The sequence below is a fragment of the Sabethes cyaneus genome, chromosome 2 (genome assembly GCF_943734655.1).
Source record: "Sabethes cyaneus chromosome 2, idSabCyanKW18_F2, whole genome shotgun sequence".
Lineage (NCBI taxonomy): Eukaryota > Metazoa > Arthropoda > Insecta > Diptera > Culicidae > Sabethes > Sabethes cyaneus.
In genome coordinates, this window is record NC_071354.1 from 163,573,658 (window position 1) to 163,694,802 (window position 121,145).

Genomic DNA, 121,145 nt, shown 5'->3' on the forward strand with positions numbered 1-121,145 from the left:
CGTCCATGGACTTATGAACGAAAATAATATTTTAAAAAATTCGAAGTTTGCTATTTTCGCAGCAAATTTTAAGGAAATCGCTCTTTTCAAAAATACATACCTAACTTTTAAACCAAGGACCGTAAAGAAAAATATTTCTTATGAAAATATTACAAATTTTCTTAACAATGAGGGAAAAATGTTATCTGGAAAAAAGATTTTTATAAAATTTTCCATGGTGGCGGAAAACTCTAGAGGAAAATCAAAACAACCAGGTATGTGCTGTCTCACGGAAAAAAATTCAAAATACTTTTTTTTGACAGTTTATAGTCTTTTAGTGATACAAATTTTATTATAGAATTTTTTGTTCTTCGTTACTAGATTTTCCTGAATATTTCCCTACTGTAAAAAAAATCATGTGTATCTCAGGAACCAAGCATCGTAGAAAAAATATGTTTCTTATGAGAAACTTCTTTATAAAATTAAGCGATGTGTGGGAAAATTACAAAATTTTCTTTGGAGTTTTCTGTAAAATGGGACACCTCGAATTGTTCAAATATTGTTTTCATTCATAAGTAGGTTAACCTTCCTTGCATTGGGGTTATTTTTGACCAATCGGTTTGGCATGTAAACAAATCTATCGGTTTTGGAACATCCGGTACCTGGTTTCGGGGCCAGTTTTGGATTGTGGGATAATTCATCATGCGTCACATCAAATCACATTGCTTTGATGAAATGAAATTACCTAACTTGCGTGTTAATTTTTTCTAAATGTATTAGGAAGGTTTTAATGAAGTTAGACATTTGAATATTGTTTTATGAGCAATAGAAGGAAATTGTAGCAGAAAGTAATAATCAAAGCTGTTTTATAGCATCCCCAGATCGGGACAAGATGTGAATGGGAGAGGGCGGAAAGGGAATTAGCGAGAACCCATAGAGGAGTGGTTTAAGGGTTACATAATATTGGCGAATCACGAGGACCTAGGGGAAAAGTTGGGTTCGAATCCGGATTGGTTGCTCTCATTTGGTTGGTTGATTCAACCCACGAATGTCCTAGTTTTGTAAAAAGGAACGAACAAGGGAAACCCCATATAACAAATCTAAGGCCACTTGCTTTTACTTGAATTTTATAAAGGTTTTATTGCGGTATTAATCATTACCTCTGGTTTTATTGTGGTATTGCGAAATATCGAAAGGATACGAATCGAATCACACTTATAGCTAGCTAGAAAACCATAATAAAACCGTTAATAAAGCAAATTTCTTACCACTTTTAAACTTGTTGGCTGCACCACGTCTCTTATAAACTAACCATAAGTGTGGCGTAGCAATACAAAATTGCACACCAATCAAAATGGATCTTATCGCGGTTGCTTGTCAGTTTTATAGATAAATCGTGAATCTCGGATGACCTTTATCACAATCTCGAGTTTTGCAAGTTTCTGAGGAGTTCATGGGTGTTTTAATATACAAATTTTCCTCACATTGCTTAGCCTGATAAAATAAAGCGGATAGCATTTAAACATTCGCCATCATTACAAACCATTTCGCCGAATACCATTTTGCGGAACACCAATACTCGGTTGACCATAACGCGGAATATAGAGTTTCGCAGAATACCATTTCGCGAAAAACCTTACGCGGGATGTACCATTTCACGGAAAATCTTTTCGTAAAAAGTACCATTTCGCAGGGGTGACCCAACTGAAGGAAAGTAATAGAGATCAGTAGATCTAGGAAAATAAATAAACCTAGCTAGAGGTGATCTCTACGGGAAGCTTCGGCGCTTCCGACGGCAGGTCGCCGGCAACACTCGCGGCCTGTGGCGCGGTCTCGCACTGAATTATCTAATGTTACTATTGATAGTTTTTGGTGGTCTTGTTATTGATTAATGTTTTATGAAAGAGCCTAAAATTTCTCGAGTTCGATTAGTGTTTGAGTTACGCAAAAACTTCTGTTTTATTTGTGTGAGAGTCCTTATCCCCCTACCACAGGGATGGGGGGTCTCAAACCATCATGAAAAAATTCCTACCTCCAAAACCCCCCACATGCCAAATTTGGTTCCATTTGCTTGATTAGTTCTCTAGTTATGAAGAAATTTGTATTTCATTTGTATAGGACCCCCCCCACTATTGAAGGGGAGAGGGGTCATAATTCTCCTCCTAAATAGGGGAGGATTCTCAATTCACGACAGAAAAAAATTTGCCTACACAAACACCCACATGCTAAATTTGGTTCCATTTGCTCGATTAGTTCTGGAGTTATGAGGAATTTGGTATTTCGTTTGTATGGGAGCCCCACCTCCTAAAAAGGCAAGGGGTCCTAATACATCATAGAAAAAACTCTTGTCTCCAAAAACACCCACATGCCAAATATGGTTCCAATTGATTGATTATTTCTCGAGTTATGAGGAAATTTGTATTTCATTTGCACAGGATCCCCCCTCCCCTCCTAAAGGGGAGGGGTCCTAATTCACCATAAAAACAATTCTTGCCTCCAAAAACCTTCACATGCCAAATATGGTTCCATTTGATTGATTAGTTCTCGAGCTATGAAGAAATTCGTATTTCATTTCTATGGAAGCCCCCTTCCTCTTAAAGGGGAGAGGAGTCATAATTCCCCTTCTAAAGGGGGGAGGGTCTCAATTTACTATAGAAAAAAATCTTGTCACCAAAAACACCCACATGCCAAATTTTGTTCCATTTGCTTGATTAGTTCTCGAGTTATGCACAAAATTTGTGTACCATTTGTATGAGTACCCCCCCCCCCTCTTAGGGGGAGAAGGGGTCTCTAACCATCATAAGAACCTTCCCTGGCCCCAAAAACCTCTACATGCAAATTTTTACGCCGATTGGTTTAGTAGTTTTCGATTCTATAAGGAACATCCCGACAGAAATCCATATTTATATATAAAACTAGCTGACCCGACAAACTTCGTATTGCTACAAATTAAACTTTCGCGAAAAACCTTATGCGGGATGTACCATTTCACGGAAAATCTTTCCGTAGAAAGTACCATTTCGCAGGGTGACCCAACTGAAGGAAAGTAATAGAGGTCAGTAGATCTAGGAAAATAAATAAACCTAGATAGAGGTGATCTTTACGGGGTGCTGCCCCCGCAGAGGCCGGAGCTTTCGACGGCAGGTCGCCGGCAACACTCACGGCCTGTGGCCGTCTAGCGCTGAATTATCTAATGTTACTATTGATAGTTTTTGGTGGTCTTGTTATTGATTAATGTTTTATGAAAGAGTCTAAAATTTCTCGAGTTCGATTAGTTTTTGAGTTACGCAAAAATTTCTGTTTTACTTGTATGAGAGTCCATATCCCCCTACCACAGGGGTGAGGGGTCTCAAACCATCATTAAAAAAAATCCTGCCTCCAAAACCCCCCACATGTCAAATTCGGTTCCATTTGCTTGATTACTTCTCGAGTTATGAGGAAATTTGTATTTCATTTGTATGAAAGCCTCCTCCTAAAAAGGGACAGGGGTCCTAACTCATCATAGAAAAAATCATGCCTCCTAAAACACCCACATACCAAATATGGTTCCATTTGATTAATTAATTCTCGAGTTATGAGGAAATTTGTATTTCATTTGTATAGGAGGCCCCCCTCTTAGTGGAGGGAGGGGTCTCTAACCATCATAAGAGCCATCCCTGGCCCGAAAAGTCCCTATGTGCAAATTTTCACGCCGATCGGTTCAGTAGTTTTCGATTCTATAAGCAACATAGGGACAGACAGACAGAAGTTTTTTTAAATCGGTTTTCCAGCCACAGGAAGCAACTAAAATGTTTTTGCTAGAAATTGAGATTGACAAGCTGAATATATTTATTTTGTTAAAACAACCAGTTTTCGAAAATTGCAAAATTTTAGTGGCGCGTTGACTTTATCCACCTATCATATCAATATGCACGATAAAATTAAATGCACACATGCTGCAAACCAACGAGATTGCTTAAAATTTATCAAACATTCTATGGGATATTTTATTATGGTCGCTATACCTAAACCAAATCGATAAGAATAATCTGATAGCAAAACTATAACTTTGCTGCTCACGCATGTATTTTCAAGTTGATAATGCTGGCGAACTTATTTAGCTTTCACCAAAGGCGAAAAGCTTTATTAAATTATAGTGATGGCTTAACCGGTTTTATTGCTGCTTTCAGCAGAGCGTGATACGACTACTTGAGTTTATGACCTGATTCTTATAACGGTTATGAAAACCTTCTGAAGAGTGGGCCACTTAGTCAGAAGGCAGTTTTACAGCGGTCATCAGAAAGTTCTGGTGGAGCTAATAGTTTTATTAGCGGTTTTATGAAATTGGTCATGATAATCATTATATGAACGTATAAAACTTGGAATGGTTACTAGGGCGGGTCTTGTACTTTTCACATTTTTGCTTATAACTTTTAAACGGAACGTCAGATCGAAAAACAATTCAATAGTGAAAGGTAGTGACACTTTGCAAACGAGAGTAACAGTGTACACACACACGCACACACACGCACGCACACACACACGCATACACACGCGCACACACACACGCACCCACACACCCACACACATATACACATACACAGCCATTGCTTAGTTCGTTGAACCCTTTCGATTGATATCTGACACACGGGTCTCCGGGCCTTGAATCATTTTCGTATTTTTCGACCAATTTCTAAACCATTCTTATAGGTTTTTTTTCTAATTCCCGTCGTAATAAGTAAAGCCATTCTGATTTTCATCATTTGTTGGATGGATTTAATGAATACTCCAAAAGTTCTTGTGCTGATTTGACTAAAACACACTCACCTTCTAATCCGTGAACTTTGAAATCACTAAAAAGCGACTACTAAAGCATATTATTGAAATTACGCAACTGACTTTATTTCTAAAATTCGTCGTACCGTTTTAAAATCCGTCCATCAAAATTTTTCATCGTCCGAACTAAAAATCACAACAATGTTTACGAAGCTAACACGCATGTATTTGTGTAGGACGGCATGACAAATGTTATTCTACAAAATTTCTGCAGGTCAGGCAAGTTTTCGTGGCTGTAGAATAACGACAATGCCTTGCGTGAGTTTTTATTTATGAATGACGGAAATTAAAACGATTAGTCGACATTTTCTTCTTCGTCGCACGAAAAAACGTAGGCAATTTGACTGGTAGGACTTCTTTAATAATAAAAAGCATTTAAATAGATCTCAGCTCACTTTCATTGATCACATGTGATAGACAACAAACTAAAACATTAGGAATAACTAGTTTTGCGTTGTGTGTCATAAAAATGCTGATATTTTTAATTATTTGAGTTGGATAGGACGGGAATAGGCAATTACGACGATGTAGCAACATACCCTAGTATAACAAAGGCAAAAATGTTTGTTCTACGATGCGTAGTTTAAGAGTTATGAATTTTCTAAATAAGCGATGTCCGACAAAATCGGATTTTTTTTGGAGTTTTCCGGGATCCTTCGGTCAATTTTATACGATTGAATTGAAAAATGTCAATTTTGTTGCATTATACTGTCATATTTTGCATAGCAATGTCCGACAAAATCGGAAAATTTTTCTTGGAGTTTTCCCGGACCCTTCGGTCAATTTTGTACAATTGAATTGAAAAATGTCAATTTTCGTACGTATATCAAAGTGAAAAATGAGAAATATGTATCGATATATATCTTGAAAAATCGCACTAGATGCATGAAACCCGCATATGTGTACTATTTTGGAGGCGATATACGTACTGCAGATTATTCGTAAACAATTCACATTCATAAGTATTTGTATACGATGAGATCCGACTCAACATGAATAGTTCCATAATGCTATACAATTCTGTGATGAAAATCGTACACTCAAAATAATCCACACGTCCTTTCCACGTGAAAAATCACAAATTTCACTACAGGGATTTACGTGACTTTCAGCTGATTGTTATTGGAAAAAATAATAACATCTGTCTGATTTTCACGTTAACGCATTAATATGCGTGCGAACTACCTGAAAATCACGTAAATAATACAGGAAAAGCTGGATGGAAAATATTCACATAACTTTTCCTATGATTTCGACGTGAAATTTATTCATGACGTATAATCATGACTACAGAATGCCTGCTATAACGTCTTCTAGAATCATGCAGTATAAAGCAAGAATTCACGTATGACGAGTCCTTTCTGCAAAAGTGCTATCGGTTTCTGATTCCATAATTCCGTTGGCTACTATAAAATCATCCCTTTTGTGTCTATAAGCGATCTTTGTTTTCTGATTGCTTCTTAATAAAAATATTGCTAATTTCCCACCCTTTCGAACGCGATAACCATTATAACCGTCGCCAGAATCGATCGCGAGGGCCAATATCGTTTATTTTGTCAAGTAAATCAATAGCTTACGTACTAGACAAGCATAATATATACCTATAACTTACATACAGCCAAGCAGATTCTTTTTGCCACGATTTCAAGCTGTCAAAAAGTGAGGAACGCGTTTTGTTACCAAAGAAACGTGCAATAATTATTGTGATTTCTAGCAGGATCTCGTTTACCCCACATTACAAGGCTCCCACCACCAAATCGTTGCCCAGAAAGTTTTAGCACAGAACTAGCAGATTAAAATAAACTTAACTTTTAATCAAACTACAACAATCTTTCCCGGATGTACAGTGATCAGTTGTCTGGAAAATTCGATGCCAATGCCAATATGGTAATCCTTAGATGATGAACTGCACTGGTATGTTGGCAAACAGATTGGTTTTACAGGTGCAAAGAAATGAATTTTGCGGTAGGATAATAATTCTAAACATCATGTTGAAACTTGTAAAACCGCTAATAACCACAATGCATTTTTAATTACATACCTTAAATATGTGAATATAAATTTTTCAACCACAATTCAACTACTTCTTAAAGCCAATTTAAGTATTTAATATGATAAATTTTCTCTTAATGTTAGTAATCGATTAATATATGAGTATTTTTTCAAAAAATGTAACACTATTTTTTAAATTTTTTGAACATGATTTTGAACATACCGTTGGAACTTAATTCATCGTCGAAACCATCTTCGAGTAAGTCCAAGTTTGGCGATTTAGCACGTTTTCGTTTAGGCATTTTACACTATTTCGTCGTTGCACTGTAATACTGCAATATTTTCTTATTGTATTTTTTTTTTTAAATTATTTTCCACTACATCGTTGGACTGCCCCACTATTGAACATTAATATTCAAACTCCTTATGTCACACAGCAGTTCGATTATGAGTTGCTCAAGACGCGGTCGAAATTCTACTACTATTTTCAACATCAATTTCCAATTGTGGCACGTCTTGAGAGTCATTGCTTCTGAAAATTCTCATCTCTATACGGTTTGTTTATTTTACATTTTCTCATATTCTGTTTATGCACAGGAGAAAATTCGAGCTGCAGGCGCACACTTAGGCGTATGCGGCTTACGTACTGGTTCATTTACGCGTTCGTTTTTCCTGTTTGAGTCTGGTGGGTGGAGCTAACTTGATGCTCTGCTGGCTTTACAGTTGTTTTATTGGAACAGACGGTCGACCAATCAATGTGAATCAAGATGACTTAGAGTTTTCCTGTTTCTGGGTTTCTGGTGAGAATAAATAGTGAAATTTTGGTTACAGTCACCGGGTTGGATTAAATCATGTATTGGGTTGGCCAAGGTCGAATTTTTTCTTTTTGAATTATGCTTTATTTTTAATGCTTCTGTATAATAACATTGTTGATTGAATTATATTTGAAGTTAGTACGACTAAGCCCTGAAAACGATTGAAAAGCAATAAGGAGTTGGTTTTAAAGGATCATCTTTCTTTGACGGTAAATTTGATTTTTATTTTCTCAGGCTTATAATAAAATTAAGTGCTATGTTCAGTTGTTTGTAACATCTTGTTTTCTCACCTTAGTAAATTTATTGTTTATGCATAGACATACATACAATTTGGGCGTTTCTGTAAACAGAAATTGTTATCAGGTAACAGGCAAACGCCTCTAGATTTCAAATAGTTCTTATTCCGTTTTGATCGTACGTTCCAAAATATTTATTGGGTTTCACTACATAAATATCGTTGATCCATTCGTGACGAGAGGCTTTAGGAGTCGCGTGTCGCTGCCGCGAAACGGGCTCTGAACATACTTTGACAAATTAAGCATAATTTATTATGCTGTTTTTTTTTTCAACGTAAAACTTACGTACTACAAAAAGGGTCTAGACCATTTGAATGTTTTCCACTCGTGGTTGGAAAAATCTACTATGGGAAATGGAGTGAGACAACCGCGCGTTGAAGGGATCGTATTACGCCTATGTTTGGTTGCATTTTGAAGTGCCATCACAGTCCCTTTTCCGAGCATTTAGCGTTTTGTTTTGTTTTCCTGCACCGTCCTTGCCTAATACTATTGCAAGCGCACGACCTCTCGAAAGGTTTTGTCCTTTCACCCGTGCGGAATCGAGTTTCAACAAATTTGTGGTTAATCTGTTCGCACTTTCAAGAGCAAAGAAAGTAGTGGTGTGGTCATAAATTTTCCTTCCATAAATCTTGAACCTAGGTATTAGGTGTCATTTACAAGAATACATGCTATAAATTTCTACACTTACGACCTCGCAATGTCCGATGGACTTTTACTGGGAACTAATCGGGATTAAAATGAAATCGTAAAAAATGTAGTACTGTAATAAAATTTATTTATAAATGCCTAGTATCCGTTCGCCCTTCGGGTCAAATGGACTTCTGAGGTGGCACTCCGCGTTGTACAGTTTGCCCATAACCTCGATCTGGTATCGGCCGCTTTTGATGTACTCATTTGTTACAAAATCTCCATCCTTTCTTGTTATATATGCTTGGCCGATCGGTTTATGTAATGTATAGGCGTACTCACCTCTTCGCAGATGGCTTATCACTTCACCGTTCCGGTAAACAGCTTCTAATCCCCAAATCGGAACCTACAAATTCATTAAAAGTCTAGTCAACAGTTATTTTTATACAATTAAAAGTTTTTACCTGTTCGTTGAGGGTGAAAAATGCCAGCTTTCTGTTGACACCATTCTGCAACTGCCTATCGACGACCACCCGACCTTGGTAATCACCACGTTTCCGGCATGTGAATTCAAGATTTGCCTCGACTGGTGTATCGTCCGAGCGTAGATCATTTCCCCACAGGTGGTAACCTTTTTCGCTGCTAAGGGAATATAGTGCACGAAAACCCGCATTTCGCAATCCATCTTTATAGCCGGCCTTCATCAACGCGTTATACACGTCATTGCAGTTTTCTGCGGGAATATGGAGCTCATAGCCGAGTTCTCCAACGAAACTAACCCGCAAAACTCTAACACTGCATGAGTAGAACGGATTGATTTTTATGCTTAACACTGCGTTGGAGTTCGGTGGCAATCGCTCATTGTCACTTAGATCAAAGTCTGTAATTTTCTGTAAAATTTCACGACTTTTTGGTCCTTGTATAGAAAGAACTCCAAGCTCATCGGTGTGATCGGAAACAACTGCTCTCAGCGCTTTATCCTGGATAGCTGCCCAAATGTGTGACTTGGTGTGGTACGCAGAAGCTCCCCCGGCCACGATGTAATATCCACGACCCTGTAATTTTTTTTGCAATATTGTTAATCGATATTCAAATACTAGAGATTTGCACATACTTTGAAAATAGGATCGTGAAGTTCTCCTTGTCCTGACTCGACAATGCTGACCGTAACATCTGACTCAACACCCCCGCGTTTATTTAAAGCGCAAGTGTATATAGTCCTGGAAAAAGAAGCACCAATTGAAAGTGTTTTAATATCAGGTTTATCTTGCAGCATGGTCAACATTTTCGAAGGAAAATGGAAAATATAGGCATTCGTGCTTTTACTCATGGATAAAAGATTTATGTGTATTCTAAATTATATTGCGTGTTGAGACCTTGTGTTTTCAACCTGAATTTCGATTCCACATTCCTTCGTCATATGGGTCATTCTACACGATTTGTCGGAACCTTGTGCAGTCTAGAACTACAAAGTTGGCCAACTAGAAAGTTGGCAACACTGTAAGAAAAAACTTTGTATGCGGTATATGCTTTTACGATAGCAAAAAGTATTTTTACATTGCATAGAGACTCACTGCTTCAAGAAAATATAATTTTGATTTTGATATAAAATTGTACTCATTAAGAGAAAAATACAAGTTTAGTTTTCTAACCGAATTTAGAAGCTAAAGAGAATAAGTTAATTTAACAAAAACGAATCTTTTCTTTTTAAAAATGGAGGTACTCCCATTGATCGAGGAAGTTCCAATCGGCACCAAACTTAGGATTTTTTCTTATTGACCTGAAACGAGCAATATAGCAAAATTTGGTTTAAGCACTGACGAACTGACACGACACTTAGAAGAAAATCCTTTAAAAACCATCGTCCTACACATTTCGCTTGCACATTAGCACCGTCTGTTATGCATGTCGCGGAGTAGCTTTCATTTGCAGGGTTTCATGCTGTAGGGTTTTTACATTTGTATGGTTTTATACTGAAAACTCGAAGCAACACTCGCGCGCCGCGGTGTGGCCATGTTGCGAAACATGCTTTTTTGAAAAATGACTAGTTTTTGATTGGACGATGGAATTAACGCGAGTGTCCCGTCTGTTTGTCTGTGGTTTAAGTTTGACAACGTCGATTACACGTTTGAACATTTTCTCGGTTCATTCGACTTCACCTGGAATGACCCCTATGCGACAGGCAAACATTTTCAGAAAATCCGTTTTTTACCGTGAACAGTATTGACATACTCACTGGTGCTACCTTTATAGGGTACGGGAGGGTATTTTCAGCATGTTTCTAAATTCAGCCTATTTGCCTGTTCTTTCGCCAAAAAAAATATTCTGCCGACATATAATTTTAATATGTTTGTTTCCTTTGAGCCTCTTTCTTTCATGGATTTGGTCTTCGCCGTATTTATTTTTAGCCCTATATCCTTCTAGACTCCGCTTTTTGTCTGGCGTAGATTGTTTCCGCCGTCACAAAGTTCCTGGCTATGATATCAAAGTCATCTGCAAAGCCTAGGAGTTGGCTACCCTTCGTGAAAATCGTGCCTCTCGTTTCGATACTCGCTCGTCAGATCACCCCCTAAGAGCGCCGTTGAACAACACACAGGATAATTCGTCACCTTGTCTCAACCCTCGTCGCGTCTCGAAGCGAGTCGAGAGTGTCCACGAGTTACGCACGAAATACATCCCTCCGTCCAATGTAGCTCTGAGCAGTCGCGTCTGTTTATCCGCAAAACCGTGTTCGTGCATTATCTACCATAGCTGGTTTTGATCGACTGTATCTTATGCTGCTTTGAAATCAATAAATATGTGATGTGTGGGCACGTTGTACTCCTGGCATTTCTGTAAGATCGGATGGTAAAAATTTGGCCGTAGTTGTGCGAGCCCTCATGAAGCCCGCCGTCCGTTTTTCGGCCACGTTTATAAAGCTCTGCCGACAGGGGGTCCTTACCACCGGCTTTGTTGGTCTTTCTCTTTAGTAACTTGATTTCTCGTTTGACTTCTTGGAGATCAGGTGCTGGAATATTACTATCTTCCTATCTATTTTTCCGCCTCCTTCTGCAATTTCACCAAATTCCACCTGTCGATCACTTCGGGCTCGTTTGTAAGTAGATTATAAAACAGTGCAAAAAGAGACTTAAGTGTATTTGTTTTTAATAGAACACTGAGTAATTTCGCACCAGGTTCTTACACTACAGGGCAATTACGGGGCTAGTGCAACGATCCTACTAACTCTATAGCAGCACCGCCCAGCCAAGATTTGAACATACGACGACTGGCTTGTCTGGCCAAGCATCGTACCCGAAGCTAACTGGAGGTACAACGGTATCACTACTGCTACGGAATTAACGTGGTTCAAAAATTGAGAAAAGCATTTTTTATAGGAATGCAATACACCCGTCCGCCAAGGGGCCAGATAGTTTTCAGAAAAGTTAATTTATTAGTAAACCTTTGCATTTTTATCATGTATTATTTCCTAAATTTGCTGTGAAATAAATAACAAACGACACGGGTCTGTAAAGAGGAAGAATAGAACATTCAAATGAGGTGAAAAATTTTAGTGGCCTTAGATATGGATCTTCTCTGGAGTTTTTCAGACAATCAGTATATTTTTCAGTCGAGTTTAATCGATATTCATGTAATCAATTTATAATATTTTCGAGTTGAATCTGAAGCAAGATAAATTTGCATAGCAATTTAAATATATATTTGTTAACAATTTTATCTAAGGTAAACAGTTAAAATGTAGGATGTTGGTGCAAAAATAATAAATTTCTTTTAAGCAGACCAATAAGGTGCAATTGCTTAAGAAATTCATTCTTCGCCGTATGAAGACCATTGCACAGTGGTCCAAACAGCGAAATACGTAATCGTGTGATATTGCGCCGAAACGTGAAGTTTTTTGCATGTAGTGTCTTTAGGAACATTTCTTGGTACAACAAGCCCCTTCTTGTGAGAGAAATCTTTGGGTGATTAATTCCCTTTAAAGTGAGATACGAAATTTATTTTCTCGTATATTCGAGATACAGGTGTGGTACTTTCGGCAAAGTTGTATTAAATATCAATACAAACATCTTTGCCAAAGACACCATACTTACATCTCGGCATGGAAATTATCTATGAAGCTTTATTCGTGGACAAACCCTTTAAAACAGTATAATTTTGTTTACGTTGACAATCTCTTTCTAACAAGTTAAGTTACCAGCAATTTTTTCGCCTATTTTCGAGTGGAAAATGAATGTAGACTTAAAAATATTTGACGCAATTAATAAGGGAAAAGCTTCCAAATAACTAACTTAAGTTTATTTGTTCAAGCGAAAAACTTCACGTTTCGGCGCAATATCACACGATCACGTATTTTGCTGTTTAGACCACTGTGCATTGTAATGAATACGGTTATGTACGTATTTTCTCCTTGCAGCAGTATTCATTTACGAACATTCTGAAGTATTCGAAATTTGTGACTGTTTGAAGTATTTGAAATTGTCTAACCCTGAAAATAATTTATAAATTTGCACCTAAACTACTTTTAGTAATTGCTGCTGTTGGGGTCAGTCCCGGCGTAGTGGTCAGCATTCACGCCTCTCACGCCGAGGACCCGGGTTCAAATTCCAACCCTGTGACTTCTGTGACGAATGACATAAGCTGTTAAAGTGACTATAATCTAACAAAAAAAAATTGCTGCTAATTGCTAAGTCAATAACTAAATCAAACTAAATGTTATAAAATGACATATCCGGCCATATCGAATGGAAATGTTAATTGTAAATATGTCACTTTTGGTCCAAGTTTAGAGCAGCCAATTGTTATTAGGGTAAATTATATTTCGCCCCCTAGAACCAAATTTCCAAAGAATTGTGAGAGTTTAGGTAGCTTAGTTTGGATTTTTCCAAATTTATGGTTGGTGGTTGGTGAGGGGGCGAAGGCTAATGCATCTCTCCTAATTGTTATTTTTCGCTATTAGTTGGCCAACGTAATTAATTTTATTTTACGCTTGAAAAATTGAATCGAAATTGAAAACTGATGCATTAAACATGAAAAGACTAACATTTCATATGTCAGATAAATAAAATGGACGACTAAATGATATAACGAAACATGGGAAATTATACTTACTTATTGACAGGTTTGTTCAAATCTGCTGTAAAGATCCACTCAGCAGCTTCTTTTGCTTGGCTACCGGTAAGGAAAAGTTTGCAGAAGTAGCTCAGGTTGAAGAGGGTCGCATCATTGCGACAGGTGAGAGCTTCCTCACCAATCTACAAAAAAATCCAATTTTAGCTTTAGATTTTGCAGACGTTATTTACCATTTCAGATTTACCAAATCGTGATGCTGGGGAAAACCAAATGTGTAATCTTTTTTCAATGTCTCCTCGTAGTTCGTGTTGGTATTCTTCGGGTAATCATAATATCCGTACCAATCGTACGGTTGTACAACTACTGTATCTTCGGAAAGGAAGTAACCAGGTCTCTCCCAACCGTGCTTTTCTTCCATCACAGCACCATACTGAATCATTTGCTAAAATATGTTTTTCTCAGTTAGCGAATCAATTGGTTTATTAGTTTAGAAACACATACCTTATGGAACGGATCAACTGTGAAATTTCTACCGGCAAGTGGTTGATCATAAGGAAAGACAATGCTGTAATTCTTTGCGTAAGCTTCATGGCTCCTTTCCGTCGCCCAATTAAGCGCTTTCCTCTGCTTGGGACTGAAACGTCGAACATCGTAGGCGAACATGTGCAAATCGGGCCTATCATTTATAATCCACTGCGCTAGCTGTTCAGCACATCCAGCTCCTAACATCATACCGGCCGAGTTATATCCACAATTATGGAACAACCCGTTAACGATCGGGTCTGGTCCCATCAGCGGTTTGTGATCAGGAGTAAACGATTCAGGCCCACAAACGGTACTCTTAATTCCTGCTTTACCGAAATCCGGGCAAAGCTTGACCGCTCCTTGTATATGGGTATCAAAAATGGTAAAATCTAGATCGTACAGGCCGAAGTGGAAATCAGTTGGGACCTTATCCAGTAAGACCGGATTGTTTTCGTAACCACCCATAGAAATTGATTTTCCCTGAATGCGGAAATATATGGAATAGTCGTGATCACGAATATTAGGTATTTGTTGATGGATGTTGTCCATTGTCTCAGAAATGACGTAGGCATGTTTCATAGGAATCAAAGGCAAATAAACCCCGAGAGGTTCAATTAAATCCTTGCCCCAAACGCCGGTGGCGTTAACAATTGTATTAGTACGTATTATGCCTTTGTTGGTTTCAACGCCCCTGACATCTTTTATACCGAAAAGATTTTCCCCTGTCACAATCTTGCTGGCTAGGCAATCTTCTACTATTACTCCACCGTTTGCGGTTGCTGCCCTTGTCAGGGCGGTGCACATCATGGCAGGATCTACTACCCCATCGGCAGGCGAATACAATGCACCGGTAAATGCTGCTGTGTCTAAAGCTGGAAATAGTTTCTGCGCTTCATCGGGGGTCAATATTTGACTTTCAACTCCGAAACATTTTCCAAGCGTTGATAAACGCTTATACTCTTGAAGTCTTTCTTCGGAGTGTGAAATAAACAATCCTCCATTGTTAATCCATCCAGAATTATGTCCAGATATTTCTTCTAAGGTCATCAGGAGATTTCGTGTAGATGCCAATAAATTGATTTCTACATCATTGGGACGCAAACTCCACACTAATCCTGAGGTATGCCAGGTTGTACCAGCAGTTAGCTTGGCTTTCTCCAGCAAAACCGCTCGTATACCTCGTTGCGTCAACTGGTACAATGTATTGCACCCGGCAGAACCTCCACCTGTTGAAAATAAACATGAGGCATCGTTGACTATCACCTACGAAATTGTTTGCAAGCGGAAGCTCCAATGGCTGCTGAAATAAATAATAACAAAATTCGTGCTGTCCCCAACGGTCCACTTAACGGGGGATTTGACCTTTGCAGATAATAGTGTCGATTCAGCGATTTTTATGCCGCAACCAGCGTCATCTAGAAAAGCTAAGAAACTCACGAAGCAAAGCGCAAGTTTGAAAAGGTTATCGGAACTCCGTGTTGATAGCCGACGGTTTGTGTTTTCATTAGTCGGCAGCGAAGATTAGTACTTTCAGTTTCATTTGAAATGCGATCCAAATAAATTTTCTTTAAGCTGGTATCCTGTCATACAGTTTGATGAGTGAGGAAAAAAAGAACCAAGGCATGGCACGCGGCCAATACTCTAGAAACCAAGTCGAAGTTTGTCGCAGCTTTTATGAGCTGCATTCGACTTAAAAAGATCACTTACAATGCAAATATGTTTACTGTTTACCACAAGGTGTTTAGGTGTATTAAAAAAAAGAAGTAAAATATTTGCAAAAATCAGTAGCTTTGGTCAAAATGCGATTCAAAAAGCGATTCAAAAAAAGAAACTCAACTCAACTTTTCAGTTTGCAATTTTTTTGTTGCACTGGTCAATCTATTTTTATTTTCTCATGGAAGGAGTAAATGTATTTTTGTGCAAAACTAATATTGAACGAACTGGGACAAATCAGTTCAGTTTTGAATTTTATTTCGCTATAGCTGGCTTCTCATCGTTGACTCTATATTATCAAAAAGAGCACATGCAAATAATCAGTGTGAAGTAGAGAATGTCCTTATTAGATTACCTAGGTACTTATATATTCTCTATACAAAATCAACATGTGGTTTTTATGTGAAAAATCACGCTATCAAATGAAATGATGCAAAAAATGATAAACACCGAAATATTACGATTAATTTTAAAATTAATGTTTACTAGATTTGCGCGTCAATCGATTCAAACTTGCGTAAACATTGCATGGATAACGCAGCAGACGGCATGTTTCCATGTAGATTTGGATCAAAATAATATACTATTTGTTTTATTTAACTGCTTTATGTTTTCCGTCGCTATTTACATATAATGTCTTACCACAGAATTAATTTTTAGTACTTCATATTATACTAACCAATTATTACGACATCAGCACTCTCCGGTAGTTTCGTTCCAGAAGACAAATTCCGCTGCGATAAACTAGAACCAAGGCTGCTCAGAATTCCTTTCGATTTTGATAATTGCACTTTCAGATTTTCTAACGATCGTTTATGTAGTCGAAACATTGTAACCAAACTATAACCAACTTGTCAGCTGCCCTTTTAATTAAATTTTCTGCACCTTATGCTAAGTCACTAAGAAGAGCGTTAAACGTGACCAATTCAGAGGAGGCTCAGCTGTAAACTGAACAAGCTGAAATGATGCACAATCGTGCAAATACTTCAAATCAAAATCTCAGGCGTTCAGCATCCTGCCGATAGATGGCAGCCTTCGAGTAAGTTCCTGATAAGCACGCAGGTTTAACTGTTCTTAGCGAACGCTTGGTAATCGCGACTACTAAAAGCAGAGACTTTTTTTAACCGTTATGTGTTCGACAGGGTACCCGGGTACCTTTTCAGCTTTCAAAGTACGAAATTCTAAAGTTTTCTTTGATCAAGGATACTGAAACTCTGTGACATCTAAGAACTAGTTAAATTGCAACTTTTCATAAAATAAGTTTTCATGTAGCACTTAAGGAGGTGGAATGGGGGGGCTTCGAATTTTTTTACCCCTTAAGTGCTCGACAAGGGTACCCGGGTACCCACAAATTGAAACACTTGTAACTTTGGCAATTTTTGACCGATTCGCACACTTTTACCACCAAAAGATTCAGGAACTTATCGACTTCCAGTGTGGTTATAACAGAGCCGGAAGTGGTTCATCTGGTTCCCGGAAATCCGGCAGTCCGAGGATGTGTTCCGGAATTAAAGCACTTTTTATATTTTTGGATGTAATTATAGTAATATGGGTGTTCAAAGTTCTTCCTATTACCCTGAAAGGTCATTCTTCATTGTTTTAAAACAATACAATGATATATCCTCGGAATGGCCATTCTGCGACAAGTTCCCGTGGGACCTCCTGTGGCCATAAAACTGTTTGGTTTGCAACACTGGCAATATGGGTGTCTAAATTCATGAAATTACTTCAGAAGGTCATTTTTCATTATTTTGATTCTATCTGATGATTTTGCCACGGCATGGCCATTCCGGAACATATTCCCGTGGGGCTTCACAGTTGTCCAAAACCAAAAATATGTGCGCATTAGAGTTTTGAGTGGGAAAACTTGATTTTAGGTTTATGGAACCTTTGGGAGAGTTTCTTGAAATTAAAAGTTCTATCGTATGGTGAAATTCAAATTTTGAATAATCCCCCTAAAAGTGAAATAAAAAATTTATTTTTCTGCAGCTTCAATATAACACATTGATGAGTTCTGCAAAGTTTTAGAGCATATTATTACAAGAAATTTTGCTGACGACCGTAACCTTCTGTCTCTTCAGCGAAGATAGAAAAATCCTATTTCTTAGATGTGAATCGTCAAAATCAGTTTTTCTATTTTAGCTTTTTTTGTAGTAGTTGTATGACTTTTTCAGGTTTTATAAAGTTGCACAAATAGCAAAGATACACAGCTTTGCCAAATGTAGTATACCTCTATCTTTGCTTGTTTAGGAGCTGTAAAACTTTTGTTATAATAAATACCCTAATTCTGACCCCGAATTACTCAACTATGCGCAAACAGATACAAATTACATTACATAAATCTGAAACTAAATAAAAAACTACAAAAAGTCAGGAAGTTTCATGTGTATCCGTCTGCGCATAGTCGCGTAATTGGGGATCAAAATTAGGGTATTTTTTTATATCAAAAGTTTTACAGTTCCTAAACAAGCAAAGATAGAGGTATACTACATTTGGCAAAGCTGTGTATCTTTGCTATTTGTGCAACTTTATAAAACCTGAAAAAGTCATACAACTACTACAAAAAAAGCTAAAATAGAAAAACTGATTTTGACGATTCACATCTAAGAAATAGGATTTTTCTATCTTCGCTGAAGAGATAGAAGGTTACGGTCGTCAGCAAAATTTCTTGTAATAATATGCTCTAAAACTTTGCAGAACTCATCAATGTGTTATATTGAAGCTGCAGAAAAATAAATTTTTTATTTCACTTTTAGGGGGATTATTCAAAATTTGAATTTCACCATACGATAGAACTTTTAATTTCAAGAAACTCTCCCAAAGGTTCCATAAACCTAAAATCAAGTTTTCCCACTCAAAACTCTAATGCGCACATATTTTTGGTTTTGGACAACTGTGAAGCCCCACGGGAATATGTTCCGGAATGGCCATGCCGTGGCAAAATCATCAGAGAGAATCAAAATAATGAAAAATGACCTTCTGGAGTAATTTCATGAATTTAGACACCCATATTGCCAGTGTTGCAAACCAAACAGTTTTATGGCCACAGGAGGTCCCACGGGAACTTGTCGCAGAATGGCCATTCCGAGGATATATCATTGTATTGTTTTAAAACAATGAAGAATGACCTTTCGGAGTAATTGGAAGAACTTTGGACACCCATATTACTATAATTACATCCAAAAATATAAAAAGTGCTTTAATTCCGGAACACATCCTCGGACTGCCGGATTTCCGGGAGCCAGATGAACCACTTCCGGCTCTGTTATAACCACACTGGAAGTCGATAAGTTCCTGAATCTTTTGGTGGTAAAAGTGTCCGAATCGGTCAAAAATCGCCAAAGTTACAAGCGTTTCAATTTGTGGGTACCCGGGTACCCTTGTCGAGCACTTAAAGGTGTTTTTTTTGTCGAACACATAACGGTTAAACGCATTTTTGTCAATCGAGATAAATGTATTTTGGTTTTTCGTAAAATTATTCTTAGATTTTTTATCTTATGAACGTATACTTTTAAAAGAAAGAAAATTTTCACCTACCGAAACTGAAGGAAAATATGCAAAGTAATACCATATATGCAACATATTTAGCAACAGTAAACTGCTCTTAAAATATTATTCCTTGGCTAATAATCCTACCTTCTTAAGTGACAAAATTGTCACTCAAAGGGGTTGTTGTGTGTTTGTGTGTTGTTACTGTTAAGGTATAATGGTCAAAATTTTAGATATAGAATTATACAACCAGAGTACGGTAGATGCTCCAGTAATAGTGGGATTATGCCGGGGGATAGTATTAGAGACAATTTGTTTGCTAAATTTATCAGCTTCCAATTGAACTATATGACAATATGGGGCGTCATAATGTTGCCTTTAAACATATACCAAAATTATACTATTCTGTTGGTTAATATATCCAAAAAATTGCTTTTCTTGACGTTAGTCTGTGCTCCTACAGTAGTACAGTCCTCTAATAGTGGAAAATATTCCTATAATAGTGGAATTTTGTTTTCCGCCTTTAGTAACGTAGACATGGCAGCCGGTGGATAAAAGCCTAAACAGAATGCTGCGTCAACGCATCCGTCAGCGTCAATTTGACAGTAAACCCATTAAAAATCTGTTAGAATAACGCAGACGGACGCGTTGACGCAGCATTCTGTTTGCTGCCCATAAATGAAAAATTGGCTAATATGCTATTTTTTCCAAAATTGAGATCATAATATCACATGATAGCATACACTCCAACCCAAGGTTAGTCAAGAGAGGTTTTCTGATGTTCAAATTTGTTTTTCACCCCCGCTGGGTAACCCTTGACGATCACCGAAATTTTCAAAGCGGAAACTGTTGAATGTATAAACAACGTCGTTGGTTGCTAACCAATCGTTCCGCGCACTTCTGTTCTACAAACTATGAAAACTAGATCACCTATTTTAACTCACCTTGCTCCAACCAATGTTCCCACGGAAGCCGATTGTAAAAAAATGTATTTTTGGAGGCACAGGACGTGAAACAATTTTGGCTAATATCCAAAATAAATGAGAAGTTGGCTAATATCCATCATGATTTCAAACCGCATACGCAGCAACCGATGTATTCTTATTTCGCATTTTTCCATCACACATTAAAACTGATCATGTGGTGCGGTGGTTTCAGACGTAAGGTTAGCAATCGCATGGTTTTTGGATCGAATCTGGTTATTTTTTCACATTGTATCTTTTTTTTACAATCAAGACGGCAGGATTCGCAGCATCCATTAATGACGGCATGGAGCAACTGCTTCTTCGTTCTGGCTTCAAGCGCTTGAAGCACACGCTTCGTTGGCAACTTGTCCGGGGTGCACGGATTACTTGTTTCGTCTTCACTTGTGCTTCCGTATTGTTTTAGGTAGTTCAAAGCCATTTTGTAGACTCACTAACACGAAATAATTCACAACGTATGGACGTTAGCCAAATTTGCTCCCGAATTGTAAACTCTACTTGTGTTTATAAATGAAAAATTGGCTACTGCGTTAAAAACGTCCGGCGGAGGGAATTTGGCCACATCTATCGCTGTTTGACTCAACGGTGTGGCTTCGGCGTGCACGAGGGGTAATATGCACATTAAACAGGTTGCCATTACCGCGTAAAACAATTTTTACAGACAAAAGTAATAAAATTTCATTTTTCTCAAGTTCATGTCGGTGGCATATTAGCCAATTTGTCATTTATGGGCAGTTTGGCCCTTAACAACGTAAGCTTGTAAAAATGCTTTGGTTTCCAGAGTTTTCATTTCTCCATTTCCAAATTTTGTATGCTTCTTCGAGAAAGATCAGCAAATATTTTAAAATAAAAAAAATTGAGAAAAAAAAGTTCCAACTTTGAAAAAAAATGCAATTATTTATAAAAATGCACTATTGAAAAACAATCGAGAGGAGATATGGTATACCAATTTTGAAAGCTAGTGGAATAGTCAACACATCTGGTAGAAAGTCATTTTTTGATATTACAGACTATGTTTACAATCAGCATTTAAAAAATAGTGATTTTTTCGGATTACAATACTTTAAAAAAATCATATTTTGCGAATTCCAACAGTAAAATCGAAATAAAAAAACACGTGTCGATTTTTTTTAACAAAGAACATAAAAAAAATTCCAAAGAGAAAAAAAAATTGACTGAAAATTTCCCATGTAATGACCCATATATTATTCGTAGTGTCAAAACTTCTCGTTTGATATTACAATAATTGAAATTTGATAAATTATCTTGATCAAAATCATTATAAATTATTGTTAATTTTGGTGTGGTGTATTCGATTGCTCATAACTTTCAAATTAAACGTCCAATCAAAAAATCATTCAATAGTGATCTATCCGGCTATGTTTACCTGCCAAATGAAACCAATAGAGCTGAAATCGGTTGTGTGGTTCCGGAGAAAATCGTGTCACGTAATTTTCACATTTTTGCTTATTTTTGGCGATAGAAAATTGAAGCACACACACACACACACACACACACACACACACACACACACACACACACACACACACACACACACACACACACACACACACACACACACAGAGAGAGAGAAAGAGAGAGAGAGAGACATTGCTCATTCGTCGAACCTGATCGATTGGTATATGTGACACGGTCCTCCGGGCCTCGGATCAACTTCGTGTTTTTCAACCAATTCCCAAACCTTTGTTATATAGTATAACAAAGGTAAAACATTGACTTTTGCCAAATAATACCAAATTCTTGACGATTTTTATGATTTCTAATTAGTTCACAGCCAGGCAGAGAAAAACCAATAAAATATTTCTTGGAGCTTATAGTCCCTAGGTTGATAAACAGATACGAACGCAAATATGTATATAGAGATATAGCGCCCTAATCGCTCAGTAAATAATAAAGGGTTAGATATGATAAACTATTATCCTTGCAACAATCATCATATCCTTCAATGAATACTTTACTAGTGGGAAATTACAAGATAGGAGCAAATTATGCACGTGATATTATAATGGAACTAAAGAATGGTAACGACTTCAAATTCAATTATTTACTTCGAGTATTACTTGTAATCTTCTCCAGTGATAGACAGTTAATGTGTATGTGGGTTACCGATTACGAAGAATTCTGAATTCCGACATTCGCGTAAAAAACAAGCTGCGCAAAAAGCGACTTTAGTGTAGGGGAATGTGGTCGTGGTTGGGCCACGTTTTGGAATTCGCCCATAACTTTCGTTTCAAAAGGATTTTTGGAAACCTAAATACATCGTTGCAAAGGTCTAGGAATAAGGTATATTTCCGGAAAGTTTTGAAGTGATTGCTTGAAAAATAAAAAAGTTATAGGTTTTAGGTGAAGACAAAAAATGTTGTCATAGTCGGGCCATGTTATACAGGTTGGGCCACCGCAGAAAATCTAAGACATACGTATTGAAATTCTATATAGAGACATGAAAAGAATGAATTCCGTGAATAACAAATACATTATTTTAACTTGCATTTTTGCGAAATTTTGGCGATCTTGTAAAATCAATATTGCTACAAGCGCCTTTTCCGAAGTGTACAACTACAATGAAAAAAAAAACAACAAAAATCTAGGTTTTTATCGTATTAATTTTGCTTTATTTCATCACATTTTACGTGACCGACATTCTCTAGCGATTATTGCACTTCTGCGCTTAAAATTATGGTGACCCAACCAGAACTAATCAAGTGGCCCGACCTTTACAAATAGCGCTTTTCTAGTATTTCACCTTAGCCTTCCCAAACACCTTACTGGAGGGGATTTTTCTATAGTCTTCGTGTGCAGCACAACACACTTCATACATTTTCAAAATTTATCTCGATAATTGCATTTCATGAATTACTTCTTAAAGAAAAGTTCATTGCGCCTGGAAAACTTTTCTTGTAAGATTTAGTAACTGAATTCAGTACGGGTGTATTGAATACACGATTGAAACTTACAATATTGTGAAAAGAAAGCTATCACAGTAAGAAGTTTTACAATGAGTTACTAAAACTGTAAAATCGTGATAGCCCGACCATAACAGTGGTCCGACGATAACGACAGTACCCTACATAACATTTTAATTTGAATATTTTTGCTGAAGACAGTGATTGCCTATTTTTCATACCTTTTATTGCAGTTCCAAAGTCTAGTTTAGTTTAGAATGTGTCTGACAAAACTGTTTTTTCGATATAATAGTACTTCTGCTTGTGGGTGCACATACCCCATTTTGGCTGGTCTGCAACAGCATTACCTAGTGTAAAATCTATTTAAAAAATTAGTTCCTGATAGATTGGCAGGACCTTGAACTGGTGCTGCTTTCCCCACATACACACACACATACATACATAAATGCGTACATACACAAATGGTAGTCTTAATCATTTATTACTGCTGACCGAATTGACGTGTTTCTTGGTATTTGGTAAGATTATTACCGGTCTATTGTCTTCTGCCAGCAATATCCTCTATCCACGGCAAATACTTATCCAGATTAATTCCTTTGGCTGTTTTTTGTCTTTCGTAAAAATAGTCCCAGGATTCGCATTGCAAATTTTCGTCCAAAAGGCCGACGACTCGAACGTCAATCCCATTTTCTTTAATGATTATTGCATCGCCAGCCATTGCAAACTGGCCCAGATGCAGATAGCGGGAACAATAAAACTTTACTTGCAGTGGAGTGCTTAAACGATACTGGACCCGAATGCCTTCGAGATGGATAAAAGATCCAGGATGATCGATGTGTGTTGTAAATTCATATAATTTTTCTCGTTTTTCATGCCACAGACAGCTCATCACTTGGCTAGGATTACTAGGTAAATATTGACAAAAAGATATGGTTTGAATGTTAATTCAAATTAATTTAATTCGAAAGTTATCTTATTTTGTTACCTCACACCCCTGTCTAGCTCTATGAGCGCTATCTTATTGTCCCATTTTTCGTAATGAAATGTCAAGTTATTGAACCATTCAGAACTGTTAGTACTATATGGAATGAAAACTCGACCTAAAATAGAAAAAAAGCATATACACACTTGACAATTGAACCCTGCTTCCTCACTGCTCGTCCATTACAATATGATAATAATAATTACTGACATTATTAACACGTGTTGGTTTTTTTTGATATGTGGAAGAAGGGTAAAACCAATTAGGAGAAAAAAGATGAATGAAGCCTTTTTAGTTCACGTTTCGTCAGTGGTCGTTAAGTAGTAAGTTATCGTCAGTGGAGAAGGACAGTTTTATTGAATAAATTTACGAAATAAGAATTGTAAAACATTACTTGATTTTTGGGCACACTTTACTGTGGTAAGCACGAATCGGTGACTAATAAGCGTTCCATGGCATACGGTTCTTGAAGAGGAACGTTGAGACTCTACCAAGCTTACCGTAGGTTGAGATGCTTTAAAAGAATCAGTGGATGTTTTCCCGGCAATTCCTTTGTGACTATCACACCCTGCAACAAAGAGCTTATTATATGGTTCTTTTAAAACATTAAGTTTTGCTAACTTGTTTTGGCAATGTTTGAGTGCGTGTAGTACTTTAAGATTTGCTTTATCCATACCATATACATTTGCAAAGATACTGCACCGATGTAAGTGATTCGATCTTTGGTGTCACCTGCAGCATACATTTGTATACCGACAATGAACCATTTTCCATCGAAGTAAGTAAACAAGCCACTACCAGATTTCATAATGTATTTATAGGTTTCTAAAAGTAAAATGAAAAGGGATAATCAGAAATTTTTAACATGCTAACGCATTTATTTCCTTCGCAATTTTGGTTCAAAATTTTTTACATCCAAATTTTGAATTATCATCCTCTCTTTTTACGACCGTTTCTTTTACGTTCCCCAATAGTGGACTTAAAACGAGACTTGAGTGTACTTCGAGTAGAAACAAACGACAAGGACCCTGGCGACGCAACGGATTTTGTGTTGGAAATTCGGAACATGAAATTGTCGGTAGCTAAATTTTCTCAGAACTACCCGTGTGCATTTCGAAGAAGTGAAGAGCCGCAAATTCGGCATCGTAGTGCTGTGAGAGGTATATGTTGGATTGTGGGAAAGGAACGATGGTATATACTTACAGGGATGGTTATACCATCTATGTTCTACCAAAGTTGCGGCAACACACACGAGCCGGTCCCAACTATTATTGTGATGGCCAAGGTAGAGAAGCGGTTGATCGGGTGGGAATGTAACAGATTAAGGATTATGGGCTGATTTTTTCAATATTTGCATTATTAACGAAGTTAATCCCGGTGTAATAGGGTTAGTTAGCATTCACGCCTGTCACGTCGAGGACCCGATATCAAATCTGCAGAAGTCACGAATAACCCAACGCTTCAAAGTGACTATAATCAACTATGAAAAGCGTTATTAACGTGTACAGACATTACCTTGAATGTGCTATTGATGAGATTAGACGAATTTTACACGCAATTGGGAGTCCAGGAAGACGACCACTACCCAGGAAGGACACGATGTCAAGATGATCATGAGAACTACAATGCTCAGGTCGGTCAAGAGGAATTCAAAACGATGATCGATAATTTACCAAGACGAAAACGGTCCATGACTAATCGACTTTTGCCTCCTTTAAGAACATCTCTGCCATCGTTACAGCTGGAGATCACCCAGCCAGACGGAATCACAAATGGACGTTTTGAGCATTTTTCAGACATTATCGATATCACAACTTATCAGGGTGCTAACGTTGATTCGGAAGTGATGGGGGCTAAGACCTTCCAGAAGCTATCCTGTAAACAACACACTATACCGGTGCCCGCCACGGTATAATCTAACACGCTTCATGCAACCCGATGTCTCCGAAAGCTACGCGTCATTTCTCTAAGCCGCCTCACTTCAGCTCAGTTGGAGTAAGAGAGAACGTTTGACGCAACAAATGGTTTGACAAGTGACGAAAAGGATATTGGATAAAAAGGGCGAAGAACTCGGTTAAGTGCAGTACTGTACTGTTCTCAAGAAACTCGAAAATTCTATCAAAAACTTTTCGTATCTCAACATGTAAAAGGTTCAATGTACAAATGAGAGATTTTCTTTGCGTCTTCTCTCCTACCCTTGTCACGGCGGCATAAGCGCATTTCAACCCAATTTTTCTTGAGGATTAGCTATAGCATTAGCTAGTCAATAACGCCAGCAACCGTTTTATTTATTTTTTTATAGTCACTTTAACCAGCTTGGGTTATTCGTGACTTCTGCAGGGTTGGGATTTGAACCTTTTACCTCGGCGTGAGATGCGTGAATGCTAACCACTACGCCGGGACTGACCCTAACCGTTTTATACATTCAAGTGTATTTTTATCACAGAGTTATGCCTAAGAGAGGAGGCATAAAGAGGGTCTCTCATTGGCACATTAGACCTATGACATGTTGCTCGAGAAATGTGCAGAAATAGTTATGGAGGAATTTTTAACATACGATCGTGAGAGGCGATGGTGATCTAAAGGTGAAAGCAGAACAATGATGAATAGACCAATGCCCTGTTTTGTTGATTTGATCTTTACAATGAGGCGAGGTTAATTAATTTTTTATAACGATAGTCTTTCCAATAGACGGAGGGAACGGTAAAAGAATGTAATAAAGTCAAAGGTTTTTATAGTATCCAAACAAAGTGCGACAAGGCATGAAGCGGTAAGAGCGGAAATTAGGAAAGGGAGGGTCATTAAAGCAACGCTTACTAGGTTCGTAAATCGTTTCTCACTATCCAAGCTGGGAACTAAGTTATAAGGCCCTAAGCTGCCCATTCTCTCCGCACCCTACACTCGACAGTTATTGAGTTGAGTCGAATTGATCGACGATACTCACAGAATAGGGCCCATAATAGGAAAAAAATGAATTATTGAATGACGTGAGGCAGAAACACTCCTCCCCAGCTGACCTCGAAGTACGATACTGGTCTAATGAGCCAGTCGTCGTATGTTCGAATCTTGTGGTTTACAGCCTATTATTCAGGAACTCCTATTCCTACTTGTGGTACCAACCGGGATACGAGCAACCTTGGGGGAGGGCTCTTTCGAGCATCGTTGGTCCTCCGGCGAAACAGGGGGTTGGTTGCAGACTTTGCAAGTTACCACCACAAATGACTGGACTGGAACAGAAAAGAAATGACAGACTAGAATAATCGGAATAGATCCACGCGACGAAAAAGGCCTATGTGAGTTTGTGCCGCGAGCCGAAATGTGTCGGGATAATAATCTGAATGGTAGTATTCTGACGGACGATCGCGACGTGACCGATAAATGGAATGGAAGCAGTACTTCGATGAACACGACCGAACTATGGCGGCGGGAAGAGCGATTTCACCGGTGGAATAAACGGGGAAAAGGTACTAGCCCTAACGATAGGGGTTAAGGAGGCCATCATGCAGCTAAAGAACAATAATGAGCTGGGAAAGATGGCATCGGAGCGGAGCTTATTAAAATGGAATCAGAAAAGCTGATCATTTGTATGCACCGGCTAATTGTTAAATTTTGGGATACAGAACAGCTACAGGAGGAGTGGAAAGATGGTGTTGTCTACCCGATCTACAAAAAAGGCGACTAGTTGGACTGTGAGAACCGAGGTGAGAACTATCGAGCGATCACTTTTCACAATGCCGCCTCCAAAGTGCTGTTCCAAATCATTTTCCGCTGATCACCAATTGCGAACAGATTTTTGGGAACTTATCAAAGGCTTCGTTGAAGATCGGTCTACAACGGATCAAATATTCACACTGCGGCAGATCCTTCAAAAGGGCCGTGAATATAGAGTTCCCACGCACCATTTGTTCATTGACTTCAAAGTCGCATATGATGACATCGACCGGAAAGAGCTATGGAAAATCATGAACGAGAACAGCTTCCCCAGGAAGTCGATTCGTCTGCTTTGCCGATGGCATGGAATGATGTGGACATGGATGGGCTTCACAAGCGGTCGAGCAGACTAAGCTCCAACAAAGTGTACCCTGTACAAGACACTCCGGTTGTTCTCTACGGGCATGATACATGAACGATGCTCTACCGTGACCGTGAACTCGTACAGCTCTACAGCGAACCATGTATTTAAAAGGAGGCTACAGCTGGACGGATATGATGCGCAGGGCATGTTGCAAGAATGCAGGACAACTACCCAGCAAAGATGGTGTTTGCCTCTAATTCGGTAGAAACAAGATGACCAGGAGCACAGCGAGCAAGATGGTTAGACCAGGTGGAGCGACATCTGGCGGAGAGTACTCGGTGTCCGAGGAATTGGAGAGCGGTAGCCTACAATCGAGTGAACTATAGAAATCTTGTTTAATAGGCTTTGTCTTAGGACAGCAAAACACTTAAGTAATTAATGTTCGAATATCGGTTGGGAGAGACTGTTAGAGTCAATAGGGTCGTAGCACTGGCGCCGCAATTGTCTTGTACTCTAACTGTTGGTTGCGAAGTCTGTCGTATAAAAACAGAAGGTCAAGTTTCGATAACGGAATGTAGCATCTAGGCCTTGTTTCAAAGCGGAAACACAGTGACGGAATAGACTTCACTGATGCAGCAAGCAACGGAGATGTGCCACGCCCACCGAAGGGACCTTTAACTTAGTCACTAGTCAGCTATTTGCATCAATTGGTTGCCAAAATGTGAGATACGGAGCGACTGTCAAAAGAGCGAGCGTATGAAAAAATGAGTCCGTTTTGCCTTATTTACAAGAAAGGCAAAAAACTGGATCGTGAGAAATACTGAATGCTTCCTAAAAGCTACTGCGCCGGCTTCATGGACGATCGGTCTGCAAAGGACCAAATCTACCTTGCGGTAGATCCTCCAAGTATGTCGCGAATTTTGACTGTCTACGCATCACCTATCCATCGATTGCAAGGTCACATAAGATAGCATAAACCGATAATACAAATGAATAATTTTGCTTTGCTGGTGATGTCAGCAGAAGACTTGAAACGGTGATAGACTAGTCAGACTAAAACGCGAAGCAGCTGAGATTAGAATGATGATAAAAACGTCTAAAATACAGAATGTAAGCAAACGGGACAGAGCCCGCTTAGGTTTGCGGATGGGTATGAGCATTCAACGAGTTTGTACCTTGACAGAAAACAATAATCAAAACCATAAGATTAGAAGGCTTATCGTTGGCAGATGTCGTGCCTGCTATGGACTTTTCAAGCATTTGTGGTCAAATAATCTGAGGCAAAGTGCAACTTGTACAAAATGCTAATTAGACGGGTTATCCTATATAAGCAATTTAAGAGAATCTATGAGCACTCGGAGTATTTGAACGATGACCCCAGTATTCAGAAAATGGCTAAAGCTGGACAACTTTTCTTCAAAATGGGGCGAAGTGAGCGAGGTGGTTAGCCTAGGTGAAAGATCGGTCTAGCAACTTGCCCCCCTAGTAATCACATTGGTCTAGATATATTCGTTTTCCTACTGATCTATAAAATTTTGACCAAAAATGTCGCTAAATGGTTCACAGCCTAAAGAGACCTACCATGCAAGCACCATATTTAAAACAGTGCCTAATTCTAAACAGTTACAAATTTTTGTTAAATAAATACAGTTGCAAATTTTTGTTAAATATTGACAAAACTCTAGTTATTTAAACCATTTTCAAAATATGAAATCATCATAGTGATTAAATTGTTTAAATAACTAGCATTTTGGCAGTATTTATGGAAAAATTACAACTGTTTGGAATATGGTGCTTGGACGGTATATTGCATTTCAATCGATTTGGTTAGGTTAGATCAATACCTTTAAATATCCCAAGGCAAATAGCTCCTTCGTATGTTAATTGGAAAATCTTTAGCGTATTACTGTGGCAGGTGCGTTCATCGGTAAGCTGCAACGATTTGTTTCCTAGTGATGGGACGATAATTTGTTCCAATTTCCATTCATTGCTTTCGGGGCTGAGACAGACAGGTCCAACAAGGACATTGAATAATACAACACGATCCATCATTATTAACAATATATCATCTTCCAAGCCTTCCACATTGAACTCGTTAGGATGGTATGTAGCTTCAATTGCTCGCTTCTCACCATCCTGTAGCAAAATCCACAGCTCACCAGTGTCAATTTTATCGCCATTGAGATTCAACAAACAATGTGCTACCGTAAGAACAAATCGATCATTCAATACTGTTGCCTCACACAGTACTGATTCTCGGATCGGGACCGTATGTATGATCCGTGCGTACCATTTCCAACTAGGATCTCGCCGTTCACCACAATTTTCAACTGACAATGTTATGCACGAGCAAATAAGGCTTTGCACAAAAACTGCTAGAATAAATAACCTCATCGCTTCTTATCTCTTGGATTGAATTTTTCAAACTGTCGCTCCTCACACTACACATGCAGCATAGAAAATGAACTTTAATCAGAATACTAGCATGAGTAAGAAAAAACTAACAAATCCGCTTGGTCATCCCGAAAAACAGTTGATAGCAAATTGAGCAAAACCAGAATGTCTGTGATATATTGAGTGAATTAAAAATACTTTTATAAATATAAATACAATTATATGTTACCCTGAATCGAACATCCACAATATTTTGAAGTAGAGGAAGTTAATTGAACAAATTGTAAAACTTTAACTTATCGGTGCAACCAAACTCTATCTAAACCAATGTTTATCCCATATCGAATTGAAAATAATTAACAAAACGCTAACATGCTCGGATGCTTTAGTTGACATGCTGTCTTGTGTATATAAAAAACTATGACCCATGAACATTACTAACTACGGTTTTCTAGCTTCATGAAAAATGCTTTTGTGAAGCTTACACCTATGTGTGTTGCAATTTAAATGTAATTTTTTTCAGTGATAACACTTTTTTGAATTTAGGTCATTTTTCACATTTTAGCTTAACTTATGTTGTTTCAGGTCTGCTCTGTGATTGTTTCTTTTTCAGCCGTCATGTTGTGATTTTTGTGGTGAGTTATCAAAAGCAAACTATATTTTTTCGCGTCAAATGCAGAAGTTTTGTGTAGCACACAAGTTAGGTATGTGTCTCAATAAAAGTTGGCTTTTTCTGTTCCGTGTATAAACGGTTGTACGTGGTTTGCTCGCACTACTTTGCTTGGTACAGAACTGCGTTCCCTTGGAATGAAGAAAAGCTTCGGCACGATTGAATCCGCCTGTAGCAGAAGTATTCTTGAGCGCACGTTACTGAGTGAAGTAGAACCGATATATAATGGTTGCCAAAAGGCCCAGAATTAGTGGAACGATCCAGGATTTCAATGAGCTGCAAATAATAGAGTTTTCGATTAAAAACGATTTGGCTAGTCTACGGATGCAGTTTCGCTCAATTTAAAAAATACAACGACAGTGGTCATTAATTTTTTTTTTGATTTTCGTTCTAATGCGCAAAATATTTACAAGATATTTTGAGTCTTGCTTGAGATACTGTAACTACGTACACAAATCAACTGGATCTTTCTTGAGCGAACAGATTTCTAACAGATAAGCGACGAATGGTGGCATGATAGTGCATTTTTTATACCTTACGGGTGAATGACTATACAATGTGTGTGTTTTAAATACCGACAAACATGCACTTACTTTTCATCTTTCTGCTCGGTGTTCCAGTCTGGTTCCTTCTTTACTGGAATTTGCTTTCGTTCGGATTCGATCAGCTCACCGACCTTGAATTTTTTCATCATATCACGCGCATCTGTGCTATGGCCAACATCCTCGAACGCTTCCGTAGCCTCCTTGCCGGCTTGTTCCAGTAGAACTTCTTCGCCACCGGGGTGCTAAAAGATTATAATGAAAAATAACGATAACATTATCTATATAGTTTTTTTGCTATTTCATCCACGATACAAGTATAACACTCCGTATTTGGTATCAAGCCGTACTGATAAGCATATATGTAGTAGGTGCAAAAAGCATGTCATCTCAACTGAACTCAACTTATTTCATTTCAAGTTGACTTTCCTGTAATAATCAACAATCATAGTGAATTCGTTTTGTTGATGTTCGTATGAGCTTCGTGAGAAGTAATAATTATCAACAAAAGTGAATGCGCTGCGTAATTATTTAAATATTTATTTGTCATGCCGCCTACTCTCCTGTTTATTCAAAGAGAAGGAGTCAATCCCGGCGTAGTGGTTAACATTCATGCCGCTTACGCCGAGGATTCGGATTCAAATCCCAACTCCGCAGAAGTCACGAATGGCCTAAGCTGTTAAAGTGACTATAAAACAAATTAAAATTAAATTCATCTTTTGCTTATTGCAACTGTATGTTATACTGTTTTACGCATATTAGAATTTATTACAGGAAAATGGATTTCGAATGCAAAAACGTCATATCATGTTTGTCACCTCGAAAACAAATGTCTAGCAAAAATGTGTCTTCATCGGACTTTATCTGGTAGGAAGACTTCACAATTAAAAATCGAAATAACAAACTGCAAAACCACCCATCGAAAAAAATTAAACTAAGCGCCAAATATCTTCTGAGGCATGTGTTGACGTAAGCACATGACCGAGCATTACGAGAATGCACATATGGCATAATCCTTCTAAGAAAGGTTAAGGTGAAATTAGCAGTCATCAATTCTGCCAATTTCAAAAGCAGTTTTTTTGTTTAAAACAAAAATTCTGTTTATGAAAATATATTCGCTGTGTTCAGATTGGCAAGAAGAATGCAGTATTTACATTTTACCAAACAGAACCCCGCTTTTGGGCCCAAAAACTGCTTCCGAAATTGGGCTCTCCGACGAAAAGTCAATGATCGATAATTTCCCGTTAAGCCTGTGCCTGTTAGTACCAAGCTTTGTTTTCGGTTTTTCGCTCAGTAGATGCTCATCTTCATAAAAAAGATTCCAAAAATCTGATTTCATTAATAAATCATCACAAAAACATGAGATTGATCATTTACCAAATATTCTTTCTGGATTGCTGAGAAAATTTACTCGCATTTTTTAAAGATTACGTTAGACTTTCACGTTTGATCGATTTCAAATCACTATTTGGCCTCAACCAGGCTAACTTATGATATTATTTTTTCAAACCTAAGGTAACAAAACATATACCTAACCAATCTAGGGGTTCAATGTTAGCGTATCTGTTATGTATCTTTTCCATGCGGCAACGTCATTGGTTCGTTTACTTATTACCAACATGCAAAATATATAAATACCTGCATATCTAATCTTTGATATAATCAAGTATATCTAATCAGCGAATAGTATTATCTTGTGTGTACTTAACAGCTCTTCGAAAAAATATTAGCAAGCTAATTATCCTTGGTTAGATACGAAATAACTCATGTAACAATTACCGGTTACCGGTTCTATCTTCTAACATGTTACAAGCCAAAAATGCGAGGCGCATCTTACAGTTAGCAGAGCAAGTCATTAACTGCTAGGTAATTGTTAGCACGCAAATTTCCGTCTGTGGCTTAGTAATGAGACTGCCGCGATTTAATGACAGTAAAACTGCTATTCATCAGTGGGCAAACTGAATGTTTTAAATGTTCATTTCTGCACAAATGGGATGTAACCTAAAATAATCACCATATTTGGCTATTGCCTATTGTCATTCATATAAGCCTTGATTGTACCTACGACCGTCTAGGTGCCTAATTGATTCAGACTACCATTAAACATATCACACCGTCTACGTGTCCGTAGTAAGATAGGTTCAGAAAGTAAAACGAGCATCTGCCTATGTACAGGTAAATAGTAGACTCGCAGCAGAGAATAGTTGAAGACATGATTATTGCAAATCATTACACCTAGGTAGCTTGTTGCAGACACGATAACTTGTACTTGATTTGTGCAAAATTTTCAGTCTGAGTTTAGCTTTTTTCTAAGTGGAAAATAATGCTAATATGTATCTACAGTTTATTTGGTCTTAACCAAAAAAATTAGAGAACGTCATAAAAATGATTGCCGTTTCCGCTGTTGACCTTGAACTCCGTTTGTAGAAGACAAAAGGCAATGATCGTCTATATGACAATGGAGCACATAAGATCGATCTAACAATATAATAAAACAAATCTGTTTATACCTACTGTATTGAAAATGCAATTTTAAGATTAAAATTATTAGTTTGTTAAAAACAGTTGAAAGTGTCTCATTTTCACCTATCGAGTTGAGTATGACAAAATTTGTAAAGCAACATGTAAACTAGTACAAGAAACTGCAGTAGACGAGCTTTCGTTTTTTATTACGTAATGCATATATCAGACGTGAAACCCCTTTGGAGGTCTTAACCTAGCCATGCTTAATTTTACTTATCGCTGAAATAACAGCTTATCAAAAAATAACCTCTATCTTCGCAAACATCAGTAATGAAATGTCATTCTGCATGAAACGTACACGTTGTCCCCGCTAAACTGGTATTGCATTTTCTCTCCTACAAATGCAAAATTTGCTTACCTCATTAAGGAAATCTGTAACATTGTAGACGTTGTTGTGAATCACAATCCAGGCTGACTTGTTTGTATTATGTGCTTTGATTTCTGCAAGCGAATATGTCTTTACTTCCGTCATTTTGAAAGGTTTTGTTTTTCAAAGTAAAAATTCCGAAACTTGTAAAAGATTGTGACACAGGCACTTTTTTGTTGCTATAAATTAACGCAAACGGCAACCTTAAAGCAACAATTTTAATGCTATTTCTTCAACACTCAACGCGGAACTGTCGAATGGGTGGAGAAAAATTACGAAAATTAAAGACAGCAAGGATGGGCGATATTGTTGGTATCGACCGTGTCGACCATATCGACAAGTCACCAAAAGTATCGAGTTTTCAGATATCGATACGCCAATGTACACACTCAAAAATCTCGGGTGCTTTTTCATTTCGACGTATCTGCAAATGAGAGATTCTCTTCGTGATTTGTCGACCAACATTTGGCCTTGCCAGCGTTGCTGATATTGTTCAGGGTTTTGCGTGAGAAAAAAAGAAAGGGAAGTATTTTTGCTTTTGTCAACACTCACGCGTTGACAGTTCGGCACGAGATTTCCTGTAAGTGCGAGCAGCCTACGAAATCTCTTTCAACGCTGGCAAGGCCATTTGAAAAGGGCGGATAAGCCAACTGTCAAACAACTGTTTCCCGTGCTGGAATTTTGTCAATCCGCAGATGACCCCACCGGAAAGCAATATCAATATCAGCAATATTGTTACTTCGTAAAATGTCGACCAACATTAGAAAAGGGCGGATAAGCCAAACGTCAAACAGACCGAGCGAGGGTTATTTTTTACTGGAGCAGCATAGGAAAATGAACTCTCACTCGTTCTGTTTGACAGTTGGCTTATCCGCCCTTTTCAAATGTTAGTCGACATTTGAAGTGATTAGCCCCGTGTGATTACCAATGATTATTGATAGTTATCATGGATCATTACGTTGATTACCATTGATTACATAATTTAGACGCAACAGAGATTACTAAAGCAACTGTTCTAGAGTGACTATAGTCGCAGGCATATGAACGGTATGAACAAACCGGGTAAGAGCTAGGTAAGAGTTAATTTTCCTATGCTGTTCCAGAAAAGAATAACTCACCCGTTTTATTTACATTTGCGGCATTCACCGAGAAGAACGCCTTATCAAACAAATATATAGAAAAAAGAAAGAGAATAGGTCTCGGATAAACACCTTGTAACAACTATTAATATGTACTGTCGATCACTCTTCCGATAATTTCAACATAGTACTTGTCGAATGAAGCTTTTGTTCACCTATTGCAGCGTACCCCGCTTTACGCAATATTTGAACGGATCCTTATTTCAAGTAGTCGACTTTACAATAGAGACCCATGTAACACCATGTAACCCACGAAACACGCGTTACATGCGTGTTTCCTGGTGTTTCGATCTATCGATATATTTTTGAAATCGAAGTCGTGACGGGAGCTTACGAGACTGTCAAGAAGTAACAACAAAAGTAAATTATTATTCTTTTTCTCTTTTGCGCATACACGGACCATACCCAATAATTATTGTAAGTTTTTTTATTACCAAGTTTGGCCTTGGGCGGAGCGAGAGGCTTTATAACAGTGCTGTTTTGTTTACGAATTACGGTTGAAAAGGTATAATATTTTGCATTGCAGTTTGAATTGAAATTTGTTTTATATATTGTGCTTAAGTTCGATTCCAATGCAGGATGGATGCATTAGATCAAATTAAGCTTACGTATAACTACGACCATAGTTGTTATTATGACGAAAACAACAAGATTCGCTTTGATCCACCTGTTTACGAGCAACGCTACTTGATCGTTCTTCGTTTGTTAGAGTTGGAATTTTGGAAACAAAATTTCAAAAAGGTAAGTTTTCAGTAAATGTTTTACATCTGGCTATATAAATGTTTTGTCCAATTCAATATATAGATTGTTGAATTCGGATGTGCGGAAATGAAGTTTTTTACGCTGCTGAAAACCGTACCAGGAGTCAGACAGATCTTGCAGGTATGACGGGTTATGCTTTTTCGTAATGTGAGGGTTGCAAATAGTGCATAATTCAAGTATTTAAAATCTAATGCATTGTTTCTGTTTAAATGATAATTCTGTAAAAATGAAATGCGTCAGAATGTTTTTCACCCGTTTAACAGTTTTCTATTGTTGCTCGAGAGATGCTATACCTAGTGTTATTTTTTCAGATAAAAATTGTATAATTTCTGCTACATACGTTATATATACCTAATTTATTAGCCTTTATTGATCGGATTCCTGGTCTACGTACTACATTTGTAATTTGATAGCAAAGACTAGTAATTACAGTAATACCTCGATATAAGGCAACCTCGATTTAAAGTAACTTCTGGATTTCTGGATGTATCACCAAACCACAAGTTCAATCACCATAAAATTTGGAAGCTAACGGTTTGAAAGGTTTCCCTTTCATTTGCAATCAATTTCATTCAAATATAAATTAATTTCGTTTTTGCTTTGTTATAACGTAGCTTCGATATAACTCAACGAAAATAATTTTCTGATTTTCTCCATATCGAGGTCTTACTTTTACTGTATTTAGTTTATTAATATTAAAATTTCGGATGTTACAAATTTTGACCCTCTATTAATCAAAAAGGTAAAATAACATCGACAGGCTCCGGATCCTTGTTATTTGGGCAAATTTAGATTAAATTTGTTGAATTGAGGAAATTGTGTTTTCAATGGTCAAAGTGTAATGCCTCAATTTTGATCATCTGGGGACTAACAGATAATAGATAGTATTAAGAAATGCAGTTGCATTTCAAAGGAATAATGTACAATAACATTCCAGGAACATTGCAAAATAATCAAGTCTCATATAGAACGCACAGGATATAATGATGTTATGCTCATTTGGATACATGTTTTGCAGCTTGTTTAGATACAACGGATTCATCGTCGCTTATCTATGTAGTACCCTACCATCTATACGGGGTACCTGCCCCGGGTCACATACTCAGCAACAGGGCAGTAGTATAAACATTGGCGGAATTACTTTGCTTTGCACTTATTTCTAGGGCCTTCGCTATACTGCCGTGAACCACGTAACAATCCCATTTATATAGGAAACTCCATAGAAAATGGGAATCGCATAACAATTCATGGCATTTTTTTCGGCCGTTACGTTTCATCGGTATATTAAAATTTTATTTGCAGTTATACATTAAAATAGTGATGCAAATAAAAATTACTCTCAAGTTTTTATTAGCAATACTAATTTTGGTTTTAGTGATGGCGTTTTGGTCATCCGGGTTACTGGTAAACCAGTTTATTTGCTGTCTAGGCCAACGTTTCAAGGACTTTATTTCCTCATCATCAGGGCAACTACGAAAATACAGTTTACATTTACATTGAGTTACAAAGTCAATTTTTTACACACAAAACTTACAAACATATTAAACTAATTCTTGTCAAGTTTGTTGGGGTGGGTTTTTTCTGCTATTGGTCGAACTACACTATAAAAACAGTACAATTTATTACAAACTACTGGGTAGGTCTAATTTTGAAAATTCAAATTTGAATACCGGCGAGCAAAAACTTACACAGTCATTCCTGTACACAACACAGTACGGTTATGACTTTCAGGGAGCGTCAAAATGGAGAGTACTATTTCAACCTGATTTGAGAGTGTGTATCATTGTGTGAGGGACCGTAACATACCAGAATAAGCTATGCTCAGGTTGTTTGTGTCTGTTCTGTAGTTGATTGCGGTTCTGTCACAAGCAATATGGCACATTTCAAGCACTTGTAGCGCTTGAATTCTGTCGTCGGAGCTTAATATTTTTGTGTTGGTTAAATCAAACTTGTGTTGTTCCTCGATCGCATGTTTCATTAGCGCAGTCTTTTTGAATTCCTCGTCTCTGTCCGTGCGCTCGGTGTCTGAGGTTTTATACTCTTCATAGCGTTTGATGAGAGAGCGGTGGCCGGCGATCCGATTTTTCAGCTGCTGTGTAGTCATACCAATATAAGCACTATCACAATCAGCGCATGGAATACGGTAAATTACGTTTCTCATTGCAAGATGCGGTGAGGAATCTTTGCAATGGGGAATCCGCTGTCTCCAGCATTGGCTGATCTTGTAATGACCACATTACTTGACGATGTGCTTACCAAGATCGACATCACAGTTCCGTGCATCAAAAAATATGTCGACGATTTGTTCACCGCTCTTCCAGCAGACAAGATTGAGTATGTAAAGAATGCTCTCAATAGCTTTGACTCGCATATTCAATTCACCTACGAGTCAGAAAAAGACAACCGATTACCATACTTAGATATGATTCTAATAAGAACCGGGGAACAAAAAATTCTCACTGATTGGTATCAGAAATCTGTAGCGTCGGGCAGAATTTTGAACTTTTTCTCACTCCACCCGCTGGTACAAAAATTAAACACGGCCACCGGCTTCATTGGAAGGGTATTTCAGTTATCCACGAACAAATCGACCGATGAGAAAAAGGCAATTGTACGCAAGCAATTGCTTACTAACAACTATCCGAGCTCACTGATCAACCGTCTGATCAATAGGTTTATCAACCAAAGTGGACAAAATTGTGAAGAAGTGAACTCGGAGGAAAAAGTATATCGATCGTTGCATCATGTTGATACCCTCACCCCTGCATTGGCAAGAAGTATTAAACAAAACTTCAAAAATGTCACTAAGTTTCAAATGCGTCAAAACCAACAGATTACTATTCACGAAACTCAAAGATTCCTCACCGCATCTTGCAATGAGAAACGTAATTTACCGTATTCCATGCGCTGATTGTGATAGTGCTTATATTGGTATGACTACACAGCAGCTGAAAAATCGGATCGCCGGCCACCGCTCTCTCATCAAACGCTATGAAGAGTATAAAACCTCAGACACCGAGCGCACGGACAGAGACGAGGAATTCAAAAAGACTGCGCTAATGAAACATGCGATCGAGGAACAACACAAGTTTGATTTAACCAACACAAAAATATTAAGCTCCGACGACAGAATTCAAGCGCTACAAGTGCTTGAAATGTGCCATATTGCTTGTGACAGAACCGCAATCAACTACAGAACAGACACAAACAACCTGAGCATAGCTTATTCTGGTATGTTACGGTCCCTCACACAATGATACACACTCTCAAATCAGGTTGAAATAGTACTCTCCATTTTGACGCTCCCTGAAAGTCATAACCGTACTGTGTTGTGTACAGGAATGACTGTGTAAGTTTTTGCTCGCCGGTATTCAAATTTGAATTTTCAAAATTAGACCAACCCAGTAGTTTGTAATAAATTGTACTGTTTTTATAGTGTAGTTCGACCAATAGCAGAAAAAACCCACCCCAACAAACTTGACAAGAATTAGTTTAATATGTTTGTAAGTTTTGTGTGTAAAAAATTGACTTTGTAACTCAATGTAAATGTAAACTGTATTTTCGTAGTTGCCCTGATGATGAGGAAATAAAGTCCTTGAAACGTTGGCCTAGACAGCAAATAAACTGGTTTACCAGTAACCCGGATGACCAAAACGCCATCACTAAAACCAAAATTAGTATCGTTGGTCAAACAAATCTCTCTACATTAGCAATACTTTCCTAATTATAGGTCTTTCAAAATTTAAAAATTTTGGTCGATTGAATTTTGGCCCAACATATGCGTACGTGTATGGGGGCCTTAAGGCCCCCATGAAATGAACAAAATGTTAGAGGTTCATTCCGACCGAGCGCCGAGTCGAACATTTTCTTCTGTCAGTTTGGTTCGTGGCACTCACACACAAGCGAGCGTGTTGGACGAACATGAATTCACCAACATTTTCGGCCAACATGTACGTACGTGTATGGGGGCCTTTAAGGTTTTGCAAGGTGACGTCACGAATGAACCGGAATGAACGCAATTCACCCATTTGATATCCACTCGTGGTTTGTTTACTATTTATTAGGCGAACGCGATATACATAAATTGGAGTTAAACGTTTTAAAGGCGTATTATCCAGCAGTGTCGCCCTCCAAACTACTCGGAATGGCTGTTTTTGTGCTTTTCTGACTTGCCGTTAAGGCAAGGGACTGGCAACCCTATCCCTACTCAATGTGTTTGACAGTAGCCAACATCTACTGCCGGCGTGGGTATTATTTGCAAAAATCTGGCTAAGATTTAAAAATACTACCCGTCTGCCAGCATACCGGCTTTGCAGAGTGAAACGAACAGAACGTATAGCGGTGTCATGCTACTTCATTTACGCAAATGGTTAGATGTTGACTCCAAAAACATGGCTGCCTAGCAGGACCGTGCGTTAAGGCCTTAAGCAATATTCATTTTCAACATGTTAACCCATGTTCTAAGTCCATGTAAACAAACCACTGATAGACGTCAAAGAAGTGAGGTTATGCTCGCCCATGCAAAACCTTATAAACTGTCGTCATAAATTGCCTTATTATGTTTCCTGAAACCGACACAAAATGAGGTGGCGCTACAGGCGTTTTGCTTTTAATACGCAGCATTCACACGGCAGGCACGGCAGTGAAGTGATGCGATCAAGCCAACAAAACATAATTACGTAGAAGTGAAGAATTTTACATGAATCTCAATAACAATTCATCGATAAAATAATTTACTATCAACTAACAGAAAACGTTGCCTTTAGGACAAGAAATAAATGATGATTCAGCGAAAATCACGTGTGGTGCTGCAGAAATATCGTGTGAATCGTTCTTTTACACGCACACTAGTGATCCGATTCGTATGAAGTAATTTGCGGTTTCGTCACTAACGAGAATGACATTAGCTGAGGCTCGAGTATGTAGGAGTGAGAGGGGAGCAAAGAGTGGAGAAGATCCGGGAGTTTGGAATTTGATGTTGTTGATATTATTCCTACTGCAAACAGCTTCAGCGAGGTCCACAGCTAATGTCAAAAAATCTTTATATGTGTGCAGGGTGGAATAAGGTTTTGCAAGGTGATGTCACGAATGAACCGGAATGAACGCAATTCACCCATTTGACATCCACTCGTGGTTTGTTTACTATTTGTTAGACGAACGCGATATGCATAAATTGGAGTTAAACCACAGAGAACAGATTAACAGGCTCGAAGTAAGTAATCGATTTTTTGCGTGTAAAATCTGTCGGTAGCGCCCTCCAGAAATAGTTTGCTAGACGCATGAAAAAATATCCATGTACCTTTATCAATATTTCTTCGTGCTGGGGTTACATAGCAGCGATGGCAGCGACATCAAGATTTAAGGCCCCCATACACGTACGCATATGTTGGGTTGGTAATGAACAAAATGTTGGAGGGTCATTCCGGTCGAGCGGCGAGCCGAACATTTTCTTCTGTCAGCTTGGTTCGTGGCACTCACACACCGGCGAGCGTGTTGGACGAGCATGAATTCACCAACATTTTCGGCCAACATGTACGTACGTGTATGAGGGCCTTTAGTTTGCCACTTACTGCTCGAGGGGTGCTCTATTGCAGGATTACTCGTAGATTACATAAAAACCTTTTACACACTTTTTGTCAATTACCTGGTAGTCTGTTCTCTGTGGTTAAACGTTTTAAAAGCGTATTATCCAGCAGTGTCGCCCTCCAAACTACTCGGAATGGCAGTTTTTGTGCTTTTCTGACTGCCGTTAAGACCTTTAAGCAATATTCAGTTTCAACATGTTAACCCATGTTCTAAGTCCATGTAAACAAACCACTGATAGACGTCAAAGAAGTGAGGTTATGCTTGCCCGTGCAAAACCTTATACTTCATAGAAGTGATCCAGTGATCCAGCTATGTTGCCTTCACCTATTTTGTTTGCAAACATCAAAGTTCCCACCGGGGTGCTTAGGACCAGCATTACAATGTTACGCATACGTACTAGTTCCACGACTGCGTCTCCAATGCCTTGAAAGTCCCATCATTGCCCAGGAAACCTTCTCCACTCTTCGCTCCCCTCTCACTCCTACATAAACGATCCGCAGCTAATGTCATTCTCGTTAGTGACGAAACCGCAAATTACTTCATTTGAATGTTGCATTAGTATTTGTAATATAATGTCAAATGGCAGAGCTTGCAAACATAAACATAAACACAGCTGATCCGCTGCCAACCGCACCGACTACGAACATCCCGAAATATGGTTTATTTTCTTTATCAAGACATTCCGATTCCTCTAATATTTGCAGCAGCAATCCTATTGATCCTATGCATTCAATAGAATGGCTAATTAATTCATTTGCATTGAAGGCGAGTTTTTGATTGCTGGTCAGCTGTTAGTTTGTTTACTTTCTCTAAGCTTCCCAGGTAACCAATAAGCATTAGTATAAGCAGTATATCAATCGTTTATTAGCATTCCTGGCGTTTTATACTGCAGGTTGCTGTTTACCAGCCTTTTGACTGCATAACTGTTGTAAATCGGCATCCACAATTCTATTTAAATTCTTCTTGTCGGTAACTAGCTGCAAATAAGCATTGTCAGCACTATAAGAGGGCCTGCAGTAAAGTAGCCGCATATTTTGCCAAACAAGCATTTAAGTAACATTTAAGGCAACTTACATGCTTATTGGCTTGCATTTAAATTGCATTGGAAATGCTTATTGGTTACCTGGGTTATCGATGCGGCAAAAGCGGAAAGCTAAGCTCATTGATGTGGCGAAACTTTGAGACCGTGGTGCTGTTTTTTCCACCCCATCGACATCTCTGTAACGAACTGCAGTGAACGTCAGCGACAGCATGTCCTGGGCTCAAAATTTGACAGCGGGCCCAAATCAGACTGCTGGCAGTTGAGTAAAACGCAGTGCTGACATGCTATCTCATTTTCGCACATACGAGATGTTGGCAGCGAAAACATTTTTTCAGAAAGCGCTAGTGCAACGAAATATGTGCGCAACCAAATATCTTTTAACTAATTCCAGATTATACGTTTTATGAACACGTAATAATCTTTTTTCTAACGACGTATAGCAGTCGGCTTTACTTTTCTGTTGGGGAAGAATAAATGCTTAATGCAAAAAATGTAGATTCAGGCAAACTGAATATTCTTGATATTAGGCCAAAAATATAGACTTAGCGAAGGTGAGAGTCGAACTCACAGCTCCCAATATCTATTGACCAAACTCGTGATTTTAGTCATGACCTTGAAATGCGGTCAGGCATATATTAATATTTTTTTGAAACGATGATTCTACAATTGATGAAGGGACGGTAAGGGAAAGTAGTGAAGAAGGATTTTTTAGGGAATGAAGGGGAAAGACAAGTTGTCGTTGTGACTCCTATCTTTTGTCCAATGCTGGAAGGTGCATGGGTCGAACCAAGCTATAATCAGAGATTATAACTGGATTTGAACCCACAACACCTGCCAGGGCGTGTGGCTCGCTGGTACCCGTGTACCTTTGAACCATAGAGGCGCTGGACAAAAGAAGTCTGCCCCCCCTTCCTTTCCACTCTTTCCCCTTCATTCCCTAAAAAATCCTTCTTCATTACTTTTCCTTACCGTCCCTTCATCAATTGTAGAATCATCGTTTCAAAAAAATATCCCAATATCTAGTTGAGCGTGTTGTTTAACCAATTACACCACTAAGCCGTGGTGGCATAAAGTTTGGAGCCAGGCAATTAACTGGTAGTGAGATACCGAGAGCATATGCTACACCACAACACAACACAACAATGAAGATCATTGCATTCTAATTTATATTTGTAATTAAAAATGTGCGAGGATTAAATTTATTCGAGTGAAATAAAAATAATTAATCTCAAATAGTTGTAGGTTCTGCTGGTTTGATCACCAGAAATTTAAGCAAAAAAGCAGCACGCAGAACTTGTTAGCAACTAAAGTAATTTCAGAACTTCATGTAGCATCCTAATAGCTTTGAAGTATCTATGAAGTACTCACTTCTAGTACTTCTACGTACACTTGATATACACTACTAATCAGCAAGGAAAGTCTACGGAACTGAAATTGAACTAATTGTGAACTTTTGAGTTTGCTTGGGATGTAACTCCAGTACAAAGTAACATTGGTAAAGGTGCATGCATCTTTTTAAGGCGTTTGGCAAACTATTTCTGGAGGGCGCCACCGGCAGATTTTACACACAAAAAATCGATTACTTCCTTCGAGCTTGTTGATCGGTTCTTTGTGGAAAAAGTACGCCAAAGATACAGAAACCGGACCTGAATGAATAAACCTATTTAAAGGGTCGTTAATAAAAAAAAAGATACAGAAACGATTTCATGTAAAATAGCATTTTTATGAGCGATAATAGTACAATTTTCCTTGCGATTAGCAATAAAGATAAAACGACAATAATTGTATTATTTTGCGACAGTTTTAGAGAAAGTGGAGTGAAAATAAATGCTTTTTACGCTGATCCTAGCCTGCCACCCCAAATCGATCCGTAACGACCGTAAGTCCGTAACGACTGTAAAGGCCCAGACACAATGCATACGGATTTGCAAATTGACAGTTTTTCCATGGGTTTTCTGTCAAATATCCGCAACGTAGTAAAATCCGTATGCATTGTGTTTGGGCCTTAACACTTGTAAATAAAAAAGCGGATTTTTTTTCAAGGGAAAAGTAGAGTGACTATATACAGAGTGGCGACAATGTCAAAATTGGAATGATAATTATCTGTCAGTGTCATTCCAATCGAGCAGACAACCTATCCAATGCGTATGCAGGAAAGAGAAAGAAAAACCTAGGATAAACCGCATTGCATACATTTGGGATGACTTGGCGCCACTCTGTATATAGTCACTCTAGGGAAAAGTTATGTCTGCCGGCTGTCGAAAAAGCTTCCGTCTTTTTCGCTGTCAGTGATGTCTGTCAGATCTCAGAATGTGTTCGAACCTGAGAGAGAGTCGCGGAGACGGTCTTCTTTTTCTTATGCTTTGGCTGTTCTTCTTCTTCCTATTACGTTTGCTTTCATTTTCGGGCAAATAAATGAAACTTGTGCGTGAACATCTCATTGGACGTGTGAAGTGTGCATTTTATAATAACATATTTTGGTGTTAATTGTCACACGGGCATTTCAGTTTTTGCAAAAATGTTAATTTACAATTGAGACAAACAAGACTAATTCAATTCCGAATGTGTTTTTCACAAAAACACCGGCAGAAAACTTATGAGAATTAACAATACTTTTCCATTTTGGGACAACGATAACGACTGGCTGCATTTGACAGATCGTACTGGCTGCATTTGACGTTAGAATTTTTCCTCTTCGCGAATCTCTCTCAGGTTCGAACCGTTCGAACAACTCCAGGTTGTTGACAATCGTGCTTTTATTATTTGATGTTATTGACATAAATTTCAGTGATCAGTTCTAATGCCATCCAGAAACTTATTGATATTTTTATGAATAGACAGTATACCGCACTTCCCACCAAACTGGACTCTGCAGTTTGAAAGTGCGACTGCCCAAACTGCGACCAACTGAAATCACTGTAGTTAGAAAGAGAAAGAGCAACAACGAGAATGTTGCTGTTTCGTTCCGTCATGTACATTGGTATTAGGGAAAATAGTCCAGATTTAGCTGCCAGGCACAATATATATCATAATTTTTTGCATCAATAATTGAATATTGAATATCACTTGAATATTATTTTTGTAACAAGACTGTTTATTATGTTGTTCGTGTTTCGCCATTTTTTTGTTGCTCAAGTTGAAAGAAGCTTGTCTTGGGGTTACATTGCAATACCATGCGAATGACAAATGTCAAAAGTTTCTGGTTTCTTGCTTTTAACTTTCCGACATTTGAGTTTCACTCGTTTGTGGTTGAAAAAAGTTCACTTTTGTTAAAATTAATTATTTTCATGGTGCTGAACTTTTTAACGTTATCATAGAATGATAAATAAGCTGGCGATAAAGTTTCATTTTGTCTAGCAGTAGTTTTCAATGGACTGTCAGTAGTGTTGTTGAGCAAAATGGAGTGATTGCCGGAAACGTTTAGTTAACGCGACAGCACGCACTATAGAGCTGTAACCTGTCTCAAACCGTAACATTTTTTTTTCTAATGGTTTTTGAAAAGGACAAAGGAGAAAATAAGGATGAGCACCGACGAGTTTATTTATAGTGTGATCAACAGTGATAACGTAGCGCAGTTCGATTTGAACTTGATTGCCAACACGCTGGCCAATGTAGATTCTTTGATCCGACAGATAAAGAGTCAGCAGGTGGAGAACGAAAATCTGAAGGAGAAAATTTCTTCATTACGGACCACCGCATTGCAAATCAAGCAAATCTATCAGGATGAGAAAGACAAGAATAAAATAACGGTGAACCGTGAAAAGGATTACATAAGGCAATTGCAGATACTGGAATCGAGAGCTTTAGCTGCAGAAAATGGTCAAGTTAATGCGGAATTACGTGAAAAGGAAACAGTGGCTGAACTTGATCGGCAACTGCAAAACAGCAAGCACCGCTATGATTCTCTTGCGTGTGACATGGTCAAAAACTGTTCACTGTTATGGGAGAATAGTTTGCTTCCCAGTGATCAGCAGATGAGATTCCGAGATGTCAAGAGCCACGTTCAAGGCCTGATTCAATGTGGAAAAGAAATTCCTGAAGATGTTGTTGCCTCTTTGAATCGCAAAAAAGGTTCCAGAAAACGTCGCAAATCAGAAAGTGAAACTCGTGACCAAGCCACAATTACCGTCGCTCCATCGTGTGTTTCAGTGGGTGTTAACACTGCTAGAGAATTGCCTTGTCAAGCAACTGCATCAACATCGACACATGATTTAATGAACAACAGTCTTCTTGAAACCGGAAAGAAACCTAGAGCCCCTCTAGTTGACAAAAGTACAATGTACTGCAGTTCGACCATTACTCGGTCTACTTGCACATCTGCATTTATAAAAAAAGTCGATGTTGGCGTTAACTTTCCGGAAGTGGTTCCAAAATCTATAAACGATATTTTAAAAGAATGCGTCGTCGAGCTTCCATCGCTTCTTACTCCGATATTGGACGATGTTCTTGTTCATAAAGAATCGGTACATACGCAAACGGAGCCATTGTCGACGGAAATATCTCAACCAAAGATACAAAAAGTTCATTGCGGAACTAATACCAACTTGCGAAACATTCGTCGGAGAATAGACTACGTTCGTAAGATGGAAAATGTGTCTGTCAGCAGTCACTTGTTATCCAGCATCAAAAAGGAAGAATCGGTGTCACCAACTGCATCGATCCTGAACCTGCCCGACGCATTTCATCAATCGGAGGATCACCCTGGGGTCAACCCGCAGCTATCGCATTTATGGGCCTTGCTAGGCGAAACAATGTTCCGTCTGTTGGGAAGCGGTCGTTTATTTGACAGTCAGTGCTACAATACTATCAATGAGCGAATGACAATGATTAATAGCTTGATTGATTCGGATACCGTCCGGGGCAAAGAAATGATGAATAAAGTTTTTGCAGCAGCATCGGCTGCGATAATATCTGGTGAAAAACAGTGCGGAGCTGGTAAAGGAGTGGTAGGTCGACATCAGGAAAACCCGGAGGAATCTGTTTATGCAAATCATGAGAAAAACATGTCAGCATATGAGGAGGGTAGCGTTTTGATGCAAGAGCGGCAGGAAGGAGATGAAGGTTTGTTAAAACCAAACCAAAGCAGCAATTGCAAAAATGATTCGTTTTTTTTTTGTTTTAGAATCACAAAATAACATTCAACCTGAAACTTGTCTTGAAAATGACATAAATACGAGCGAAATCATACCTACACCGGAGTTTTCCACAGTCAAAAATGTTGTAGCAGTTATTGAAACACCAGAGTTCTGTGCAACGGAAGTTTCGATTCCATCAGGTACGTTCTTTGTCATTCCTTTTTCTATATACCTTAAATAAAATAGATATAAATGTAGCAATAATTGGATTGGTCATATTTTTTCAGAAAATTCTGTGAGTGTAGAATCTGAAAAAACTAACGAAAGCTCGGTAATAGCCCCGGAAGCTACTTTGTCATCAACTGTAAACGAACCTGTTCTAGAATCAAGTTCGTTATCTGTTGAGGATACTACTCCCGTACTAATGGAACAAAACGTCGATCCAGGATCAATTGACGTTGGACGGGTGGATGCATCTGCGCTTGAAGAGAACGATGAAATAGCAAACCAACTGAGACTTATGGAAGAAGGCAATGTGTCTTCGAATGAAGTGCTTCCAAATATCGTCAATTATGCTGCTTTGCTTGAAACCAGTCAAAAAAAAATTCTTCATGTAGTTCGTGATGAAGATTCGCTTTCTAGTAGTACTGAAGATGAGCATGACCAGATGTTGATCATTGAGTGTTCACCGATACGCTCGTTGCCTAGACCAAGCTGTACGACGGTTGGTAACAATGGGACACTGATATCGCCGATTAAGGTAAAAGAAACTAATGAACTGGTAAAGGACCAGTTTAAAACACCGACGAGTCCGGCCATCAGTAAACGAAAGCTGCGAGAACGGCTGGAAGGTACACCACCAAAGCGAGGCCGATTGTCGCCAACCACAGAGGCACTATTGGAGGACGACTGGGATCGGAAGTTGTTGTGTATAAAGAATTACTTTAGCTATCCGTCGAGTTTAATTCCTATAGAGGATTGTCAAAGTTCTGATGTTGATGAGAATGAAGCTGATGATAAGAAAAAGACGCTAAGTGGAGTTAGAGAGTCATGCATGCGGCCGGGTACAGTAGAGTTAATCCACAGTGACGATGATACAGAACAAGACTTAAAACCTGCAGCAAATTTATTGCATCTTATGCAAACTCAAGTGGATGCTACAATAACTACTGCAAACCTGCCAAGCTCTCCGAAATCGCCTATGGAGGGTAAGAAGTGTTTTTTTTATTATACTAAGTTCTGGGGAGTAACTTTTATTCTTTTTCAGATTCAGCGAGTGGTTCTCAATGGAACGATTTCAAAGTACCTCTTAGTATCGAAACGGGATCTAACGAAACCCCTACATTTAACACGGATTCACCGGAATCGCCTCTGCTAGAAGACTCTCCAATGTCACCTGTGCCTGAAATAGAAACTGATACACTCTTCAGCTGTGATGATTCTCCTATGTCTCCTCCAATAGATAGCCGCATGTCTATCTATAACGAAATAGTGGAGCCACAAATCATCCCATTGGAACACGTCTACGCTAGTCATTTTGCTCGCAAGCAGGGTAGTACACCGATTGCAAAAACCATTGCCCTTTACAGTAAGAATAGGCGCGCTCAAGTGTTGCGACAGTTTCCTTCGGAAGCTGCTTTAATTCAAAACGTTTGCCAAATTATCAAAAACTACATCAGCGATGATTGGACAATAGACACTTTGAAACAACGAAGTGAAGAATTGCTAGGGCTAACCAAGGATTCGCGGATAATATCTCTGGCAATGATTGATAGTGTCATCTCCTATGGAGATATGCCAGTAGATGTCCAGTGTTCCCCTCCAGCACCTCCGTTGCCTAAGGTGGTCCAACAACTGGTGTTACTTGCAAAAACATTGAATGAATCAATTTTCAATCTTGACAGAGTGATGCTGCAAGAAATCGATCGGAAAGTTTTTACGTTAAAGTCCGATAAAGAGAAGTTGGAAGAGTTAATCGCGGTAACGCATTTATATATTGGAATTTGCGACTGTAATCGGTTATATGGTTGCACGGCTAGGCTGTACATTTTCAAAAGCTTGTACTATTTTAATTTTAAAGGACTACCTCTATTGTACCATGTACTGAAAGCTTTCCCACATGCTCTGCCAAAGAAAAGTAGCATGCATTACGATAACTCTGATGCAATGGTGAGCACACTCCGAACAATTCTAATGAATCTTAACTACAAGGAACGATCCAGTGATCTAAATGCTCATATGTTTAAGAAAACTGAATTACACAAGCTGCTCAAATTTTTTTACGGCTACCAGCAAGGCTCACCAACATACGAAGAACTAATCGTTAATTTAGTGGAAAAGATCAAAGCCAATAAGCTTCGGAATGTGGACTACTGCTTGATTCTAGTGGCCAAACGAAAAGGATACGAATGGTCCAAAAAACACATCGTCGAGAAATACCTCTACCCCTTATTGGACGATTATCTGAAACGACTCGATGCGGACGGAAAGCTGAATGAGCAAGTGGTCTGTTTGATTTTCACAATTTCATCCATCCTGAAAACTTCACCTAATGGTCAGGATATAACGGGTTTTATGCAGAACCTAGGTCGTATCGTTCAAATGACGAATGGTAATCCAATGGTACAGGAATCAGCCGTTGCCGCATTGCTACGCATGTCACGGTATGGTTTCGCAGATATCTATGAATGGTTGTGTAAGTGGCGGCCCAATTACGCGGTAAGCGTCAGGACGAAACTTATGCTGGCTACGTTCGTCCATCGAAAAGAGCAGCGGTTCTGGCAACGGCTCTGCCAGAAAACGATCGTGTAGTCTGTGATTAAAAAGGAGCATTGGGTTGAAAAACCGTAACTATTTATTGTATGATCGTTGCGTATGCTGGCGGTTCATGTTTCTTAGGAAAAGGCTGGGAGTAATATGAATAGAAGATAAGCGAGATTTGTGCATCTTTATTTTTATAAGGAATGAAAAACTGAGACAATCAGTTTATAATAAAGATGTTTCCTTTTACTAATAATGAATTGTATATAGTTAATTGCGAAATTAGGAAATAAATTTTCAATGGGGAGTATCCCATTTTTCAATCTGTTATTAAATCTGTTTTTTTTCTGCTTGCTTATGATGGTAGTGAGAAAATAAGTATAAATGTTGTAAGCATATCTATATTTACCCCTGTAGGTTGACATTGACGAAGAATTACTAACGAAATGGAATCATAGCGTTCGACCACTATTTATGGAATACATTCAGCGAAGACTAACCGAGCTTTCCGTTGAAGTATGGCGTGGGAGTATTTCCGCTTTCCACGAATGTCTCAAAGATACGGACGTTGTGATAGGCATCGAAATGTAAGTAGATATATGTATTTCTATCTGCCAATAAATGTGTACTGTAAAACGACGCACTTAAAAATTCCAATTTCGTCGAGAATGACGAATTTGCGAGATATTCTGTAATCAATACTAAAACAATTAAAATTAAAAAATTCAATTAAACTTGCACAACCCCCGAACAGTTTAAAGGAACTCATTTGTCATATTTTAATAAGAACTTTAAAAAACACTATAAGAAAATGCCGTCTTTCGGCAAAGTTCTGTAAAATAACACTACCTAACTGGTCTCCCAATTGCACCAAAAGCACTGAGAGAATGCATTTTTCTGAATGCATTGGCAGTTTGTTATTCCCTGGGATGGTGCATCACACCTCCCAGTAGGTCTCGAGGTATGACCTAATAAGCCAGCCGTCATATGTTCGAATCTCGACTGGGAGAGACTGTTAGAGTCAATAAGATCGTGGCAACTGGCCCTGCAACTGTCTTGTACAGCTGGCCGCGAAGTCTGTCGTATAAAAACAGAAGGTCAAGTTTCGATAACGGGATGTAGCACCTAGGCTTTGCTTTGCTTTGGTGCATCACACCAAATACAATCGTTGTTTGACATCGTATCCAAAAAGCAAAGTATACAACCTATATTCCATTTGACCTTCTGTTTGATTTATTCGACAAGTTTCTTATTTGACTGGACGACAGATAGCGTACCTCGAGGTCAACTGAAAGGCCAGAAACACTCCTTTTGCTTCTCTAGCAGCTTAGATCCGGGATGGCTCGTGCTGTATTAAGAACTTGTCTCCATTGTACTCAGTCTAGTCTACAATCAGTCAGGTTACTCGTTGCCACTTCGTTTCGACACTCGCCAGTCCGTGTTTGAAGAGAGAACAGATTTCACTGCACATGCTTTCACTATAGGGCAAAATATCTTTACATTGCATAGAGACTTCTATGCTTCTTGCTTCTTGTAAAAGTAATTTTGCTCTTGGTTTTACATGAGAAATTGGGGATTGCTTGCTTGAAAACGCTGGATCTCTGGATAGGCAAAGAATACCTCGTGACGATAAGTGATTCCCATGTAAAAAATCTGGGGAATACGATGGAGTTGGAACTTTTGAGATCAAATTGTATGCAATGAGAGAAAAATAGAAATTTAGTTTTTAAATCGAATTAAAAAATATTTGGCAGAACTGGTGCTAAAAAGTTGGGCAATTTTCTTTGAAAATGTGTAGTGTCTTTCTAGACTGAATAGTTCCGGAGAATAAGCAAAAGAAAATAGGCGGATTTGACGAAAACAAGGCTTTTGCTTATAAAAGGGAGGCTCCCATAAAGGGAGGGGGAGTCCGATCGGCACCAACCTTGGGATTTTTGCTTTTTTGATCCAAAACGAACATTCTGACCGAATTTGGTAAAAATCCAAGAAGGTCGATTACGCGGGTCTCGGACACTTGGCGTGGAATGACCCATACACATTGACAGTTTTCCGCTCAGTAGACTAAAAGAATACCTACTTTGACTACTCCGCCCCGATAGAATAAAACTGATGTATGTATGTTAGTATCTATGTATGTATGTATGTGTGTATGTATGTATGTATGTGTGTATGTATGTATGTATGTATGTATGTATGTATGTATGTATGTATGTGTGTATATGTATGTATGAAAGTATGTATGTATGTATGTACACAGAGAGGAAAGCCATCTTCAGTTCAAGGTCAAGTGGATTTAATTGAAACTCACGTTTAGTAAATTTTTCTGCCATTTGGAAATTTCTTGTGCAAATCCTCCTCCTATTGCCTCAAACGGCATGAACGCCCAACCTACTTGATGATTTACAAAAGATAGCATGTCATTTTTTGTTCGACAACAGATACAACCGCAGTTAATCCGCACATTTATCAATCTCTACTTGTAGCTATCCGCAATCCTTGACTTGTACTTCAATCAGTATCACTCACTAATAACATCTAACAACTTCCCAAGTCTATTCCTTCGTGAATAATTTATTTTCTCGAGTGGCTACTTTTCTCCTCTGTTTTTTCTAATCACACTTTTGTTTATTTTCCGTGTCATTAGTGGCATTGACGCAGGCAGTCCGGACGCTCGGAGGGGGCACGATTAGAGCGCAAACGCTTGGGTTTGCCTCACTCCCCCCGGTGAACTTATCCCGTTGCTGTGGTTCATCTCGTGTCTCTCCAAAGGCCCATTCAAAGAGTTGTTACGCTCCTTAGACGAACAGTTTCGGGGAAAATTTGATTCAACATCTTCGACAATTTCCCAACATTCTCGTGTCATTTCGTACGCCTGCTGATCATCGACAGGTATCCTCGAAGTCACCTTCGCCAAAAATGGTTGGTCATCACTTGCGACAAATGTCAACCTCGTCAAACCATTGCAACGTTATCGTCACATAGGCTCAACGGCTTCGTACCTCCTGATGACCCCAGTAGTAGGGGTAATTTGACTTCAGTGATGCTGCAGACTTCTCGCCTTGTCTTACACACGTTAAGCGGCTGAGCATTCAGCATACATTCGATCTCTATGAGCACTAATCGTCATGGAGGAAGAACTGCCATCCGAGATGGCCCTGAAACCGCATCCTGCTTTTTGCACCATTGACAATTTTTTCTGGCCTTCTCAAATGCAACTCGGGGGCGAGTAATGGTAAAACGCTACCGCATCTCGTTGATGGCTATTCCAAAGTTTCGATGGTGGAACCTCTCATGATAGCTGATAATCAGTAGATGTGTAACAGAATGATCTATGATGACCCGCAAGGTTATAGGATACTTCCCATCTGTGTCCAGGGACAATTACATTCCTTCGCTTTTCGTTGCATTTCCAAGACTCCTTTGTCATCTAGGATCGAGCTATATTTCAACAACACACTGTTCTTTGATATTTTCGTTGGTTGATTGCTTTCTCGCCCTGTTGCCAATATTGCAACTTCGAAAAGTACGGCAGGACGCATCAATTCCTCGTCAGTCTTTGAACAGTATGGCCGGTCACTCTGTAACACGTTTCGACAGGAACTTCGGTTCCTTATACTATCTGCCATTAGAATTGACATCCGGCTGTCGCTTCTACTTTATACCGTCATCCGCAACATAACATTTTGTGGGTACCCATTTCCAGTCATGGATTTCGGAAACCTCTAGGATTTCGCTCATACACGAACTGCAACGAAGGGAGAGCAACGTCGCTGGTCACTTCGTAAAGGGTGTTCACGGTAAAATTGCAATACATTCAAATTGCTCTAACTTTTGAACCTTTGAGTAAACTTAATTGAAATTTTGCATGGAGAAAGTTCAAAGTGTATTGTTTACACTGTGCGAATCTTTTCACCAAGTCTGCAAAGATCTGAAAAAATCCGAATTCTATGACTTCTCGTATCACAAAATGTTTCGAAGAACATCCAACATCGTTCGTTAGCCAAGGTGCGGAAAAAAGTCGTCCGTATATTACTGAGGATCACACTCGCGTAGATGGGGAACTAAACTTCTCTGTTCCAGATGTGGCAAAAAACTGAATCTGAGCAAAAGGTTCGTGCAAAAGTTGAAAGTTTACCAAGAAATTCTTGATATGGCAAGCAATTTGTTCATGTGGAAAGCGGAGTACGCGTTTGCTATAATGCTATAATGCATATAATGTCGGTTTCGTGCCGAAAGATCTTAACCTCCCAAATAAGCCGGAGCTGCGGCCAATCGAAAAAAACAGAAGCACAAGCTTCTGAAACGTCCTAAAGTAATCCAAACAGTTGAAGAAATGTAGAAAGAATGGGTAAATATGCAAAAGCATGTCATTTTTGAGTTTGTGCAAAACGTCATGGGTGGAGTTAAGACCAAACCACGGCAGTTAAGGCAGTCGGATACGGAGGCAAAATTGAATAAAATAATTTAATTAAGTTTAATTGCAAGAGCAAGAGTGGAATAATAGTGGAATAAGAGTGGAATGAACATTGCGTCATCACATTGCGTCATAGGAACAGTCCCATTTTCTATGAAGTTTCCTATATAAATGAGACTGTTATGCGATTCACGGCGTGTATTAGCTGCATTGCTGAGGAATTGTTGAATACGAGTCGAATAATCGTCATACAAATGTATCAGCAGCACCACTAAGAGCAGGTGTAAAATAAAAGGTGCTTGATGGCAACCAATAACTTGAATAACACTTTATGATTTCACATCACGCCGATATTCGAATGAACTTTTTTGCGTCAACACTAAATTATCAATTTGCAACCGAACTCAGATAAAGCTGCCGAATTTGTTATGCACACAATTATTTAACAATGAATAGATGTGATAAAGCGAGATACATTACTTTATTACAAATAATTTATTAAATGTTTAACATGTGCTGAATAAATGTTTCTAAAGTAATTTTGTACAGCAGATGTCTAACATGATTTAAGAAACTACTTTTCGGCGCTTGAATGTATTTTAGCCGACATTTATTTCACGCTTGACAAACTTAAACTTATAAATCTACATCGGTTAAAAACTCAAATAAAGTAACTAAAATAAAGATGCTTTCTGCATATTTTTGTTTGTTTTTGCTTGTCTAAATGTCAAACTGCTGTAGAATAAAAACGTAGTTTCAGCGTCATCAACAAAAGTTGAATAAACATATCCATACGTCCTGAATAAACGTTTTACTATTAGTGACTATACGTTTCATGAACGACATCCAAACACATCTTCCACAGTGCTGTTTAAATTCTCAAAAACTTCCTGCATTGAACAGAGGTATTAAAACATACTTTAAAAGCAGCTATACAGCATGTGCTGAATAAAAGCTGTCGGTTAACCGTTTAATAAGTAAAAATTATTCCTTGGAGCGTACCAATACGTAATTTTTCAATTTAATCATAATATATAGCCCATTTTTTGATCATCAGGGTGATACAATGTTTTGTTTTTTTTTAACGTTTAAAAACATAGGGTCTTTATAAATTCTTCAATTGAATTACTGGTATTGTCATCGGGAAAAATGCTTTTAATTTACTTAATCTAATGTTAATCTTGAGCAAATTTAGACTGATTCATGCTACCCTTTCGTTTATGTATTCCAGTATTGAGCATCTTTTCCCTGAAGTTCTGGAAGGGGTTCCGCACAACGTATTTGGCTGTATCCGTCCAAAGGTAGCAATGTTCAGTACCCCAAATTCCGAGTACAATGTGCACTTTGATGGTTTGCTTGAAAACGGGTTCCGACATGAAGATCACAAATTTGAGTGGACTCGAGCCCAGTTTAGGGAGTGGTGCGAACATATCTGCCAGCGGTATCCGGATTATACGGTAAAGTACTTCGGTATTGGTCCTCCGCCAAAGAACTCTGCAGATGTCGGATATGTGAGTCAGCTGGCAGTGTTCGTGAGAAAAGATTTTTTGCAAACATTAGTTGCTGCGACCGTTGAGCAGCATGCCAACGAAAATGAAGAGCACACAGTTGCCAACGGAAATGAAGAGAACGCAGTTGCCAGTGGAAATGAAGAGCACGCAGTTGCCAATAGAAATGAAGGAAACGCAGCTGCCAGTGTTCCGGAATCCGCAGAGGGGTCGATTAATGAGGAGGCTGAAAAGGTGCCAAAGATGTATTTCGATGAAGATGTTGGCGAAATTGTTATGGTAAGGGAAGAAAGTGAAGAAGCTGTCGAAGCTTCAGTGGAAGGAACAAATGCACCAGTTTGTGCAAATGATTTTGATGATAATGATCTACTGCATGAAGAGGCGGATATAAGTAGTGATCATGATGAACCTAATGGGAGAGATATTGATTTCTATATCCCAATCGAGCGATCCCGTAATGATAGCGGAAATTATGACGACGAACCATTGGATCCTTCCAGCGACGAATATAAGCTTTTGTACACCGTTGATTATCCGGTGGTCGAGCCGGACATTCGAAACCGATCCCAGAAATTGACCGATGATGCAATGTATCAGATTCGAAAATTAAGGTACAACAATGAAGACCAGTTCTATAACTATGAAGATCATTTATATCGAATACCATTGCAATTAGTGATTGACTGTATGAGTCTGACGACGAACATAGAAGAACTAAAACCAATTTTGGTTAATGTATTACTTCAAATTTCCGATGATAACATAATTGTTCTGCAGGGAGATGAGTCGGGTTCCGAAAGCGAAGAAGATTTTGAATATGACCTCAATGAAGGTTCTCCCCATGGTGAGGATAACGACCATCCACAGGGACCAGTGAACGCCAAAAACGACGAATCAAACAAAGAAGTCGCATTTCAAAATGACGTCGAACTGTGGGATTAATTTTTTTGTAAAAAATCAATAAAAGATGGTAATCCCAAAATTTATTTACTTTAAGAGAATCGTCCTGACTTTTCTTTCGTGTTTGAAATATGGATCAACTAATCGCTTTCCGCTTGGGAGGTATAATCTATAGAGCAAGGAGGAGCAAAGGTGCGTTTCATTGATTTATCAGTGGAAATTTCGAGTAAATTGACTATATTGCATCGGTATGGATGGATGACAGTAATGCATTTGTAGTAAACATTTGTTGTGTACGAAGCATAATTGCTGAGTTAAGTGAACATTTACACTTAAGCTCCAGACACAATGCATACGGATTTTTCTACATTGCGGAAATTTGATAGAAAACTCATGGATGTATACACTTTAAGGGCATTTTGAGTAGTTTTAACCAGGCTTCATTCTCGGTTTTTTGCTCAGTAGATGCTCAGTTGTCAGCAGCGCCTCAAAGAAACAGAATTCGAAAAAGTAGTGTGAAGGGCAACTGTAGAGCCAATTATTATCTACATTATTGTTGAAGAAAGTATAGTTCTATCTTTTGTATTTACGGCACTATACGATTGCTACCCCCGTTGGTAGCAAAAAGAGCGCTCATTTGGCTACCAACGGGGTAGCAATCGCATAGCGCCGTAAATACAAAAGATAGAACTATACTTTCTTCAACAATAATGTAGATAACAATTAGCTCTACAATTGCCCCTTACATTACTTTTTCGAGTTCTTTTTCGTTGAGGCGCTGCAGTCAAATGAGCATCTACTGAGCAAAAAAACGAGAATGAAGCCTGGTTTTAACTAAGTTTTAGCTCAATCCAAGCAATTTACACGTAATTTCATTAAGGAGTGTAGGTTTGTAGGTTTATTCCTAGGTCTACTGACCTCTATTATTTTCCTTCAGTTGGTTCCGAACAAGCGATAGCGAGTAAGGAGATCACGCCCGTGAAATGGTACTTTCCGCGTAAAGATTTATCGCGAAATACTATATTCCGCGTTATGGTCAACCGAAAATTGGTTTCCCGCGAAATGATTTTAAGCGAAATGATATACAATCAAAGTGAATATTTGAATACTATCAGCTTTATTTTATCTGGTGTAGCAATGGATTGAGTTGTTTTCTACTTTACTGTAAGAAAAAATTGAAAATTTGTGTATTAAACTACCCATATGATTTCATAGGTATATAACTGCCAAAATGAATCATCTAAGGTTGAATTCCTCAGAAACTTGTAAAATCCGAGATTTACAATCTCATAAAAACTAAAAACAACTTCAAACATCGCACTTATGCCACACCCTACTCTATACAGGGTGTTAGGTAGCTTAGTACAGATATTTCAAGGGAGGGACATTTCTCGAAAAAATCGTTACAGAGTTAGACCTACCTCGTGTTTTAGTCTTGACATTGAAAGGGGGTCCGGCATGTAAATTAATATTTGTTGAAACGGTATAATTCTTTTTACAATTTACGAATGGACGGTAGAAGTAATGAAATTTTAGAGTGATGGAGAAAGAGCGCAGAGAGGTGAGAGGGGGGGGATATGTGTTATTAGTAGCTACGCTTAACAAGTAGTCGTTGTGACTCCTACCTTTTGTCCAATGCTAGAAGGTGTATGGGCCGAACCAAGCTATAATCTGAGATTATAACCGGATTCGAACCCACAACACCCGCCAGGGCATGTGGCTCACGGGTACTAATGTTGAACCATAGAGGCGCTGGACAAAAGAAGACTGGACAGCCCTCCTATTAGGCGCGCGACGTACCTTCAAACTCCACCACCTGGTGGGTTGGGTTATTTTTAGACACAAATTGTGCCTCTTCCTCGATCTATTGTATTGTGGGTTCGAATCCGGTTATAATCTCAGATTATAGCTTGGTTCGACCCATGCACCTTCCAGCATTGGACAAAAGGTAGGAGTCACACCGACTACTTGTTGAGCGTAGCTACTAATAACACCCCCCCCCCCTTTCATTTGAAAGCAGAGAAAATTTTGTATTTTGTAAAAATTGCTCTTAAACCTTCTACTTTAAAATTTAGTAACTTTCTAGTTTCTAGAAACAAAAAGGTTTGTATTTCTCAAGGCGCTTTTATTAATTTTCTCCTAAAAAGGTAGTTGCTTTAATTTACCAGTTTGAAGCTCTAGTACCGTGCTACAATTCGTTCCTTGACGTGAAACGCCTATTTCTTTTAGTTTCGTGGCTATTTCTGTTTAAACGTATGGTTTTGGGTGGTGAAACACCATCCAAAAACACCATCAGAAATTTATGTGAATTATCTATATAGATATATGTAGATATATACTGAAGTCGCTTTTTACGCGACTATTTTTACGCGAATTTCGGAATTTACGCGGTTTTTTACGCGATTTTCGGAATTTGCGCGGATGTGCTCAAAACATTTATTTTTTCGCGTAGTGTTAAAATTCACAGTTTTTTTTACGCGAAATTTTGGTTTTTTACGCGAATTTTGGAATTTACGCGGTTTTTTACGCGAATTTCGGAATTTACGCGTTTCTTTCCGCGATTTTCGGAATTTACGCGATTTTCGGAATTTACGCGGTTTTGATTTACGCGGGACGTGTCCATCGCGTAAAAAGCGACTTGAGTGTAGTATATAATTTTGCACTTTTGGCCAATGAGAATGATTGGTTGCATTTGGCAGTTTCCAGTTTGATTGGCTGCATTTGAAACTGGGATTTCGTGTTACTCCCGCATTCATTGATACTCGGCAAGTTTTTGAGCAACCGATTCAGAAGTTTACGTCGAATTGTCAATCCACTTAGTTTCGACCAATGGAATGTGAGTTAGATACATGTCATTTCTCCCATTATAGCTTCTTTAGCGAAGTTACACTATTATAATGGTATTTGCATAAGAAAGCATGTTGGATCATAATTATTAGTACACTCAAGTCGCTTTTTACGCGAAGGTTACGTTCCGCGTAAATCAAAATCACGTAAAAAATCGCGTATTCCGAATTCGCGTAAAAAACGCGTAAATTTCAAAATTTGCGTAAAAAATCGCGTAAATTCCAAATTCGCGTAAAAAACCATGAATTTCAAAATTTCCGTAAAAACTCGTAAATTCCCTAGATCACGTCACGTAAAAACCAAACCGCTTGAAAAGCGACATCAGTGTATGTCAGATTGAAGCGAGTCAAATGAACAATTGAAAAATAAATTACCTAACAGTTTGATATGACATATTTACTCGCTCGTAGTAAATAAGTGTGCGTTTTCATTTATTGTGTCATTTGAAGCTACGAAATTCGATTCCAAAATTTTATACTTTTCTTTATCATTTACCGTGATTGCGTCAAATCATATGTCATTACTCTTCCGCCATTGATTATTTACAAAACCTTATCAATTCGTGCAGTTGATAAAAAGCTTCAACTGCACATATACGCAGAAGGGGCCCCAGGGCAACACGAACATTTTTTGATTTTGCAGCCGTGTAATGTAAAATCTTATTAGTAAAATACCATGACTTTTTGAATTATGCATAAGCAGAGTAATATTTTAGTGTTTCAACAAAAAATAACCAGACTTAATTTTAAATTCCAATTATTTCACGGTTCAACAATATATGTTTTCGCAATTGAGGTATTTGAAAACATTATCTAGCGATTACTTCATCTATTATATTATAACAAATTAATTTTTTCTTACCGGAGTAAAATGAGCACCATTTCCAGGGGACTTGAGAATAACTTGTAAAACTCAAAAAAACAAGCGTATTTCCGGGCGCAAACGATGGGATAAAATTCATCTTCGAGCTGTCGTCGACACGATGGATGAATTCTAATAGGGGGAAGTCCTAGACGCTCGGATACTTTAGGTTTTTAAGATCATTTAAAACTCAAAAAATACCGGGTTTATTACCTCTATTTTCACTTTATTGTAGAGAGAAATAATATTATAAGCAAAAAAGCAACAAAATTTGCGCTGCAAGGTTAATTTTGAAAATAGATAGTATTTTGTGTACAAATTAGTTCAAATCGAAAGCTGTCCTCTATGCTCGGACATAATAAACTAATCTATTAAAACCAGCATCAATAGAAGAAAAAATCCTAGAACAATTTAAAACTCTAGCACAGACCTTGTGACTCCAGTCCTGGCAGGTTTGCTGTATAAAAGTTGAATCAAGTTCTATTCACATAAAATTGTGGTTGAGAGTGCTGGTTGACATCAAACTGATATTTTGCTGCAATTTTTTTTTCTGATTTTTTCTACCTTTTGCATTGCTTAACTAGTTTTATTTTACATATGACCCAAACTAACTCGTATGTTAGTAGAAATCTCGGATCAAATGAGAATGTTCCGTTTAATGGAAAAAAGGAAGTTAGTCGTTGAAAATCGTAAAAAACAGTAATTTTTATTGTTGATCTAGATATTTTTCCATAAAACATTTATCGCTTCGCGGTTAAACTCGTGGCAGTAAGACGCCTCTCCTATAAATTCATGTTTTTCAAATTTTATGTAACCTTTTAGCGGGAACTAAAAAATATACTGCAAATATTTCACTGGTTTAGTTAACGTTTGGAAAAGATTTTTCTAAGCGTTTGGCACACAGTCTAAGAAATGAAGAAAAATTGTGTTTCTCCGAAGAAGTTATTTATGTAAATTTGTAGCGCGAATAAAATTTCAAGTTTTTTTGCCCATCCAATTTGGGATTTGACACCCTAATGTACACTTACCAAATAATAACTACTCGCTGTTAACTAATTAAATAATACAATCTCATACCGCGTTGTATCACTTGATTTCAAACATATCACGGCACATTTCGCATTCGGTGCTGATATAGTGCGGACGTTCTCGTGTGTGCAATGGATCGTTGGAATGGAAAGGTAGCAATTGTGACGGGGGCGAGCTCAGGAATCGGCGCTGCCACCGCACAGGCTCTGGTAAAGGCCGGAATGGTTGTGGTCGGATTGGCCCGTCGCGTGGAACGAGTTGAAGAACTGAAAAATGAACTGGACGAATCGCTTCGCGGTCAGTTGCATGCCGTAAAATGCGATGTTAAAAAAGAGGAAGACATACTTGAAGCGTTCAAACTTGTTAACGAGAAATTTGGCGGCGTTGATGTTCTTGTTAACAATGCCGGCGTGACCCGAAGGACGACTTTGCTAAAAGCTGGAAACACTGATCAATTACGAGAGGTTTTGGATACCAATCTGATGGGATTAGTCCTCTGTAGCCGCGAGGCCTTTCAGTCGATGAAAAAACGCTCGGTTGATGGTCACATTGTGCATATTAACAGTATTTTAGGCCACCATTTGATCAACTATCCAGGTTTGAATATTTATCCGGCGTCCAAATATGGGGTTACAGCCGTAACAGAAACGATGCGCCAGGAACTGCGCACAGAAGGAACAAAAATTAAAGTTACGGTAAGACTTTGTAACATAAACCTAATGTGCGATATTATTTATCTTATATTTTTGGTTCATAATTTCAGAGCATCAGTCCTGGTGTCGTGAGAACCGAGATGCTCCCCGAGGATATTGCAAAAGTTACACCGGCACTAGAGGCTGAGGATATAGCGAATGCAGTTCTTTACGTTCTTGGAACGCCACCGCGTGTGCAAGTTCATGAGCTAATGATTAAGCCGGTCGGCGAAATGTTTTAAAAAATGACTATGAAATTAACATGATTTCTTTTTGTTCAATAAACTAAAATAAAATTTGCACTGCACTTCACAAAATACTGCTTTTTAAGTTGTTATCACATATAGCGACAAGGCCAAATACAGCTCCCAGGTGAAAAAGACTCCAAATTTATTTGATGAATGGCGATTATTCATAAGAACAGCGTCTTGTGATTGTTACGTACATACCTACTTGTTAGATAATATGTAGATTATATTTGTCATTTACGGTGACATCACAAACTTATCGCTTTCCGATAAAGAAGTCTTTATCCGGGGCGTGCGCATGCATATTTTCCATACCTTATTTGGAGAGAATGATTCCGAACTTTTTTTCGGAGATTAAACGCAACATTGTTTATTTTCACAATCTGTTGCTAATCGTATACAGTCGTTCCTTAATTATGGGTCACGCACTGCGAAATAAATTATTATCCGTTTTTAAACAAGCCATTTATCAGAACTATTAAGTATTCTAATTACCAAAGTCTTGATTCATTATAGCAAACATATTTTGCCCAGTATTTCTTCTATACATTTCAATAATTTAGAAAAAGTTGAGGATCTAGCTAAAATCATAATTTTAGGTCAAAATTTGCAAAGTAAAAATTATGGGTCGATTTCGTACATATTAGTAGTCTCTCAAAAATAATAAGTAATGAAGAACATGCGGTTTGGGATTATTCTGACTTCTTAGGAATGGCAGTTATAGACCATTCCTAATTTGATTTCAGTGCGATCGCTGTTAAATGAATGCCATTATTTTTTTTATTGAAGCTTCAAATTCTCCTCATGGACGCCAAAATATGGTGCCTTGGACTACTTTTAAAAACTAGTGATGATCTTTTTTACACAATCACCATCTTCTGACAGTTTTGTAGTGTGTTACTTCCTGAAATCCAAATAAATTTTCAGAAAACCAGAAAATTTTGTGATAAATTCTTTATATAAATATATAATTTATATAAATTCTTCTGCTGTTAAAATTGGGCCTACACCTGGTTTATAAGTTTTTGAGGAAGTTCGCATGTATCGCTAAACGGTTGCAAATGATATACTTAGGATATTTCTCTGCTTTTTTTAAGAATTTTATATCGAGAACTGCTTATGAAAATCAGTTGCTTCTATAGTGGGATATATTCGCCATAATATGCAACGAATATTCGTTTATAAACATTAAAATTACTTGCTCTCGTGCGTCCTTTCCCCATTGTCACGTATTCAATATTTATTTGATTACGAAAACGGTGCTGAGGAGATAGAAGGCATTGCATCATCGGTCTAACGTTGTGAAATATTATATTAACAGCGGCAACTCGCTCAATCAAGTGAATGTTGCGCTGTCATTCTCGATTCTAATTATGTTCAACGCGTAGCTCTACTACCTATCCCGAACACATTTTACGTTTCAGTCAAAATATGCTTGATCATTCTAAACTTAAAATTTGTCGATTCACTTCTCCTATAGGGGACGTAGGTTTACATCTTACTTATTTTTTTGTTGCTACTTGGTTGTAAAATGGCTGGAAAACTGGTTTATTTATACCAAAACTGGGTTATCCGGCAAAACAAAAAACAAGTCGCGTTATTTCTTAAATCCTATTCAATCTAAACTTTTTTTTCCTACATGTAAAATAGTTTAAATAGGAGAGATCATTCTTCATAACGAACATCCTATTGAATAGCTCAAGTGCTCATAGTATACCTACAGCTGTTTCGTAGAATTTAATTTTTTGGTTGAATTTTCAACATAACTGACGTTGTTTAACCTGAATCTTTTCTCTCTTGGGAATGCAATACAATACAATACTGAAGCGCTTTATTTATATAGCGACCGGCGAGATAATAAGTAAAATAAATAAGTCTGATACGATTGGGGAACAGTTTGTAAGTGACATCACTGTTGGTTGGTCGTGTAAAATCGAATCCTAAGACAATAATGGATCGCTGGACAGGAAAAGTGGCTGTTGTGACTGGCGCAAGCTCCGGAATCGGTGCTGCAACGGCCAAGGCTCTGGCTAATGCAGGAATGGTTGTCATTGGTCTAGCCCGCCGGGTGGAACGGGTTGAAGCTCTGAAGAAAGACTTGCCTCCATCAGTACAAGAATCATTTCATGCCGCTAAATGTGATGTTTCTAAGGAGGAAGATATATTGAAGACGTTCAGATGGATTGAGCAGAAATTCGGAGGCGTTGATGTTTTGATCAACAATGCTGGTATTCTACGGGAAACTAGTTTGACCCAAGCGGACACTCAAAAAATTCGTGAAGTACTGGATACTAATGTGATGGGATTGGTATTATGCAGTCGTGAGGCTTTCCAATCGATGAAAAAACGCTCAGTGGATGGCCACATCGTACACATTAACAGTATTGCCGGACATCAAGTGCCAAACTTTCCTGGTATAAATATTTATCCGGCGTCGAAGCATGCCGTCACGGCTATTACGGAAACTATGCGACATGAGCTGAGAACTGAAGGGACGAAGATTAAAGTAACGGTAAGTAATGTAATGAATATCACCCGTTCATGCTTTAATTTACATTGCCGTTTGCAGAGCATAAGCCCAGGCGCGGTTAGAACTGAAATCTTACCTGAAATAATGCTAACATCGGAAGTTCCTCTGCTCAAATCCGAAGATATTGCGGAAGCCGTACTATATGCTGTTGGAACCCCACCGCATGTGCAAGTTCACGAACTGACTATTAAACCAGTGGGAGAGTCATTTTAGTTACTCCTTTTATAGATCTATTTTGGTTATATTACTGCTTGAAAATATACAAAATATAGAACGTAAATATAGATAAAATTATATTCAAACCTTCTTACTTATTGCCCAATGTCCGCCGCTCCCGCAGAACAAAGGGATAAAATTAGAGATCTCCGTTGCCGACGGTTACCCGCCCTAGCTTTCACCTGTCACCAGGAAGGTTCACGTCAACAGCCCGGATGTCGTTGATTAAGCTACGTCGCTATGACCCTCTGGGTCTGCCTCTCCTATAGAAGAGGTCCTTGTCCTTGCGGATTCCAATCGTGTGCTTCTCTATCTCGTTTGCGCCTTTCTTGTAAGTGTGTTCGATCATCTTCCACCTACATGCAGGAATTTTTGTTGCTATTGATCGCGAAGCCTTTTTTATGCATAACCAAGCCTGCAACAAAACTGCGGATCTACTTTGTGTGTCAGATACAGCAGATCTCGTCACCTTTGGTTTACAGGCATAGGTGAATTATTTATTAACGTAATATTAACTTTAGAACGCTACACTTCATGTAGACCAGTTAAGATCTAATAGGAAAATTTTTAATTAGATTTGATTGAAATCGCGCATCTGCGGCAGCAGATTGTTACATAGCACAGTAGGTAACTAAGGCAACATTCGTGGATTTGAAGTGATTTCAACCCAAACAATTGGGCATAAATTGTACTTGTTTCTATAGCTCGCTTACGCTCCCTTTACGTCCCCTTTACGTTCACTTATTTTCATTCGATTTTTATGCAATTAGTCTTAAAAGAACCACATTAGATTGGTCAAAATAAGTTGATAAATTATGGTTTTATTTTTCCGGAAATATTCCAGATCGCAAGTAGCATGTGAAATCAATCTAAAAATCTGCTTAACAGAGTGCGCAAAAGTTATCCAATTCATTTGTGGTCAATGAGAATGAATCTTACACTATCCTGTAGAGCGCATGTTCATGTTCCACACTCCGGAACATCCGGTATCGGTTCTACCGGAACTCAAAATTGGCCATTTTGAATTTTCTTCAGTAATATGGCAAATGGGGAATCAAATCATGGGATTTTTCAACGCGAGTTCTTGGGTGGAGTTTTGGGTGTATTTTGACCCGGTCTGGACATTCCGGAATATCCGTTGTCGGTTCTACCGGAACCCAAAATTGGCCATTTTGAATTCTCTTCAGTAATATGACCAATGGGATATCAAATCAATGGATTTCTCAACTCGAGTTCTAGAGTGGACTTTTGGATGTATTTTGACCCGATCTGGACATTCCGGAATATCCGTTGTTGGTTCTACAAAAACTCAAAATTGGCCATTTTGAATTTTCATCAGACATATCGCAAATGGGGTATCAATTCAAAGGATTTTTCAACGCGAGTTCTTGGGTGAACTTTTGGATGTATTTTGACCCGATCTGAACATTCCGGAGTATCCGTTGTTGGTTCTACCGGAACTCAAAATTCGGTAAAATTTCACCGAAAAAAATCAACACAACCTAGAAATATTTACAATCCTTAGACAACAAATGTTACTGCTGACTATTGCTGCAACAGCTATCCCTACCACCACGTGGCACCAACCGCGATATGACCTACTTTAGTGTAAATCGGGTAGCCTATGCCGGAGGAAATCAAACTACAACCTAAGCTGACAGGGTAGGATGCATTTATGCGAATGCTGTATGCCGACGCGAGCAATAGCTTTACCAACCTTGTAGGTCGGGGGGCTCCGTAGCCGCAAGGTTACCGAGACTGCTTTGACAAGCGAGTGGTCGTGGTTTAGAATCTTAGTAGAATCAAGCCATTCGATGTCAAGTGACTTTAGCATGGGTTTATTCTCAGGCCCCTCCATTTACCCTTCCTTCATGCTGAATTTTATATTTACCCTCTGAAGCCTCTTGACAGTGCAAATGTCCCTCCTATAGTTAAGTGTACTGGTCAGAGGTACGAATGAGTCCTCGCTAGGGACGGCTATAATATGGGATAGTACTGACAGCGAGAAATAAAAGTGGGTAAAGTAGATCAAGCTTTGAAGGAAGGGTAAGCCCCAATACACACAAGCACGCATAAAATTTAATAAAGCATAGCGCTCATTCAATAGCGATTATAACAAAAAGAAATGGAGTGCAGGTCATACAGCAAACACCCGGGCGATATCATGATAGAGATCTACTACACTGGTCGCAGTGATGAGTCCACACATGAAAAAAAAACCTTGTACGTCCATCCATGTCAGGATCTGCTCTTGACGCTGATTCTACTGCAAGAAAGAACATTGGTTATTCACCCTAGTGAGCATTTGCACTCCATTTTAGAAGCCGCTCACGAAAGCGTCTGATCCAGGGTGGGCGATTGAGTTGAGAAGCGTGTTGTCTCGAATGCAAAAGTCAAGACGATATTCTCAATACAAGACTCGGTAGCGTAGCCTTAGTAAAGCATCTTACCTAGGGTTGGGATACCGGGCGTACCGGATCCGGGAACACCGGTAGTACCGGCTGATTTTCCAATACCTAAATACCGGTACTGGCACGGGAGAATACAGATAGTTTCGGTACCGACCAATAATGCAATTTTTCTAACATTCATCCACAAAAACGTAGATGAGTAATAATTTTTGCAAATTTTTAAGACTGCGCTGAATGTTTTGATAAAACAAGTGGGCAAACATGAGCATCGTGAATGGTGAAATTGTTGGTAAGGCACCGACGAGCGTTGGCTAGGCGACATCCATTTAGTACGTCATGCTAATTTTGTCCAAAATTGGAGCCAGAAGAACATTTTCTTTTTCTTCAAATTTTTCATGAAATTAGTTCATATAGGCTATCGAAACTATGTATTCTGCAAGGCATTAAATTATTTTTACAATCAGGTGGCGCTATCTGTACCGGAGGTACTATTTCCGGACTTTGTACTGCTAACTTTATCTTAAGCTAGCAGAAAATTGTTTTTTTGTATGCAACAGTCGAGCATTAATTAGCATCAATTGATCTTCAATTACACGAATGGTGTAACTTATATTCTAACTTTGTACTTCCTGCTTAAGAGATATTAACAAGGGCATTATTCTCGAAGAAATTATTTAGATGAGAATAGAATTAACCATTCTGAAAGTCACCTGAGTGAATCTAGTCTAGTCCCTCCTAACAAAAAAATGGGAGCGCCTCCATTTTTAAGGAAAATACCCGATTTTGTCAAAACCGCTTTTTTTCTTTTGCTTATATCTCCAGAAATATTAAGTTTAGAAAGACACTACACATTTTCACATTTTTAAAGGAAATCATCCAAGGACTTCGAAAAGATATTATTTTTGAGCACCAATGCTGCCAAACATTTTTAAACTCAATTTGAAAACTAAATTTACATTTTTCTCTCAATGAAGACAATTTTATCTCAAAAATTTCAACTTCATCGTGTTCCGCAGATTATTTTACATAAGAATCACTCATCGCCCCGAGGTATTCTTTGCCGATCCCGAGATACAGCATTTTAAAGCAAGCAATTCCCCATTTTTAATGTAAAACTAAGAGCAAAATAACTTTTTTTGAAACGGTAATTCTCTACGTAATGTAAAAATACTTTGGCATATCGGAAAAGCATATATACAGTATATAACAAGGTTTTTCTTAACAGTGTTGCTAACTTTTCAGTTTCCCGCATGATTAGTTACAATAATTAAGGGAATATTAGTATCCTAGCAACAATAAACGCAGTAAATAAGGAAGGTAAGAGCTCATGTCTATTAGCGAGATGAAAAACAGTTTACAAGGCTATGATCAAACAACTAACGTATATTTTACGCCTTTTTGAAGTAACATTTCTTCATCTAGCGCTATAAATCAAACGAAAAACTGGCAATACTGTTATGAAAAACTTTGCTATACTATTTGCTAAACTATAAATGCTTTCCCGATATGGCTAAGTAGTTTTACATTGCGTAGAGAATCACTGCTTCAAAAAAAGTTATTTGCCTATAGTTTTACATTAAAAATGGGGAATTGTTTGCTATTTTCCTTAAAAAGGGAGGTGCTCTCATTAATCGAGGGAATGTCCGATTGGCACCATATTTTCAATTTTTGCTTTCTGACCGAAAACGAACAATCTGGCGAAATTTGGTTCAAATTCGTGAAGGTCGATTACACGGGGCTTTGACACTTCGCGTGGAATGACCCATATATATGTGGCTTTTTGTAAGAATAAGATTTTTAGTTTTCAACCCACGGTTCAGCATTTGTGGCTCGAGCAGCACATTCCTCACAACGTGCTGCTCGTGCCACGGTTACTGGGGCGATTCTTTTTGACAACGCATGTGGAACGCTAACTTTATCCCGGTATACACTCAAGTATCTTTTTACACGGTATATTTTTATGATTTTTTAATTAACGCGGTTTTTTATGACGATTTTTGAATTAACACGGTTTTTTACATCATTTTTCGAATTAACGCGGTTTTTCTTCATAATTTTTCGAATTAACACGTTTTATTCAGCGATTTTTAAATTCGAGTGGCTTATACGTTTATTTTTGGACTAGGTTGACCCCTCGTGGCTAGCCACGATACCAAAACCTTTGAAAATTTGAAAATGTTATATGGTTTACAATTAAAGAGAACGTATTCAAAATTATTAATGAAACAACTTTAAAATTGGCAGCCTTCTATTAATTAAAACACGTGTAATCTACAAACGAAGTAAATGGGGCCTAGATAAAAGGACAAAAATCTACCAGTTGTGAGAACCATGCTGCAAGGGAGAACATTTCAAAAAAGTACTCAATTTTAGAACCAAGACAAAGTTTAGTTTCGGTTTGACCAAAACAATGATTGGCAGAAAATGTTAATTGCGTTATACCGGGCAGACGCTCGCTGTCTAATCCGCTACCACTCGTTGGACCCCAACTACAAAAACAACCTTCGTTTTAGTAAACCGGATAAACTCTTGAATTAGTTATTTACTTGAAATCGAGTCAACGCAACACAAAGTCTTGGGTATTGGAGATTTCGACGATTTTTTTGCGACCCAGTCCCTTAAAAAAATTAAAATATTTTTAAAATACTTTACAGTAAATACCTTAAGCTACTTCTACTAAATTCTTAAAGTTAGAACTTAAATTTGCAGACTTCAATACTATGTTATTTTATATTGAGATATTTCAGATCGCGTTGGTAAATCAGGTTTGCAACTACATCATGGAACAACACGTTTCATATATACCACATTTTGATTAATTCTGGTTTTTTACCATCAAAGTTTGAATGTGTCCTTGATAAAACATCTGACCTGACTGTTTTAGAAAACACGCTACAACACCTCTGTGTGATTCAGACATCATCCCACATCTAACTCGGGAAGGGTTTAGCTACCATTCTCGTAAGAAACTCCGGAAGAAGTAAATGCAGGTATAAATATACTCCACGGGATATGCGTTTTCGCGCTTTATATTGAGTATGAGCTACTTTGGCAGCTTCTGATAATCAATTATAGCTTGAGTAAATCGTAGGCCATCCTTATTATCACATGCCAAATCACCATTAAGAATGCTCCATCAATCTCAAACGGTCGACTTTTGCTTCAAATATTGTTTTAACTCCAATTTTTTTGTTCCCGCGTAGGAATTGTTGGAATCAGTATCGCATTATGTGACAACCCATCAAATTGCCGATACGATGGCGCCCACCCACCCACTGCTGAAATCATTGTTACCTTCACTACACGTGTTGTACTCTGGATTTTTTTTATTTAACAGCTTGCTTGGATCTATAGCAACGATAATAGATAGACAGGTTAGGAGGAAAAGGGGGTATGAATATATTGGTAACGAAAACATAGTAAACAGTGCTGATGTTAACAGCAACCACGTCACAACGTCGAAAGCTGTTATGTGTTTCATAACTAAATATGGAAATATTAAAGTTATTGGCATTAAAAAAGGTCGTTTTTTGGACTGTTTTTTTATATAATGCCAGAAAAAACCATTCGAAGCATATAAAAAGTGATTGGAAGCTAAATGTACTTTTCTTGCTACTGATTTTGTGAAACTGAGGGAGTATCTTCAAATGATTTTAGTGTTTATTTATTCACTGTGTTTTCCAAATACCTCCCGAACAACATGTTGGCCTCCCTTCGTTTGAATTTCTTGATTCACTGCTATTTTGAAGAGTGTCCACGTCAACAGTGTCGAGCTTGTTTCAAAGCCGGCAATTCTATATTAATGCCTGAGCAGCAGTCTTACTAAAAGCAACCAGGTCACCATCACTTTTATGTTCATCTGGAGATCTCATATGGATCAGAAAGTCCATAAAGTCACTTCCTTGGACATTATTTTTCAGATAGCAATCGATAGTTTCGCGAACAACTGCCATAAAGATGTTGGAAACCTCCGATTTTGTAGTTTTCATCGAATTGCACTCAATACCAAAAGCACACATTCTTATGATGGTTGTCGTGAACCTTGCCAAAAAATCCTTCAATTCTAGCTCACTTTTTTTTAAATATTTTCTTCCATGAAATTATTGAACTGCCTTCTAGCTGCCTTGATAGCCGGTAACATTTCATTTTTCTGAAAATAAACGTCGGTGAGTATGTTCAGTATGTCCCGCGGTCATGATTGAATTGAAAGTCTTTCACGAAGTTTCATCTCAACAGTTCCAAATAGGGTACCGCGGCTGCTGGCCTGATAAATGAATAAGTACTACCGATTGGCCCTAATACCTTCAGTTCACGGTAGAAACGTTGAAGCATCACGGTAAACGATTCCGTCCGGGACAGCGTACGACTATTTCCTAAAAATAATTCCGGAACAGCGTGTGGAACCTTCCGATCGGCCCAGAGTACTTCTTTTCAAAGTAGAAGTAGACGGTATTTTTTGCATCCAATGTAATTTTGAGTAGATTTGAAGTATGAACTCTGCAAATGATTATCACCAAAACAAACGTTGTGACGAAATCCCCGACCACTTTGATTGATTTTCCTGTACATATATGAAGCACGTGCTACTTTTTCACATTTTCTTCAACACTAAACAATCATCTGCCTAACCTGTGCTTTATTATCATTGGATCTATAGCGTTATAGTCAGACATAAGGAAACTATATATAGTAAATAATAATAATTAACGCGGTTTTCACGACGATTTTCGAATTAACGCGTTTTTTTACACGGCACGTATCCGCCGTGTAAAACAAGAATTGAGTGTATGTCGGAATTCAGGCAACGTTACTGTTTTCATCAAAATTAATATGCAGAGTTTTATAAGTTTGTCATCAGGCGGCATTAGTATTTGAGTGGATTATGTTCTGTTTGAGCATGTCTATTAATCGAAATTGTCATATGTATTGAAAGGTTGAACTCTTGGGTATCGATACCAGTACCAGTATTACCGGTATTGATGTTCCCAGTATCGAAATACCGGTTTTCGAAAGTACTGTCGGTACTCCCGACTCAAGTCTTATCTAAATACAAACCTACCCTCGCATGACAAACCGATGAAAAGCCATTTGGAACTTAAATTTCTTTTTACGTGGCTATATTTATGCAAATATGGGAATACTCGGTTGTACTCTACGCGACAAGGTATTTTGTTGTGGATTTTTTAAAGTCGACGTAGTTTTTTAGGCGACTTTTCTATACAAATTTCAGAATTTACGCAGTTTTCACGCGAATTTTGAAATTTATGCGGAAAGTGTTCTTCGCGTAAAAAGCGAGTTGAGTGTCTAGCGCTAATACATATTACGTTACATCCAAAATATGCTTGGTCATTCTAAATTTAAAATTTGCCAATTTACCTCTTCTATAGGGGAGGGGTGACATTTTAGTTATTCTTTCGTTAGTATGTTTGGAGGATACGAGAGAAAAACTGATTTGCTTGTTTTAGGATCGTACGATCTTGCTAAAAACATGTGGAGCTATTTTACAAATAAATGAATATCCTGTTGACTGGCCTAAATGCTAATAGCACCAGATAAATAGGCGAATTACAAACTTTTATATTTTAAATGAATTTTCACCGAAACGAATTTTTAAATTCGAGTTGTTGGGTTCAACTTTACCTCCACTCTCCTACGGGAATAAACAACCGCTGCTTTATAGATAAAGCGCTTCACTGAAGTGACTCGCCAGATAATAAGTCAAATATATAAGTCTGACTCGATTGGCAAGCATTGTATAACAGACATCGCTAGTGACTGGTTGTGTAGAATCTAATCCTGAAACTAGAATGGATCGTTGGGCTGGAAAAGTTGCTGTAGTGACCGGCGCAAGCTCCGGAATCGGTGCCGCTACGGCAAAATCCTTGGCTAAGGCAGGAATGACGGTCGTTGGTTTAGCTCGTCGAGTGGAACGAGTAGAAGAATTGAAGAAAGAGTTGCCTTCATCGGTACAAGGATCACTTCATGCCGTTAAATGTGATGTGTCTAAGGAAGATGATATACTTAAAACGTTCAAATGGATTGAACAAAAATTCGGAGGCGTCGATGTTTTAATTAACAATGCAGGTATTCTACGAGACTGTAGTCTGGTCGAAGCGGATACCCAAAAAGTTAGAGAAGTACTCGATACTAATGTGATGGGGTTGGTTTTATGCAGTCGCGAGGCATTCCAATCGATGAAGAAACGCTCAGTAGATGGCCACATCGTACACATTAACAGTATTGCTGGGCATCAAGTGCCAAACTTTCCACGTTTAAACATTTATCCAGCGTCGAAGCATGCCGTCACGGCTATTACGGAAACTATGAGACAGGAGTTGAAAGCTGAAGGGACGAAAATTAAAGTAACGGTAAGCAATGTTCATTACATATCTCAACCATGTACTGATTTGTATTACTCTTTGCAGAGTATTAGTCCGGGTGGAGTTAGAACTGAAATCATACCCGAGGAATTTTTAACAGCAGAAATGCCTATGCTCGAATCCGAAGATATTGCGGAAGCCGTACTCTATGTTGTTGGAACACCACCGCATGTGCAAGTTCACGAACTAACTATTAAACCGGTAGGAGAAATGTTTTGATTGTTTCCTTTTATGTTCTATGGTTACATATTATTGTTGCTCGAAAATAAAAAAAATAAACATAGGAATTATTACATTATAATGCATATGTAAGTATGAAGAATCCACAAGCGTATACGGATAGGCCACAACTCCGTCTCCTTTTCTCTTTCCCGTACTGCATGGATTACGATCGTTTCTAAGTATTTACATCATAGCTATTCCCAAAGAGTTGCGCTGAATGAAAGCACTCATTAAGAAGTCATTGCGTCGTACTGAGCATCAGATACTGCGAGGAAGAACTCATCTACTTTAGTGCGTAGACTTCTCACATTTTGTTGATACACACAAATGAAACAGTGGTTTTCAGTACATCGGATCACTGAAGAGTGGCAACTCAAGACCAAATTCGGCCCAGGTTCGATAAGCGGATTGTCGCCGAAAAAAAACTAGACTGGTTTCGGGAACACAACTAGAAGACTCATCATCTGTTTGTGGACCTTAAAGCGGCGTACGGTTCAGTCAAATATAATGAGCTTAGATAGACAATGCTAGAGCATAGTTTTCCGACGAAACTTTTTAATCTGATTCTTGCGACGCGAGATAGGTCAAAGTCATGCGTTAGAATACCCTGGTAAAATTCTGCAATCAATACTTGATGGCAAAATGGAAAATGGAGCTTGGAGCAGATGCATGAATCACGAACTGTATTAAGTATACAAATATGCTGACACTGGGAACGTAGTACAATGCGGTAGGACATGCTCAAGACGACACCGGAAGCTAGAAAACGCCTTTTGTGCACATAGATCCATTGACATAGATTACCATGTGCGCGTTAGGACAGTCCTCAGGGTTTTCACACTAGGGTGAGATTTTTTGGAGATTTGGGCTTCAATATAAGCCCAAATCAAATAATCCAACGGGTTAAAATACGGACTGATACTGCTGTTTTCGCGCAATTTTTAAGAATTCAACGAATTATGATTTTCACTGTACGATTTATCATTCTTCCCAAAATCAATATGTATACAAATCATTCCCAACTTGTTTTGGCATAAAGATTCTGTCACAAATCATTCCCATCTGGTATGTTTTGAAGTCATCGATTATTTCTTATCACCTTCTTGAAGAACGCGATAGTGCGTGCTGTTCCATACTCACCCAGATAATATGCATATCATTGTGCCTTGAACAGTAAATAAGTTTACGTTTACCCACATCAAAATGGAACGTTGGGCCGGTAAGATTGCTGTGGTAACCGGAGCGAGCTCCGGAATCGGTGCAGCCACCAGTAAAGCCCTACTACAGGCTGGAATGGTGGTCATTGGAATGGCTCGCCGTATTGAACGCGTAGAACAGCTGAAAAGTGAGTTACCAGAAATGGACCAGCAACGTTTACATTCGATTAGGTGTGATATTTCCAACGAGGAAGACATACTGAATGCATTTCGATGGATCGAAGCCAAATTTGGAGGCGTAGATGTGCTGGTGAGTAATGCCGGTGTTTATCACTATAAACTAAAATTGGTTGATGAAGGAAACACGACTCGATTGCGAGAAGTATTGGATACGAATGTTTTGGGACTTGTCATGTGCACACGGGAAGCATTCAATTCAATAAAGAAAAGGGCTGCGAGTGGTCACGTGATAAATATCAACAGCATTGCTGGTCATCGAGTTTATCCGGGAATGAACATCTACGGTGCGTCCAAGTTTGCGGTTACGGCCATCACAGAGACGTTACGACAAGAGTTTCAGGCCGAAAATACCAAGGTTAAAATTACAGTAAGATCATTATATTAATTATAGGTATGATATTTTGGTCTAATTATTTGTGTGCTTACCAGAGCATTAGTCCCGGAGCTGTTCAAACCGAAATGCTGCCAAAGGAGCGACTCGCGCTAGGAGTACCCGTGCTTAAAGCAGGAGACGTCGCTGATGCTGTACTCTATGTTTTAGCAACACCACCCCGAGTACAGGTTCATGAGCTCACAATTCAAGCGGTTGGATAGATGTCATAGTACATATTAGTAAACAGATAATCGTTAAATACCCAATTCTCAAGGATCGTCTTACAACGACAAATTCACCGAAAACAATGGTCGTTCGGATAACAAAAGCTGTTTTGTTAACATAATACATTTATTGTATTAAAAATAAAAACAAACTTGCCGTGTATCAAAGGTGACGAATCAAAGTTATTGAACGTAGATTTAAATTTCTGAGGTTCAAAGTCATACTTTAGTGGAACTTTTTTTTCTGGTTGGTTGATGTAAGTGTAAAGTGAGCTTGACATAATAAAAAAGTATATAAGTTAATCATAAGTACAGAAGAATTATGTATGTTAGTTACAACCGAGTTTCTAAGTAGTCTGGACTAATCAGCCGTAACCTTGAATAGGTTCTGGTTAAATAAGCAGTATGAAAAATAGCATAATCCAAATTCTAGCACTTTGTTCGCTTATATCTATCATAGACCTCTATAGTCTTTCCAAGGTGATCAGTAAGTAGCGTTCCATAAGCCACGTGGTTTAGTAACAATATTTTTTCGGCATGAAACCGGTCAATTTTACGAAATTGAACCATCAAATTTTAGGGCAACAGAGATGTTGTACGAATTCTAAAACAAACCAATTTCGAAATTTTTATAGGCGCACATTAAAATATTTTCGAAGCATTTTCAATTATTTTTATGAATTTCAACATGAAAAATTAAAGGTGCACAACCACATGGGACGTATTTTAATAGAATTCATAGTTCTTCAATTAATATTCAATATTAATAGGTGTGTTTTGATGGAGAAATAATACAGCAAAGTAAGTTGAAAAGTTAAAAATATGAATTGCGACTTGCGAATCAAAGGAAAGGAACACATGAAATTTTAACATCCATTCATATTGATCAATCAGTGTGGAAAGAATCATCTATTGCGACTGAATAATTTGAACATTCCACTAATTTTTGAACTGACAAGCCATGCTGTTTTTACACTGCAAATGTGTACAATTGTCACAAGCCTGGAAAACAAAAGTGTGTTAGGGTGATTTATCAGTTTTATCAATGTCTAACATTTATGCATTTAAATTGTTTTATTGAAATTATTCGTAGAAAAATTTGTGATCGGTTGATATAAATATCTTGCGAATTGGTTGAGAAATGTTCCAACTACTAGCGCACAAAATCTAACCAATTTTTGTGACAATCGTATTTTTAGAATGACCCGTTACCTTCCTGTAAGACGGAGAATTACTTCAAATATTGGAAATTGCTACAATACTATTCATTTGAGACCATTTCAGTAGATATTGGGTGTGCAACTAGGTTCTCGGTATTTCTTTTTCGAAAATGTCATTTTATTGTGAAAAACTTCAAGGTACACATCCACATGGGATGAACGAAATGGTGACGTAGGACTTAATAAATTTAGTTTGGGTTTTGTTTTTAGACTGTTTTATCGGTTAATTGGAGTTTGTGATTCTGAAATTATTATTTATATTAACAGGAACGTCGTTGGTGCGATTTGCTTTCTTTGCCAAGCCTTATTTTTACACAAGCAATCCTGTTTTCAGAATTCCGAGAAATCCTATTTTATAATACAGATGATTCCTTTACCGAGTTATAGGAATCATGGGGATTTTATTTGTTGGATTTCCATATAATAATCTTGGTTCCATAAGCAAGGCATTTTGTACGAATCTTCTGTAGAATTCCTCTCGGAAAATGTACACAATTCTTATGCGAGGAGTCTCAGAGTGATATTCTGTCACCTGTATTTTCATCCGACTGGTCTTTGCTATCGCTATTGAAGGTGTGATCCAGCGAACGGGCATCGAAACGAGAGGTACGATCTTCAGCTGGAGTAGCCAACTACTAACCTTCGCAGACGATATTGACATCATTACTAGATACCTTGGGACGGCGGAGGATATCTCGCCAGATTAAAAACGGAGGCTAGGAGGATTGGGTTACAAATCAATGAGTCGAAAACCAAATATATGGTAGGAAGAGGCTACAGAGAAAGCAACGTGGTGGTTAATGAATTCGTATATCTGGGATCTCTGGTCACCGCGATAATAACTTTTCCCTCCGCAAGACGCTTCGATCAAGGAGCACACGACGCCGCACAAAGCTGTCGATGTATAAAACGTTAATCAGACCGGTAGCCCTCTACGGACTTTAGACAGTAACTTTGCTTACGGAAGATATACGTGCACTTGCCGCATATGAACGAAAGGTGTTGCGAAGTATTTTTGGCGGAGTACAAACGGAAAGCGAAGAGTGGTGTAGGCGTATGAACCAGGAGTCGCAGGCACTTCTTGGAGAGATTCCCATCGTACACCTGGCGAAAGATGGGAGACTACGGTGGGCGGACCACGTCGCAAGGAATTGCTGGACATTTTTTCTATACAACGAAATATTGACGATGAAATTTCATGCCGTGGTTGAGAAGTTATTGGTATTTGAAATCTTTCATTTTAACGTTTCACTGCTGTTTGCGTTTTTACAAATTGCTGTCTGGTATAATAAACAAAAACGTTGTCCTATGTCAGAAATGTTTTTAAATGAATCACTCAAAATAATGCCCACCGCTTGCTACGATTTTTTCCCATCTCATTGTCATAGCTCGTCGTCTTTGTCTTTTAAGGTTATCCCCGATTCAAATCATTTTTTAGGTTTTAACAGGTTTGGCAATAAGATGCTGTAAAATTACTTTATCATGCCTTTGCTCGTGTTGTAGCTATTTTTCGCACCGTGCTCGGCTCAATCGCATCAATTGAGTTTGGTATCGTTCCTCAATGGTAACTTTCACAGCGTGAGTGAATAGTTGACTGCGCCAACGACAGAAGCATGACCGGGCCGTACATACGACCACAGACTAACCGACATCACTCTTTTTAAAGAATGTTTCACAAAAAATATCGTTAGGCATATTTTTCCTGAATGCTAGCACTATTTATAAACGACTTTCCAAAATATTAACTTGCAACAAGAGTATTCCACGGACGTGAAACAATTTTTAAGTGACCTACCCCTCCTTTCTTTAAAGAGGGCCACTTTAACGAATACGGAGACACTCCCAAGCAACACTAAATTTGAAATACAGCGATCGTAGAGTAGGAAAGTGAGCGGTCAGTTTGTTAGGCCGTGCTACGACATTCTTTATTTGGGTTGCTATAAAGTATATCTATTTTTCACTACCCGTCACGATGCGATAAAAGAAAACCCTTTTTTGCCGCTGAGGCAGTAGACGAAAACCCAATGCAAGTCAAAAGGTAGCCAAGTTCCTTCGATGTGTTCTACGATAAAGATTTGTTCATATTTCCCTTTTAAACCACGTGGCTTATAGATAGCCGCTGAGAATATTTGGTAATTTCTAGTTTGTTTGTACTACGGTACATATTATATTCAGTTCTTAAGTACAACTTCATGATCATTATTATGATAGTTCAATATTTAAGTAGCACTTGCGGTGAGTTATTTTACTTAATTCAATCAAGTATCAAAAAATGGCTAAGACAAATTTTAGCTTATCCTATTCTTATTAGTTATTAGTGCGAGAAAATACCGCAACAGTGAAAATAGTGAATAGTGATCGAATGATTTCACTATGATCAAAAATTAAATAATGAGTTAAGTGTGTGCCAGCACATAATGCCAAGTAGAGTTTAGCTATCGAGACGATTGAAGTTCTGTCCTTGTTTACGATTGTGAGCCTATATAAAAGAGAACGATAGTTTCATTAACTAAATTAATTAATTAACAATCAAACACCTACCTCCTTTGCAGTTTTCAGGAGACTTTCAAAAGTACTCTTGCCAGTTTGTTTTACCATTCCGTAGAATATCCTTGGGCCTTCTTTGGAAACCAGCAACTCGTATGGGGTGCCAAATTCAACGCAATGTCCAGCATCCATTACTAGCACCTGTTCGAAAAATCAGATCGACATACAGAAATTATATCAGACGCGATACAGGGAGCAAGAGAAACTTACCTTATCGGAATCCATCACCGTGTTCAACCTGTGCGCAATCGTCAACACAGTGCAATCATTGAATTTTTCACGAATAGTTTGCTGTATTAATTTATCAGTCTGAGGATCAACGTTGGCAGTTGCTTCGTCCATTACTAGAATCTTATTCTCCCTGAGAATAGCACGAGCGAGACAAACCAGCTGGCGCTGGCCAACGCTAAAGTTACTTCCGCCTTCATTGATTTTGGACGACAATCCTGAGGGTAATTCGTTAACAGCACTCTCCAATTTTACCTCCTTCAGAGCACGCCACAGTTTCTCATCTGGGTACTCATCGAACGGATCTAGATTATACCGTAGCGTTCCAGAAAATAGCACCGGTTCTTGTGGAATTATCGACAGTTTTCCACGAAGATCGTGCAGACCCATCTCGTGTATGTCTCTCGCATCAATCACAATCGAACCTTCATTATAGGACAGTCTGAACAATGCGTTAATCAAAGACGACTTTCCAGCGCCAGTTCGACCTACAATGCCTACTTTTTCGCACGGCTCAATTTCAAATTCTAGTTCTTTCAACACTCGATCCGTCTTGGGATCCGGATTGTATCGCAAAGATAACTTCTCAAATTTCACTTGACCCTTTTGAGGCCACTCTTTCGGTGGTTTCTTATCGCCTTCGGCTTCCAGTGCAGGCTCGGGGTCGACAGTGTCGTATTCTACAACTCGTTCAACTGCAGTCATTGTATTTTCTAGTTCTGCCGACTGACGCATACCCCATTGTACCATTCCGGTCATACCTAGGGCTTGGGTGATGGCCAATCCCACGTTGCCACCACTGTCTCCATTGATGAAGAATGTTAACGTTACTATGGCTATGTAAATTACGCAGAACACGTCTAAATAGAATCCAAAGGCTCGTGACGTTGAAATAAATAGATAGAAAGAGGAACTATGAAGATCTTGGTGACCATCGAACTCTCGAACCAAGGTCTTCTCCGCACCGAAAGCACGTATGGTGGAAAGGCCAGATAAAGAAGCTGAGAGATGCGAGTAAATCGGCGAACGCGCTGTAACAGAACACCAAGTGAAATTAGTTTTAAAGCAGACATTTAAATTTCGATGTACTTACTAGTGGCTTCAACGCGTTTCACATTGCGTGAGGTATGTAAATACAGTTCACGTAAAAAGTAGAAAATAATACCAATGACTACTGTTGGAATCAAATTGTATGGATTCACGATAGCGACCACAACAACGATTCCGAGTAGAGAAAGAAAGATTTGTACTACATCCACCGTAACCGACGGCAGATATTCGTCAATCTGTCCCATGTCCTTGGAGAATCGGTTTAAAATTCGACCAGATGGGTTTGTATTGAAGAAATACATGGTCGCACGAGTTACTCCATCGAACATGGCATCATGCAGTCTTCGGGATGCACGCATTGCCGTCTGAAAATTACAGAATAGTGATGAGCATTTTTAGTAACAAAGCGATAGCAAAATTTTACCTTGAAAAACAGCATACTTCTACTCAACGTTATAACTACAGTCGCTATAGTTATACCGCTAAATATATAGATATCTATATATCTTTCTTCATCTTCCGATCCGGTCAACTGGCGAAAAGTGTCAAAAAGTCCACGAAAAATACCTTCAACCACGTTAGTCGTTGAATTATTTCCTACTTGCAGTTCCGTTCCATTGTCGGTTTTCTCCAAGATACTTTCCGTACTATTATCTATCAAAGGAACTGAGTTGATTCTGGATTCCTCTTTGTTAACCCAATAGGTCAGGAAGTAATCGCCTCCCGAAGCAGCCAGTTGTGATAGAACAAAAGCCACGAACAGCAGAAACACAATTGTGTATCCGCCGCTAGCTTTACAATACGCTCTATAAACAGCATATCCAATTGATCCCTCCTGTCGTTTTTCCTCACTCACTGTCACGTCCGGAGTATCTCCGTCAACCACGGTAGAATCCATACTGGACTCGCTGCTTTGTCTCTTATACAAACTTCCAGATCGTTTCAAAGATTCTGTATCCGTACTATCTTCATCTTCCTTGCCGCTTGGTGCTGAAAGAAGCTGAGCAAAATCTAGACCACTCTCCCGTAAACTGTCGTATGACCCAACAGCTTCAACTTTGCCATGTTTGAGAATCACAATTTGGTCAGCACTTTGCAAATACTGTAGTTGATGAGTAACTAATACGACAATCTTCCCCTTAAGATAATCCCGCATACAATGGTCAAACAAATGGCGCCCAACGTGGGCATCTACGGCACTAAGCGGATCGTCCAAGAGGTACACGGCGGCTTGTCGATAGACAGCTCGGGCTAAACTAATACGAGCCTTCTGTCCTCCCGATAGAGAAACGCCACGTTCCCCAACTATGGTCTTATCGCCATTCGCAAATAACTGGAAATCTCGTTCCAAAGCACACGTCTTCACTACGCGCTTGTAGCGCTCCTTGTCCATGGGTAATCCAAATAGAATATTTTGTCTAACTGAGGCCGAGAATAGCCACGGTTCCTGTGGCGCATAAGACACTTCACCGTTAACTTTTATAGTGCCGCCCTCTAACGGAAGTTCTCCAAGTATAGCGTGAATTAAACTGGACTTTCCGGCACCCACTGGACCGATGACGGCAACCAGCGTCCCGGGTTGTACATGCAGGTTAACTCCTTCCAATGTATACTCCGTTGCGTTTGGATCCCATCGAGCCGTAGCCGTATCAACAATTACTCCGGCTTCGGAAAGATGTCTATCCCCACTTGACTGTTCGTTTAACCCATCTGATTCCGAGTGTCGAATCATCCGTTCTGCATCCAATGGGTTTTTCTTCATCCCATTATTCAACTCTTCGCTACTATCGAACAAACTGTTGTCGTTGCTCTTCTCCGGGTCGGTCATCGAAACGCCCAGTGCAGCTTCAACTTCTTCATAGGACATAAACTTTTGTATACGACGAACGGAAACAATCGCCTCGGCAAACTGTGCAATGCCTTGCGGGAAGAAAATGGTCATTGTAGCGCGCAGAATGTTATAGTAAGCCGTAATGACGAACGCTTTTTCCGCCGTCACGAAATTACCCAACAGGGCGTAGGCGATCAGGCTGATAAAAATCGACACTCGAGTGGTGAACATGATGAAGGAGAGCAGAATACCACGGATGTACGAAACGTAACGGATGACTTTGATTTCTTTTCTGGAATTAAAAGTGCATAATAATAATTGCATTAATTAAAAAGATTTATTCAATTAATTAATTCTGGTTAGAATCTATAAGTTTTATTTGAGTCGAAATTGTGCCATCATGAAAAAAGATTGCACATTCGGTGGTTTACTTTCACCGAACGTCAGCAGTCGGTTCGTATTTAAATTGTCCAACTTGGCTTAGGTAAACTATCTGCAGTTTCACTCCGTGATTGGTCAAACTAGTACACGAATCAAACGTATCAAATTTTTGTCGACTAATCGACCACGTCGAATACGTCGACCACGATCAAAATGCCGTACTACCGAGGAAGGAAAAAATGTTAGTCCGACGCACGCTGCATCTCCATGAGCGTCATAGCATGGGAATAATGGTGTCGATAAGGGAAGATACTCATCAGGATTTATTTTAAGTAATGATGTAGTCGCTCAAAGGAAAACGTGCGGTTATGAATCCTTAATATTTGTTAGAAATGTGTTCAGGCAATCAGTGCGGAAGGAACCAGTAAAAACAGAAAACGCTTCAACTCCAACGGTTCCGAATTTTAATTATATTAATTTTTATTTATCTCGGTAATTTTTACTTAACCACGACTGCTCTTGTTTTGTGCAATCGACTAAAAAGCATTCTGTCGGGACTCGGCGCTCGTCACGAATATGATGTACTTTCAACTTGTAAAATGTGTTGTTATAATCTAGAAGTATTTGAATATATTTGCTTAGTACAATTTTATATGCGCGTCGTGCCTGGGCATTTGTTCCACACCGCACTGGAACGCTTATGTGTATGATCGTTTTTCGGCCACTTCCCGTGGTCGGATCATTACAAAATTAGTATCAAACGTCTTGATAGAATACAAAACCTGAAATTAAATTAAAAAGAAAACTTTCCAATTAAATTCTACTATGTATTACATACACTTTGTATACATCACAATACATAGTAGCATTTAATTGGAAACTTTTCTTTTAAATATATAGGTAATTCAAAACTGCTAGTGTGAATTAACAACTAGCCGAGAGTTTCCACTTCGGAAAAAGGTTGTCAAAGATTCTTGCAACGAACGAGTCACAAAAACAAGCGATGCTGAACTTCAATACAAAAACTACATCAGCACTGGCACACCAAGTTACTATGAGCCAATCTTCAACATTAAAAAAATGCTCGCAAGGCACCAATAACGAAAACAGATATTAGATCATTTGTCGTGGTAAATTATTAAAATGAATTAAAATTGGAGAAGTCGGTCTTCCGAAACAGTTCCAAATTTTTGACTGAAAGTAAAAATCAGATGCTGTGAAATCAATGAAACATTTCTTGAAGCATATACTTCCTAAGTTGATAAGCATTCCCTCTAACCAAAGTTTTAGCGCGTGTGGAATCGAATCGACATAATGAGTATGACAAGAAGTGTCGGCATATATTGGATGTGAAGAATGCAACGCACGACCTGGAGACACAGTCGCTGGATAATAATGATGCGTGAACTCATTAGAATATAGAACGATTTACACGGCAACAGAGGTTGCGATTCGAATCGAAACGACTACAGGACGAGTGGAAGGATAGAATTATTTATCCTATCTACAAGAAAAGCCACAACCTAGACTGTGAGTATAAACGAGCGATTGCTATCACCACGCAACAGTTATTCATCGACAGACGTATCATAGCTACAACGTATTGTATGGGTCGTGTGAGAATTTCGGGCTTTCACGGTAAAAGGCTTAGTAAGCAATTATCAGGCGCGCTTTATGGGGGCTCGTGCAACTATGGTCCAAATTTTTACCATCCGACAAATCTTGCAGATATGTCGGGAGTACAACGTGTCTTTATTGATTTTTGAGCAGCATACGAAACCCTCGACCGATCCCAGCTATGGCAGATAATGCACGAATACGGTTTTCCGGATAAATAGACGCGACTGATCAGAGTTACATTGGAAGAGCGAAGCAAGAGTCTCAAAGCAACTAATCACGTGCCTCCCACGGACGGTAACCGTTCGTAGTGACGAACTAGAAGTGGTAGATGGGTTCGAATAATTGGGATTGCAGGTGACCGCGAGCAACAACACTAGTAAGGAGATTTAGCGGCGCACTCAAGCGGGAAATCGGGCCTACTTTGTCCTTCGCAAAATGCTACGATCAAGAAGCATACGCTACCGTACGATGCTGACAATGTCCAAACCGTTATCAGACCGATAGTTCTTTATGGACTTGATGCCGTGACACTGCTCACGAAGGACATACGCGACGCGTTCGAGCTGAAGACGCTGAGGACGAGTTTTCGAACGGCCAGTGCAAAGGTCCATCTTTGGCGGTGTACAGAACATGTATGGATGTATGTATGTGTATGGAGAGATACGAACTCAAGTGTCTCTACGGCAAACCCAGTATTTATACGAAAGATCAAAGCAAGTCGGATACGCTATGCATCGAAACCGGTTGGAACAACAGGAAGAGAGGGCGCAACGCGCGATGTGGCTAGGCAACGTGGAATAAGTTCTGGGTCGCGATCACTGGGTGGTCGCGGAGTTGGAGACTAATAGTCACGGACCAAGTTAAATAGAAACACATTATGCAGGATGCTCTGTACTCCCGAATTCACCGAATCTGCTTTGATAAGCGAGTGGTCGTGCATTCGAATAGTATTAGAATTAGTGCGCTCAGTGTTAACTGAGTTTAACACAAGTTTTTTTTCTCAAGCCCCCAATTCTTCCACACTAAATCTTTCACTTACCACCATTAGTCTTATAAGGGCGTTTATAAGATTTATAAGAGTATTACTGGCTTTAAGGTGTGTAACGAAGCCTCTTGTCCATAGACAAATTATAAATTTTCCACTGCCTGGTTTTAGGAACAAGAATAGTGATGCGACACATACAAAACCACAAACCCGTCCTTTGTGCTGAACTCTGCTTTACCGACGATAAGGTCGGTGCAACTTATAAGAATGTGATTGTATACCATTCCCCCGAAAACCATTTCCTAGAATTCCAAACCCCAGAATGACCCATTCCTCAGAAAACTATTTCCCAGAATATACCATTCCCCAGAAAGTCATTATCCCGAAAATACCATTCCCCAGAAAGCCACTTCCCAGAACCTACCATTTCCTAGAAAATTTTGTCCCAGAATGTGCCACTTCTAATAGCATTTTTTCTCAGCTTTCCGATAGTGGTCTTAAAATTAAAATCAGTTGGAGGGATCATGGCGAAAACGGCGATTTTTTGATAAAATCCAACATGGCGGCCAAATCCAAGATGACTGCCAATTTTTTTTACTTCGTTTATAATCTCTCGTTTCATAGCAAATTTTGGAAATATCAATAATTATATGAAAATTGTAAACCTTGCTACTAATAACTGGTTGTTTCATTCAGTTAATGCCATTGCACACCTAGCTTTATTAATGCTTCTAGTTGCATTTTTTCTCAGCTCTCTAATGGTGGTCTTAAAATGAAAATCGGTTGGGGGGTTCATGCTAAAAATGGCGATTTTTTGATAAAATCCAATATGGCGACTAAATCCAAGATGGCCGCCAAAATTTTTTTTATTCCATTTGAAAGCCCTGTTCTTCTTTACAGACCGGACCATTTGTTAGTAGTTTCATGGCAAATTTATGAAATATCACATGATATAGATCTCAAGGTTTGCTCAAAATTCAACTTTTTTTGAAACTGTTAGGCCCCTTGGTGGGTCCACTATTTCGAGGTAGCAAAAGTGTAATTCTTATTTTTTGACCATTTTCAACCAATTAAGCGCAAAAGTTCCAATATTTGAAGACCTCGTGTCAGTAGTGGCTCCGTTTCAGCGAGAATTACTCATGATAATGTAAAATAATGTTTAATTTATCCAAACTGCATGTTGACTGTTGTTTTCTATGGCAAGTTCATTTTGCCCTCACTGCATGTTCATTTTACCCACACGAAAAAAATCAGGCTTGAATGTGACGGTTTCAAAAAAAAAAGAACTTTTTCATGACAAATCGTCCTTTTTCAAACATCTTTATATATTGCTACGTGGAATATGAATCCAGTTTTCAATTCATATAGTGCGTTCAGCATTTGGTTGGTTCCTGGGGGAGAACCTCCAGTTCCCCTAATCAGTTACTATGATTGAGTATAAAGAACAAACAGCTGGAATTTATCGCGATACCGTGCAAGCACTATATTCAAAACAGTGCCTAATTCCGAACAGTTGCAAATTTTTCATAAATATTGACAACATTCTAGCTATTTAAACAATTTAATCACCAGATCTGATGATTTCATATTATTAAAATGGTTTAAATAGCTAGAGTGCTATCAATATTTAAGAAAAATTTGCAACTGTTCAGAATTAGGTACTGTTTTGAATACGGTGCTTGCACGGTAACTGAATTGAAGATTTCCAGGACCTGCACTGCCCAAAAGCATTGTATTGTACCTTAGTTCGCTCCCTTTTTGAAAACGCCAACGAGCGCCTAATTTGGACTCTGCATAAACTTTATTGGAAGCTTCAAAATGGATGATCGCGGAAGAGGTTCAAACAATTGGCCTTGCTAGTTTGCCTTGGCACAACCTAGTAAATTTTCCACTTTATCCCGATCGCTACTGCTTGCTTGATCTAGATAATTAGAACGTCGGAGCAAAATTCAACGGGCTTTGCGGTAAACTGTTACATGGTTGTTCACCGCAATTACTTTCGTTAGTGAATTTACGTGCAGCACAAGGATCTTTGTGACCATCCCCACCAATTCTACCAATTCGGCCTAGTCAATTGTTTGGTATATAAGGACAGCATACACTGCCGCTCGTTCGGACTTAACTAAAGGATAACCCCTACTAGTCTGTAAGCCTAGAAAAACGTCCGCACCTAAATAGAGGTGGTTTCTGCGGGGAGGATTGACCCCTTCCCCCCCGCAGTGACCGGCGCTTCCGACGACGGGTCGCCGGCTAACACTCGCGGCCTATGACCGTCTCGCCCTGAATCATGTAGGCGACGCTTGCTACTAATTCGGTAATAAGCTTGGCTCGGGAATCGATCGCATGAAACCCCTGCTTCCCTTCGGATTATAGATGATTTAGGGCAAGATGGCCGCAGGCCGCGAGTGCTCGCCGCCGACCCGCCGTCGGAAGCGCCGGCCACTGCGGGGAGGCAACCCCCCCCGCAGAAACCATCTTCATTTAGGTGCACGCATTTTCCTAGGCTTACTGACTAGTAGGTGTTATCCCTTAGTTTAGTCCGAACAAGCGATAGCGAATAAGGACAGCATATACTTATAAATTGATAATAGAAACTTAAACACCTCGCCAAAATCTCGTTTTCCTAGGTTTACTGAACTCTAGTTACAATCCTTTAGCCATACCCCTCGCAATAATTTATAGTTCGAAATTATTAATCGGCAAAGCCGCTGTTATAGAAACTTCAATCCGCTGGTGTTACATTCGGGTATGTGGAGTTCAGGGTATTGGGGACACGGTGAAACATATTCTTCTTTTTCTAATTTTGCTTCTAGTCGTAAGCCAGCCCTTTTTATTTCTAACTTTCTTTCTGGAGAATGGTTTGCTGGGGAATGGCTTTCTAGGGAATGGTTCGTTCTGGAGAGTGTCTTTCTGGGGAATGGTATATTCCGGAAAATGGTACATTCGGAGGAATGATTTTCTGGGAAATGGTGCTTTCTGGGGAATGATTTTCTGGGGAATGGGATTCTGGGAAATGGGTTTCTGGGGAACGGTTTTCGGGGGAATGGTATACAGTCTAAAAATGGTACTGGCTACAAGTGAGTAACATAGCTTCTTGCCCAAGGACAAATTATAACTATTCTCCGCACTTTCTGGCTCTACAGAATAAGATTATGCAGATTAGATTAGATTAGAAAATTATGCAGTCCCCGTCATGGGACGTCACTTCAATTAAGTGTGTAAGAAAGTACCTACGAAAACGATCCGCATAGCAAACATATTTATGGCTCAATGGATATCAACGAGAAAGTCGAAAAATTGTTTTTAAAGGTGAAGTTTTCTAGTAGGCGATAGCCTATGCACATAATGGGAAAAATCAGTTGTAAATATGTATTTAAAGTATTTCGAAGATATGGAAAGGTACAAATTTACGTTTCTATCCCTTACAAAATACAACCCAATTTAATTTAAAAGTGTGACGCGAGACATTTCTTAAAATTGTGAAATCGCTGAAATTGTGATTGTTGTTACAGTCACGATTGTGCTAATTTATTCGCTAGCAACCAAACTAATATTTCGAATCTTCGTATGAAACGTAATTCCTCTTCATCGACGTGCATTTAGTAAATAAAGATAATAGCTGTTCATATATAGTTTGAACAACTACCGGCAATGTCACTGACGTGTGCCATAATAGCGTTTATTCTAGCCGGCAACATCTACAGTTCCGTATAGTCAACCACATGTTTGTTTGACTTTGCTACTTAGATAACGCAAACTTAAGCAAACAAATACTTTTTTCTTAAAAAGATTTAATCGAAGTACGATCACCTCGCTGAATTATTTAATATTTAGTTTATTTTCTTTAACCAGGAATCATGTATATAGAATAAAAATTATCTGGTATAGTGCAAAATAGCACCGAATTTAAGAAACCTCTTAAAAACTATCAATTGTTTCATCGAAATATGTCACAAATTAATAAATTCACTATGAATTGAAATTTTATGAAATTTAAATTTTAAACACACATTTGAACAAGTAGTTTTTATATTTTTTGCTAGAGTATCTATCGACAGATCCACAAAAAAGCCCTAAAATGAACCAAAAATAAAGCCCAACGATTTAGAACCACTAGCATTTTGCTAATCGGTTGGAAATCAATCCAAAATTTTTTTGAAACTTATAATTGCTAGAAGGGTACCACTTCAATCTCAATGTTAAAACAGAATCCCTAGAATACCCTTCCGCAGGCACGACCTCGAGAAACACGTTTTACTTATACGTAAGCCGGTAAATACTTACTTTCTTGCCATAGCCACAAGCTTCGCGAATGGTTTTTCCCATGTGTACATTTTAATTACTTGAATTCCTTGTATGATTTCATTCATTAGTCGCACTCTTTCGTCCGTTCTTAGCGCTGTCTGAAGCCGAAGCACCGATGTCTTTTTGCCAAGGTAAGCTTGCAGCGGGATAAACAGTAGTAGGAAGATTACACCGAATATTGCCGAAATACCAATTTCTCGATACATAAGGTATGTGACGACAATGGTTTCAAGGGGGCCAATCCATAGGTAGTGTACAAAAAGAACAGCCAGATCTAAACGTCCAACATCGTTGGACAAAAGGTTTACCACCTGACCGGCCGTTGTGTCTCCCAGGGCAGTTTTACTTAATCGTAATGACTTTCGGTAAACCATACTACAGGCGGCAACGCGCAGCTTCATACCTAAATGCAGCTGGGAAAGCATATAGGAGTGCATGAATAACACACTGATAGCGCTACACATTACGACCGCTGCAGCGTAAAGATAAGCATCATTGACATTGCCGTTCTGTTGTGAGTAGTACGCTACTAGAGCACCAAGAAAAATCGGTTGCGTTACTTTAAATGCCAGTTCTAGCACCAACAGGATTAAGCCTAGCAAAAGAATATTCCATCCGAACACTTTGGCCATTGCGCGCATAAGACTTGGTTTCTTTCCCTTGGCTCGCTTATTGGCTACCTCTTTTTCCCAAGCGCGACAGAGGCGGTTGCCAAGATGATCGGATTTGTGAGCTTTCATCGGCTGATACATATCCTCAGGACCGAGTTCTTTCTTGTAGCCTTTGTAGAATATGGGTAGCACCCAGCCGAATACGATATAAGACACGAAATTTGCCCTCTCAGCAGGACATTGCGGAAGGTTGGACTGCTTGGCTGCCTCCATGACTCAGTGCTGAAATGATAAGGATGGAATAATAGCTGAGCTGATTATTTTCGAATAAAATAATTGAGTGATAGTTTTTATGACAAAAACTACATATATAATACATAGATAGAAGCTCTGTTTTCACTACTAGACAATAAAAATAATCAAACCCAATAATACGGAAAATGACGAATAATCTGCTTTATGACTCTTAATAAACAGTGATAATGATAACGATTAGTCACTTGCTAGTGCATTACCACGTGATGAAAATAGTTGTTCGCGAAGGTTCATTAAACATCATAATTTCTAATGCGGTCGACATCTGCTGCCGCAGTGTAACTCTAAAAAGGTCGAGCTCCATGATTAATTGCCTTTTAATTGATACGTACTTGTGCTACTGTTGTTGTGCTGATAGAAGTGAGATGCGCGACAGCATAAGTTAAGATCACTAAAGTAAATCGAACGGACGATGCCCGCTCAAATCAATATGCACGAGTTGATTGTCAATTAAATACTGAATGAAGTATGTTTGGGACTCAGATCTCCCATTGATGAAGGGGTGATGCAATTGCCCGAACAGTTTAATAATTGCTTTTTGTCGTTTGCGATAAGTTCACTTTTACTAGCGATATCCTATCTAAGCATAAAATATGAAATAATTACATCCTTAGCAACGAGTTAACATGTTAGCCATTGTAAGGTGATGCAACTGTCAGTAGTGTTCAGTAATTTATTTTTGGCGCTTGATAACTTCCCTTCCTTTAGAGATAAATAATCTTAGAATAACATATATAAACGTAACATCTTTGCGAAGTTTTCACGCTAGCTTATCAGATAGGACATTGTCATTTACTTTATAATGGATAAGTTTTTGCCATGCAAATACATAGACCATCTAGTTTTATTAAGATTATACTGCTTAGCAAGGGGCTAAATTAAAAGTATGACAAGATTATGTTTTTATGGTTTGTTATATATTAAGATAATGCTCATGGTTCTGTGATTAGTGGCGTCAGTGGGCTTGGCCACTACTAAATGAGTTGTTATAAAGGGTTTTAATGTACTTCCGGCCATTGGAAGCAATTAACATACCTTGAAACTATAGCCGCATTTGACACTGAAACGTTTAAATCAATATCTAAAAAAATATAAAATATGTTTTTAAGGTTTTTCGGCTGTACAGTCAGTTGATTATCGAAAACTGCTTTTTTATACTGCCTGACGTTTCGGCCTTCGATTTTGGCATTTTTCAAAGAATATATAGTTACGTTTTCTTGTCTAATCGTTGATAGCCAACGAACTGAAGTTTAAATTTTAACGGTTGGTTTAGTGACAAAATGATGTATACACCTAAACCTTATGACCACAGTGCACAACACAAATCTGTTACTAACGTGGCATCGGGGATTTTTCATTCTTCTTGTACTGGTGGATTTTATGAATTTTTTTACACGGACAACGTAAAGCATATGTGCTACCGTTTTCGAAACTTGACATTCTGTTCTTATTTGACAGATTTCCCAAGTAGATGTGACAAAATGCGGGACTAGTGCTACGATCCTATTGACTCTAACAGCCTCCCCCAGTTGAGATTTGAACATACGATAACTGGCTTGTTAGATTAGCATAGTACCTCCAGACCAATTGGGAGGCAAGTTTTTTACATGGGCATGAAATGAAAAGAAATCAATGGACGAACCTCGTGTTTTGTCATGATCTTTAATGAAGTGAGGCTTATAATATTTTTGCCTTTCTACTATATAAATATATAGTATAAAGGTATAGCAATCACTTGGAAAACCGAATTTAGAAAAAAGGCTCAGCGGGCCGAGTGTCTAGTATCATTCGACTCAGTTTTCTATCCCTCTTTTCTCAGATATGGCTGGAGCGATTTTAATGATCTTAGTGTCAAATGAAAGGTCTAGGTGTCCCCTTGTTCGCTATTGAATTTCATACTGATCGAACATTATTATGACAAACATTCCTAGCAAGACAAAGAATGGCTCAGCAATTTATTGGCTCTAAACCGTTTCTGGGCATCTCCACATCCGCCGTAAAAAACGAATTACTGACATGGGAGAAGCTAGAAATAGTATCCCGTTGGAATCAAACACAGGGTTGTAAACACGCTAAATAGTGTATCTACCCAAATTCTACTCAAGATTTTAATTAACGTCCGTATCTTCCTCGTTGGTTTCGATTTGAATGCGTTGTACAGCCGGGCACGAGGCTTGCTTACTACGAGATAATAAAAGTCCGAGCCAACATCCGAAAAATTCCGACCATTAACCAGAACGTGGCAATCTGAGAACAGGCGTCTCCATAAGGGTGTTTCCACGCATGGTTACGAACATTCCTTTGTGTAAAATAGGTACTACAGATAGCCTCTGGATGCAATGATGTTGATTAAACTCAGACCGTTGTCGTTTGTGGTAGAACTCTTCGTACCCTACCCGATGCCTATCTTTATGTCTTGCTTGGGCGCTTCTCATATTGTTATTGTATCTTTTGGAGAAGCTCATAGTGCTCCTGCTTCAAGTCATTAGGTTTGTGACTCATTGGTACGCACAGGCTGTAGTTGTAGAATTTGCCCTTATGAGCATCGATGGGCCTCCACCTAATGACACGCTTCATTTGTTTTTCATGTCATAACAACTCATTGCCTTGCTCTGCTTTATTCCCGCCAAAGTAGTAGCTGTGATACTTGACTGTGTAACAACTTCCATTTGAGTTACTACCCCGACAAACTTCAACAACACGAGACCCGACCTTCGTCGCAAGATCGGCGCGCTACTGGGGATTTCGCGATACAAATACTTCACTGAAAGGGACAACTTTTTTGTAAAAATGGGTTTAATTGTAACGTGTAGTGTGTCAATGGGGTGGTTCACGGGATTACACTACTCACTGCTTCTATCTCTGCTTGTCGACGGTGGTGGTGTGGTTTTGACCGCTGCTCGCTATTCTCCGCTGCAGCTATCGGAGAATAAACGGCGTCTTCCCTGCCGGTTGACAAAATGGCGTCGACCTTTAACGGGTGGCGAATGGGCGACCTGAAAAGGCGTTCCGGGTAAGTTCTCTCAGGCGCTTCCTTCGTTGACGAATATCGGTTGGCGACGGCGATATCGAATTTTGCCAAACCAAGAAGGGATTCCTCCTTTACATTTAGAGCTGCTGCCCGAGGGTGGCGTGATACTTTGCGTTTATAATTGCGGACGATCAGAGGACCAATCGCTGGTCTTTTACGAGTTATGCGTAGACAACCATCAAGTTGCCTAGGCCGAAACGAGTGCTGGGTGCCTTCGGTTGCTCACAAGCTTCCGGAACGCGGTCGCAGATCACTAAACAGGTATACAAAAGTACACAGAAAAGGTCCTATATGAGGGTGGGTGTCGTTTCCCGTCAACCTATCGGTGTTGTGGCGTATGTTTTAAGGGTGTTAATATTTAGTACTGATATTCAAAATAAGTGGGCGTTTATCATAATCATGCATACAAATTTAAAAAAAGTATTCAATCATACTGTAACGATCGGTTACAACTGTCGTGCACGCAATAGGATCTGCTACCCGGAATTCGCGTTTCCCCGTCTTCGGTCATCGCAATTCCTCAATGGTTGCAGGTATCAGCATTTGTGCAGCTCTCTTGCCAAGAGAGCCCACGTGCTGGTTGACGTAGAGTCCTGAGTCAGGACTCCTGACATTCTAAGAACACTCAAGTACTTTTTTTACACGGTTTGTTTTTTCGAATATTGAGAACGGGGCTACTTATGGACCATTCATTTATTTCTCAATACGTTTGGGAGAGGCCCGACATTCGTCACGTATTTTGGTCCCTAAATTGCACCGTTCTTGAGTAATCGAAAAAAACAAACCGTGTAAAAAAAGACTCGAGTGTATCACGTTTCCAATAATCGTCGTCCTTTTTTATTCGCCTGGGTCCATGCCGATTATTCCGTTGTGATTTATTTCCTAAATTATTCGTAGCATAAGTTTTCTTTAAACATGGCGCTTTACTAAGGCCCTTTGGGTAGAGCTAACGAGGCACCGTGTTTCACAACGTTTTATTTGCGAGTGAGAGATGAGAAGTCCAGCCGGAAATTAGAAGTATGGAAATGAACATGAAAGTATATTATATTATCTCGTACATAGTCCATCCTTTTTTTAATTCGAACTAGTAAAAAAATGGCGGACATTTAAACATAAAAGTTAGTTTTTTAGTCGAAAAATTGATTTTAAGCTATCCTAAAACATACTGAAAATCTGGTTTCGTTCCGCGTTTGCGCGGGAAATAAATAAAATGAATAAATTTTAAAATAGCTTATTTGTTTGATCTGATATTGTCGGCAACGTTGTAAAAAATCATGTTAAAAATTATGTAGATTTCAACTCAAATCAGCAATTGTGGGTGGTTTTGGTTATTAACCGTGACTATTCCTTGAATATAAATAATTTATTAACCGATCCTGGGATTTATGCAAAGTAAGGGATTGAAAAATATGCGTTTGTTTATTACTAGTCAAACTGAAGTATAACATCCAATCCAGCACCTGTTTTATATTTAGAATTCGATCTTTTGTGCATGCCAAGATTTCGCAGCCAATTGTTCTTTTCTTACACAAACCATTGCAGGCCTGTTTGTAACAGTCTTACTCAGTGACAATCAAGAAACACTGAGAATCCTCACCAGGTCAGACTGGATTCAGACATATGAACACTTACATGTAAGACAAGGCTTTAACTTTGAAACCCTATTAGTGTACATTACTAATATTAATAAGAAATAAAACCAGCAGACAGTTTTTATCGGTCTGGTGCTAGCCCTATCAAACGCCACCAGTTTTGGTTTTATACAGCACTGAAGGCTGCAGACATTGTTAATTGACCGGTAAAACAGTTCTCAACTGCTACACATAAAAATATGACCACAATAATGGTTTTACAGTGAACGATCCACGGTCAACAGAGTTCCGCTTGACTGAGTACAATTGCGTTTCCTGAACAGAGGCATGTCTGTCCCCTGCCGAGTTTGAGGTTATCTTCGGGAGTGAACTTATTCTACTTTATTGATTATACGTTACATCTGGTGGTAGAGCAGTTCAAGGTTTCGTTCGCTGCAGTTTTCTTCCTTTTGGCCGGTTTCATCGGATATGCCGTTTTATTTGTCTGTTCCGCTTCTCCATTCGGCTAATGAATGGGATCGGCCGGCGATAAAATATTTATTCGCTTGTTTGTAACTGGTGTCATGTTCACAGCGTACTTATTTGAGGTATTGAGAAATCGATAAGTAACGAAATAGGTTATTCTATAATGGATTGTCTTGTTTGTCTAACGGTATTATTACGTTTTCAATGCACCAAATCGATTTTATTTTTTATTTTTTTATTTTATTGGTATTTTATGGTACGGTACATAGATTTTTTAATGTTATATTTCACCTAATATTTTTATTTTTTTTATCTGATTAACGTGTCATTTTAACTGCATTGTTTTTCACTGACGCCCATTCTATTATTCCGTGTGTTTTTTGCTCCATCCAGTTTCACCTAAGGCACGCAATCGAGATAAGCTGGCGGGGGACAACAAGCAAAACCCGACAAAAAACAAGCAAGTCACCATGCTATTGGTCTCGCAATAAAAATGATCGGGAGACACAATCTAAACTGAACAATTGCTGATAACGTCCTGACTAGGCGCGAATATGTATCGCGAAGATGTGCAGATATTCTGTATAATGCTCGAACATTTATACAGTAAAATATCTTACATATACGTGGCAGAATAAATGCGAGAACGACGCATCAGGGGTATCCCGTTTCCGTGAACTAGAAAGAGCATTTGTGCTATTATAAGACTTTCTGACTCGAGAACTGGATCGCTAAGGAGACTGAAACGTGAAAGTTTCGAACGAATTATGTGTAACTTTGTCCTAACTGCGTCAAACACCAAATCCCCCATTCTTGCATATACTTAACGTAGATAATCGGCTAACTTATGCGCATTTTGGACGAGAAAACAAGTCAGAGTTAAAAATAAAAATAAGAAAACTTATCCGTTCCAAAAACTTCAGTCAAGTCAGAGTTGTTTTTAGAACGATGTGCTTTTCAATAATTCGAAGATGCTGTGAAATTTTCGACAACCGATTACCGTTTTAACATGGAGTGTTTGACTTCGCAACAATTGTTGCAAATTGTTGCATATTGAAAAATTGGTGCTTAATAAAAAATCATCCTAGAGTATAGCTGAGTTATAAGCTTTCCTGTCCCAACAGTGTATGTGTGAGTGTGTAAATATCTGTATTTAAAATTTAAATATATTTAAATGTTTTAAGAATTTATCTGCTGATTTGAGTAACGGAAATCATGGATCACCTGTGTTACTATAGGACAGAGAGGGTTATTCACCACAAAATTAATTACTCTATTCTATAATTTACTCTATTCTACCAAACCCACGGAAGCAAAAATGCTTTCTGTTAATGTTTGTGTTTGTGAAAGTCGTCGACTGTAAAGATTTTGGCCTCTATTCTTACAAGATTTAATTGGTTCAAGATTAATAATCATACGTAATTGACCTGTCAAATGGCCATCGAGATTGTATGATTTGATACAACTAGATTATTTTTTATCTCTGGTGCATGCTGACAAACCAGCATCGATGCATGGCTTAGAAGCGCCCATGTTATCTGGGCGATATGTAGACCAACTTTGACTCAAAAACCGGATCCATTGAATAGGTTCTGTAGCCATGCTATGTAAACGTTCATGTGACAACAATGGTTTTAAAATATTGAATAATATAAAATAAATGACATAAAGAAAACATGCTAACACCTTTCATCTACACCGTTGGTTCGAATATTTGATAGAATGTCGACGTGTGAACTTGCAAGATTAGCTTGAACTGTAATTATCTAATCATAAATGCATACCTTTATCACACGGTAGTTTTCATCTGCCCTTCTATCTGCGTTATCTAAATTGCTAATAGTTTATGCCAATCAAATCTAATCAAAGTTGCGTACGGTCTCTCACGTAATATTGATTGAAAAGGGTACGCTTCCCTCGGTTTCCTTCGGAAGAATACGCATTCTATACCGGGTACCGGATTGATTCTTGACACCGCGACTTGGTCTCAAACAAAAACGAGAGCCGATAACCGACTCGATAACACCTAACACGGGATAATGGTTAATTGGATGTCTCACCCCCACGACAAGTGATGGAATAAAAATTGTCAGTAGGCCTAAGCGTGACAGTTCTCGGTAAATATGGCACGATGGGCATCCTTTAAAATTATAAAGAGCATAATGAAACTAGAAACTATGGTAATCCTAGTGGGGATTCGAGAACAGGAAACCGTGATGCGCATTTTTTGGTATATCGCCGAACGCATGCGGGATTGCGACGAACACGAACGACGATTTAAACTTGGGAATTTAAACCATTGGCTACTCAATTTGGCTAAGGCGATCCGTCCAGAAAAGTCTTTCGCGACGCGTCTTCTGCGAACTCAAAGAAACTAATCAATTTTGTGTGAAAACCATGTTCATAGGCTAGAGCTCATTTCGTTTAACTGAGTCGTACGCTGCCTTGAAGTCTATAACAAATGATGAGTTTGCGAGTTGAATTTCCAGAATTTATCGAAGATTTGTCGCAAGGAGAAAATTTGATCCATCGTGAAAACCGCAACGGACTCAGTTTATAAAACAGGTTGTGGGAGAGAATTTTGTATGCAGAATTGAAGAGATTATTATTGCTGCATTCTAGTCGATATTTTTTGTAAATAGGGCATATGAGATCTTCCGAACAGACTGTAGGTAGTTCCTCCTCAGTCCATACCTTTAGTATAACCTGATTGATTGCACAATAGAGCCGTTCGCTTCCGCCTTTCAAAAGTTCGGTGTGCTTACCGTCATTTCCAGCTATTTTGCCATTTTCAGCTTTTTAGCTGGCTTTTAACTTCGTCCAAAGTTGGTGGATCCATAGTTTGACCATCATCCTCAATCGTTAGCCTGTTTCTTTTGAAAGATCCATCTTGTTCACCATTCAACAATACATCCAGTACATCGAAATGTTGCTTCCAACGGCTGGTCACCTTCGATCTTTCAATAATCCGTTCGTTGCACATAACAGGGGCTGGCACGGTTAGGCTCCTAGTTTCGTTGATTTTTTTAAAGAAGCTTCTCGTATCGTGCCTCTCGAAACCATGCGATCCTTGTGCTAGCGTTTCTTACCACGGAAATCTCTTTTCGGCAACTCTAATATGTTAATATCACCTTTTGCTCTGGCGTGTCACAGTTCCAGCAAACTTGTGAGCTCATACTCGATTCTTTTCGTCAATCTGCGTCGAACCACTCACTCGAAGTAGCTGCAGCAGTAGTACCCAGGACTTTGTGGATGTGCTTCCACATCCTCATCAGTTTTCGAGAGTACTCAGCAGTAATTCCTTCTGGTGATGACCGCTGAATGTTCAGTCATACCTAACTCGTTAATTTAGACTTGAATACGTTAGACAACCGGACGCGAATCTGGTTTAATACGAGATAGTGGAACGAGTCGATATTTGATCGCCGGACGGAACGCCCGTCTGCGACATCAGAAAAATCCCGGCCGTCAACCAGAACGTGGTCGATCTGTGAGCAGGTCTTCTTCATTAGGGTGTTTCCAGGCATGTTTCTGAATGTACGATTGTGCATTATAGGTACTAAAGATAACAATTCTTCTGGCTGCAGCGAAGTTGATTACCCTCAGGCTATTGTCGTTTGTGGTAGGATGGAGGCTTTCTCTATGAAAGAACTATGAATCCGATTCCATACTCAGCTTTGTTGCCACCACTGTTGTAGTAGTAGATGTGATACTTGAATGTCGTACCCGCAATAGAATCCACTGCGCGGAACTCGTGTTCTCCCGTCTTCGGCTGTCGCACTTCCTGAATAGCTGCAACTCGATCTTCATCCTCTGCAGCTCTTTTGCCAGGTTACCCGTGCATGCTGGTTGAAGTAGAGTCCTGATATTCCAAGTAGCGAGTTTCCACTATTCGATTGAAGTTTTTGGAGCGTCTTAGTAGAATACGAAACCTAAAATTAAAAAAGGAGAAAACTTATCCAATTTTATTCTACTATGTATATTTTATTCACGACAGATACGCATTTCGCCTACGACTTGCAGGATTCCTCAGTGTTCGAAAACAGACACCGAGGAAGCCTGCAAGTCGTAGGCGAAATACGTATCTGTCGTGAAAAAAATATATACATAGTAGAATTAAATTAGATAAGTTTTCTTCTTTTTTAATTTTAGGCACTATTCGATGTTTTTTGTCGTTCGCCTGGGTCCATTCCATATTGATTATTCCGTTATGGTTCGTTTCCTAAATTGTTCGTGATAAAGCTTTTAAGCATGCTCCTTTACTAGGGCTGCGATACCTAGTCTCGCAGACAGGCCTGCCGTCTTGGGAATAGCTAGTGAGAAACAACGTTTCATAAGTCAACCGATCGCTCCGGATCAGACGTTGTTGTACGCCGCCCTTAGCCTGGGACACAGCCGCGTACCAGCTAAGGAAACGACGATATTTTTGATAATGCGCAGTCTGCTTCGATGCTGAATCACGGCTTGTTCTTAATATGTATAACATGTACTCATAAATATAATATCTTGAAGAAAAATTCGAATAAAGAATGAGAATAAAGCGCCCTCGTTGTGCTATCATTTGGTAATGATCTGGAAAGGCTTTGGGATTTGGTTACCAACTTTTTTCTTGTGGATTATTATCAGAGAATTTTTCTGCCAAATTTATTTGATCGTTCCAAAGTCCCATAGAAACAAAATCTGATAGCCTAGTTTTTAACAAACATGTACTGGAACGATGCGTTCCGAAACCGGATCGAGTCGAGGTTATGATTGCACCGCAAAAATAGAATTATTCGCCTTTTCAGACCTATCATTCTATTTGTAAAGAGTACAGTGCACATTTGCTGCTGGAAACCACCGTGCATAGACAAATTGATGAAAGATCAACAAAGTTGTAATGACAGCATACACAAATTGCTGAAATGATAAAATCGCATTTACAGTTTATTGTGCAACCTCAATGATTATTGATATAGTAGGTATATAAATGCATCTAACATATACGCCGGTAAGAACAAATCATCAACATAGGAAAACACATTTATACCTACACCTAAACGAAATAAACGTTTATTTTGCTACGCTGTGGGATAGAACAGTGGAATAATTTCCGGTAGAGAAAATTCCCCACCTGACTGGAAGTCAAAGCAGTTGTGTGAGCTTGTTGACGGACGCCGTAAAAACTACAGGTCGAAGGGTGTCACAACCACGTGTTCACCTGACCATTTTTGTCAACGTAGTTCTTTCTAAAAATGATTCAATTCATCACAATAGCTGAACATTAGGTCATTTTATCACGGCGAAACGAGTTCAGCCCACTGTCTATACCGGTGAACATTTCTGTTTCTGTTTCTGTTTCTGTTTGCAGCACAAGGTGGGGCAGTTAGAGCCAAGTCTGTCCAGGGCTGAGATAAGGTGGTTGTGATAATGTTAAAAGAATCCGTGCGGATTACGCTAGCTCCATAATGTGTTGGTGATTATGGATTAATGGGCGGAAGAAGAGTGACAGAACTTGGCTTGATATAATTGTGTGCTTGGTCAATATAGCATAAGATGGCTTGTACTTATCTTGTTTTCTCCTTCCTTTGTTTGTTTCCTCGTCTTGCTCGAACCTTTCTTACAACTTGTTCATTCATGGCATCCCGGCGTCCTCATCCATCGTTGTCACCAGTGTGCTCATCTGTGGCTGGTCTCTTGCCCCCCCTCACGACAACATTGTTGTTGCCGTGAGAAAAAGCGATAGAGATCAGGCAGAAAAGGGAGAAAAGAAAAGAAAAGAAAGGAGAGTTTTTAGTCGCATGCTAATTGTAATTTTCAAGTTAGTAATATCACGAGAATTCTATGTCTGTCCATCACCTATGCTACTACCGACTAACTACTCGCTAGGCTGGACGCTACTCATCTCCCAAATACCCATGTCATCACGATTGACCCAGCGCTGTTCAACAACCTATGCTCATTAAAAGCCACAGCCGCCTCTTTATCTACCATCTTTGCAGTATTGTAGCTGATGGCGTAAATTTTCGAATATTTTGTGCAGAATATTATTCAAGAGCAATATTATCGCTCAGAACTATCGAAAAACTACTTGAACTTCCGAAAAATAGAGCAGATGGTATATAATGGGGACTGGTACTCGCTCGTATTATTCCCGGCGGCATTAATTGCATATTTGTAGCGGTAGTCAACCGATTTGTCGGTATGCTCTTCAGACCGTGGTCAATTGAAATGATTCTGTAACTAAGAAGGGATGAGGTGGATCAAAAAGAACTTCACTTGGAGATATGTATATATGCCGTGTTAGGTCTTAAGTGCAAGCTGTCACTTAAGCAAGACTTAATAAGATGTTAACGACGTTGATAATTCTGTGAGGATGGTATTGAATCGAAAAAAAAAATCCTCATACCACGGCCATATATTATGTACTATGACCCCATTTTAGGAAGTGGAAATGATTGAGGACAGCCCTTCGCTATCGCTTGAATCAGCCAAAGAATCGAATACCTGTTTTTACTTGAAGAAGTTTTAACTCTAAAAAGATTTAGTTAGAAATGGAATTTCAGTTGAAGTCTGCCAGCATTGGGCAATGGACAGAACAAAATATATATCGAGGCTATAAAGCTTTTCGAGAGATCCACTAAGTCCGACCGCGACGACAGCCGCAAGAATGGAGAGGAGCAGGCCGCCGGTGAGTTGCCACCGTTCGACTTGATGGACTCTCCGACAGAGGCTCATCAGCATTAGGAGGGCCCTTGGGAGACAAACAGCGTCATTCATGATCATTTTATGTTGTTAGTTGAATACCGTTAACGCGGTTAGTCACAAGACATGCAAATCATTCTAATAAAGGAGGGAATTAAGAAAAAAAAAAATTATAATTACATCCAAAACAATACAATAGAGGTGACAGTAACAGCAACGATAGCAATATTAGTAATAATAGTAATAGCATAGGAAACTGACACAGGAAACACAGCTACTGACTATAACTTCCTGCCCATTAATAATTGTAATTTGGCAGCATAGGTATAAGAAGAATTTCCGACTCATCATAGAACACTCAAACATATATTCATTCGTACCTATGCACCCATGCACACTCATACATGCATACACATGTATACATGTACGTGTGTGTATATTTTTCAGTGCTGTGCTGTCCATAATCGCATAACAGCCACAAATTCTATGGCAATCTCATAGAAAATGTCTCGATTACGCAAATAAAGACATCACATCATTTTTGAACACTCGTTCGTTCTAACTAGCGATAAATTTTAATTTTCATGAGTAAGTCAAAATCTCATGAATAGTGGGTAGGATTTGGTTTCAGTTTTCTAGAGAAATTTCTGTGCATACCAGCAATTCATCTAGGGAACTGAGTAAGCCCTCCCGGTGCTTCGGCCCAAACGGATTGAATTTTAAATCAAATCCGTTCGATTTCGCTCCATTCCGCTTTACGAGACACATGCTACACATAAAGCTAAATTATGCAATACTACATACTACACATATATCCAACTTAAACTATAAACATTCTACATGCGGAACTAAGAATTTTTAGGTCGTTTAGCCGAAGTACGCGTCAAACCACCTACCCATGGGAGGGAGTTCAGCCCACTGTCTATACCGGTGAACATTGCCACAAAATGTAATGAGTTAAGAATTGCACTGCCATTAGCTACATGTGTATATCACCATTGATATTATGAAATACTTCGCAGCAAAGCTTTGCTAGTCCGGAGCACTGCTATTTAAAGTATTAAAAATTTTACAGAAGTTTGCATGACATGGTGTTATAGGAATTATTTCATTCTATGTAGGTACCTTTTATTGAATATTAATTTGTTGCCTGTAGTAATTCAGGAAGGAGAGCAAAGATCAAGTGTCACCGGTGTATCCAATCCACGATCTGCACTAAGTGCGATGAACTAAACTCTGTTAGAATTTTCAATTCTTTCGAAGCCTTCCAGAACTGGCTTCCTGTTACACAATTTTACGATGATCACCAAAAACTGGTCTTTGTTATCATTTTGCTATAAAAATATGGGAGATCCTTTCGAACTAACAACTTCCGAGACTTCTTTCCAAAGTGGTGCACTACTTTTCAGGACCATGAAGTTAGATCTTTTGTCACTCAAAAGAAACAAAAAAGATTAGCTGCGAGCTTCTTGTCATGTCCAAAACACTAATGAAAAAAAAAATTGACCAGACAATCATCCACTTTATTGAGCTATTAGAATTTTCTCTGCTTTATATCACGATTACGGTGAGACTGAGAAGCACAACGTGAATTAAACTTAATTACCACCAGCACAGAACACCAACAAGCAACTTAACCGGACCGGAACCACTCGCAGCGAGGCACAATCTAATACTGATGATATCGAACTGACTCGGTCGACGTCGGCTTTCAGCTAGTTCTTATGGTTCTTATCTCGCACTACGAACGACTTCGAAGAAGAAAAGCTTAATAATTGATGGTGATTAGAGTCCGCTGTTGATCTCGTTCGATTCAGATTTACTACACACTATAATGAAGAAATTACAAATTATGGGACTTTCATTTAAATAGTGCATTTATAGCAAATAAACTATAATATAGCAAAAACTGATGAAGATATGATTTAGGAAAGGTATTCTACACCGCTTAGTGGATGTATTTAATGGGGCTTTTGCTTTGTTTTGATCACCAAGTTCCTCTGTCACAGAGAACCGCTAGTGTCAGACGTGATGCCGTTATTTAAATACCCGCTCTGCGCGCGGGTAATTTCGTAACGCCCCAAACACGAATACAAATACAACAAATTCTATATAAAAAAATCGCAAATTGTGCCAGGGGGTGGATGACACCTCTAGCAAATTTTTGATGTTATGATTATATTTATGATTGCCATTGTATAATTTATTTAGCGCTTCTTTATTTAAAAGGACCAAACTGAACGATGAAATCTAACCGGACCAAACGATGAAATTTGATAGGAATCTCAACTGAGGGTTGAACGTTTGGTACCTACGACCCGTTTCCGTTTGAAGCACAAGATTGATGAGTATGATGATGTGATGAAATAGACCGAAGAGATAGATGTGCTTGCCTTGAACATTTTGATCGCACACACTAAGGGTTATGGCTAGTGAGACTGACCAGACGTCTCGGATTTTGCGAAACTGTTCCGGATTTGAATAGCTTGTCTCAGATTATCAAGCGTCCCGGAAAGTGTCCGGCATTGATTAATTTTTTTATCATGCTGAGAATCACGCATCAGAAAAAACTACAGATGAGTTATCTAGGAACTTTTCAAGGTATTCTCTATTTACAAATTACTATTGAAATAATTCATTCAATATGTTTCGCCGCCGTCGTCAGCCAGAGTTGGGCTATCTACACTCAAAATATGCTGCACATCACTAATAGTAAATTTCCATATGAAATTCCATATGATTATTATATGCCACATATACCGTGAAAGCACCAGTCGCCGCGCACTAGGTGATATTTTCATCGATATTTGAAAATTGAGATTAATACACTCAAATGAATGCAGTCGTTTTGTTGTGACAACAGAAATTTATGCATAGAACTAAGAGCACTGACGAACTGACGTGACACGGGCGTTTCATTTTTGACTCACAAGATCTTGCAAGCAAACGACCACTTGCTTACAAGCGAGCAATCGCTTATGTCAAACAGCAGAGCGATGTACAAAGGTACGGGAACGGGAGACAGATTTATACAAAATTCAGTTTGTTTCACCAGAAATCTGTATGAATATCGGAAATAACCCGGTAATTTTATGTGTATTGCAAAATAAGGATAAAGTAATTTTTACAACGGTCTTTCTGCATTCACTTGTGCTCCTAGTGTTTTCATTTTTTCGTGTCGGTCACACATAGTTATAACTATAGTGAATGTAAGTGTAAGTATAGTGTATGACAGTGATGGCCAAACCGCGGCCCGCGGGCCTGATTTAAGGGATGGCAGACTTATGAATCATTTTTTTGATGACCCCTGTCACTCAGTTCAGTCGCAGTACCTCGTGCATATTGTAGATCTGATTGCTTTCCGGTTTAAATCTTGTGGTTATTCCTAAAAATCGACTTTTGCTGCCGCCTATTTTACATTTTGGTTTGCGCAAGAATGGCCAGAGGTCATTGCGGCCCGCGAACTCATGGAACGATCTGATTTGGCCCGCACTACGCCTATGCTTGGGCACCACTGGTGTATGACCACATGTTCCCAACTTTGCCAAGATAAATAGCGATTCGTTGTGCAGATGGTGTTACTGTTTAACGCACCCCAGAGGCAGGCAACCCAGGGGCTTGCGATGGGTGCCATGTTTTTGTTGCCAGCATCTCAGCACATCTTGACAAGGTTGGTAGCAAATTTACCTTGAGTCGACTGTCAAACACCGTTCGTTAAGATAGGGATAGCACCCCGCTGAGGCAACCATGTTTTCGCTGCCAACATCTCGTGTGTGCGAAAATGAGATAGCATGTCAGCACTGCGTTTCACTCAACTGCCAGCAGTCTGATTTGGGGCCGCTGTCAAATTTTGAGCCCAGGACATGCTGTCGCTGACGTTCACTGCAGCTCGTTATAGAGATGTCAATGGGGCGGTTTAACGTATTTTGATTCAAATTTTCGGTCACAAGTTTTTTATGGAAAATGTATGGGATGTCATGTCGGTTCGTCGTTTTGATCTCAATTTAATGAAAAGATCACCTAGTGCGCGGCGACTGGTGCTTTCACGGTAAACACAATCCTCCCAAAAATACACATAAAAATTATACGCATATGAATACAGTGGTAACCCGATTTTGTCACTCCCCGATTTTATCACTCCTCGATTTTGTCACCCCCGATTTTGTCACGTTTTTGACCCGATTTTATCACGCTTTTGATTTATCGAAAGCTTAGTTTGAAAATCATTTTTAAACATGTCAAATGTGTTCAAAAACTGTGAAAAGAACTGTGTTAATTATCGTGGAGTTTCCACATAAGTTGTTTCTTATCTCCTCATCAATAATAGTTAGAAGGTCACTTTCTTTGGCAAAGTTCTTTATAATAATCTTATCAAAAGAACTTTTGTAGAACATTGTTTTGTTCTATCTCTCACTGCTTCAAAAATAAAGTTTCTATCTTACTTTTAGAGGGGTTAATCCAAGAATCGTTCATACGCTTTTTACGCTGTGAAATTTCTCTGAACATAGTTAACCAGTATAATCAACCATTTCGGCGCAATAAAAAAGCGCGTGTTTTCATACCTGTGGGACCTGTGCTGTGAACACGTGACAAATGTCCAGAGAGGTAGAAGGAAGTGCGAAATGTCTTAAAAGTGATCAGAATGAAATATATGTAGTTCGTTCTAAGTTATTTGCAAAAAAATAAAAATTGAAAAAATACCCGATTTTGTCACTGTCCCGTTTTTGTCAACCTCTAAATTCATTATGGGAGTGACAAAATCGGGTCATTCCTGTAGTATGTGCAAATTTTTCGCGTGCACATAAGTGATAACTGTTTGGCACATAAAGATCATTTACTGGGCACATTGCAAAAATCTATATGTGGGACACATAGAAACTATACGAAAAGTTTTCTCAGTGTAGAGCAGTTTCAAGCAGTCGTCTCCATTCAATTCGATCTTGGGCTACACGTCCCCAATTCCCTAGGCATCTCAGAAGTCACAATTCGCTTCCGAACTGGTTAAGCCAACACGCAGGTTGCGCTTCTTTGTTCCTAAGGCCGGTGTGGTTGTTGAAAAGTACCGTTTTCGTCGCACTATCGTCCGGCATCATTTCGATGTGTCCGGCCCACCGTAGCCTAACGACATGCCAGATGTACGATGGAAAGCAGTGCTTGTTGCTCCAAGCAGTGCCTGTAGCTCATGATTCATAACACGACAAGAGCGCGCCTCAGTTTCAAGTCCATAAAGAACTACTAAAAAGGGTTTTGTAAATCGTCAGTTTCGTACGGTGCCGTGTGCTTTTTGATCATAGAGTTTTGCAAAGAGCAAAGCAGGCCCGATTTCCCATTCGCATTCAAGTGGATTTCCTTACAAGTGTTGCCAGCGCCGCTGGCCCAGCGGTCACCAGCGATACACCAACCCATCTACCACCGCAGCTGTTTCTCATCGTAGAAATGATAGTAGACCAAATCAAGGATTGCCTAGCAATCCTCTAACGACGGAGCAGCGAAATGACCACGACCTAGCCGACGACATTGTCTTGTTTGCACAACACCGAAATGATATGCAGAGTAAGTTAGGCGACCTCTCAATCAATGCAGCATAGACTAAGTCTATGGTAGACAAGAGGTTGAGCAGCCGGAAACCTTTCAATATCTTGGTAGCCAGACATCGCACGATGGTGGTATTAATACTGGCATAGCCACACGAACCAGGAAGGCCAGGGGTACTTTTATAAATTTGCGAAGCATCTGGCGTTTAAAACGGATTTCTCTGCATACCAAGACCCGCATTTTAAGTTGCGTATCGTAATCCGTATTCCTGTACGCTTACGGAACATAGTGCGTCTCGAGATTCGTGCCTGGTAGCATGCCAACTGGCTATCCATCGTCGGAGTCATCAACGGTCGATAGCTACAGAAATTCGAGAACGCAGACATTTACACCTTCCCGTGACTCGTCGATGTTGCGTAACCCTTGAACCACAAAGGACTGATAAAAAAGAATTTCTGTAACTTTTATTTGGTTAGTATTAAGTCAGACCGAATCAAGTAACAAAACTCTGATTTCGAGAAAAACGCGTTCAAAGTTTGCTGCTCTGTATGCTATAAAGCTATTAATCGTTCGAAATCATCTTATAACTCTGGCTGTTTGAAACATTTATGTAGTCTGATTAGAGTAAAATGCAGCTTAGAAAATTCTTGATCGTGTTCTGTCATTAACTCATTTTTTTTTACATTTTGTGACTTGGACCGGTGTGATTTAACACCGACCATTCGTGCGACTCTTCTTTAGATTTCGCTAGCACTGGCGGTGGCGGAATTAAGGTATTTTTAGACACATATTGGGCCATTCCCTATCTATCACAACTGACCGACCGAAAAGTTTAATCTTTTCTAACCGCGACGTCGTCAGCGTATTCAAGTGTCACTTCGTTCGACTGGTCGGCTGGTGTAGAAGTCGTGCTCGACACGATTCTATCATGTAACTCGACTGAGTCGACCGCTCAGTGAAGAAAAATGTACGACTTTTTCTATAATGCCTTATTAAGATTGTCTCGGCGGTGACTGAGTCAAGTCCGGGTCTTCGATCAACAGTAATGGAACCGATACGGCTGAATAAAATTAGCTCTCTTAAATCATTGGACGAACCAGATATGACAATAAAATTGGGCAAAATGTAACGAAGTACACTGAATCTTTCTAATCCATGAATATATGAATATATGGTACTGCGACCTGCCTTAGCAGAACATCCGTTCATAGTATTGAGCCTATCATGTCAAAAAGAGTTGTACATATTCAACGATTGGTCATGCTTCCCAACTCTTGTATGAAGGGTCAAAAAGGAATTGGTCGATAAGCAACATCACTTACTCGTACCAGGGATTTAGAGAATCTCCTTCCAAGGGCTAAGTCGCCTGAGTCAATCGTTGAATAAACCGTCTTAATGCAGAATGACTCCAGTAGGTGGGGAGAAGAGCCCGCTCATTATCCACGATTCACGCTCTGATGGTCCCTCCCTCTTCCCGATTCTAGTTTATTTATATGAAGTGTGGTATATAAGCAGAAATAGAACAATCTCACCATCAGTCCTTCGAATGGAATAGAGTTGCGTCCTTTTAGTTTCCATAAGTACTTCTAACAATTAATTCATTTTTTTCTTCTGGTATCCATGTGCAGTTTTCACTATATAGTAGGAGGTGCTTCATAAACTAAAACGAAAAAAATAATTAAAATAACTTATATTATGCTTACCTATTAGCAAGGTCGTGTGGCTCCGCCGTCTGCCTAAAACCGCGGTTTTGAGATCAGGCAGCCGGGAACCACCCAGCATCGCACCTCCTAGCTTGGCTACTCAATAGAGAATTAGCGGGTATGGCCATGTGGAGGCGCTAGGTAGGGGCTTGGGATGCTCCAAATTCTGGAAGACAAATTTCCCATTTCATGCCTCACTCAATTTTTCTATTTCAGTACACAAAAATGCGCATGCCGTGCTCAAGGTGAGTTAAAATAGGTGATCTAGTTTTCACAGTTTGTAGAACAGAAGTGCGCGGAAGGATTGGTTAGCAACCATCGACGTTGTTTATCCATTCAACAGTTTCCGCTTTGAAAATTTCGGTGATCGTCAAGGGTAACCAGCGGGGGTGAAAAACAAATTTGAACATCAGAAAACCTCTCTTGACTAACCTTGGCCGTGCTGCTATCGACTATTATTATAGTTGATTATTATCATTTATTCAAAAAAAAAAATGTTATTCTTGTACAATCTACGGTTTGCAGCATAGTAAGTATATTTTTAAAATCTAAGAGACGCCAGAAATTCCACGTTTCGTGTTAATCTTTTCCGAAAATACATGCTTCGTATTAAGCTGGCGGTTGCTGTAAGCTTTTATGAATTTCTGCGATTTTCTTCATCTTTACCAAATCATTCAATATCATGTGAATGGCCTGCTTTGTCTTGGGGTAATTTTTAGCGGTCGGAGATTCAAGCAGTTCCGGTTTATCATCGTAGGCTTCAAGTGCTGCAGAGGGAAATAGAAGTTGATTAAAGTATCTGTTAACTAGGTATCGAAATCGGCAGAATTACCGATGATTTGAGCTTCGATAGCTTGCAGTCGAGCCATTGCAGCATTTTGCTGTTTCTGGATGTGCTCCAGAAGTATGGCTTGGCACTCAGCCGGATCAATTGGGGCCTCCGGTACAGGGATTTGTGGAACGGGCGTTGTTTTTGGTACAGAAGAATCGTTTCGATTGCCTAATCCTTGGGCAGCCGCTGTCGGTACGACAGATGCTGGAAAATAAATTTAGGTAGATCTTAGACGCTCGAAATGATTATTTAAATATGTTACGTACAGTTGAGCGGTACGATTCCTGACAAATCGCCATTACCACCTCGAGGTGGACTCTTTTCCCATTTCTTTGACCACAGATAGAGCTTTGGGTGATCTTTTTTGTCAGCGATGTTGATCTTAACCTTTAAACTATGCATAAATCTTTTTAGCTCCAGTAAGTTACCGGCTAAAGTGTGACTTTGCTTTAGTATGTCGAAGCGGGTAGAATGCTTCGGATTTGGTACGTGATAATTAGCTACCGCTAATTTTCCTTCGTATAACCAATCTTGATCGTGAATAAATCGTCTGGATTCTCTGCCGCCTAGAGGATCGCGACATATCGGGCAAACGTACTTATCAGGAACCTGCGTGTCCCGATAGAATCCATTGCAGGCTCCATGCTGCCAGCACAAACACAACTCGCATTGTACCATCAAACCATCCTCTTCCATGAAGCTGCAAACACAATTGATGATTTCTTCTTTTTTCATTGATACAATTTTAATCATTTCTCCGTTCTCTTGTATAAACTTTGGACTGTTGATAGCTGCGTTAATTGAATCATCACCATACTGGCCACAAATGCTAGCGTTGGTCGTTTGACTTGTTTCTGTGTCCTTCTCATATCCAAACCCTGGTCGGTAGAAACTTTCACTTAAGCCACCGCCAGCGCTGCCTCCAGCAAACGAATGGCGGGTCTCGTCTGCGTCGGTATAATCCATCGCAGTTAGTGATAGCTTCAACTGGCGTTTTTTCTTCCTGGTCGTGGCAGCTTCAGCGGGTGCGGACGCTTTTTTGGAAACGTAACCCGTTTTGGTTTTCTTTGGACTTCTCTTCTTCGAGAAAAGTTTTATTTTTGTAATGCCTCTTCTTCCGGGCGGTTTTTTAACCGTCTGAGATTCGATTGCTTCTTCCAGATCCTGTGGATAATCACCATCGGTGGCAATCGTAGTTGTTGAACTTTCTGGTTTCGGACTTTTGCCATCGGTGGTAGAGGCATTCATTTCGATGGAGTCTTGCGACTTGAGTCCAGATTCATGTTTTTCTTTTTTCAGGTCAGATGCAGAGAGCTCCAAAGCGCTGTCACTGTGTTGTGCGATAAACAAAAAATAAATGAATATTATATTAAAATTAGATGTTCGATATTTGCCGTTGTTTATCTATGAATGATCAAAATAATGTGTATTAGAATAAATCCAATAAAATCTCTTGCTTTCATAGCGTAAACTGCTACTAGTAATTCTTGTTTTTTTATTTGTTATTTATTTATTTTATTATTTTATTTTAAAATTTGTTCGAGCCCGTTATCTTTACATTATATTATTAAGTTTCATAGCGTAAACTACTACTAGTAATTCTTGTTTTTTTATTTGTTATTTATTTATTTTATTATTTTATTTTAAAATTTGTTCGAGCCCGTTATCTTTACATTATATTATTAAGTTTAGATGCAGGCCTTTCTTAAATTAACATTTAATTATATCATCTTTAAAACATTGAGTTACTCAAAACAAATAAATAAAAAGCTTCTGCTGATACTAACCGTTTCATGTCGCTCTTTTCGGTATCGTCCAGCCCGGGTTCTTTCTTAATTACGACATCTTCTTTCTTAGTTTCCTCTTTTAGAAGATTTCTAGAAGAGGACACCGAAACTGACTTGCGTCGGCTTAATTTTTGGGGAGTATCGACGATTTCCACTGGAGTTCTAAGGGCGGCCAAGTCCTGCATGTTCGGAATTTCGCCTAATCCCTTAGCGAGCTCTTTGTGGTAATGCTTAATATGAATCTGAAGATGATTTTCTTTGCGGAAAGTTTTTAAGCATTCCAGCTCCGGACACTGTAATAAGTTATCGATAATCTTAACCTTTACTGAGCCGATGTTGACCTCAGTGTTCAACAAAACCGGTTCCGTTTTGATCGGCTGCGGAATGAGCGATTCTTTGTATTCTTTAGTGTAGTGACAAAAACCAAGTTCCTTGGCTCGTTTTTTGTGCAGCCCAAAATCATACACGCTAGTATCATATTCCTGTCCTTGTCCTGCAAAATATGCCTTTAACTCTTGGCGGGAGCGGAATGCTTTACCCTCTGGATTGACCAACAATACATCTAATTTGCCGTAAGCGGTTATACGTTGATAAACATGTTTTATCCATCCTTCTGGTAGACGCCAGTCTGGCACAATAACGCTATGTATTTTAAAACCGGCTATATCAGCAGTCGCTTCTTCCCCAACAGGAAAATCATTCATCCAGTGGCAGCACCATTCACCGCCTTTGGGTACCTCCGGGAAATCGCTCAGTTTTGCCACCTGTGGAACATAAAGTGCCGATATTGGAGTAACCGCAGTACTAGGAGGCATTTGGCCAGTTGTTGATCCTAAAAAAAGATAAATATTATAAGTTTTCACGAACAAATTTTATAAAATAACCTTACCGCTTTCTTGTTTGATTGGCGTTGCCAATGGCTCCAAATCTTGCTCAACGCCATCAGATTTTTTCAACTTACTAATGTGGCTCGCCTTGCAAACCTTGATAAACCCGTCGTCGAACAGCACTTCGTACATCTCATTTTCCAGAATGGTTTGAATTGTAGCCCGAAATTTGCGTGAATCACTCCAGCGGGCATAGCATTTTTCTCCGATGGCAAACTTGATTTTTTCGTTTGGCGTCTTTGGAGCCTGTAGTGGCCTAAGGCGGACACTATCCATTGGTATCCATTCGTCATTCAGAGTTGATTTACTTTTACCATTCTTTTCAAATTGAACAAGCACTTCACGTTCTTCGGTGTCCACTTCGACCAATTTGGCAGCATGCCATTTTCCGGCAAAATCTTGCGCTTCTATCTTAGTTCCGGAGACAAAATTTATTGGCGACTGGCTGCTACTGGTGGTAAAAGGAGCTGATTTCCGAGGCGATAACGATGCTTTCTTTTCTTTCGATGATAAAGGAGTCGCCGTTGGCTCGCTTTTGCGTGCTTTCTTAGCGGATGTACTACGCGCTGGTGTTTTTTTCAGCGAGGATTTCTTCTTTGTTGCGGCCTTCCTCTTAGATCCTACCACTGGAGTAACAATAGAATCCTCCTTTAACACCACATCATCGTCTGCTACCTCATGTTTAACTTGGTCTTTTTCGCTTATTTTGGTATCTTCTGACTCGTTCTCTTCTTTACCATCCGGATCGGGTTTAATTTGAATCTCTTCCGGAGCATCCTGTTTCTCTTCTGTATCTTCGTTTTCCGGTGGTTCTTTTTTCACTAAATCTTTTGGTTTTTCAGAATCCGCTAACTCATCCTTTTTCTTTTTATTGGGAGCAGAAGCAATACTCCAAGAAAAAATGGTTGGGACAGCACCAAACTTGAGCACATATTTGGTACCTTTAAAATCCTGAAAATCTGCTTTTCGGAAATGACGACTGCAGACGTTTGAGCCTTTGTTAATTACGTAGTTATCTGGTAACCGGCAGGCAAGGACCCATTTTTTCTTGTTCTGCTCATTTGCAGGAATTTTATGATAGGTAACGCCTCGATCCTCCTTTCGAGCCGAACTGCTGGGACAGTCACTTATAATGCACTTGCGAATACCCATGACATAATTTATTAAAATTCACTGGCAAGGAGTAGTTATAACTAAAAAAACACAAAATTTTTAGATTATTTCATAAGACAATGAGAAAAACTATAACTTTCAGTCAAACGCACAGGACAAAAAGGAAAATATATAGAAATTTATATTTTTGCTTTTGTTTTCACCCATTATGACAGTTCGGCTTAGAATTTCGTATAAGTGCGAGCGGTGCAAACAAAGCAAAAATAGTTTTCTCTCTTTTTTTCTCAAACACAAAGCGGAAACAACCAGGGGTTTCTAGGTAGATACATAAGTGGGAAGTAATTCGAGATTACTTCAAAACTTTATTGATGTAATCCCTGTAATCATCAAGGTAATAACAGCCAAGGGGTTTCCAACAGCAATGATTACTATGCACCTTTGAAAGACTTATACATAATAACACTGAAGTCGCTTTTTATGCGGTTTTTTTACGCGAATTTCGGAATTATCGCGGTTTTTTACGCGAATTTCGGAATTTACGCAGTTTTTTCTACGCGTTTTTTTGCGATTTTCGGGATTTACGCGATTTTCGGAATTTACGCGGTTTTTTACGCAAATTTCGGAATTTACGTGGTTTTTTACGCGATTTTCGGAATTTACGCGGTTTTTTATGCGGTTTTGATTTACGCGGGACGTATCCTTCGCGTAAAAAGCGACTTGAGTGTATAACTAAATACAGATTTATGCATGCACAAATATCTGTATTTGTGGCAGCTCTGCATAATTGCCTGTGCTTAACATTAATTTTTGGCAATCATACACACTTAACAAAAAGCACCGAATTCGGTAAAATTTTACCGGAATCTAAACAGCTGAACGTTCGGTAAAAATTTCGATGGTGCCAATCGACGTTCACAGATCATTAATAATGTTTGGTGCAATAAAAAATTTTACCGAACATTCTGCTGTTTAGATTTCGGCAAAATTTTCCCGGTACGATTAAGTGTGTACTCTTGTGATTACTAAAAATTAATCATGATTACCAATTATTGCGGAGTTTCCACCTATTTAGAGTCCCACGCGAAAATTATTAGCGTGGTTATTTTCTGCGTTTACCACAAATGCTTGTAATTTAGCAATTTGAACCATCAGTTTTTCGTTATTGCCTCCCCACTGCACCCCTCCTTGCTTAACAAGCATAGTTTCAGAGTATTTAGTAAGTACAGGATAATTATTATTAAAAAACAAATTTGCGTAGGACTTGTAAAATTGCTGCAAGGTACAATATTCCTTAAGATTATCATTGATGACCATTGATTACCTTTTAACGTGAAATTACGTGTAAATAGATTCGATTGAGCTAAACGGACAGAGAGCAGACTAAAGGCATCTATACACGTACGTATATGTTGGGTTGGAAGCCAGGTACCAAAAACATTCCATCAAGAAGACTGGCATCTCTTCCTCGCACCCATACAAATGAAGAACAACAGAAGCAACAGCGCACCCCTCCCGACAAAAGTTGAAATTGTATGTACATGTATTGGTGGAAAAATGTTTGCGAGCGTGACAATGCATTGCATACGTGTTTGTGTACATCCATATTCTAATATACTCACACTAGTATGTGAAAGTTTAACTCGGCAGATAGCATTGCTGTTACTGTCGCTCGACTTTTGACAGAGTTGCCCGTCTTCTTGATGGGATGTTTTTGCAGGTACTGATAGTCTATAAACTTTTGCACGGTGCCTAACCTCAACTCTAGTTTGACGTTTTTATGTTTTGTGTGTGAAAATGATAACAGATCTATACAACATATATTTTTGTCCTTTTTGCAGTTGTTTGCCTCTGGGTCTTGCGAATAAGCAATCAAAACAAACCCCACAACAGTGTCAATCCTGGGAGGAAAAAAAACGCACTGACATCTGCGTGCAATGCTTTATCAGTGATAGACAGTCATGTTTTACTGGTTTACTGTACTGTACACACAACATAATTTTCACATCGGGAAATTACGGGAAAAGTTATGTTAACCCTCTAATGGCAACATCGTACAAACGATGCGATTGAGAAAATGATTACTTTATCATGAAAGTACACTCAAAAGAAGCTCAAGTGTTGATTTTCATGCGAAAATATTTATCTGGAGGACCGCTAGGTATAAAATAGTCCAATTACTCTTTTTAGTTTTTCATGCCTAGCGCTCTACCTAAATATTTTTTCAGTTCAAATATATCACAAAATTGAAAAAAGCATGTAAATTACTCATAGGAAAAATTTGAGATCGAGCATTTTGACACAACTGAAGGAAAGTAATAGAGGTCAGTAGATCTAGGAAAATGAAGTATTCCACCACGCACACATATAAAGATTTTTTGACATTAGCTGTGGACCTCGCTGAAGCTGTTTGTAGTAGGAATAATATCAAGAACATCAAATTCCAAACTCCCGGATCCTCTCCTCCACTCTTTGCCCCCCTCTCACTTCTACATAAACGATCCGCAGCTAATGTCATTCTCGTTAGTGACAAAACCGCAAATTACTTCATAAATAAACCTAGATGCAGGTGATTTCTACGGAGGGCTGCCCCAGTAGAACCAATATATATAGAATGCCAGTGTCGCTGTTTTTCCACAGGACTCATTGTGGTAAACCAGCTAACTGGCACCTTTATCTCATTTGCTTTGCGTTGACGAGAGCTAACATCAGGCGGACTCAGGAGTCGTGGGCCCCACTGACAGCTGAAGAGCTAACTTGTGTGAAGAGTGGCGAATATATGATTTCTCGTTTACGCTAACGCTAACATGTTGGCATCGAAAACATGGCTGCCTGCCAGCTACTTGTGGTAAACATGATGCTAACAATCTGTATCAAGTCTGTGAATCGGGAGCTTCATTGTCAAAGTTGCTTATTGTTATTTATCTGTTCTTTATCTGTGCGCTGGTTGGTGCTGTCATCAGTGCGCTCATCGCTGTGTTTTCATGCCAGTGAAATGTTTTTAAACAGTATAATCAATATATATAGAATGCCAGTGTCGCTGCAGTGCGCGTGGTAAACATCACACATGTTCAGATAATGTATTTACATTATATGTGCAAATGTGTGTGTGCCTGAGATTCATCAAAAGGGGAATCTCATTGTCAAACTTTGACAACCAGTTACAAATTTCAATTATGGCTGCCAAGTAATGTGATTGGAAACTTCGCTTGCTTCAAATTTCTGAAAAAGTCGGTGCAAAAGGGCACAGTTGTGGGATTCTCTTCATCCGGACGAAAAGAAAAAGAACGTTTAAAACCATTTCACTGACATAAAAACACTGCGGAGAACGCACTGATGACAGCACCAACCAGCGCACAGATAAAGAACAGATAAATAACAATGAGCAACTTTGACAACGAAGTTCCCGATTGACAGACTTGATACAGATTGTTAGCATCATGTTTACCACAATGAGTCCTATAGAAAAACAGCGACACTGGCATTCTATATATATATTGATTCTACTTTTTAAACGCTCATTTTCTTTTCGTCCGGATGAATTGAATCCCTCAACTGAGTGTTTTTGCACCGATTTTTTCAGAAATTAGAAGCAAGCGAAGTTTACAGTTACATTACTTGGCAGCCATATTCGAAATTTTAAACTGGTTGTCAAAGTTTGACAATGAGATTCCCCTTTTGCTGAATCTCAGGCACACACACATATGCAAGTATAATGTAAATACATTATCTGAATATGTATGATGTTTGCCACGCGCACTGCAGCGACACTGGCATTCTATATATATTGATTATACTGCTGCCCCCCGCAGTGGCCGGCGCTTCCGTCGGCAGGTCGCCGGCAACACTCGCGGCCTGTGGCCGTCTCGCGCTGAATTCTCTAATGTTAGGGTAACCAACCTATTTTGGACCCCATCAGCAGCTGTACATAATTTGGACACTTGCATTTGATTTTGCTGTAAGTGTCCAAATTATGTACAGCTGCTGAGGGGGTCCAAAATACGTTGGTTACCCTACTATTGATAGTTTTTGGAGGTCTTGTTATTGATTAATGTTTTATGAAAGAGTCTAAAATTTTTGAAAATTTGAAAACAGGGGTTTTTGGGTCCAGGGAAGGTTCTTATGATGGTTAGAGAACCCTCCCCTCACTAAGAGGAATGGGGGGGGGGGCTCCCATACAAATGAAATACAAATTTCTGCATAACTCGAGCACTAGACAAGCAAATGGAACAAAATTTTACATGTGGGTGTTTTTGGAGGCAAGAAATTTTTCAATGATGAATTGAGACACCTCCACACTTTAGGAGGGGGGCTCCTACACAAATGAAATACAAATTTCCTCATAACTCGAGAAGTAATCAAACAAATGAAACCAAATTTGGCATGTGGGGGGGGGGGGGGTTTGGAGGCCGGATTTTTTTAATGATAGTTTGAGACCCCTCGCCCCTGGTGGTAGGGGGATAAGGACTCTCATACAAATAAAAATGAAATTTTTGCGTAACTCGAAAACTAATCAAGCAAATGGAACCAAATTTGACATGCGTGTGTTTTTGGAGACAAGAATTTTTTCTATGGTGAATTGAAACCTCTCCCCACTTTAAAAGGGGGAACTCCTATACAAATGAAATACAAATTTCCTCAAAACTCGAGAACTAATTAATCAAATGGAACCATATTTGGCATGTGGATGTTTTTGGAGGCATGAATTTTTTCTATGGTGAATTGAGACCCCTCCCCTCTTTAGGAGGGGAATTATGACCTCTCTCACTTTTAATGGGGGGTCTCCTATACAAATGAAATACAAATTTCCTCATAACTCTAGAAGTAATCAAGCAAATGGAACCAAATTTGGCATGTGGGGGGGTTTTGGAGGCAGGAATTTTTTTAATGATGGTTTGAGACCCCTCTCCCCTGTAGGGAGATAAGGACTCTCATACAAATAAAACAGAAATTTTTGCGTAACTCAAAAACTAATCAAGCTCGAGAAATTTTAGACTCATAAAACATTAATCAATAACAAGACCACCAAAAACTATCAATAGTAACATTAGATAATTCAGCGCGAGTCGGCCATAGGTCGCGAGTGTTGCCG

General features: G+C 38.9%; 10 protein-coding genes across 11 annotated transcripts; 6 read left to right on the plus strand and 4 right to left on the minus strand.

The window, feature by feature from the left end:
- Positions 1-8,663: 8,663 nt before the first annotated feature.
- On the minus strand, positions 8,664-16,755 carry LOC128734648 (sarcosine dehydrogenase, mitochondrial). The gene is made up of 7 exons (XM_053828935.1): positions 16,509-16,755; positions 14,093-15,342; positions 13,836-14,033; positions 13,631-13,773; positions 9,639-9,744; positions 8,989-9,579; positions 8,664-8,930 (listed from the first exon to the last, which is right to left on the minus strand). Exons 1-7 carry the CDS (start codon positions 16,657-16,659, stop codon positions 8,670-8,672), a joined length of 2,700 nt encoding a protein of 899 aa, XP_053684910.1. The 5' UTR covers positions 16,660-16,755; the 3' UTR covers positions 8,664-8,669.
- A 14,091-nt stretch (positions 16,756-30,846) lies between these two features.
- LOC128734399 (cytochrome b5) lies at positions 30,847-34,976 on the minus strand. Its single transcript, XM_053828593.1, has 3 exons — positions 34,710-34,976; positions 31,880-32,073; positions 30,847-31,562 (listed from the first exon to the last, which is right to left on the minus strand). The coding sequence occupies exons 1-3, from the start codon at positions 34,821-34,823 to the stop codon at positions 31,484-31,486; spliced, it is 387 nt and encodes a 128-aa protein (XP_053684568.1). The 5' UTR covers positions 34,824-34,976; the 3' UTR covers positions 30,847-31,483.
- Positions 34,977-36,364: 1,388 nt separating this feature from the next.
- Positions 36,365-57,958, plus strand: LOC128738914 (uncharacterized). The gene is made up of 4 exons (XM_053834398.1): positions 36,365-36,598; positions 36,662-36,739; positions 51,500-51,669; positions 56,728-57,958. The coding sequence occupies exons 1-4, from the start codon at positions 36,437-36,439 to the stop codon at positions 57,944-57,946; spliced, it is 1,629 nt and encodes a 542-aa protein (XP_053690373.1). The 5' UTR covers positions 36,365-36,436; the 3' UTR covers positions 57,947-57,958.
- LOC128738913 (uncharacterized) lies at positions 46,523-51,292 on the plus strand. Its single transcript, XM_053834397.1, has 4 exons — positions 46,523-48,308; positions 48,370-48,522; positions 48,610-49,530; positions 49,590-51,292. Exons 1-4 carry the CDS (start codon positions 46,769-46,771, stop codon positions 51,131-51,133), a joined length of 4,158 nt encoding a protein of 1,385 aa, XP_053690372.1. The 5' UTR covers positions 46,523-46,768; the 3' UTR covers positions 51,134-51,292.
- A 4,801-nt stretch (positions 57,959-62,759) lies between the features above and the next one.
- LOC128734728 (farnesol dehydrogenase-like) lies at positions 62,760-63,633 on the plus strand. Its single transcript, XM_053829054.1, has 2 exons — positions 62,760-63,336; positions 63,405-63,633. Exons 1-2 carry the CDS (start codon positions 62,773-62,775, stop codon positions 63,573-63,575), a joined length of 735 nt encoding a protein of 244 aa, XP_053685029.1. The 5' UTR covers positions 62,760-62,772; the 3' UTR covers positions 63,576-63,633.
- Positions 63,634-65,532: 1,899 nt separating this feature from the next.
- On the plus strand, positions 65,533-66,324 carry LOC128736884 (farnesol dehydrogenase-like). The gene is made up of 2 exons (XM_053831384.1): positions 65,533-66,093; positions 66,151-66,324. Exons 1-2 carry the CDS (start codon positions 65,533-65,535, stop codon positions 66,322-66,324), a joined length of 735 nt encoding a protein of 244 aa, XP_053687359.1.
- An 8,202-nt stretch (positions 66,325-74,526) lies between these two features.
- Positions 74,527-75,337, plus strand: LOC128738256 (farnesol dehydrogenase-like). The gene is made up of 2 exons (XM_053833262.1): positions 74,527-75,106; positions 75,164-75,337. The coding sequence occupies exons 1-2, from the start codon at positions 74,546-74,548 to the stop codon at positions 75,335-75,337; spliced, it is 735 nt and encodes a 244-aa protein (XP_053689237.1). The 5' UTR covers positions 74,527-74,545.
- A 1,206-nt stretch (positions 75,338-76,543) lies between these two features.
- Positions 76,544-77,331, plus strand: LOC128738257 (farnesol dehydrogenase-like). The gene is made up of 2 exons (XM_053833263.1): positions 76,544-77,104; positions 77,167-77,331. The coding sequence occupies exons 1-2, from the start codon at positions 76,544-76,546 to the stop codon at positions 77,329-77,331; spliced, it is 726 nt and encodes a 241-aa protein (XP_053689238.1).
- A 161-nt stretch (positions 77,332-77,492) lies between these two features.
- Positions 77,493-105,835, minus strand: LOC128738255 (probable multidrug resistance-associated protein lethal(2)03659). Of its 2 annotated transcripts, none has more exons than XM_053833259.1 (7): positions 105,325-105,835; positions 91,481-92,394; positions 82,804-84,502; positions 82,423-82,744; positions 81,312-82,360; positions 81,096-81,242; positions 77,493-81,033 (listed from the first exon to the last, which is right to left on the minus strand). In XM_053833259.1, the coding sequence occupies exons 2-7, from the start codon at positions 92,383-92,385 to the stop codon at positions 80,986-80,988; spliced, it is 4,170 nt and encodes a 1,389-aa protein (XP_053689234.1). In that variant the 5' UTR covers positions 92,386-92,394; positions 105,325-105,835; the 3' UTR covers positions 77,493-80,985. The 2 variants fall into 2 exon arrangements, with proteins under 2 accessions (XP_053689234.1, XP_053689236.1); XM_053833261.1 differs by lacking the exon at positions 105,325-105,835 and adding an exon at positions 92,760-92,850.
- Positions 105,836-111,885: 6,050 nt separating this feature from the next.
- Positions 111,886-116,267, minus strand: LOC128733903 (PHD finger protein 20-like protein 1). Its single transcript, XM_053827762.1, has 6 exons — positions 116,209-116,267; positions 114,946-116,136; positions 114,057-114,888; positions 112,536-113,599; positions 112,270-112,473; positions 111,886-112,204 (listed from the first exon to the last, which is right to left on the minus strand). Exons 2-6 carry the CDS (start codon positions 116,093-116,095, stop codon positions 112,047-112,049), a joined length of 3,408 nt encoding a protein of 1,135 aa, XP_053683737.1. The 5' UTR covers positions 116,096-116,136; positions 116,209-116,267; the 3' UTR covers positions 111,886-112,046.
- Positions 116,268-121,145: the final 4,878 nt, after the last annotated feature.

What these genes read in the sequence shown, in the direction of transcription:
- LOC128734648 (XM_053828935.1), bottom strand. Translation starts at nt 16,659, where the DNA reads ATGTTTCGACTACATAAACGATCGTTAGAAAATCTGAAAGTGCAATTA. An exon ending in TTGAACAAACCTGTCAATAA is followed by an intron (nt 9,745 to 13,630) that starts GTAAGTATAATT and finishes TTCTTTTTCCAG; the next exon opens with GACTATATACACTTGCGCTT. An exon ending in TTTTCACCCTCAACGAACAG is followed by an intron (nt 8,931 to 8,988) that starts GTAAAAACTTTT and finishes ATGAATTTGTAG; the next exon opens with GTTCCGATTTGGGGATTAGA.
- LOC128734399 (XM_053828593.1), bottom strand. Translation starts at nt 34,823, where the DNA reads ATGACGGAAGTAAAGACATATTCGCTTGCAGAAATCAAAGCACATAAT. An exon ending in TTACAGATTTCCTTAATGAG is followed by an intron (nt 32,074 to 34,709) that starts GTAAGCAAATTT and finishes ATAATCTTTTAG; the next exon opens with CACCCCGGTGGCGAAGAAGT. An exon ending in ACCGAGCAGAAAGATGAAAA is followed by an intron (nt 31,563 to 31,879) that starts GTAAGTGCATGT and finishes TATTATTTGCAG; the next exon opens with CTCATTGAAATCCTGGATCG.
- LOC128738914 (XM_053834398.1), top strand. Translation starts at nt 36,437, where the DNA reads ATGGATGCATTAGATCAAATTAAGCTTACGTATAACTACGACCATAGT. An exon ending in GGAAACAAAATTTCAAAAAG is followed by an intron (nt 36,599 to 36,661) that starts GTAAGTTTTCAG and finishes TTCAATATATAG; the next exon opens with ATTGTTGAATTCGGATGTGC. An exon ending in GTTGTGATAGGCATCGAAAT is followed by an intron (nt 51,670 to 56,727) that starts GTAAGTAGATAT and finishes TATGTATTCCAG; the next exon opens with TATTGAGCATCTTTTCCCTG.
- LOC128738913 (XM_053834397.1), top strand. Translation starts at nt 46,769, where the DNA reads ATGAGCACCGACGAGTTTATTTATAGTGTGATCAACAGTGATAACGTA. An exon ending in GCGGCAGGAAGGAGATGAAG is followed by an intron (nt 48,309 to 48,369) that starts GTTTGTTAAAAC and finishes TTTTTGTTTTAG; the next exon opens with AATCACAAAATAACATTCAA. An exon ending in TCCGAAATCGCCTATGGAGG is followed by an intron (nt 49,531 to 49,589) that starts GTAAGAAGTGTT and finishes ATTCTTTTTCAG; the next exon opens with ATTCAGCGAGTGGTTCTCAA.
- LOC128734728 (XM_053829054.1), top strand. Translation starts at nt 62,773, where the DNA reads ATGGATCGTTGGAATGGAAAGGTAGCAATTGTGACGGGGGCGAGCTCA. An exon ending in GAACAAAAATTAAAGTTACG is followed by an intron (nt 63,337 to 63,404) that starts GTAAGACTTTGT and finishes TCATAATTTCAG; the next exon opens with AGCATCAGTCCTGGTGTCGT.
- LOC128736884 (XM_053831384.1), top strand. Translation starts at nt 65,533, where the DNA reads ATGGATCGCTGGACAGGAAAAGTGGCTGTTGTGACTGGCGCAAGCTCC. An exon ending in GGACGAAGATTAAAGTAACG is followed by an intron (nt 66,094 to 66,150) that starts GTAAGTAATGTA and finishes TGCCGTTTGCAG; the next exon opens with AGCATAAGCCCAGGCGCGGT.
- LOC128738256 (XM_053833262.1), top strand. Translation starts at nt 74,546, where the DNA reads ATGGATCGTTGGGCTGGAAAAGTTGCTGTAGTGACCGGCGCAAGCTCC. An exon ending in GGACGAAAATTAAAGTAACG is followed by an intron (nt 75,107 to 75,163) that starts GTAAGCAATGTT and finishes TACTCTTTGCAG; the next exon opens with AGTATTAGTCCGGGTGGAGT.
- LOC128738257 (XM_053833263.1), top strand. Translation starts at nt 76,544, where the DNA reads ATGGAACGTTGGGCCGGTAAGATTGCTGTGGTAACCGGAGCGAGCTCC. An exon ending in ATACCAAGGTTAAAATTACA is followed by an intron (nt 77,105 to 77,166) that starts GTAAGATCATTA and finishes TGTGCTTACCAG; the next exon opens with AGCATTAGTCCCGGAGCTGT.
- LOC128738255 (XM_053833259.1), bottom strand. Translation starts at nt 92,385, where the DNA reads ATGGAGGCAGCCAAGCAGTCCAACCTTCCGCAATGTCCTGCTGAGAGG. An exon ending in GAAGTATGCTGTTTTTCAAG is followed by an intron (nt 82,745 to 82,803) that starts GTAAAATTTTGC and finishes TGTAATTTTCAG; the next exon opens with ACGGCAATGCGTGCATCCCG. An exon ending in TCCTGAAAACTGCAAAGGAG is followed by an intron (nt 81,034 to 81,095) that starts GTAGGTGTTTGA and finishes TCTTTTATATAG; the next exon opens with GCTCACAATCGTAAACAAGG.
- LOC128733903 (XM_053827762.1), bottom strand. Translation starts at nt 116,095, where the DNA reads ATGGGTATTCGCAAGTGCATTATAAGTGACTGTCCCAGCAGTTCGGCT. An exon ending in GCCAATCAAACAAGAAAGCG is followed by an intron (nt 114,889 to 114,945) that starts GTAAGGTTATTT and finishes ATCTTTTTTTAG; the next exon opens with GATCAACAACTGGCCAAATG. An exon ending in TATCGAAGCTCAAATCATCG is followed by an intron (nt 112,205 to 112,269) that starts GTAATTCTGCCG and finishes TTCCCTCTGCAG; the next exon opens with CACTTGAAGCCTACGATGAT.